Here is a 144179-nt window from a genome sequence, read left to right on the forward strand (position 1 = left end):
CTAAAGAACATGTAATTTAGTCAAAAGAGTTCACTTTAATTTTGAGAAAAAGAAAGAAAAAGTGGAGGAGTGATCTAATGAAAACTTTGGAAACAAAAAGATTTGAGTTTAGAAGTTAGGTATGAAATAAACAAATGATATATAAACAGAGTAATGCTGTGTTTGGTTGGGAGATTTGGGGAGGGATTTGGAAAGGGGAATGGAAAATGTAGGTGAAATGTGAATAAAATATGTATATATTTCACATAGTTTCACACCCCTTTTCCCTTTCCCTTTCTAAATCCCTCCCAAAATTCCCCAATCAAACGCACTATAAAGAGTGGGTGATAAATGTTGTTGGATTCCTTGTAATGACATCAACATGCATGACATAAGAAACAGACTATTGAAAAAATTCATTTTTAACACATGTTATCTTTTTTTCTTTTTCTTTTTTAATTAAAATGATAAAGGCCAGCTAATCTCTCAAAAAAGTAGAGGGCTTGTTGTGTTTTTTGTTTTGTTTTTTTGGGGGCCGAAAGCTATCATAAATTTCACCTAAGATTGAATCTGATATAGCTGGGCCGATCTTGAAGAATATTTTGTTGCCCAATATGAGATTCGGGCTGGGCTCAAACCATAGTCTGATCTGGTCAACCCAAAAACCCAAATAGCACATTAGTTGCAGATGCGGTTGTTCCAATATATTTAAGAAAAAAAGATTGAGGTTTCTAAAAAGACTTATTTTACTCATAATAATATGATAAATTTTGTGTCAATTTTTATTAATTTTAATTTTTAATAAAATTAATAATGTAAAATCCAACTCCTTTATTATATCATTGTGAGTGAATTTAGATGTTAAATTATAGGTCTCTGGCATTTTCTATTGTTTGATTAATGAAAAAGTAAATAAAATATTTTTTCTGAATATTATTTTTCGCTGTAGTCCCTCAAATGATTTATCATTAAAAATTTTGTAAGCTAATTTTTAAGAAGTTTATTTCCAGATCAACCTCTCTAGTATATTGATCTTTTTAAAGATAAAATGGTCGATCTTCATTAACTTTCTACCCAACACATACAATAGAAATTTGTTGATTGAAGCGTCAATCAAACACCAAAAAATAAAAGAAAAATAATTTGTTAGCAAAATACAAAAAAAGTTGTTTTTAAATGTAAACAGAGCTTAAATCACAATTCTTTTTTTTTTTTCCCTCTTTATTTTGGTAAGCCAAGAATAGTTATATTAAAAAGATAAAGACTTCAAGAGTATAATATTCTGGGGTAAACTATCCCTTCCCTCTATCTTCATCAAACATTTGTGCTACAATACAAGAAGGAGAAAATGGATAGACAAAAATTCCTTCTACAGAGTTGTTTCCTTGAAGCATTTGCTTCTCGAAAGATGTGATTAATTGTTCTCACCTTAAGACATAAAATTAGAAATAAAGTTGTTAAGTTGATGATGTTTATTTGTGTCTCTCAAAATGAGGAGCTTTAGGGTTGGTTTGGGATGTCCTAAAAAAGTGTACTTTTTGACTTATTGGTGGGTTTGGGTTGGGTTTGGGTTGGGTTTGATGTGATGTGTTAGAGAGGTGATGTGATTTAAATAAGATGGTGTGACTTAAATAAGATAGTGACTTTTTGACTTTTTGACTTATTTAGTACATGCCAAACTAGCCCTTAGAGGTAAAGTGCCAATTTCAACTTTTAGAATAACAATCCGCTCCAATGCAAGATTAAGCCCATCTCTCATAGCCCAGAATTCCGCTTCAATAGTAAAACAAAATCCAATGTTCCTAGTGAAGCTTGCAACCCAATGCCCCCAAATGGTCTCTAATAATCCCACCGGCAGACACCGTTCCTGGATTACCCTTAGCGGCCCCATTTGTCTTTTAACTTGAAAAATCCTCTTTTAGGAGGAACCTAACCCACAGCAGTACCTATACCAACTCTATTAGTTAGTTGGCATTTTGAAAAATGTTGGCATTCAATGGAATTAGCCACTGTTGAGTAAGGTTTCATTCAGGATTAGATTATTTTAGTAACTCATCACTTCTTACGAAAAAATTCATTTTAACACATTTTATGTTTTTCTTTTTTCAAAAATGCTAGAGATTCCAAAAATTATACTAAAATTTCTATCAAATATCTCACATGGGTGTGAGACCCACATAGTACGGGCCTTACACCCATGTGAGACATTTTGTTGAAATTTTAGTAAAACTTTTGGAGTTTGTAGCATTACTCTTCTTTTTTTTTTTTTTAAATTAAAATAATAAGGCCTGCTAATCTTTCAAAAGAGTAGAGGGTTTGTTGTGTTTTTTTTTTTTTTTTTTTTTTGAGGGGGCCAAAAGCTATCATAAATTTCACCTGAGATGGGGTGTTTTGAGAAGATAATTAAAAGTTTATTTTGACTTTTTTTTATTTTTTTATAAAAGAGGGAAGTGGGTTAAAAGTTGAGAAGTGACTTCTAACCCACTCCTCAAAATAGTGATAAAACTGGGCGATCTTGAAGAATATTTTGTAGCCCAATATGAGATTCAGGTTGTACTCAACCCATATTCTTATCTGGTCAACCCAAATACCCAAATAGCAGATTAGTTGCACATGAGGTTGCTCCAAAATTTTTAAGGAAAAAAGATTGAGATTTCTGAAAAGACTCATTTTACTCATAATAATATAATAAATTTTGTGTTAATTTTTATTTTTATTTTTAATAAAATTAATAATGTAAAATCCAACTCCTTTATTATATCATTGTAAGTGAATTTAGATGTTTAAATTATAAGTCTCTAGCATTTTCTATTGTTGGATTAACTAAAAAGTAAATAAAATATTTTTTAAGAATATTATTTTTTGTCATAGTCCTTGAAATGATTTATCATTAAAAATTTTGTAAGCCAATTCTTAAGAACTTTATTCCAAATCAACCTTTTCAGTATATTGATCTTTTTTAAGATAAAATGGTCGATCTTCATCAACTTTCTACCCAACACCTACAATAGAAATTTATTGTTTGAAGCATCTATCAAACACCAAAAAATAAAAGAAAAATGTTAGCAAAATAAAATAAAATAAAAAATATTGTTTTCAAATGTAAACCGAGCTTAAATCACAATTCTTTTTTTTTTTTTTTAGGTAAGCCAAGAATACTTATAATAACTAGATAAAAACTTCAAGAGTACAATATTCTAGGGTAAACTATCCCTCTAGCATCATCAAACATGTGTGTTACAATACAAGAAGGAGAAAATGGATAGACAAAAATTCCTTCTATAGAGTTGTTTCATTGATTAGCAAGAATATCCGCACAAGCATTTGTTTCTCGAAAGATGTGATTAATTGTTCTCACCTTAAGACATAAAATCAAAGATAAAGTTGTTAAGCTAATGATGTTCATTTGTGTCTCCCAAATGAGGAACTTTAGAAGTAAAGTGTCAATTTCGGCTCCTAGAATAACAATGTTCCGCTCCAATGCAAGATTAAGCCCATCTCTCATAGCCCAGAATTTCGCTTCAATAGTAGAAGAAAATCCAATGTTCCTAGTGATGCTTGCAACCCAATGCCCTCAAACGGTCTCTACTAAGCCCACCGGCAAACACTGTTTCTGGATTATCCTTAGCAGCACCATTTGTCTTTTAACTTGAAAAATCCTCTTTTAGGAGGAACCCAACCCACAGCAGTATATATACCAACTCTATTGGTTAGCGGGAAGTTTGAAAAATGTTGGCATTCAATGGAATTAGCCTGTTGAGTAAGGTTTGATGAAAACTAGCTGGGTATTATCATAACAACGAGAATTTCCATTCTTCCAAACAGCCCAATAAACAATAGGAAACAAAACAGGCCCATAAGCAGCTGAAGGATGAACAGCTTTGGATTGGTAATGGGCCGGGGAACAAACTATATCATGTAACATTAGGTGTGGGGGCCTCAAGCATGATGGATAATGGCCCATTGATTAAGATGGTTGGATCTTGGGTGTCAAACGTCAACTTGAAGCAATTAAAAAATAGATTATATTTATTAATTAAGTATTATATTTATTTTTTATTATTATAATTATAATTCATTAAATTTTACTCTAATGTCATACATGAATTTAAATATAAAAACAACGTACGTCGACTTTGGACAATTTTTAAACAACAATGCTAGATGACCACAATTTTTGTGGCCACAATGGCTCAAAACTGCCAAAACGACGTCGTTTTGGCATGTTTTACACCCAAAACGACGCCGTTTTGACAGTTTTAAACCATTGTGGCCATAAAAATTGTGGCCCTCAAACATTTTCCATTTTTAAATATGTTAAATAGATAAAATTGTTGGCTGTTGCCAACGCCAACCTTTGGAAGTGTCTCTTTTAAAGGTGTTTGTTTACTACTCGGAGTTGACACTAATTCTGTTAGGAAAAATATATGATTCTTCATAAATAAATTAATCAATGAAAATAAAATTTAATGTAGAAAAATTAAATCAACAAAAAAGCAAGAATTTTACGTGCTTCCCTTAATGTGAGATACGTTTACGAGATCGAAATTTGATTTCACTATCAACCAAAGAGTTTCCAAACAATTACAAACGAGATACGAATGGTCTCACAAAATCACCCTTAGGTGAATTTCAAATAATCACAAATAAATAAGAGGAAAGACCTCGTCAAATAGATGAACAAAAGTATTCGAAACCAGAGTTGAAGAAGACCAAAAATCTGAATCAAAATAACGTCTACTAACACGGCAAAGTACAGCTTAAAAAAAAAACCTTTCAAATTAAGGTCTACCGAATTGAGTTTTGAAAAGCACTCATACACAAGTTTATATTTGAACCACTGAAACTATGTACCAATTTTAAGCCGTGTAAACAGGATTGTTTTTCATCCTTGTAGAGATAAGTCCATTGATATGCCATACCAGGGCATTGAACTCCTGCTATGGAGAAGTCTTGAAGAAACTGCTATATAGTGATTAATTCATTATTTCTGCTATCTTCAGCTAAGGTATATATATAGGGTTTAAGGTCTTCAATTTCTTGGCTTTTCTCACAAAAAGATTGAATGATAGAATGCCTGAAGAAATACATTCTAGCACTCAATTGTTCAAATTCCTCACTGGTAAGTTGTCTGATTTCTAGGTCAGGAAAGGGAGTATGGGCTTTTTCTGGAGTTAGTTTTTTAAGCTGATTAGTTAGGGTTCGAATGGTTGCTCTCAATTGTGTTTTTCTCATCTTGGAGCTGGTTTAGCTCTTCACCTACCTTTTTGTCTTTATCTATAATTTTCTTGAAATTTCTAATAAGGCCTTCTGCACATTTGAAGAGGATTTTGAGAATCTGGCTGAGGGTTAGTACTACTGCTCTCTGTTATCTGGCTAACTGGAACTCCACTAGTAGCAAGAGTAGTTGACTGTATCTTACCCAATGTGTCTAAATAATCTTTAGCTATTTGGCTAATAAAATAACTAGTTTCTATTTGTCTGCGGGCATATGTACTAACTGACTCGAAATCATAAAATCTTTTAAACTGAGGTACAGGAAAATTTTTAACTAAAGGTTCGACTTCTACCCCGTCATGGTAAATGCCAGGCTTGATTCATTTAGCTACTACATAGAAAGAAAAGCTTTTAGACAAAGGTTTATTCTAAATTTTTGAAAAATATATACTGAAAGAGTTTAAGACTGACAACAGTTTGGCTGGATTGTTCCAAAGGTTATCTAAAAGACACTGTTGAACTGAATCTAGCTCGATTCCTGTTAATGGTTTGAATTTGTTTTTGCTTTCATAAATGGGAAGAGCAAATCCCCCAAAGTTCATTATTTTTCTGTTCTCCATTATCTGCACAAAAATTAAACTGATTATTTTCTTTTCCTAAATAAATTTTCCTACTTAGCTAATCTGTTAATTTATTATCACTCCCTTTAATATATTTAAATTCTACTTTATATCTTTGTCTTACTATACAATCTACAAATTTTGCCCATATTCTACTATTAAGTTTACGCTCATTAAGTTTCTAATGAAATCTAATTATAGTTTTGCAGTCTGTTCTAATTGTAAAGGGCTTGTGTAAAAATAATCTAAATTTGTTTATTGCATATACTATTCCTAATATTTCAAAATCTAAGATGGCCATAGTTGTATCTTTTTCTTTAAATTTTTCAGAACTATATCTACAAATACGCTCTTTATTTTTACTATCATACTTGCTAGGTTTAGCTAATAGTACTGTTCCTCATCCTAATTGGCTTGCATCTGTTTCTACGACTATATATTCTAATTCTAAGAGAAGTTGTAGATCAGGTAAATTTTTACAAATGTCGTTAATTTTTCTTACTAAAACTATATCTTGTTAGTTAAATATTTTTTGTCCTGCGGGTGTGGTCTTGCTATATAGAAATCCTATTATTTTACTAAGATTGGGAATGTACATTCGTGCATAATTTAGAAATCCTAAATATGGTTGAAGTTGTTTTGTATCTTCTAATTTATGTGAGTAATCTAAAATTTTCTTAACTATGTAGGGTTGTAGCCTGATTTTTCCATCTCCTAACTTCATTCCCAAAAATTCTATATGAGGTGTATTTAGGGGTTGTTTGGGGTGTCCTAAATAAGTGCACTTTTTGTCTTTTGGACTAAAAAGTTGAGGAAAAAAAATGGATGTTTGGGTTAACTTTTTAACTTTTTTATGGAAAAATGTGTATTAAAAAATTGTATAAAGAAGTATGTAGGAGAATATTAGAAAGGTGGGTTGGCAGCCGTACAAGTTGTGCAATTGAATTGATGGTAAGAAATTATAGGCCAATGTTTGAGCATTGCACTGAACGGTTTTGTTTGGCCCGTGGGGCCATCACGGGTCCCATTTTGATAATATGAGCCGTTCAATGTATACAAATTGTTGAGTACTATATACTTGTAAAAAATCACGTTGACCGGATATCGATAGCTATCTGATCAGATTTATTTTTTTTCAATCGTTAATTATAATACCATCCTTTTTTTTATACAAAACTAATTTGATCATGTAGTTATCGATATCCGATCAACATGATTTTTTACAGGCACATAATACTCAACGAGTTCTACACATTGAACGGTTCAGATTATCAAAACGAGACACGTGATGGGCCCCCAAGGGCCGAACAACAATGTGTTCAATTGCGCCCAATCTGATCAGATTTGTTCGGCCACACACAACACACAACAGTGATTGCTTACATCACTGAGTTGTACTTGGCTTGGAAAATTAATTTTTTAATATTTTTTTTGTGTGAATAGTAATAACTTTTTAACTTTTTAAATAACTTTTTGACTTTTTTGAGAGTTGCCAAACTTGATCTTAATACTATTTTTTTCTTACTAATTATTATTCCATTAATTAAGAAGTAATGGGCCGGAGAACATACTAGAACATGTAACATTAGGTGTGCGGGCCTCAACCATGATGGATTATGGCCCATTGATTAAGATGGTTGGATTTTGGGTGTCAAACGTCAACTTGCAACCAATTAAAAAACAGATTATATTTATTAATTAAGTATTATATTTATTTTTTATTATTATAATTATAATTCATTAAATTTTACACTAATGTCATACATGAATTTAAATATAAAAAAAAAAAGTAAGTTGACTTTGAACAGATTTTAAGGCCAAGTTTGGCATGATTGAAAAAAGATAAAAAGTCAAAAAGTCAATCTCCTATTTAAGTCACATCATCTTATTTAAGTCGCATCACTTCTCTAACACATCACTTCAAACCCAACCCAAACCCAACCCATATTTCATAAAAAGTCAAAAAATGCACTTATTTAGCCTTTCCAAACTAAGCCTAAATATCTAAAATAGATAAAATTGTTGGCGGTTGCCAACCTTTGGAAGTGTCTCTTTTAAAGGTGTTCTTCACTGCTCGGAGTTGACACTAATTCATCATTTTCCTTAATATGATTACAGTTAAACATACAACAATTAATACCTTACAAATAATTGTTTTTACACACATTATTAGTTAATGATAATTATCATACGAGGAGCCAATTTACTTCCATGGTGAAATTATTAGTAATTTTATTACTTGAATAAACTTATTAATTTAATATTAAAAATTTATTAAGTCTTTCTTTTAATATCCTATTTAATTAGTAGAATTAGTAATAATGAGGGGATTAACTATCCCTGAGATTAGTATATGAATAGTTATGAAAAATTATTCGTCTTTTAACTTAATCCTTCCAATTTCATCTCCAATAATATGAAATTAGGGAGACTGAAAAGGAAGGAGGGAGGGAGGGAGGGAGGGAGAGAGATGAGTGTGAGATTGTTTCACATGAATTTTAGTCATGTAATTAGGGGGTGGAATTGAGGAATTTCAATTAAGGGATGTACCGGGATTGAGTTATTTAGATGAATTAGTAGGATAAATGATTTTCGCTTATCCATGTTTGCTTTGAAATGGATATAAAAATGTATAATTCTAATTATATATTTGTTTTGCATTATTAGTTCTAGAATTTAAAAAATTAACAATTTTGTTGGATATAATATTCTGTTTGATTGGATAAACTAGATAAGAGGGGATTAGAATCTATCGAACTTGAATCCTCGAATTGTGAATCCCCCAGACTATTTGGTTGGATTGGATGTGTATCCGTGTTTATTTTTTCATGGGATTAGATGTCTAAAAAGACTATTTTTAGTGAATCCAATATTTGGTTTGATAGACTAGATAATGATAAATGTTCAAAATGTTATTTTACCCTTGTAATTTATAATTTATATTTTTTATTTAATATATAATTTTAAATTTGTAATCTATAATCTATAATTTAACAACACTAAAAAATTTTAATTTATAAGGCCATAATTTTTAATTTAATATTTTTAATTAAATTAAATTTATAATTTTTATTTTTATTTAATATATAATTTTAAATTAAGAGCACAAAAAAAATAACTTTATTTAATATATAAATTTAATTTTTTAACAACACTAAAAAAAATTAATTTATAAGGCCGTAATTTTTAATTTAATCTAATTTATAATTTAAAATTTGTAATTTATTTTTTTATTTAATATATAATTTTAAGTTAACAACACTAAAAAAATAATTTATAAATGTTCAAAAGATTATTTTACCCATTTTAAGTGATAGCATGAGAGTAAAATGAACATTTCGCACATTAGTCCCATGGGATACTAATCCCATGGAAATAATCCCACCCTCCCCTAGGATTGTTTAGTCCCTCATATGAGGGATATGGAGTCCAGCCAAACTCCATGTCTGGCGGACTAAAAATCTAGTCAAATGATGAGCGTCTCTCTCTTTCGGATAAGCAATCTGAACAATGAATAATCCCCCAATCAAACATTAGAATCCACTGGACTTGAATCTTGGGGCTGTGAATCCCCGGACTATTTGGTTGGATTGGATATGTATCCTGTGTTTGTTTTTTCATGGGATTAGATGTCTGAAAAGAACTATTTTTAGTGAATCCAATGTTTGGTTGGACGGCCAGGATAGGATAAATGAACAAAAGACTATTTTACCATTTTTCAATTGTTTACTAAATAATAGCAATATTAAACATATCTTTAATATTTTAATTATTTTTAACTAGATTAAATAAAAATTTATTGTATTTTATTTTTTACACAGTTAAATAAATTTATTTTTAAAAATAAAATAAATAAAATATCAATAAAAATGTGTTATTTTTTAAATTAAAATTTTAAATAAATTTATTTTAAAAATAATAAAATTAAATAAAACATCTATTAAAATTTAAATAATGAAATTAAATAAAATATAAACAAAATTTTAAAATAAAACATCAATAAAATATCTATAAAAAATTATTTTAAAAAATTAAATAAATAAAACATCAATAAAAATTTGAATAAAATTATTTTATTTTTAAATTGAGACATTTAAATTTTATTGAATTTTACTAAATATAATACATAATTAAATAGTAGAGGATCAAAATAGTCATTTCACCGCCTAATCCCAATAATAAGTAGTCCGATGAAAATTATCCCACACACTCTCCCCTGATAGTATAATCCCACATATAGGGATAAGGAGTCTAGTCGGACTCCATGTCCGGCGGACTAAAAATAAATAAATACCAAATAAAGAAGTTCTTTCGAATTATAATCCTAACAGTGATCACTACGCCAAAATAGGGCATTAACGACGGTTTTTTTAACGGTAATTTTCATTACCGCTGTTAAAGATACTATTGACGGCGGTAACGAAACTGCCGTTAATACCGTCGTTAATGTTTTTTTAACGGCGGTTTCGTTACCGTCGTTAAAAAAATCACCGCTAAAGTATCTTTAACGGCAGTAATGAAACCGCCATTAAAAAAACTGCCACTAAAGCCTTCTTTTAACGGCGGTAACGAAACCGCCGCTAAAGCCCTCTCATTACCGCCGTTAATGACGGCGGTCTTTGTCGGCAGAGCTTTGGCGAAACTCCGACGTGTGGTGACCACGCGTGGCTAGAGGTTCAACATGATCATCTACAATAAAGCAAAAGTAATGCTTAAATATTTATTTAAGGAATATATTTCATATAGAATGGTTGTGGTGGAGTGGTTGGCGTGCATGGATTAGACGTCAGGGGTTTGAGACTTGGGGGGTGCAAGAAGAGAATTACTTTTTTAAAAATTTGAACTTATTTAAGGCGGTAAAGAACCGCCGTTTTTGGTCCTATATTACTGCCGTTTTTGATCAACTTTTAACAACGGTAATTTACCTTTTTACGACGGTTGTACCTTTTCCGACACAAGTATAAACGACGGTCTTAAATTACCATCGTTAAAGACTTTAACAGCGATTTTACATCATTTAACGACGGTAAAAAACGACCGCTAAAACCCAATTTTAACGTAGTGGATAGTCCCCCTTAATTCAACAAATCAAATGCATCTTGAAAGTATCGGATTGAGTTAAGCAGGCCATCGGGCCTATGGCAATGGTCAGAAGAATTTTATGAGTGTCTCATCTTAAAATGTGTTACTTTAACGTGTAGTTTAAACTTTCATTTGGCTATGTGGGTTGGGTTGGGTTGGGTTGGGTTGGGTTGACTTAGGACTAAATTAGTCAATAAAAGATAAATTAAGTTAAAAAATTAATAAGATAAAATGTTATATCTAAATTATAATTATTACACTTTTTCTCTCATAAAAGTAAAAAAAATTAAATTAAACAAACTTTTTAGTCCCAAGCTAAAAAAGTTTCAATTCCAAAAAACCAATTTTTTTTCCAAACGACAACTTATTATGGTTAGGTTTGTTAAGTTTTCAATAATTCAAACCATTTATTTTTAACTTGTGTGTAGATATTATTTTGAAATTAAAGATCTATATTTTTTTTAAAATTTTTTTTAAAGGAATTATATAAATAACATTATCGAATCAAATATATATTCTATAAAGGGCATGGCTTCTTTCCAATCCGTAACGCTTGTGAGGGCTCACCATGGGTCCCGTTTGGATGATCCAAATCGTCAATGTGTATAACTTGTCGAGTACTTTACCCCCATAAAAAAAACACGTTGATTGGATATCGATAGTTACTTGATTGGATTAGATTTTTATCAACGGTAAATATAATTTTCAAAATAGATTATTAACAAAAATATAATGGAGCACTAATGACATGGTAAGGAGAACAAAAAAAAAAAAAAAAACTAAGATCAAAACATCACATCACAGTAGGTTGTAAGGGCGGACCTAAGGTTAGGCATAGGTGACAACAACCCAGCACAAAAATTTTAAAATATGTAGAAATTTTTTTTTCAGCCTAACCCAGCCTCCTAACCTCTCCTAGCCCCGTCCCGCCTCAAATAAGGGTCAATAATTTTTTTATTTTTTTTTTAAAATAGGCAACCTAATAGCATCTCAATACTTACCCCAAAAAATAGATAGGCAATCCAATAGGTTTGTATTTGTTTAAAGGACAAATCTTCCAAAACAATCCTCACATCTTCCAATAGATAGGCAGCGGCCCTCTCCGTCGTCTCCAGCAACCTGCAGGAGCTCCACTTTCCTAACATTTTTGGTAAGTGCAATTAACCAATTATTTTATTTCGTTGGTTGAGAATGAATTTGATTAACAATGGTTTTGAAATTTTGTCTTTATGCAACAAATATTATATTGCTCTTAGGTTTTTTTATGATGCTACCTTGTTCAATGTTCTATATTACTCTTAGTTTTTGAACTTTGAAAGAATTTTTTTGGACATATATAAAAATAATGAAAGCTTAAATAAAAATTATTGAGGATATATATAAAAATCCTAATATTTAAAATTATTGCGAATATACTTTGGTTTAATATTAATTAGGGCTAAATTTTTTTAAGTTATAAATAATGGAACCTCCACACTCAAAAAAGGCAAAACCCTTTTCTCATTCTATCAATCAAAACAAAAGTCTAATAGTATAACATCCAATGAGTTGAAACCTCATTTTCTGATGTGCAACCGCTTTCCATGCCTCAAGCAAATAAACCAAGCGAATTTGATTCAACTGTTATTGAACGGGATCCTGATTTACGCTTGCAGATTTGTGAATATCCAGTTAATCAACAGGATGAGGTTAGACGAGCTTATGTGAACTTGGAGCCTTATCAACCTAAACTTAAGTATCCTAGGTGTTCATTTGGAAAGCAGAATCGCCGATTTCAACATATTTGGTTTAAAACAATTTTCCTGGCTAGAGTATTCTCCTTCAAAGGATAAAACATATCGTTTTTTCATGTGTTTTTGAAAATTATTTTAGATTCTGTAATCGATAAATTCAAATTTTTAAAGACTCGTCGAGCGCAACTTAGTTAGATTGTTTATAATTAATAAATTTAGATATTAATATAAATTATATTATTAAACTCTCTCTTCCTTTTTTTTTTTTTTTTGGTGATTATCCTTAAAATGTATGATATAATTTCATCTTAATATTAACCCACTCTATTGATAAATCTTGGATTCACTCTTGATAAATCGATAAATCGATAAATCTTAGATTCAGGCCTCATTTGGCAAGTTAACATTTTAGTCAAAAAATTAAAATGTTACAAAAAAAGTCAAAAAGCTTATAATCTATATTAAGAAGTCAAAATTTTTTTTTTCTTTACTTTTTACACATTTTTTTGTAAAAAGTCAAAAAGTCACTCAAAATATACTAATTTTTTTGTTTCATATTTTAGTCAAAAAATTAAAATATTACTAAAATAGTATATTCTCAAACAAGGCTTCTTGATAAGTTAGTCAAGTTATGTGTCATTTGGCATTGGTTAAAATAGTCAACTTTTAAATTTTTTAGCTTCGTTTAATTTTTATTTTGAAACTTTTTTAAATTTTATGAGAGCAAAAATATAATAATTATAATTAAAAAATTATATTTTATTTTATTAACTTATATAACTTATTTTATTTTTTTAACTCCACCAAATTTACCAAACGAGGGCTTAGACTCACCGTCAACTTTTTAAAATAGACTTTAAAACTCAGAATTAAACGTTTAAAACATTTAAAAAAAAAATTAATAATCAAATGGAGGCGAAGTAGCCAGCCATCCACGATGTGTGTGAAAGGTCAATCACGCGGTGACCTAGAAATAGTCACGTGTCGACCAAGCTAAGCTTCAAATTGCGTGTTTTGATGAACGAACTGTCCCCCATCCCCGAAAACGCACACCTGTAAGTCATCTCAACCCGGTTTTACAAGTGGCCGCCGGTTTCCAGTCTCCCCATATATAAAAACTACTTCAACCCTTTCGATCTCAATTTTTTAGAATCACTCTGCGACAGACACGAAAATCTTTTAACTACCGCCCCTACCCCTGATAATTTTCTCAGCAAGACCCCCCTAATTTTCTCTCTTCAAATCTTCGATTCCTCAGATATTTTCTCGAGAAAATCTAACCGGAGGTGTTCTTGTGCTTGTGCGAGTAATTGTATGTTTTGGCATAATAATCTGAAGATGGTACCTGAAGCAGCAGAGGTCGTTGTTGTTCAACAGAGCGTCGTCCCAGTCTTGGACGTTCAATTCAGATGTAGTAATCTCCAGGAGGTTGCCGTCTCATCGCCGCTTTCTTCTCCGACTTGTGCCGTCGATACGATCTCCTCCGACCTATCTCAATTGGTGAGTTCGATTGTTCTTTCTTTACTATTATTGAATCCGATTAGGGTTTGTGATGCTTTTTCTGTGTTTTTTTTTTTTTTTAGTTGTGAATTTTTGAAGGATTCATGTGATTTGCGTTGCCTTTTCTCAAGCATCGAAATACGTGTTCAGATCTTGAATTAAGGAATGCTAAAGATCGCCAGAGCCTTAATTACCGTGAATTTCCTGAACTAGAAATCAATTTGCAAGGACTCTAGATGAAGAATAAAAAAATTGAGCTTTGACTTAAACTATTTTATTTTAACCCACTATTAAAATAGATGACCCTGATTTCGTTATTTAGGTGATAGAATCAGTAAAATCATTATGATCATTAGGATTGAAAAAGAAAAAAAAAATACAAAATAAGGACATGATCAGTAAAATTATTTGTGTTGGTTTCAAATTATAGTTTCTAGTGTTTGGCCCAATATTCTTTAACATTTTGAATCAATATTATGCATATTTACAATAATAAAGTATGAAATATAACCAGGTAGATCTTTTGGTTATCTCCATTCTCCAGGCTAAAACAAACCTTTAATGTTTCCATGTAGGGGTGAGCATGGTTTGGATTGGTTCGGTTTAGGGGTAAACCAGGACCAAACCATTACTTACAGTCCCTTGAATTTTGGAACCAAACCAAACCATGAAAATCTTGGAACTGAACCAGACCGAACCACTAAAACACTGTTCGGTTCGGTTTGGAATCACGGTTTTTAGAAACCTTGTTATCATTCACAATATGATCCCAAAATATTATTCACAACACGATCACAAAATATTGTTCATAACCTAAGAATTGTTTAGATGAATATTTAACATTAGTTCTACTACTATACAAGAACACATTTGCAATAGTAGAGGGATGTAATTTATGTGTGTATATATATAATACTAATAAGATATTTGAGTGTTTATGGTAGTTGACAAATTATATATATATGTATATCATATATATCTAAATGGTTCAGTTTTGTTCTAAAACAAATTTGTAACTATAAAACCATGGACCGATTCATGAAGTTCGGGTTGCCTATTTTAAGAATCAAGCCCGAACCATGTAGTGAGAAAACCAAACCAAACCAAACCGAACGGTTTGGTCTGGATCGGATCAGTTTGTGTTTTTTCTGATTTTTATGCTCAACCGTACTTCCACGAGCTTGAAAATTTTATGAGGTCTTTCGGTTATCACCATTCTCCAGGCTAAAACAAACCTTTATTGCTTCCATGAGCTTGAAATTTTCAGTCTGTGGAGTGTTTATATCCTATCTCCATTCTTCAGCACTGTGATACAATTATTTCTAGAGTATGATTAGCATCACAATAAGTATCGTTGTACAAAATTTTTCTCATGCCACGCGATTAAGGAACTGGTCTATGCTAGCCAAGTTACGTGAGAAATTACATGTGCCAATTCTTATTCTTATTTTGAGTTGTCTTACCTGACAATTCCAATATATGCAACATTGTAATCCTGAGCTTTACATGGAGAAATAAGCTCCTTATTTTTTTCAGGACATAATATCTCCTGAGAGCACGCTTGAGTCTGCTATTCTGAAATTTGTCCCTAGCATTCGTTCTGGTAGCTTTGCAGACATTGGACCACGAAGGTATATGGAAGACCAGCATATAAGGATAGATGATTTATCTGCGCACTTGGGTTCACTTTTCAGGTTTCCTAAGCCAAATGCCTTCTATGCGGTGAGTAAATTGTCAGGCTTAAAATTTCTAGAGTCATATATCCAATCATTTTGGTATTCACTGATTGAGGTTAAATACTGTTTACTGATTGAGATTGAACTCTGTGCAGGTATTTGATGGTCATGGAGGGCCTGAAGCTGCAGCTTATGTTAGAAAAAATGTACTCAGATTCTTATTTGAAGATGTCAAATTTCCTCAGACATCTGAAGTTGATGATGCCTTCCTAGTAGAGGTTGAGAGCTCTCTCCGGAAAGCATTTCTTTTGGCAGACCTGGCTTTGGCTGATGACTGTAGTGTGAGCAGTTCTTCGGGGACAACAGCACTAACAGCTCTAATATTAGGAAGGTGAATTCAGGTTCCATAACTTGTTTTTTTTTTTTTTTCTTTTTTTGCCTTTTCTGTAATTGCATGTTTTCCCATATTTATCAATGTATTGTTGGTCTCTTATATGCTAAAAATTGACCAACAATTGCCTTATCTTTATTGTTTGGGACTGGTTCCAAAACAGACACAGCTCTAGTATACGCCATCCATCTGTGACTTTATTCCAGTCTATTGTATTTTGTCTAGGGTTGTTTGTTCTGTAAGTTGTATGTTATTTGGCTCTTAGTGCACCTCCCTTGCAGTACCGTGTTTGATTTGGTGAATGTCTGAAATTATTTGTTGGTAACTTGATTACTATATTATTAAGGGATATGCTTAGATGGCTACATGGTCTGCAATGCATGATGTATGTAGTACAAGTTTGTAGGCCAGCTATGTATCAACTGAAACAGAAATAGTTTCTTTTCTTTACTGTATGTTTATAATATTTCATTATCTTTAAGCATTATTTGGATCTTTAGACAATGGTTGATAATGTTCTCCTATTTCAGGCGTCTAATGGTGGCCAATGCAGGAGATTGTCGAGCTGTTCTCTGCAGGAAAGGTGAGGCAATTGATATGTCTGAAGACCACAGACCAAATTACGCATCGGAACGGAAACGTGTTGAAGAATTGGGTGGCTATATTGATGATGGTTATCTCAATGGCGTTTTACAAGTAACCCGAGCTTTAGGGGATTGGGACATGAAATTTCCTCGAGGCTCGCACTCACCTCTCATTGCAGAGCCAGAATTTCGGCAGGTGGTTCTCACAGAGAATGATGAGTTCCTCATCATTGGGTGTGATGGAATTTGGGATGTGATGTCAAGCCAGTACGCGGTTAGCCTTGTGCGCCGTGGGTTGCAGCGACATGATGATCCGGAGCAGTGTGCTAAAGACCTCGTCATGGAGGCCTTGCGTCTCAACACGTTTGACAATCTTACTGTTATTATTGTTTGTTTCTCTTCCCTTGAACACATGGAACTGTTGTCGCCACCACGACCACGGAGAGTGAGGTGTTACAGCCTATCTGCAGAGTCCCTGAGCAGCTTGAGGAGCTTACTGGATGGCAATGGAAATCATTGAATGTGCATGCAATTTTTCGGATAATAAAAAGGCTTCCTTATCTTGGGAGGGTATGTAAGCTGTTTGTGGCTGCTTCAGCTGGATAGGGGAATAATAATCTAGAAAAAGCAGCTCGCAGTTTTGTAGGGAATCTATCTTCTTCTCAGCTTTCTGCTTGGCTGGGCTTCCAGGTTCATGTACATAACACAATGGTGCAGGTGACCTATGTTAGCGGATTAGAATTGATTTTTAGAGATTTTTAATCGTGTAAGTTGCCATTGTTTGTTCAGCTAATAGTCATGTGGCCCTGCCCTCCTCTGTCCACGTGTATGTCTCATCTATTGGCTTGTGTACATATGACATTTTTAAATTAAATAAAATATATCTTCCCCTCTTCCTGCCAATTTGGCTCTCTATGAGAGGTGAATTATTATTTTTATTATTTTAATTTTTTGTAGTTTTAAGATGGGCTGTGATTTGTTGCAATCCACATAATTGCACATAAAAATTTTGTTTTGTACATCACTCGGTTTTTAATCCATTTTTAGCTTGTGAATAAGTGAACTAAAAATGGATATGGTGAAGTTGCCATTGTTTGAATATGGTCTGATTAGCTGAATAAAGCATGCATATGGTGCTCGTGCAATCAAATAAATATAGGAACATATTAGTCTCTATGAGCGTAGAAATGAGTGTAATTATAGTAAGTACTATTGTGCACAATCAAAGTTATTTTTGCCACAAGAACTTCATTGCATGTCATGATAACAGTGGCGAATGTTTGCTTACCAGACACTCTGATAAATACTTGAGGAGCCATCATGCTGTGTGAATTAAATTTTCATAATCCTATAAATCTTTCCTCAATTTTTGCTCCTGCCATCCATGTTGACGACGGATGGTTCTCATGGTTTGCCTTTTAATGGGGGCAATTTCATTTTCAAGATTGGACATCATAGACCAGCAACACACCAATACATGACTAACCATTTATTAGTCTTACCAAGTACCTTTACTCCTCAGTCGGTTTTGATTGAACTGGACAAGGGTGCTACAATTGGTAACTATATTTTAACCAAGTATTTGCATTGAAACAAAGAAGATTAGAAAATAGAGATCTGCCCTTATTTTGGGGGGCTTACTGTCCTAGGGGCTAGGTGCATAAACTAGGATTATGGCCTTGTGAATAAAATATCAGTCTAATAATATTGCTGTGAAATTTGCTCCGATTTCATAGATATATACAGGAATGATTCTGTCCATTCAACCATTGTATCTAAACTGTTTTCTGATGACGATAAATCATCAAATACAAAAAAAAAAAAAAAAAAACCAAAAACAAAAAAAAAACAAAAAACAAAAAATTGAGAAACATTTACTTTGATGAACAAAAGCTTAAGCTGTTGACAACTCAACAATCAACCTATCCATGTTATAATTGACCTACTTGGCTGTCTCATTACCTCAAAGTAAGGCAGGTCAAGCTTTTCAATACACTGAGAGAGCCAGAAACCACTTAAGGGACAGTAAACAGGGGAAAGTTATTCATGGTTTCACAAAATACAGGACCATTATAAACACAAACAAAAACATCTTGTATAAAGAGACAGAAATGTCTCTATAAATTAAATGGATAAAAAAATGGACATATCTTAATTCCTCTTTATGAAATACAGATGCATTACAATCTTTAGTAGCCAGACTTACTTCCTCCTTCGAAAGAATGGTCCGTGCTAATAATTTTGGTAAAGTCATCACCTAAGTCCCATAATTTGGACATCACCTTTTTGAGTTAGTGGGGTAGCTTTTTGCAAACTTTGCAAATCTTTCTAAACCTCGCAAAAGTAAGCTCTCAGTAAAAGGATTTAGTACCTGGAAAAGTTTATATAAGACTTTAGCGCTCAAGCATATAACAAGTATCTTAAATGGAAAATGAAAAATAAAACAGCTGAAAAATGAGGAAAATAAACATAATGGTCTCTGCCATTCCGTCATATCTGTTGCCCTTTTCATTTCTGTTTAGGCTAAGTTGTTCAACATGCCACTTGCAATGAGTTGGAGTGCTTACTGATGCCAATGGAACCAAGAGTTGAGGGACTTCATATGAAACAGTTAGCTGAAATGGAGAAACAAAATTATTTTATTAGTTAAATTTGAGCCACCCAAATAGAAAAGAAGAGAAAAGGAATATTGTATCCACTTTCCCTTTCCCCCTCATTGCTACAATCATAGATGAGAACAATGGCCATATTCTGAAAAACTTTAAACTTGATCGAGTTCAAGTACTAAAGAAGTAAACCATGTAAATGGTCTGTTGTGATCCAAATATGGACTTAACAGTGGGCATGAAAATTATAGGCATCACAGGGAGAGTCACTAAAGTAATGAATAAACAATGATAAAATGTCAAATGGGATATTGTTTAAAGCAGCCTTACTTCTACTACGCATGATGAAGGACCTTTTGGAAAAAACCGTACAGCTCCTCTGCCACACGAGAAAGATGTTTATCACGATTCTTATATCAAGCATTAGGGCGCACACAGACATACACATGCACAAGTAAAGAATTTGTGTTTTTATTTTTATTTTTATGTATATTTTTTAAAGTCAGAACATACACATTTGTACATACGTAGGATTAATTATAGAAAAGTAAAACATGTAACATTCAATACTTTTATACATTTTAGGATAAATTACATTTTCCACCCTCATAGTTTGAGTTCATATTTGGATAATTTAGTCCTTGAAGTTATTAATGTGCATTTCTATCCGTCACACAATTTAGTCAGAGAAGGATGTGTTTCAAGCATATAAACTATAATAAATATTGATTATTTTACCTTATTTGGATTTTAACCATATTTGGGTTGACCCAATTTTATTATAGGTAGACAATAAATCAAATCTGACCCATTACTGTGTCTCTTACTTTCTCACTCTATCCCATCTCTCCCTCTCTAGAATAAGAGAGGTCAATGCAGTATACTTCACTTTCACTCTCTCCCCCATATGTGTTTTTCAATTTCTCTCTTACCCACTATCCCTGTACACAAAAACTCCACTTACAAACCAGCAACAATACCAATGTTGCCACAGCCGCGTCTCCATGACCCATCACTGCTGCACTGGACAAAACAAAGCTCTCCTCTGTTTTGCCTTATTTCATTCAGATTTTACAAACAAGGGTGCATAAATATTCCTAATGAAGTTACAAAACCTACTGCTCCTCTGGTTGAAATACCTGATCTTAGTTCAAATGATTGCCCAACATCTAGTTTTTGAGGGAAAAGGTAGAATTGCAGCATAAAGCCACCGGACATCACGCCACAGACAAACCATTTATTTTGTGAGAACTTCAGGGACAATTCAGAAATAACAAAGCCCAATATTCCCTTCATTTTTTTCCCCTCTGGAAAAGCACAAACACTTACTAGAGAGGAAAGCACCAATGCCAACATTATGATGCATAACATGGAGAAAAAGAGGGGCAAATCTAAAATTTTAAATGGAGCATGATTAGGGTTTTGTGTAATTACCTTTAGGGTTATTTTGTGTACTGTTTTAGCTTATATTTCAGGTTAGAAGGTTATTGAACAAATTTAGTAGTTTTTAATAGGTTTTAGCATTTAGGGATATTTTAGTAATTTTAAGAATAACTGGACATGGATTGTAGGTGTTGCCCATTGTGTTATGGGCCAAATCATATAGTAGTAATTATTATAAGTCTAGAATATTCTAATTACTCAAATCTTCTTAGCTTCTTAACATTAGAGCCATAGAACTAGACTGCCAGTAGAACTAGGAGAACCAGCTACCTATAAATATTCATGTAATTCTTCTTTTCTATGGAGTCTAATTTTGGAGAATTGTGTGAAGGTCTTTTGGCTTTATGCCTGTACGGGGAGCAAATATTCCGGCGTGCCCGTATTCCTTTCTTCCGAGCTCCGTCGATGTCCGATCACCTGCGAGCAAGTAATGGTGAGCTACCCGGCGATGTGTGGCCGGAAAAACCCTCCGACGGTCAAGTTAGCACACACCTTAGAGGGAATAGAGAGAAGGGAGAGAGTGTTTTAGTGTAAGGATTTCTTACAGATATGTTCGTGTCGCGTATGGGGGGCGCAGACATGCTTATATACCTTCTGAGCCCCATATCCACTCCCTGTCATCTCCTGACACGTGGCTCTGCTATCCCATCTGTCAGCATAAACCATGCCATTCATCACCTGCTCTCAACTGCCTGTCAGCACAGCTGGAGCTCGGCAGCCGAGCTGCCCTACCTCGGTCGTACCATGCTTCATACCTTAAGCGCCTAACCGGATAAACAAATGAAGGACCGGGCTAGGCGGCATCTCGGCAAAGCTTAGCCCGGGCTCCTCCTTTGGTCGGCCTTCTCGCCGGTCAATCAACTACCTCGGCTGACCGCGCCTTTCCGAGCGCCGGTCTCTCGGTCTGTCTGGTTTCGACAATCCTCGGACCGAGCATCCTGGTCTGACCGGTCACTTCCTGGCCGAGCAGCTTCTGCACGGTCCGGGGCAGCACACAGTCCAAACTCTGCCCGGCCCAAGTTCTGGTAGCCCATCTCCGAGTGAACAGTCGATCATCTCGGCCCAATGCTCTGCTGGGCCCTCAACTTGCTCGGTCTATACCTCGGCCCAACACCGGATCATAAATCACCCTCTCAATTGCCCCTTAATTCCGTCCGCGGAAGCGTGACTGGGATTACTCACCTCGATCGAGATAACGTTTCTCCGGTCGTCAAGATGCCAAGCCTCGACCGAGCTAGTTGACGTAATTGTCCGCAGATTTGACAGGTTATATTCCTCGGCTGACCTATTCTCGTTGAAAGTAGCTCGGTTGGCTCTTCGTCTTTTCAACCCGTCGCTTCAGTCCTGTCAAAGCCATAAATGGGGACACGTGGCGGTCTGCCATTGGTCATCGGGCAGCCAACCCGCCGTTTTTGCCAGAATTTGAATTTGGGCGGTTTTCTTTGCTTATACATACATGCCCTGCTCGAACTCCAAATCCTCCTACTGCCATTTCGACATTCGATCCCAGAGCTCTTGCATCCTCATCCAGACTCGCTGCCATTCTTCGTGCTTGAAGGATTAGGTCCTACTCTTCACTGGTAAGTCATTCCATCCTCATTTTGTTGTTATGTTCCTTCATATTACACACACTAGGGTACAAAAACATAGATATTAGGGCATAGGTCGTAGAATCCGTATTAAAACCTTCCTCTGTTCTTGATGTTCTTCATATTTCTAAAGAACACTGATGAACTGGGGTGAACCGGGCTCTGGGCCTTCTTTTGATCCAAAAAACCAACCAAACCGGGCAAACAACATGTTTGTTTCAACCCCAGCGAAAACCGAGTTAACAAAAGGACTTGGCCGTTCAACCGGGCTAACATCTAGTCCGCTTGGGCGACCGGGCTCCTTAGATAGAATAGACAACCGAGGTGGTTTGGCGCCCTTAATGACCGAGCTAAAATTCAGCACCTTTCGCGCGACCGCGCTAACACTTAACACTTGCCATCCTTTTCCTGCAGAGTCCAAGGGGACCACTGTCATTCCTGAGGCTCTCAGGACCGGGCAACATCCAATACCCAGAGCCAAACCCCTCAGCCGGGATACACTAAGCCGGCCAAAAATGGGGAAATTCCGCTTCCTAGTGGATACTCCGGCCGCGCTCGCCGCTTTCAGAGAGGAGTACGGCGTCCCGGCCGACGTCCATCTCGAGCTGGCCGAGGAAGAGACCACGCCTTGGGGTAGGGAGGAATGCCCCTTCACCGTGCTATCTATTGTCGAAGGGGGCCTTCGTTTCCCGCTCAACCCTCTTATAACCGAGTTCCTCCGCCGCACCGGGCTGGCACCCACACAGGTGTCCACCAACACTTATAGAATAATCAACGGCGTTCACGAATTGAACAAACGGCTAGGCACCAACTTAGGCCTAGCCGAGATATTGAGGCAATACACAATGGGCCACACCGGTGACGGCCTAGCTTACTACTTGAAAATAAGACCGGGCAAGGAGAAAATCGTAACCGGCACCCCAGATAAAGATATGCACGACGATGATTTTTTCTGGGTGTCCGGCAATTACGAAACAGCCGAGGTACCGGGCTGGCGCATAAGCAAGGACTTCGGTTCTTTATGTAAGCCACTCAAACTTGCTCGGTGGACTTAATTCTTTAGTTTAACTAACCGGTTTCCCTGTTTCTTTTGCAGCTATCCAAGCCTTGCAGGCCAACTACCAGTTCCCCAACGTCGAAGCAATTCGGGCCGTGCTTAGGTACCGCCACCGGGATTGCAACGATTTACTCAGCTATACCCCGACGTACAGGTACTCTGCCCCGCGCCGGAGTAGAGTAACCGACTTCCTCAGAGCTCCTTCGCCACCTCCAGATCCAACCCTACCCGACGTCCCGCTAATCCGGCTGACCGAGGAACAAGAGATGGCAAAGCGCAGCAGAATCAAAAACCTTCTGACCGCTATCTCAGCCGAGATACCGAGCGTTGTAACCCGGTCGCCAGCCGCCGGCCAATCCAGCAGCGCTGTGGTCGCCCTTGCGTCCCCGGCTCCAGCTGCCGGGCAATCTGCCAGAGAAGCGCGCCGGGCTGGAAAAAGACCAAGGGCAGATCCCTCCGCCGAGCTCGTCGCCGAGCTGACAACCGAACATCCAGCTGAAACTCCTGCTCCCGTGCCCGCTTGACGTCCTTAGCTGAAGCACCGGGGACAGGACATCCCGGCGACGGCTTCAATCAAGGCTGACAAAGAACATTTGCTCGCCTTCGATATCTCCAAAGCATTTCTCCTACCGGGCGACGTGGTCGGCAGCGACCACGTCCCTGACACCCGGCTGGTGAAATCCTCAGTCAAGTCCATGGCCAGGGTAAGTCGGCGTTCTTTTTAATATTTCACAAGTGTTTGCTCGGTCCTTCTTGCTCGGTCCCCTTTCTGATGTACTTTGCTTCTTTGTGCAGGCCATTCAGAAACAACATTTGGTCTTGGAGCGCATCCACCGGCTTAGGCAGAAAGCCAATGACACTGCCAGCCAGGTTGAAAGCCTTCAAGCCGAGCTCGGCCGGGCTAAAGCTTCTCTCGAGATGGCCAACAATGATAATAACAGGCTGCTCGGTCAACTGAATGCAGCCAAGAAAAAACATAGCGAGCTCCAGGCCGAGGTTGACACTCTGAAGAAGGAGAAGAGGAAGGCTTGCCGGGCTGCCAATAACGCGGGTTTCAACGAGGCCGAGAAGAATTACCAGAAGCAAGTCTTTGCAACACAAGACATATACTTCAAGGCTGGCTGGAAATCCGCTTGCGAACAGCTCGGCCAAAGTTCTGACATCGACGTATTTGCCAACCCTCCTCCAGCTTCTCTACCGGTCTACCTTGTGCCATATGCAAACGATGTTTTCAGCGCTTTACAGGCTGAGGCCGAGGAGGGACTTGAGGACGGAGACGGGGAGACAGATTCTGAGGAAGAAGAGGCCGAGGTGCCTGAGCAGCCCGGCAACGATGAGCCCGGCGCCCAAGAAGCAAGCCAAGCTATTGACCTTGATGCTGATGCTGCCGAGGATGCGTTCACCAATCTTTCCCCCTTAGTTTAGGTTGCTTTTACCTTGTTTTTGTATTTTTGCTATCAACTCTTTTGATGTAACCGGGCTCTGTCCCCTCCGTTTGTAATGAATTTCTTATCAATGAAAATTCAAATTTTTGCAAGTGTATGCACGGTTGTAATCAGTTCTGTCTTCAGCAAAACATCTCAGTATAACTCATCGAACCGGAATACATAACACGGTCTAAGCACTTCAACAGAACAAGACAAATTCATGAACCGAAGTAGCCACCTCGGCTGTAACTAAGTTGAACAAATCAACACTTCCAACCGGAGTAGATCATCTCGGTTGGGGATCCAAAGTTGGACAAGACACCAACTCTTCCAACCGGAGTACACCATCTCGGTTGGGAATCCTAAATTGGACAAAACACCAACTCTTCCAACCGGAATACACCATCTCGGTTGGGAATCCAAAGTTGGACAAAACACCAACTCTTCCAACCGGAGTACACCATCTCGGTTGGGAGTCCTAAGTTGGACAAGACACTAACTCTTCCAACCGGAACACACCATCTCGGTTGGGAATTCCAAGTTGGACAAAACACCAACTCTTCCAACCGGAGTACATCATCTCGGTTGGGAATCCCAAGTTGGACAAGACACCAACTCTTCCAACCGGAGTACATCATCTCGGTCCGTAACATTAAAACAATAATCCAAGTGCTAAAGCAAAATGACTTCTATAATTTGACAAAAAGAATTACATTCTGCTTTGCAAGCCAAAAAATTGCTTTACAAAAAGAGGAAAGTAGAAAGCTTAAAAATAATACAATTTCAAGTTGGCCGCATTCCATGGCCGGGGTATGGCTCTTCCCTCTAGATCCTCCAAGTGGTAAGCCCCCTTGCCAGCCAGACTAGTGATCTTATAGGGTCCTTCCCAATTTGCCCCTAGTTTGCCTTCTCCTGGCACCAGGGTGTTGCCCATAATCTTCCTCAAAACCCAATCTCCAACTTTGAACGGTCTGGGGTGCACTGTCTTGTTATACTTCTTGGAGAGCTCTTGTTGGTAAGCGGCCACATGGATGAGGGCTTTCTCCCGGCGCTCTTCCGCTAGGTCCAACTCCAATTCAATAGCCTCGGCATTTAGCTCGGGCTCAAAACTCTCAGTTCTGAGGGTGGGCATTTCAACTTCCAAGGGTATGACCGCCTCCATGCCATAAGCCAAAGCAAATGGAGTTTCCCCGGTCGAACGTCGCGGGGTTGTTCGGTATGCCCAAAGGACGCTCGGTAATTCTTCAGCCCACTTGCCCTTAGCCTTTTCCAACCGTTTCTTCAACCCATCCAGTATAGTCTTGTTTGATGCTTCGGCTTGACCATTGGACTGCGGGTAGGCCGGGGTGGAGTTGTAGAATTCTATCTTCAGATCTTCACAAAATCCTCTGAATAGGCGACCGTCAAACTGGGTGCCGTTGTCAGAGATCAAAATCTTGGGGACGCCAAACCGCGTGACAACGTTCTGCCAGACAAATCGCTTCACGTCTTTCTCTTTGATGGTTGCCAAGGGCTCAGCTTCAACCCACTTTGTGAAGTAATCTGTGGCCGCGATGAAGAATTTCCGGTTGCCCGGTGCTGTTGGCAACGGTCCCACTATATCGAGCCCCCACATGGCGAAAGGCCAAGGACTGGTGAGGGGAAGAAGTTCCCTGGCAGGCTGGTGGATCTGATGGGCGAATTTCTGGCACTTCTCGCACTTGCGGACATATTTTTGCGCGTCGGCCTGCATGCACGGCCACCAGTATCCCTGCGAAATAGCTCGGTAGGCCAAGGACCGTCCCCCGATGTGGCTGCCACAAATGCCTTCATGAATTGCAAACAAGAAGGCCTCCACACTGTGCGGGTGCACGCACTTGAGATAAGGACCGGTGAAGGACTTCTTATACAACGCGCCTGATGGAGAGAGCCAAAACCGCTCTGACTTCACCCGGATTTTATGTGCTTCTTTCTTGTCCGCTGGAAGAGTCCGGTCTCTGAGGAACAAGATCAAGGGGTCCATCCATGAAGGACCTAGCTCGGCGCAGAGTACATCCGTCTGCCCGGCGTTTTCAATGCTCGGCCGCGGAAGAAAGTCAATCAGCAGGGGGTTTGGAGACGTACTATCGACCATGGAAGCGAGGCCGGCGAGTTCATCAGCCCGGCTGTTTTCTTCCCGGCCAATCCGTTGGACTCTGATTGCCTCAAACTGCTTGATATGGTCCCTGACCAGAGCTTGGTACTTCGCCATCCTGTCGTCCTTCGCTGCATAAATCCCTGAAACTTGGTTAACCACAAGCTGGGAATCACTATATACCAGAAGCTCGGCAGCCTTCATTTGAATTGCGCTCTTGAGCCCAGCAAGAAGCGCCTCGTACTCAGCCTCGTTGTTAGACGCCGGGAAGCCGAGTGTGATAGAATGCTCAATGGTTAGGCCGTCCAGGGATATAAGAACGATACCTAGGCCGGCACCATGACGGTTGGACGCTCCATCAACAAAAAGCTTCCACATGTCCCCCACAAAAAGCTTCCAGCAGTCAGATGGGTCCTGAGAGTTGCGAAGGGCAATGGGATCACAACTGCTCGGCTGTGCGGTGTCAAGTTTGGTGTTGACCGGTTCAAAGTCAGTGCCCCTTGGTGATTCGACACCGGACTCAGCAAGTTGGTCCGTAATGCCCAAGTCCGTAGGCGAATCACCAGGTTGCGGTGTGAAGCCGGCCGCAGGTTCTGAGCTGTCTGGAACCATTCCTTCCCCCCTTGATGATTCGGCACCGGACTCAGCAAGTCGGTTCAGGATGCCCAAGTCCGTAGGCGAATCACCAGGTGCTGAGCTGTGTGGAACCATTCCTTCCCCCCTTGGTGATGCGGTACCGGACAGAGTGGATGGGTTGGGGATAGACAACTCCGCCATCGCATCGCCGGGTGGTATTACCATGCAAACTGAGGGAACTTCGTCGGTGCGCGCTAACTCCACGGCGCGACCTTCTTCGGCTGGTTGTTCCTCGGTTGGCATTGTGTGCGTCTCATCATCTGCCTCGGCAATGTCGACCGGGCATACCGGATGAGTACCAGGTGAGAACTCGGCAACAAAATCGGCCAAGGTTTGGGCTTTGATTGCGGTGCGCGGCTGGAACTTCACATCGAACTGTCCCAACTCGACCGCCCATTTTAAAATTCGGCCTGAAAAGTCTGCGCGCTCAAACAAGGCCTTGAGGGGAACTCGGTCAGTACGACGATGGTATGGGCGTGAAAATAATGTGCCAATTTCCTCGAAGCCATCATCAGTGCCAACGCAAGCTTTTCCAGCGGCAAGTACCTCGTCTCAGCCAGCAGCAAGGTCTTACTTATGTAAAAAATTGGGAGGTGCTTGATTCCTTCAGCCCGGACTAACACCGCACTTACTGCGTGCTGGGAGACGGCAAGGTAAAGGTAGAGTTCCTCACCGGGCTCTGGTGTAACCAACAGCGGCGGAGAAGACAAATAATCTTTGAGCTCGGCCAAAGCTCGGTCACACTCGTCATCCCATGAGAACTTTGACTTCAATGCTTGAAAGAAAGGGCGGCAGCGATCTGATGACCGGCTTATAAATCAATTAAGCGCGGCGGCCATCCCGGCCAGATGCTGCACGTCCTTAGCTGAGCTGGGCTGCTTCAACTCTTGCACGGCTCTAATCTGAGTAGGGTCTGCTTCGATGCCTCGGTTCGTGACTAAGAATCCCAAAAATTTTCCGGACCCCACGCCAAAGGCACACTTAGAGGCGTTCAAGCGTAGCTTGTGCTTCTTCAGAATGGCGAACATCTCGGTTAAGTCGGGCAAATGGTTTGCCTCATGTCGGCTCTTTACCACCATATCATCGATGTAAGCCTCCATCGTCCGACCGAGCAAAGGAGCAAACATTTTGGTCACCATCCTCTGAAAGGTTGCCCCGGCGTTTTTCAAACCAAAAGGCATAACTCGATAGCAGAAGAGTCCCCTTGGAGTCGTGAAAGAGGTAATCTCTTGGTCAGGCCCATGCATGGCAATCTGGTGATAGCCGCGGTACGCATCCAAGAAACTGAGCCGATTGTGTCCAGCCGTCAAATCCACTAGCTGGTCAATGCGCGGCAAAGGGAAGCTGTCTTTTGGACAAGCTCGGTTGACTGTCTTGTAGTCGACACAAACTCGCCACTTTCCATTCTTCTTAGGCACCACTACCGTGTTGGAAATCCACCGAGGGTAGTGCACTTCCTGTATTGCTCGTGCCTCAAGCAAGTTCTTTACCTCCTCTGCTACTACCTCGGCGTGATGCAGCGCCGATCTCCTTGTTCGCTGGATGACTGGCTTTGCTCCAGGGAAGACATTGAGGTGATGGCAGATAAAGCTTGGGTCAAGACCAGGCATGTCGTAGGGCGACCATGCAAAGACTTCGATGTTCGCCATCAAAAACTCAATCATCTCGGTTCTCTCCATGGCCGAGAGACTTGAACCGAGCAAGAAGAATCTGTCCGGCTGCTCGGCATCAATCCGCACCTCAACCAATTCTTCAACAGCCTTGTCTTCTGCTTTGGTGCCAACATCGTCCAAGACACTCCGGTCCTCCGGTCCCTCGATCATTTGAACGAACCCTTTGGCAGCCCGGCTCCCGTTGACCGCCACGAAGCACTGCTTGGACATGACTTGATCACCCCAAATCTCCTCGATTGCCCCCATAGCCGAGGGGAATCTCATCACCTGGTGGTAGGTCGATGCTACGGCTTGCATGGCGTGAAGCCATCCTCTTCCAAGGATAAGGTTGTACGTTGAAGGCACTTGTAGCACCCAAAACTCCACTTGCTTGACCACGGATCCCGCTTTGACCGGCAGGATAATCTTTCCCAATGGCCACTCCGGCTGCGAGTTAAATCCAACCAGTGGCGAAGTGGCCGGAGCCAAGTCTGTCTCACGGAGTTTGAGCTGTTTGAACGCATCATAATACATGATCTCGACCGAGCTTCCCTGATCGATCAAGATCCGTCTAACATCAAATTCTTTGACGCGTAATGTTACTACAAGAGCATCGTTGTGCGGCGTCTGGATACGCTCTAAATCCCTTGAGGTGAAACTAATCACATCTTTCTCCTCTGTCTTCCCCCTTTTGATGGCAGGCTGTACTGACAAAACTTCCCTCATATGCTCTGCCTTCTTGATCATGCCCCGGAGTTCGCAAACGCGCTCCGGTTCCACGATGCCGTGGATGACATTAATAACTCCTTGTGGTGGTGCATCTCGGTCATCCTGTCCCCTGGGATCGACCGGAGCCTGATTTGGTTTCACGCCGCCATCAATGTAAAGGTCCAGATGCCCGGCCGCAACCAATTCTTCCAAATGTTGTCGCAAAGGCAAACAATCCTCAGTCCGGTGGCCCCTCTCCCGGTGAAACGTACAACGATACCGCGGATTGTACCCCTTTTGTCCATCGCCCAACTTAGCTGGAAACCGGACATACTCCTCGTCTCGGATTTCGCTAAGTATGCGATAGATTGGAATCTTGAAGACCGTGGTTATGCCAGTCCTTACTTTCATTCTCCTGTTTGCGTCCTCAACGTCATCTCGGGGGTAGTCATCCCGGTCATTCCGACGTCCTCTACCCCGGTTTTTACGATTTGAACCTCGGTCTGATTCCTCTGCTCGGTCATTTGAGCGGTTGGACTCTTGCCCAACTGCGTGCACCTTGCCTGCAGTCTTCTTGTCTGTTCCGACCGGAGTGGCCTTCACGGTGGAAGCCGACGCATCATCCTCTACTCGGATGTGCTCATTGATGCGCTGCATGAGCTGGCCCATGGAGGTCCGTTGGTGCATGGTAAGCGAGTCCCGCAGTCTATGTCCGACCGGGAGACCGCGCTTATATTGTGTGATAGCAAGGTTGACCGGGCAGTCTAAGATCTCGTTGAAGGTTTCCCAATACCTTGAATTGTACGCCTTCAGTGTGTCGCACGGTTCCATCTTGACACTCAGCAAGTGATCGACTTCCTTTGGTGTTTTTGTGTTGGTTTTGGAGCGCGTAACAAACGCCTCGGCCAACTGATGCCACCTCTGTATGCTCCCTTCCGGTAACCTCTCGAACCACTTTAGGCCCAGCTCGCCTAAACTTGACGGGAAGATTAGGCACATAAGTCCGTCATTGCGCCGATGTCCGGCCATAACCTGTCGGAAGTGGCTCACATGCATGTACGGATCGGTTTTTCCGTCGTAAAGTGTGAACTTAGGCTGGTGGAAGCCTGCCGGAAGTGGTGTTGTTTCTATTTCCAGGGAAAAAGGAGTGGCACTCAGCCTTGCCAAGTCCGTATCTTCAAATATTGGCATTGCTTGGCGGGGTGGAGGCATTCCGACCTCCTCGCTGCCGTGAACCCCGTAGGAGAGCCGCTGGAGAGCTGGTATTCTCTGAGCTTCGCGCCGGCGAGCCCGCTCCCTTAACACTGCCCGTAGGTCCTCTGACTGAGCAGAAAAAGAGTACCTCGACGTCGTCGCCGGACGTGAGGGTTTGTAAGTGCTGTCTTGCGCGCTAGACTTTTCTGCACGCATGTCGGAATCACCAACCTGGTAACTCCTGGTGATGGAAATGGACTGAGTACGTCGCTGACTCTGATCGCCTGACCGGCGGGATGGGGTGCGCTCACTGTGGTCTCCCACTCCAGCTACACCTTTCCCTTTGACATGCCGCTTAAGATCCTCCATCTCCGCCGCCATCCGCCTGATGACAGCGTCTTGGTCCCTTAACTTGCTTTCCAGTCGCCTGGCGTGTGAGTCTCTCCGCCGGTGACCGTCTGGACTCCGTGAATGCCCATGACTCCTTCCGCGCTTATCCCGCGCGTCTCCTGACTGTCCTCCAGTGGGCGTCCCCAAGTCAGCCATTGGATGGACGGCAGGTGGTCCCTCTCTCCTTCGGGTATACTCCGGGGTGGCTCCGTCGATGGCGGACAACGGGAACTCGTCGTTGTTCGCCATGGACGACGATTAGATGAACCTGGAAGACAAGGTTTTGTCTGTCAAGTTTCCCACAGACGGCGCCAATTGTACGGGGAGCAAATATTTCGGCGTGCCCGTATTCCTTTCTTCCGAGCTCCGTCGATGTCCGATCACCTGCGAGCAAGTAATGGTGAGCTACCCGGCGATGTGTGGCCGGAAAAACCCTCCGACGGTCAAGTTAGCACACACCTTAGAGGGAATAGAGAGAAGGGAGAGAGTGTTTTAGTGTAAGGATTTCTTACAGATATGTTCGTGTCGCGTATGGGGGGCGCAGACATGCTTATATACCTTCTGAGCCCCATATCCACTCCCTGTCATCTCCTGACACGTGGCTCTGCTATCCCATCTGTCAGCATAAACCATGCCATTCATCACCTGCTCTCAACTGCCTGTCAGCACAGCTGGAGCTCGGCAGCCGAGCTGCCCTACCTCGGTCGTACCATGCTTCATACCTTAAGCGCCTAACCGGATAAACAAATGAAGGACCGGGCTAGGCGGCATCTCGGCAAAGCTTAGCCCGGGCTCCTCCTTTGGTCGGCCTTCTCGCCGGTCAATCAACTACCTCGGCTGACCGCGCCTTTCCGAGCGCCGGTCTCTCGGTCTGTCTGGTTTCGACAATCCTCGGACCGAGCATCCTGGTCTGACCGGTCACTTCCTGGCCGAGCAGCTTCTGCACGGTCCGGGGCAGCACACAGTCCAAACTCTGCCCGGCCCAAGTTCTGGTAGCCCATCTCCGGGTGAACAGTCGATCATCTCGGCCCAATGCTCTGCTGGGCCCTCAACTTGCTCGGTCTATACCTCGGCCCAACACCGGATCATAAATCACCCTCTCAATGCCAAACTTTGTGCATCTTACCTTTTGCTACTTGATTTTAGAACGATTGAACATGTTCAGTTTATTGTGATAGAATATTATGCATGGCTGATAAAGAATTCATTTACCTGTTGGGGAGACCTTCAAGAGATCTCCACTGGATTTTCTGATTTGGGATGGGCTGCAAATAATTTCAACAAAGAAAAACTTCAATGGGAACCTCACAACAATGGATCAATGAACTTTTTAAGTTAAGAAAAGAAGTATGATAAGAAGACGTGAAGGAAAAAAGGTAGGTTTGTAGTCATCATCCTCCTTACCTGCATATTTCGAGCAAGCCAAGAGAATTCAATGTTAGAATTTCCCATCTTTACCTTCACCTACTCCACTACACACTCCACTTCACCTACCTCCACTTCACCACACACTCCACTTCACCTAACCCACTATCACCTCCACTACACCTACTACCACATTTTCTTCTATATATAGATTGTATAGGAATTGTAATTAATCAATCTTGTAATACATCAATCAATAATATACTTCAATATTTTTACATGGTATCAGAGCCATAAGATTTAGGCATATATCCTTTCTTTCCGGCGGGCAGCCAGCCGGCAACCATGCCTTCGCTGCCCGCTGGAGTTTTTCAACCTCCCAGGCCTCACCAATGCTGAATCAAGAACATCTGGCCGATTCGTCGCAGCCAACACAATCACACCCGAATTCCCCGAAAACCCATCCATCTCTGTCAACAGCTGATTAATAGTCTGTTCTTTGCTCAGTTTGCTTGTTTCAAGCTTGGAAACCTTCACTTTGGGAATTTGTGCTGCTTCCCACCTTACGCGCCTAAGATATTCCAACCCATCTTGTGGAGGTCCAGAATTAAAATTGGGTTTTCCTGTAACCAAAATAAGGCAGGTCTTTGAATGCTACTGTTCATCACTGTCATCTTCCTCACTGCATTCTCCCTCTAAAATTGAGTAGTCTTCACCACAAGAAGGATCCAAGGGGATCATGTTCTCAGTTTCATTATTCATGACTTGAAAACAATCTTCACCAAGAACTGCAGGGGTTTTTTTCTTCCTTCCGAATTGGTTCCATCACCTTTCTTTTCCAAGCTATTTTGAGCTTTATCCATGTCAGTCAGAAACCCGCTTCATAGTTGTTCAATTCTTTCCCTTCTTCGCCCACCGAGTGAGAACCAGACTCGGCAACAGCACCATTTCCTTCAACACCCTCCATCTTCACAAAGATGTTATTCAGAAGCGAAAATGGGAGTGTTTCGCTCAGTATCCATTTTATACTCCCTCGCAGCAGAATCAATTTGATCTGGAGAAAGAGAGAAAGAGGTCGAATGATGTTGTTGAACTGTTTGTCGAATTTCAGAGAGTTGTGAGATTTTTCGATTGAAACCTAGGCCAGTGTCGGGGCTCTCTCTCTTCTCTCTCTAGATTGCTAGGCTTCTCTCTCTCTCAGACAAACAACACACACTCCCATACCCACCCACGTGGCTGCCTCTATTTCTTTTAATTTTTTAATTCCTTCCCCTCTCCACTAACCTATCTATTGGGTCACCCACTCAATTTCTTTCTTTTTTCTTTTATTTCCTTTACACCACGACACCCATGTGCCTTGTCCCCTCTCTCCTCCGTTTTGATTCCCAATTCATTATTTTTATTTATTTTTCTTTATTTCTTTGCAAAAAAAAAAAAAAAAAAAAAAAAAAAAAAAACAGAAGAAGAAGAAGACGAACTGCACACCAAACTCATTTCCTTTTATTCATGTCAGGGCTCACCCCGTTCACCATTTTACACACAAAAAAAAAAAAAAAAAAAAAAAAAAAAAAATCACACCACCACACCCACAGTGGGATTTTTTCTCTACTCTGCTGCAGGTCTCTTCTTCTTGCCTCCGTCTTGGACGGCCCTTGACGGTATTGCCTCCGGATTTCCCACGATCACTACCCCCTGCTCCTCTACTGCAGCATATGGCGGCCCTCCAAATCGGAACATCACCGTGGCCTTCCGCTTCAGCTCCTTATTTTCTGCTTTCAGCACACTTATCTCTGCTCGCGCATCCTTATACATGCGTTGGAGCAGAGCCAGTTGGGCGTTTAAATGCTGCACCTCATTTGTCCTACTCTGCAGCCGGTTCGACAAATTTGTGACCGCCGTCATGCTTTCCACACATGCCTTCAAAGTATACTGATTGGCCTCCACATCCGACAGCACTGCCATTCTTTGCTCCACAGACCGCATCGGAAAGTTCAACGGAGTATACCCAGCGGTGTTTGGTTGAGGTTCACTGGCCACCGCACCAGTTCTCTCTCCTGTTGACTCGTTGAGGTCGGGAAAGAGGGTGAGCAGCCCGCGGGAAGACGATGAAGCCATTTTCTGGGCAACAGAGTGTTTCAGAATATTACAGACTATCTCTCTCAGCAAAACGAAGAAGAGTTTTTGTTTTTTCAGAGGTTTTTCGCAGCTTTTCTCTGCCTCAGCCTCAGCCTCTGTCTTATAGCCGAGGCAGCCACGCGCATCGCGCGCCTCTTGCCACCAGCCGACAAACGGGCACGCAAGCCAAGGCGCCCACGTGCCTCGCCATCATGTCCGGCACACCTTTTGATGAATTAGGGCACGCCTTTTGATGGCACGCTTTTTGAAAAATTGAGCGCACCTTTTGAGGATGCGATTTTTTAAGGGTCCGACAAGACTCTGTAAACTGTCCCGACATTTGATTCCGGTTAGCTCCTTTATGGATCCGACAAGACTCTGTAAACTATCCCGACATAGATTCCGGTTAGTTTCTACAAGGGTCCGACAAGACTCTGTAAACTGTCCCGACATTGATTCCGGTTAGCTCCTTTATGGGTCCGACAAGACTCTGTAAACTGTCCCGACATAGATTCCGGTTAGTTTCTACAAGGGTCCGACAAGACTCTGTAAACTGTCCCGACATTGATTCCGGTTAGTTTCTACAAGGGTCTAGCAAGACTCCGTAAACTGTCACAACATTGTCTTCTACAACGGTCCGACATGACCCCATAAACTGTCTTCTACAACGGTCCGACATGACCCCATAAACTGTCTTCTACAAACGGTCCGACATGACCCCATAAACTGTCTTCTACAACGGTCCGACATGACCCCATAAACTGTCTTCTACATCGGTCTGACACCACCATACAGTGTCCTCTACAACGTTATGACACCCCATACAGTGTCTTCACCAACGGTCTGACACGACCATACAGTGTCTCCTATCCTTTTTTATTTTTATGTATTTTCTTGTTTTGTTACTCTCTCCAAACTCAAGTTGGTTAGTTTCTCTCCTCCTTGAGTTTGCGGGGGGCTGTTAGAATTTCCCATCTTTACCTTCACCTACTCCACTACACACTCCACTTCACCTACCTCCACTTCACCACACACTCCACTTCACCTAACCCACTATCACCTCCACTACACCTACTACCACATTTTCTTCTATATATAGATTGTATAGGAATTGTAATTAATCAATCTTGTAATACATCAATCAATAATATACTTCAATATTTTTACATTCAATATCACGGCCAAATGCTTTATACTTCAATGACCATCGCGATAGGTCAGGCTTATCTTCTAAAATCTGTGAAACAGAATCAGTTCTCAAGCTATCATAGATGTATAACTATAAATCTATAGCTGAAACCAGCTAAGTTGATTTTAAATGGCTAAGAGCGAAGACTTGTATTCCGATATCATAATTAAGTTTTGGAAGGCTTTCATCATCGACCCTAAACCGTTAAAAAGCACAGAGGGTGAATAAATCTACAATACTTGATAAGGATTAAAATAGACGCTCAAACCTCTCAATGCATCTCTTGTATTCTGTAACACTTTCTCAGAAACCCCACCTGAAATTAAAATATATACCATAAAATCTTTGGGCTACCCCGGAACCCCGCAAAGGGCCTATGTGAATCTCCATTGGGCCTTATACTCCGGCTTTGGGCTTTGGCCTAAAGGCCTCAGCCCTCTACCTCTGTAAAAAGCCCCTTATAGTAGTACTCTTTGAGTGTACAGTAAATACAAGAAAGCTCACAATAATTCAGGACCTAAGGTACAATATTTGCTATGAATATCATCTGGAAACTGATTAGTATGGAGTGGTAATTTCACATTCAATTGAAGGAGGAAAAAACAAGACAGTATTAGAAGAATCAAACAAATCAAACTAGCAGGAGATAGGAGAGATGTACCTTCCTGTCATATATCAATTTGAGAAAAAGAAAATAGGTTTGTGATAGAGATCCATATTACCATTAGTAGTTTATTTTAACTTTGCATTCAAGGGTGATTAAAGAAGCTATTCCCTTCACAAGGACAAGAATAAATAATATATGTAATGAAAGAGTAGTTTAATGAGTAGCTACCTCTACAGATGAAATGAAGGGCATCCAGCAGGGAATGGCTTGACGGTCAGAATAACAATCATAGGCCACTGATGTAGGCACTTCAATATCCATCTTCACCCTGCATTTCTCCATATACTTCAATTTAATAACATACCCAAAATCTTGGGGGAAACCAGATGCAACAAAAAGCTAATAGCACATAGAAGATTAAAAAAAACAAAACAAAACTAATTAAGAGAGACCAATCTTTTGTGGAACCGATTAATAATCAACCCAAGTAAGCAAAGCAAATGTTGGAACTCCCAAACTGATTTGGGTCAGCTAGACATTATTAGTAATGTCAATTGAGTCCAACTAATTAAGTAAAGTAAAGTAATCATCTCATCTCAGGGATTGAAATTATAATAAGACAGCTGATTAAGAAAAAAGAAAAAAGGCAGGGGCAAAGAGAAATCAAAGAAAGAAAGAAAGAAATAAAGAGAGAAAGGTTCTTTCTTTCCCTAATCAAAAAAAAAAGAAAGAAAGAGAGAAAGGAAGATGGTGTACTTGCAATCCTGCCATTTCATGAGAAATGGGGGTTTGAAGAGTGGTGTAAAGATTGAAGTTGAAGTGGTGTTGTGGTTGTGGTGGGTTTTGTGGGGGGCATATGGGGGGTATGTGAGGAGGAAGGTCTGAGTCTGAGAGATGGCTGATGAGCTTCTCAAACTGAGAATGGCTTGATGATTAGGAAAGAGGAAGAGCCCTCCTCCTCCTCCTCTGTCTCTGCTGCGTGTTCTTCTCACCAGATACTCTGTTGGACTTGAAATTAAGATTGATGTTGTTGCCGTTCCTGACATTTTTTGAAGGATGACATTGACGACCATCGACTCACATTCTCAACACTCAATCTCCATCGCCATCCAATCTCAATTTTCATTCCCATGTGCCATTTTCTTTTTTATTCTCCTCCACGGAAACTTGTACAAAGGGTTGGCTTGAGAGGTGGGTTCCTTTTTGTTTGTTTGTTTGTTTGTTTTTTTTGTTATTTGTTTGAGATTAAAGAGTCTTATTTGGAAAGAAATTTTTAATTTTTTTTAATTTTTTGTGTGAGAAAAAGAATGTAATAATTATACATTAAATATAATATTTTGTCTTCTTGAATTAAAAATTTTATTTTATTTTTTGTGATTAAAATAGTTCTAAACCCTCCTCCCAAACGAAGCTAAATAATACCACTGTATTTTGAGTTCATTTAGGAAGTGAGCTAATTTTTTGACTTTTTTAATTATTTTAGCCTGTGTTAAAAAGTATTGTTTGGGAAGAATTTTTAAATTTTTAAACTTTTTATAAAAAAAAAAAAAAATTATTAGTTAAATATGTTGTTTTATTTTATTGAGTTAAAAAATTTATTTTATTTTATTTTATTTTTCACTATTTTAGCGGAAAAAAAAGCCCCCCCTCCCCCCTCTCCCCCTCTCTCTCTCTCTCTCTCTCTCTCTCTCTCTCTCTCATTCTCATGTGAACACGTTTTGATTATGTAATGCATATACATTGCCCTAATCACTATGGCCTTTTTTGTCCGCTTAGTTTTTAGTCACTCTTTTAATTTGTAATAAAAGTACGTTTTTATATGTAAAGATATTTGAAAAATTAATTTTCAGCCACTCGTAAATTTATAATTTTATTCCTTATGAGTCAAAATATACTACATAAGTAAAATTATAAATATTTTAAATTAAATAGGGATAGTTTAATCATTTTATTATGATTTGACATCATAAACAAATATTAATAAAAAAATTAAAAATAACTTTTTACTAACTTCCCAAATTACTTGTATAAAAAAATCAAAAACTAGTTAGAAACTAAAAAATTATTTTTTACCATCTTTCTAAAACACCCCTATATTAGTAAGAAAAATATTTGAGGATTGTGCTGGGTATCACTTGTAAATATTTGTGGGTTGTGTTGTGTTGTGTTGGTATGGCTTACGGTTACGTTGAAAAGTAGGAAGAAAAAAAAAAGTGAATTTAATTGAGTATAGAGCAACCAAAATCATTTTTAGTTGCTAAAAATAAATTTTTGGCTGCCACCAAAGATAAAAAGGAAATTTTTGTTTTTCATTTGGCGACCAAAAAATTTTAGTAGCCAAAACTAACTATACAGCGACCAAAACATTTTTTAGTCACCAATTATGGCAATTTTAGCGACTAAAATTTTTTTTAGTCGCCAATAATCAATATACCCTGACAAAAAAAAATTCGTAACTAAATATTGTACTTTTGCCGACTAATATAGTTTTTAGTCACCAATTCCACAACTTTTGGCGACCAAAATTTTTTTAGTCGCCAAATTTGGTTGCCAAAAGTGCAATTTGTTGTAGTGCGAGGGTCAAGAAGGCAGCGTTCCATCGCAGGTATGGAGCAGCGCCTAGGCGAGGTCGAAGGGCAGTAAAGCAAAAAAACAAAAATGCAGTCGAAATTGTTTGACCGCTCAAGCAGAAAAAAAGGATCATCTAGTATTTTTGCAAAGTGTCTGAACTCCTGGGAAACAAGTTTTACTGCTTGAGTGGTAAATCTTATGCTCAAGCAGTTAGCCTTTATGTTTTGTACCGCCTTTACTCACACCGCTCAAGCAATGAAGTATGCGTTCGAGTGGTCTTCACGATCTAATTTACTATAAATTGCGTTGTTTGCCTGTGTTAAGGTTTGTGCCATCCAGATTTTCAGAGAGGAAGAAAAACAAAGTGTTTTATATTGGATGTTGCTTTATGAGTGTTTCCTTAATAATTTAAAAGTGATCAATGGATCCATGAACTTTAAATCAATATCATCGAGAGGCTTGTTTGTTTTCTTTTATTCACAAAAGAGATAGTTGTTCTTTGGTGGATTTCGAGGAACTTGGGTCTGAAGTTTTGGTAGATTTTGAAGTGGCTCATCATCATGGATTCGACATTAGCATTGTGGATTCAATATTGGGAAAGACAATTCCGATGTGAAGACAGTGGTGAAAGAGGCACATTGGGGTCAATTCAATTCAGGCATGGATTCGCTACGTAATTGAGCATATACGTGTGTAATTTCTTTTTGTCTTCTTAGCGGATTGTTTTGTGGCTTTGTGTCACGACTCAAACCCGTCTCTATAGGTTTAGCGTCGTAACTGGCCAGTAATCCTAAGATTACCTACGGCCTCTGAAATAGAATCACAAAATAAGGGACTAACGGAAGCAAATACAAAATATATAACGTCCATAGAGCTGTGTAGACATACATGGGACTGAAAGTTTAAAACTTAATTTTCATAATTAAGATGTCTTGCCCACGTCACCATTCGTACATATAGACCAACAATAGACTTGTTCAAACTTAACAAAAGAAATACAAAAAGATCTTTAACATGAGTCATAAAAGCTTGACCACTGCAAAAAGTGAACCTCTAACTGACAAAAAGGAACTCCATGCCATCAACTTTGAGCCTGGTCACGTGCCTGGTCACGTGCCTAGTCACGTGCCTGGTCACGTGCCTAGTCACCTACATACATACATACATAATGATAAGGTGAGTTGGAGCCCAGTGAATAACAACAGAGTAAAGGATTTATGAATGATATCCAAATAATCTTAGAAATCAAATTTTATATCAGAAATAGATCCAGATTCATATACTCATCAGAAATCATAAGCAATTATATATGGTACATCCATTAGCCATTATATCATCTTGGTCCTAGGACCCATATGCTTAGTCGGTACCGACAACCCCAAAGGTCCATATCTTGTGCATAAGTAGCCATGGTATTGTTTCCCCCAGGCAAGGGCTATGTATAAACCACAGTATTGTTTTTCCCGAGTAAGGGCCATATGATCATAAGCCACGGCATTATTTTTCCCGAGTGAAGGTCATATAAACATATGCCAGGGTATTATTTACCCTCGGGCGAGGGCTATATAACCTAAGGATGCCACAAATACATTTCATAAAATTGGACATTCATTCATGATTCATAAAATAGCATTTCATAGAACCAATCATATCTTATCATTCTAAAAATACTTATAATCAAATATACTTTACAGAGTTGTTACTCATAGATAGCTCCGATCGCAAAATGGACAGAGCAGACAGATTGGATAGCCTATGGCGCGTAACCTACACAAATACATAACAAATGCATATTGAATCACACGCTTGAAAAACACTTAACTCATTTATTTTCTATCTTGGTGTGTTTCTAATCTTTATCCTTATTGTTATGTTTTAATTAGGGCTTAAGAATGCCTAAGATGCAAAGAAGATGCCAAAATGTGCTTCAAAACACTTAGTCAAATTTTCAAAAACAGGGCAATTCGCTCAAGCGCAACTTTGGTCGCTCAAACGGCCTGTAAAGTTTGCAAAAGTACTAATTACAGGGTTTTTCCGCTCAATGGACACTCGAGCGCAAGATTAAGAAAAAAGGGTCTCCGCTCGAGCGCAACTTCTGCCGCTCGAGCGGAGGGTCAAAAACAAAGGTGGTCGCTCGAGCGTAGGTTTTGCCGCTCGAACCAACCCCTAAACTCGGCAAAAGTACTAGGAGCTCGCATTTTCCGCTCAAGCTCAGACTTCACCGCTCGAGCGGAGGGTGCAAATTATGGAATTTCCATGTTGATGATTCAAGTTTAAAACTCAATTCCAAAGCTTCAAAACACATCTTTTTGGGCCAAAATTTGAAGAAACATATGTAAACTTGTAACACATCAAGAATTAAGAATCATTTCGCAAACTCAAGGCCCAAGAGTAAGTCAATTGTCCAAAATTCAACTTAAAACTTAAAGAACATGACTTGCATGTAATGATATAAGCTTTAACTTTCGAAAAATTGATCAATTGAGGTCAAATGGTAAGAAATGTAATGAATTATTAAAACCAAGCTAGAATTACCACATGTATGAGAAAATTCTTTTGAAAATAACCTCAAAACTCTATGAAATGCACATGCATGCAAAGAATGATCTTCTTTTCTACTTTCCAACTCAATTCTCATGTTAAAATGCTTAAACCTCTTAAATTCATAAGTGATCCAACTTAATATCATAAATCTAAGGTTGAATTCTTATCTAGAAGTTTAAATTCTCTTGAATTCTAGCAAGTCTAAGCTTGATTCCTTGAATTCATCTTCAATGTTTAGCAATCTCTCTCCTTTCTCTTCTTCTCACATTTTTGAAGGCTTTAAGATGATCATATGTGTTTTTTTAGGCTTATAGACTCAACTTGAGCCTTATATAGGCTAATTAGTGGAGTTTAATTAAGCTTGGTTTAAACTAATTAAATTGTAATTATTAATTCTAATTATTTCATTCCAAATCAATTTTCAATTAATCCTACTATAAATTTCTAAAAGTTCTAAATAACACATAAACCGAATCAATTTCGTATTCTGTGACCGATAAAGCCATCAATTCGCATGATGGAACAGAAACATAGACAGATAGATATAAATGCAAATAACATATAATGCATGTAATTAACATAGAATTTCATCTTAATTATTTATTAGGCCTTCTTAATCAAAGATCATTAGCTAATCACAGGTCGGGTTATTAGACTTTGGCCCGTGAGTTTTTTTATCACAATTGGAGACACTTCAATTGTGATTTTTCTACGTTAAATCATTGTGTCGTTTCATCTTTGATTGTTTGATTGGAATTGTTATTCGTTGTTTAAAATTGAAATATAATCACAAATCAAAAAATAAATAAAAACGCCAAATTAGTACATATTAATGTGTATTTGGAAAGAGATAAATTGGGTACATACCTAACCTTTGGCATAGTGCACAAAGTGGTTGCCCGTGACTTGAACTCATAATCCCAAGGTTATTAGGTCAAAGTTTTACCATTGAACCAATATCTCAGGAATTTTAAATTTTTCAAAAAGTCTTCAAATATACCAATTATGAGAGAGGTACATGTACATAGAGTATATTATAAGGAAGAACCCAACAAATCATCAACATTAACTAACAAAATGATTTACACTTGAATTACCAATTGATAAGAAACATAGTATGCAGAGTATGCAACCATTACAAAGTATGCAGCCATTACAATTGTCTAAGCAGATGCAGATGCAGCTGCAGCCATTGCAGCCATAGTCATTGCATCAGTCTCAGCAGCTGCAGCTGCAGCCATTGCAGCCAAAGTCATTGCATCAGTCTCAGCAGTTGAAGCCACAACAGCAGTCGTTGAAGCCACAGCTTAGTGTATCACATATCGCTGCAAAGAGATATAAATATCAGTGTTGTAATAGTGGTGGTTAGGTAGTTGTTAGTTTAGATTCAGTTAGGAGTTTGTTAATTCAGTTAGAGTTTGTTGTAACAAACTCCTAACCAGCTCTCTTGTATTAAATATAAATAAGTGTATGTCTCAAGGTAAAAGTGTGGTGAATGAAATATCATTTTCTCATTTCTTGTTATGGTATCAGAGCCAAATAGCTCTCATGAGCAAGATTCATTCATGGCAGTTTCATCATCTTCTCTACCACCAAATCTTAATCTACTGATTTCAAATTTTCAGTCTCTAGTAACAGTGAAACTTGATTCTTCCAATTTTCTTATATGGAAACATCAGCTTCAGAATGTGCTTAGAGCCACAGATTTGTTTGATTTTGTAACTGGAGTGATTCCATGTCCAGCTTTGCAGATCTGTGATGCATCTGGAAAAGTAATTGAAAATCCAGAGTTTGCAAGATGGAAAATGATTGATGCACATCTGTTAAGTTGCATTACTGCAACTCTTTCCTCATCTGTGTTCTCCACAATTCTTCATTGTCAACACTGTGCTCAAGTCTGGAGTGCTTTAGAGAAGAGATTTACCTCACTCTCTCGATCTCACATACATTAATTGAAGAATAAACTTCAATCAGTCTCCAAGAAAGGCCTCTCAATGGAGGAATATTTGACTCAGATTCGCAATATTGCAGATCAACTTAGTCTTGTATCAGCTATAGTTGAAGATGAAGATCTGGTTTTGTTAACACTCAACGGATTACTAGATGAATATACGGCTTTGAAAACTACTATTTGTGCCAGAGCAGAGGCAATTACTATGGAAGACTTGAGTTCACTGCTTTGTTCTGAAGCAATACATGTAGAAAATAAAACTAAACATGTTCTTATTAGTGATTTACCAATGGCATGTGCTGTCACTACTGGCTCTGCATCTGGATCTATTTCTTATCCTTAGTCTAATAGAGGATATTCATCTGGCAATAGAGGAAGATACAGAGGAAATGAAAGGTATCGCCGAGGTAGATCAGGGAGATATGATCATAGACATGATAGTCATTCAAGCAATGCTTCTTATTCTGGTTGTCAAATCTGTGGAGGTCATAATCATAGTGCTTTTGATTGTTGGTTTCATATGGATTCCACCTATCAGCTTGCTCAGGCTTCTTCTCCATCTAATTCTCAGTCTTTTCCATCTCATGCTTACTTTGTCACTGCAAATCAGTCTTCTTCTAATCAGTCTTTTGCTCCATCTGATTCATCCACTCCGTGGTACATAGACTTTGTTGCAACCAATCATATCACAAATGATTTGGCTAATCTTTAACTCTATCAACCTTACCAAAACGCTTCCAAATCCCAGCCGCAAAAACAACCTATATACTGTTTAGGAAAAATGCTATTTATCATCAGATTAATTCACAATGTGACAATTCTTCCTGATCTCACCCAGTTTGCCAGTGAGGACTGATAATGTCTCTGCAACAGCAGCTACAGATCAGCCTATAGCTGCAGAAGAAGAGAAGTTGAGCTGTAGTTGAAGCCACAGAGCTGAGCTCCTTTCTGCAGCAGATTGATACAGCAGAAGCTATACAAATCTGTTACAAATCAGTTAGAGATAGTGGTGCATGTGTTACATATAGTGATGTGTTAGTTAGTTAGAAAGTTGTTATAACTGTACCTTAGGTTAGTTAACTAGTAACTATTAGGTTAGTTAATTAGTAACTAGAGTTACATTTGTTGTATATAAAACTAACTGTATAGAAGCTATTTTGTGTAATGAAAATATTAGTTTCAGATTCTCTTTAAGGACGTCAATGTAGTCCATGCGAACCATAGCAGAAGCAAACTTGGCCTCCCACTTGGATCCATATTTAGCATTGTACATCATTGTCTTAGCCGTTGAAGGGCTGCTGAGCAATGTCTAGTCTGAAGTTAGTACCCCACGGTGCTTCTTCAATACTGTGTAGTACTTGTTGTCCGAACGGTTTGGCATTAGAACATCAAGAGCCACTGTTGGATTGATGGCAGCACCGGCGTTGCTTGGTGGGCACTTTGTTTTCAAGAATGCTGCGTAGTTTGGATCCATGGAAGGATCTTGTGGGTGAGTGGCATTGAAGGAGTAAAGGCGGGTGGAGAAGGAAGAGCAATGAGAGACACCAATGGAGTGAGCACCAGAGAGTGTCACCATCTCGTCATGTGACAATCCTTTTCTGGCAAAGTTATCCTCCAGTCGTGTGGCGTTGAAGAAGGGAGCCGGTAAATTTTGTGGAATATCATCACTCAAAGACACACGTCCATCACGACGTCCTGTTGGCACGGCATAGTGGGGGTGTTTGTTTAAGCTTCTCAGAGCCAACTTATGGCTTTTAGCTTTGAAAAAGTTATTTTGGACTGTTTGGTTAAACTTATTTCAAACAGCTTCTGATTCTAACAGCTTATTTTAACTCAAAAAAGCTGATTCTGAGAAGCTGCTCACCCCTTGCTTCTGATTATCAGCTTCTGCTGTGGACATGTTAATTTATGGTTATACTCTTAAATTTTTTTATTTTTTATTTTTTTAAAAATAGAAAAAGACTCAAATGGACTATAGATTATTATTATTATTTTTTATGAGAAATGTAGACAAACAAAAAATAAAAATTAATTGAAAAAGCTATTTCACAGCTTATTTAACAAGCACTACTCAGCAACTTAAATCTATAATCCAACAGTTACACCAAACAGATTAACAACTTCTGATTAAAGTCATAATCTATAATCTGTTAAGCTATAATCTATAAGCTGTTTTAACAGCTACACCAAACGGGGCCAGTTTATCCCTCCAACCATGAAGGCACTGTCGCGAGCAGCGAAGGCAACAATGTCCGCGCATGAGACAGTTTTAGGGCGCATGTCTTCAACTTGGGCCTTAGCCTCATTAATCACCTCGAACCCTCGTAAGCTTGGGTTGTTGGCTGGATGTTCTTTCTCAGCTGGTTTTCCTAGTGTTGAATCCAGTAGCACAGAACCATCACAACCCTAAAAAGTAAAAACATTTAGTAACATTAACTAACGGTGGGTGCGAAAGTAACGGTGTTTTCAATTCGAACTATCTTTTGAGTTGTGTTTTCTATATAATAATATAGATAAAAAATAAATTATTTTATGAGAATGAAACTACAATAATATATATTAATTTAGGAAAGGGTATAGGATAGGCGCATACCCTGACAAAGCAGTCATGGAAATGCATCCTAATGAGGCCTGCAGCAATGCCTGGATTCTTGGAGATGGCTTTGTTCACAGGTTTTCGCACAACTGCCTCAGCAGATGGACATGTTTGGTAGAATCCCAGTTTGAGTGGTGATACTACTACTGGTGAAGCCACAGCAGAGGTAGAAAATCAAAAAGGAAGAGATCAGTAGTGCAGCAAGGACTTGGAACCTAGAGCAATTGGGATCCATATTTTTAGAACAGGAGACAAATCGAAGAAGAGCTGACAAGTATATAGTACAAAGCTGAAGGAGAGACAGCTACTAGTAGAATTGCTAGATATGGAGATTAATAGTTGAGGTGGATAGAGAAGGTGATATAAGAAGCATATATATAGATAGATATGTGGAGGAGAAAGATGATGGATATCATCACCTAATTCTTAAATACTTTTATAATGTGAAGGGTTGGGATTGGTTTTACTTTTGAAAGCAAAACGTGTGTAGCTGTATTGGAACTGCTCCATGTTGAAGATTTCTTCAGGTTGTCTATCTTTGAATACTTCTAGCTATCACTACCTCTTCATTGAATGAGTGAATTATATCTGTACATTAAATTAATTGTTTTTATATAAACTTTCATATTCCATTTGTCCTTTCCACACCTTCATATGCCTTTTTTATTTTTCAATTCATTATATGACTTTTTTGAATATAAAAGAATAAAAATAAAGTCAGTTGTCAAGAAAAAAGCAAGAAAGATTTTTCCGAGAAACTTACAATTATGAACATGAATTACACTCTTTTTATAAAATATTCAAGTGTCGTTTCTCAAGCCGTCATCAACAATGGATCCAGCTTGGCACCTTGATAAAGTCATGTTGAAAGTGTAATTATTTCATCTGTAAAATTTTACAAGTCAAACCTACTGACGCATCTTTGTTAAATAATTGATTTAATGAGTGTTCTAATTTTTCATTTGTCTAAAATAGCATACAAATAATATCACAGAGGACTGTATGGAATTTGCTTGTGATAGACTAAGACATCAACGTGTGTATGGTTAACAAATTTGGATAAAAATTTGAAAAAAGAAAGGAAAAAAATAGATAAAATATAAATGAAATATTTAGGAGTGATCTACTTTAGATCATCTTTTTATCTTATTTTGGTCACATTAATTTTTAATTAAATCACATCATCACCTTTCAAATATGTTACACATTTTTTTTTATAAAAAGTTAAAAATCATACTTATTTAGATCATTCCAGACAATTCCATAATTAGATTTTACACAACTTTTCTCTTTTTGTTTAATCTCTCTAGTTTGCGTAAACTCGTTTTGTATAATTTTGACTGATATCTTGTAAGAAGGTTGTCTCTACTCTTCTTGTCATTAAACATAAACAAGTGGAACAATTACACAAACATGTAGAAAAATCACCTCCAGCGCGTATTTAACATACACATATAGTTTAAAGCAAATTCATATATTGAGTGATCTCATCATCTCATCTCTGTCGAAACAGAATACAATATAAAATAAGCTAGGAAGGGATACACTTCAATTCAATATAGATGGTATCATGGGGGCACACAATTAACAACATGACTTTTTTTTTTATTTATTTATTTTTATTTTTTATCTAGAAAAAAAGGATGCTATGAGGTGTCATCACAATATTCGTGAACTCAAATTTAGGGATAACCGATTGTCAATCTAATTTAACCTAACTCATAGAAAAGAATCCACTATCAAAATACTAGTGGAGTTCAATCACACATCACAAACAAATTCAAAATTCGATCAAAATACAGAACGAACCACTATAAATAGCATTACTTTGAAAGTTTCTCCCCTCACTAAAGGACATATTTTATAGACGGACATAATTAGAAAGTTTCTCCCCTCCCAAAATAAAAAAATATTCTTAGTTTTTTATTGGAAGTTGACTTTTTTAGAAAAGTTATAATGAAACAATAAATAAATAAAACATATGAATATGTGAAATGACTATACTCTCAAAATATTATGTGGCCTTATTTATATAATTTTTTTTTTTCAAGTCTCAACTACTTAATAAAAATTAGTCTGTATTCTTACTTAAAAAAAAAAAAATTATTGAGTGATTAGTTTAGAGTACCAAGTATTCCAAAACTATTTAGTAATTACCCAAAAGAATAAGAATTTAGATAGGAATAAATTAACTAATATATAAACAATTCATTCAATGAAGGGTGGTAGAAGTGTTCAAAGACAGACAACCTCAAGAAAACTTCAACATGGAGGAGTTGCCTTGTGCAATGAAATACAGCCAGTACTACACACGATTTGATTTCAAAAGTAAAACCAACTCCACCCTTCACATTACAAAAAAGCATTTAAGAATTATTAAGTGATCAATCAACTTTCTCCTCCACCCATCTATCTATATATATGCTTCCTATATCACCTTCTCTATCCACCTCAACTATTAATCTCCATATCTAGCAATTACTACTAGTAGCTATCTCCTTCGGCTTTGTACTATATACTGGTCAGCTCTTCTTTGATCGGTCTCTCTCGTTCTAAATATGGATCCAAATTGCTCCAGGTTCCAAGTCCTTGCTGCACTACTGATCTCTTCCTGTTTGATTTTCTCATTTTCTATCTCTGCTATGGCTTTACCAGTAGTAGTACCACTCAAACTGGGATTCTACCAAACAACTTGTCCATCTGCAGAGGCAATTGTGAGAAAAGCTGTGAGCAAAGCCATTTCCAAGAATCCAGGCATTGCTGCAGGCCTCATTAGGATGCATTTCCATGACTGCTTTGTCAGGGTATGCTATAGCCTATCCTATTTCCTTTCCTAAATTAATGTATATTATTGTAGTTTCATTCTCATAAAATAATTTATTGTTTATCTATATTATTATATAAACCACACAACTCAAAAGATATAATTAGAATTGAAATGCATCGTGTTCAAACCCACCATTTGTTAATTAATGTTACTAAATGTTTTCACTTTTCAGGGTTGTGATGGTTCTGTGCTACTCGATTCGACACCAGGAAAACCAGCTGAGAAAGAAAATCCAGCCAACAACCCAAGCTTGCGAGGATTCGAGGTGATTGACGAGGCCAAGGCCCAGATTGAAGCTATATGCCCTAAAACTGTCTCATGTGCGGACATTCTTGCCTTCGCTGCTCGTGACAGTGCCTTCAAAGTTGGAGGGATAAACTATGCCGTGCCAGCAGGGCGTCGCGATGGACGTGTTTCTTTGAGTGATGACATTCCACAAAATTTACCAGCTCCCTTCTTCAACGCCACACAGTTGGAGGAAAACTTCGCCAGAAAAGGATTGTCACGTGACGAGATGGTGACACTCTCTGGTGCTCACTCCATTGGTGTCTCTCATTGCTCTTCCTTCTCCACCCGCCTTTACTCCTTCAATGCTACTCACCCACAAGATCCTTCCATGGATCCAAACTACGCAGCATTCTTGAAAACAAAGTGCCCACCAAGCAACGCCGGTGCTGCCATCAATCCAACTGTGGCTCTTGATGTTCTAACGCCAAACCGTTTGGACAACAAGTACTACACAGTATTAAAGAAGCACCGTGGGGTACTTACTTCAGACCAGACATTACTGAGTAGCCCTTCAACGGCTAAGACAGTGATGTACAATGCTAAATATGGTTCCGAGTGGGAGGCCAAGTTTGCTTCTGCTATGATGCGCATGGGTTACATTGACGTCCTCACTGGTAAAAATGGTGAGATTAGGAAGAATTGCCACATGGTGAATTATTAATTGATTAAGCTTCTAAGTGTTTGGAAATATTGTATTCTTCAATTTTTTTTATATTTTTTATTTTTTGATATGCCAATTGGTTATTCAAGTGTAAATTAATCATTTTCTTGATTGATGTTGATGATGATTTGTTGTGTTCTTTCTTTTAATAAAAACTATGTATTCTCTCGCTAGCAAGGATCCCCTCCTATCATAAATCACTCTTAACCATTAGATCATTTGAGAATTTCAAGACATGAAAATCTCAAGACATATTCAATGATTATGAATGATTTGAGACATAAAGACAAAAAATTTTGGGGACAAGAGATCCTTGGGCCTCCTCTCACAATTAGTATTTGACAACCTTTCAAGTCTCGCAACATTTACAATTAGAATAATTATTACGTATTTCAAAAGCACCATGTTCGTAAAGAAAAAAAAAACAAAAAAATATACAATAATTATAGAGAGTTTTAATTTTGAAACTTTCTAACGATGTGGTAAGAAAAAAAAAAAAGGCACACATATCACATCACATCACATCACATCACATGTGGACTCCACTCTTTACCACATCACTAGAACTCTCTTTAGAGTTCTAAAATTAAAACTCTCAATCTTTATTCAAAAACATATTACAATCTAGATCTTCTAAGGCTGTAAATTAAAGTTTGAACCCACTCATCTAGTAAATTTTATTGACTCCTTTTTAAAGTTTAAATAAAATACAATAAATTTTATATTTTTAGTATAATTATATTAAATATTTTTAAGATTTTAATTTATAAAACATTTTTTTTGTATCAATAATTTGTTAGTTAAATAGATAGAAAAGTGATATTATTATCTCTTTATGCTATATTTTTTGATATTTGAAAATAAACATATAATCCCTTATATGTAGGTATGTGTTTCATATTTTCTATTGAAATGTTGTACTTTAATTCATAGGGAGAATTACATCTGAGTGTTTTTTTTTTAAAAAAAAAAATTAATAAAATTAATAAATATTAATAATTAAATTTATAAACTTATTCACTAATATATAAATATTTTTTCAAAGCCCCCACTTATGTAATTTTCCCTAATCCATAAACTAAGGGAATAATTCATGTTAAAAAGTGGGAGAATTTTTTTTAAGATCCCTGATATTAAGATTTTATAAGATAAATGACATATAATATTTTTGTTACCCAAAAGACAATCTAAGAGGGGGGATGAATTAGATTTTTACAATTAAAATTAATAATACCCTAATAAAATTATGATTAGCACAATAGATAAATATAATTAATGAAATAAAAATAATTAAAACAAGTGTCTTAACAACTATGCCAGTTAATGATTTTAACACAGTAAAAATGTGAAATGTAGCTATGGCAATTTAAAATAAAATAAAGAGATAAATGAGAGAGAGGCAAACAAATTTATAGTAGTTCGGTTTCAACTCGGCCTACGTCCACTCCTTAAGTTTCACTTGAGATTTTCCACTATCTTCTAGTTTCACAAGGGTGCTAGCAACCTCTTTACAAATGGAACAATCCTATACGGATTTTACACAGACTTTACAAGTTCAAACCCTTGCAAATCTTAGGTGATTCGCAATCACTCTCAAGATTTCAAGAATACAGTGTTTGCAACACTTTTACAAGATGAAATGGTATTTTTGCTTTCAAAGAAAGTTTACAATAAATATCTCTCAAAGATAAATATATAAAATGAAGCTTTAATTTTTCTATAAATCTCACACAGGAAAGTTGAGCTTAAAGCTATAAGGCTTAGTGTATAATTTCTGAGAAAAAATGTAAGTAATTATAGATCAAAGAATATTTTCAAGTTTTTTATAACTTATTTACATTAGAGGCTTTGATATATATAATGAAAATTATAGCCATTTATAACCGTTGTAGTCATTTGAATTTATAACCATTTATAGCCGTTGTACTTCCATCATTACCAATTTGAATATCTTCCACTCCATCATTACAAATTTGAATATCTTTCACTTTAACATTTTGAACCTTTTGGCCTTTTGAACCTTTATAGCCGTTTATAGCCGTTATACTTCTATCATTACTAATTTGAATATCTTCCGCTTGAACCTTTTGAACATTTTGGCCTGCTACTGTGCTAGGCTGTTTGAACCTTTGTTTTGAGCTATTTAAACTCCTAATTTAATCAAATATTAAATACATTCTAAAAACATTTAGGATAAAGGTTTAGGTGAGAAATAATGGGACAAAATAAATTTTAATTCTATTTTTCTGTTTCAAATAAATCATCAAAATAAATTTTATTTTTATTTTTCTTTTTCAAATAAATCATCAAAATAAATTTTGATTAAAATATAATTAAATAAATCATCAAAATAAATTTTGGATTCTATTTTTCTCTTTCAAATAAATTAAAACATAATTAAATAAATCATCAGAATAAATAAGTCTAACAATCTCCCCCTTTGTTATGATGGCACACAATGATGTTTTGATTTGATTTGGGAGTAAGAAAGGCTCCCCCTCAAGTCATGCTCCCTGAATTCATTTCTAAATACATAGGTTAGCACATGTGTAATAAATAAGCTTTAATTAACAACATGATATAAGATTTAAAATATTAAGATATCAAACTATAAATACATAACATCATATAATTTCTTCCCCTGTGACATTATCAAAAGGAAATTATGGCTCAGGATCTGGAGGAGGAGGAGGAGGAGGAGGAGAAAAATGATAGTGATAAATGGCATAAAAAATAGATAATCAAAAAATATATATGTTTGATTTGCGCACCTTTCTCATGCCCGTCGAAAATTGCGTCTCTCTTTTTCCTGCGATAAACGCGTTTGACACGCTGCCTCGCTTTTGCGTCAGCCGACCGACAAAAGCAAGACGGGTCAATCAGCTGCCTCGCCTTTCTCTCCCTTTTGTCTTCTTCTCCTTCGTCTTCTTCTTAAGCTCTGTCTTCGTCTTCTTCTTAATCACACACTCGTCTATTTTCTGCTTCACCATTCGCTTCTATCTCTTCTTCACCACTCTCGTCTCTTCTATTTCTCTACAACTCATTTCTTTTACACCTCACACCTCGAAACCATGGCTTCCTCATCCCGTCCCCTTACTCTATTTTCGAACCTGAACGATCCCATAAGCTCTGCTGGACCGAGTGCCTCTACTCCTACTTTTCTTGTCATTCCTCTTCCTAACCTTCCTATGATGTCGATTGAGCAAATCATGGCAGCTTAATCTGGCATAGAAGCCAATCATTTCACACTAACGTCCTATATGGAGACGGTGACGGCAGTCACAAAATTAGCTCACCGGTTACAGAACAGGATGAGTGAGCTCCATCAGGTCAATGCCCAACTCTCTCTGCTTTAGCGCATGTACAAAGATGCACGAGCAGAAATAGGCACATTGAAGGCCGAAAATAAAGAGCTTAAACGGAAGACCACCTCCATGGCCCGATTTGGAGCAATGTCATTCTTGGCCTTTGATAGTTAGCGGGGAGTCGTCGTTCTTGACGAAAGCACGAGGGCAGGGGCGTCAAGGGTCACCCAAGGTGATAAAAAGAAGAAAAAAATGATAGAAGAGGCGAGTAAGTGAGGTCGGCATATGGCCAAAAAAAAAAAAATGAAGGGTTGTTTTGTTTTTTTTTTTTTGTATTTTTGTATTTTTTTTTGAAATATGTTTAGTTTGATCAGCGTATGACCGTAAAAAAAATGTAGGGTGTTTTTTTTTTTATGCAAATAGTTGTATTTGTTTTTATTTTAATGTTTAAGTACTGAAAAATGAAATTAAAAAGCAGAAAAAAAAGAAAATTAACCCCAAACAAAAAATAATAATGAAAAAAAATAAAGATAAAAGAAATGAAGCCTAATAGCAAAATAAAAAAATAAAAATAAAGTAAAATAAAATAAAATAATACCAGCAGAAATTAAACTTAATAGGACGTTGGTGTTGCTGGAATGGTAATGCAAATAAAATATCATGAGGGTTTAAAAAAATCAATGTATGCAAAGTTAATTTTACCTCAAGATGCAGAACCAAAAAAAAAAAATTACACAGTTTAAAACTAATCAAGTTTAAATTCTTCCCCTTGTTTCATTTGGCAAAATCAATAGGAGATATGAATAATGAAAGCTCATAGCTGAAATGTTCTCCTCAATAATATCAAATAGGATGCCAAATGTTACCAACAAGGATGCCAAAATGATACCAACATGCAATCTACCAAGGATACCAATGTGCAATCTAGAAGATTTAACAATCATAACTCAAGTATTATGCAAAATACCAAATATTGCTCATAATAAGTAAAACGCAATATAATCTCATGGAGCTAATGTAAATCCAAAAAATGAAGCATGTTCAAGGTATAGCAATCCATATGCCAAGAAAAATCATGAATTTCAATATATAGCACACATTTTAAGCATAGGCATGATTTTTAGGCCGGAGCATCATCAAAGAGTATACATTGCAAATCATATGAAGCATAATCAATCTTTTTCATATCAAAGTAATAACAGTATTAGCTCAAAGGAAATAAGATAGAATTTTTACCTCAAAAGCTTAAGAGAGTATATGAGGCATACGTTAGGTTCAAGAGATGAAAGCTTTTCAATCTTTAATTTTCTTTCATGAGGAGTTCATCTCAAAAGGGTTTAACACGTATGTTAACAAAATGATTTCTCCCCCTAAGTTGGTGTTACCATTTTCTAATGTGATTTGTGTAAATATAGCATTCATAGAACAAACACTATTACTCAATAAAAATACAATACAAATCACTTCTTATTACAAACTCAAAAGGTGAAAAATAATTCAATGATCAAACAAGAGTTTGGAATGCTATTTTTCAAAATTTTCAAGTTGTAGCACATAGCATAATATGCATAAGAAAAATAATGTTATGCTCTTTGTTTTATTAAAAAATTATGCAACAATCTCATTTAATCACATAACATTATCAAGAGGCATTTTCATCAATTCAGTCCACATACTCAAGTGTGATAAAACATTTTACTTAATGTGGAACACAACATGAATTTTATAAACAATTAATTCAACAATTTATCAATCAAAAGCATTTTATGAGATTTATGCCAATATAATCCACATTCAAAAGATATTCAATAGGATAGATGCAATGTCTCTACAAACGTATGATACTTCTTTTCATTTAGATATTGATGATAGATCATAATCAACGAATTTCATAACTCATTCAAATATTCCAATGCAAAGCATATAAGCATGAAATTTTCATATTGAGCATATTCTTAAGATCATAAATGTACAATTCAAAATATAGATAGTACACATCTCAAAAACATGCTATGACATCAAAATTGATTCTACAAAGATATGACTCAAAAAGGAATTAACATATTAGTAATAAGAAAGCCTTTTTCATTTTGAATTCTACGACAGAGTTTTGTAAAAGAGAAAATGTTTCATCTTTGTGTGCTAAAAACATAACCCATGTAAATCTTGAATAATCATTAACTATAACAAGACAATAATGTTTACCACCTAAAGTAGATGTCCTTGAGGGACCAAATAAATCCATATGCAATAGTTGTAAAGGTCTAGTTGTGGAATATGAGATTTTGATTTAAACAACGTTTTAGTTTGTTTTCCTTGTCGACAAGCACTACAAAGATGATCTTTTTCAAATTTAATTTTTGGAAGTTCAATGACCAAATCCTTTCTCAAGAGTTTAGCAATTAAATTCATATGAGCATGACCAAGTCTTCTATGTCATAACCAACTATTTTCATTATTAACATATAAATATTTAACATCACTAGCATAGAGATCATTAAGATGAAAAACATAATCATTATCATGGCGATTACCAACGAATAAAGCTTTATGATCATTTGTGCTTTCAATTGTGCAATGTGATTTATCAAAAATAACTCGATCACCTTTATCACATAATTGACTAATACTAAGTAGGTTATGCTTAAGTCCATCAACAAGTAAAACATTTTCAATAGAAGGGTTAGGAGAAATACCGATGCTACCAATACCGATGATTTTTCCTTTCTTGTTGTCTCCAAAAATAACAAGGCCTCCATCTTTGGATGACAGTGTAGTAAAGAAGGATTTATCTCCGGTCATGTGTACGGAACATCCACTATCAAGGTACCTGTAACGCCCTAAAAAAAAAAAACATTAAACCCATCAAATAAGACATTCGCTGACATATGAAATAACCACATTCTTTTATTCATCAGAGTTTCATTACATAAGTATTACATGTTAACAACAAAAGCAAAATGCCCTACGGGCTTACAGCTTTCCAAGTTAACACTTGGTTACAACAAAAAGAGTACTAACTCATTTACACATTAAGCCCTTGGCTTGAATTTACATGTAATACATCAAAAACAAAACGACAAAAGTATGTCCGCCTCTAGCCTCCCAAGCTATGTCCTTGGAGGTGGCATGCTACCTGTACCTGAAAATGATATTCCCATATAGGGTGAGCCACAGCCCAGTAGAAATACACTAAACCAACCATGAACAATGACTAAAAGATTAGCAATTGATAGATGACCAACACTGATACATTCACATAAATCACATATTTATGTCATACGACTTATGAGTCCAAGTTACTTTTCATTTTCCCTTTTTCAACAGATAAGCATGTTAGCTCTATCATTATTTCAACAGATATGTATAAAAACTATATCCCACATTCACAGATAAGCATATAAGCTATATCCACATTCTCAACAGATATGTATAACGACAATATCCCACATTCACAGATAAGCATATAAGCTGTATCCATACTTCACAAAGATAAGCATATGAGCTCTATCTTCACTTATCTAGACAAGCATATGAGCTGTATCTACGGAGTTCATCCCCTATCTTCTCCCAACACTATCCGGTTTAGAGGTACATCCCCCATCTTCCCCTAAACCGCGGAGTACATCTCTCATCTCCTCCTCTACACATAACGTATACAAACACATTGGTTCTATATACAATCACTCAATACATACAGTTAATGTATTCTATCAACCGTCAGATTCCATGACACATTCCATTGATTAGTTTCCGTTTGCCTAATCATCATGCATTGGCTACAACAATCACGACTATCCTCCACCGATAGCCCAAAGTAGTTATTTCTAAACAGAAAATAAATGCACAATGGATATTCAATCAACATTTCATTTCCTTATTTCTCACAATTAATTATCCCAATTAATCAAACAATGTAATTAGGTCATTATTCATAATTAACATTTCAACCCTTAGGTCCCATTTTCATCAATGATTCAACATTTATTCCATTTCTCTATGCCAAACATGCTTCTAGGTTTTTTATGAATAAAACCCCAACTTTTGTAAAATAACACAAAGCCCCAAACTTTCACCAAATTACCAAACCAACTTCAACATCTCAAAATACTAAAATTTAAAGACAAAATTCATAGAGAGGAGTAGGATATCCCTACCTCGAAGTTTTAGCCAAAAAGGAGATGAAGACTCGAAGATCAACGTGCTCCAAATCCAAACTTTTTCAGATTAAGCCAAAACTCTCAACGCCCTCTATCTTTTTAACAAAGGCCCTAGGCTAGATTTACACTCTAGGGAGATCAAATCTTAGAGAGAGTGTAAGTTTAGAGAGAGAGAATCTCGGATCTAGGGTTTGAAAGAAAAAGAAAGTGAAAAACTGATGTTCAAAAACGCTACTGTCCGCTGATATAAAACACGCTCGCTCGAGCGAAGACTTTGTCGCTCGAGCGACCAGACACAGAAAACTCTCGCTCGAGCCAAGAAGTTCTCGCTCGAGCCGAAAACTCAGAAGTGCATTCGAGCGAAAGAATGCTCACTCGAGCTAACAACTCAAACCCTCAGGTCTGCAACTAGAAGCACGCTCGAGCGACAGACTTCTCGCTCGAGCGAAGAACAACCAGACCGCTCGAGCGAAGAAAACTCGCTCAAGCCAAGAAATGCAACTCTCAGGTCCAGAACCAGACGCAATCGCTCGCTCGAGCGAAGCCACTCTGGCTCGATCCACCAAACACGAACTCAACTCTCGCTCGAGCGAAGGTCCAAAAATCTGGGCAGCAGCACTAGGCTCCCAAACACAACCAACCTGTAACAAACCTGCCCAACACATCCTATAACTCAATATACAAAGTAAAGAGGATGCAAACAAGATAATAAACAACTACCAACATCCACGGACACATGTCCGGATCACTGTACAACAAGGGTAAACCCGGGATCGCTATAACCTCCCCCCCTTAAAGAATTTCGTCCCCGAAATTAAGCACAAGTTTTCAAAAACAAGTTTTTCTCCATTTTAAACAATGTTACATTTTAACATTCAACAATTCGACCCATTACTGGTCATCCCATCCCTTTAACAAGAGGCATTTCACAATATGTAAACAACATATGTACTTTCAACATGCATCAACATTACGCATTATCTTTCCAATTTCAACGATATATTCAACTTATATAATGTTACATTCAACTTCCATATGAGGCAAGTTCCAAAACATACTTCCAATAAACCAAAACATTTTCAATGTTTCACAACTTAAGACATATATAAAAGCTCTTAAGTTCAACAATAGTTCAAAATTTAAATACAAGATTACATATCAACAAACAAGTCCGGATATTTTTCGCGGACTTCCAACTCACGTTCACTTCCCTTCTTTAGCTTTGGACTTAAGGCAAACCTACAAGATGACAATCAAGTGTTGGTTTTGGTACCCATAGTTTCTTGAGTCCTTCTTGGTTAGTTTTGTTAGATCCCTTAATAATCCAAATTTTTTTAATTCCCATGTTCATATTCTTTTTGAATGGACAAGAAGATATATAATGGTTTTTATTTCTACAATAATGAAAAGTAATATGAGGGTGTGTCATGAGAGGTGCCTTTTCAAAAATTGTATTGAGATTCTTTTATTTCTTAATAGGGTCATATTCAATACCTGCTTTATTAAAAACACATCTATGATTTCCAAGAAGCATGTTGAGATTATCTCTACTTTTTACAAAATTTTCAAGTGTTTTTGTTAAATCATCAACATTATTTTTTAAAGTAGTTTTCTCATTAGAGATAGTATCAAAATCATTTTTCAAAATAATTTTTTCTTTCTTTAATTCTTCTACATTAATAGATGAAGATGCAACAGATTTCTTCAATACATTATTTTTGGCACAAACTTTTCTAAATTCATGTGATAGTTCATGGAACGCACTTTCAAGTTCTTCATAAAGAGTAGTTACCTCATCTTGAGTAGAGTCTTCATCTTCAAGAGCCATGAGACACAAGTTGGCTACTTCATTTTCAATTTCATCACTTGAACTTTCATTTTCACTTGAGTTTTCATGTTCTTCTTCATAGGATGATACTTTGAATGCGATTCCACTTTTCTTTTTGTTTTCAACATTCTCATGTCCTTTCATGGTGATCTCATGAGTTATAAAAGAACTCATAAGCTCATCCAATCCAAGTGTGGAGAGATTTTTGCTTTTATAATGGTCGTTACCTTTGCTTTCCAATTCTTTAGTAAACACCTAAGAATTTTTCTTACCAACTCACTATTAGTATAAGTTTTGCCAAAGATTTCAAAGAGTTTACAATTTCAGTAAATCCAGTAAACATACTTGAAATAAATTCATCAGAGTTCATTTTAAATAATTCATAACTATGAACAAGCATATCAATACAAGATTTCTTTACTTGGTTTGTACCTTCATAAGTTACTTCAAGTTTGTCCCAAATTTCTGTTGCCAAATCACAACTTGAAATTCTATTATACTCTTTAGAGTCTAATCCACAAACAATGGTGAGTTTGGCTTTAGCATTGGCTTGCAATAATTTGTGATCCCTCTTATCACATTCATCTTCAGTTTTAGGTACACTAATATTGTCTACTAATTTGGTAGGAATTTTTGGACCTTTGGTGACAATAATCCACATAACATAATCAGTGGCTTATAGGTATATGGTCATCTTATCTTTCCAATGACTATAGTGGTTTCCGTCAAATAATGGTGGCCTATTGGTGGCTTGTCCTTCAGTAGTGCTAGTGCTAGCTAAGGTTGCCATAGATCGAAACTCTTAGATGGTTAAATCTAAAGCAAGAGTCTAGACTTTGATACCAATTGTTACCCAAAAGACAACCTAAGAGGGGGGTGAATTAGGTTTTTACAATTAAAATTAATAATACCCTAATAAAAATTATGACTAGCACAATAGATAAATATAATTAATGAAATAAAAATAATTAAAATAAGTGTCTTAACAACTATGTCAGTTAATGATTTTAACATAGTAAAAATGTGAAATACAACTATGGCAATTTAAAATAAAATAAAGAGATAAGGGAGAGAGAGGCAAACAAATTTGTAGTAGTTCGACTTCAACTCGGCCTACGTCCACTTCTCAAGCTTCACTTGAGATTTTCCACTATCTTCTAGCTTGATAGGGGTGCTAGCAACCTCTTTACAAATGGAACAATCCTCCACGGATTTTACACAGACTTCACAAGTCCAAACCCTTGCAAATCTTAGGTGATTCACAATCACTCTCAAGATTTCAAGAACACAGTGTTTGCAACACTTTTACAAGATGAAATGGTATTTTTGCTTTCAAAGAAAGCTTACAATAAATATCTCTCAAAGATAGATATATAAAATGAAGCTTTAATTTTTCTGTAAATCTCACACATGAAAGATGGGTTTAAAGCTATAAGGCTTAGTGTATAATTTGTGAGAAAAGATGTAAGTGATTATAGATCAAAGAATATTTTCAAGTTTTTTGTAACTTGTTTACATTAGAGGCTTTGGTATATATAATGAAAATTATAACCGTTGTATTCATTTGAATTTATAACCGTTTATAGCCGTTATAGTCATTTGATTTTATAGCCGTTTATACTCGTTGTACTTCCATCATTACCAATTTGAATATGTTCCACTCCATCATTACAAATTTGAATATCTTCCACTTTAACCTTTTGAACCTTTTGGCCTTTTGAACCTTTATAGCCGTTGTACTTCCATCATTACTAATTTGAATATCTTTCACTTGAATCTTTTGAACCTTTTGGTCTGCTGCTGTGCTAGGCTGTTTGAACCTTTGTTTTGGGCTGTTTGAACTCATCATTTAATTAAATATTAAATACATTCTAACAACATTTAGGATAAAGATTTAGGTGAGAAATAATGGAACAAAATAAATTTTAATTCTATTTTTCTCTTTCAAATAAATCATCAAAATAAATTTTGATTAAAATATAATTAAATAAATCATCAAAATAAATTTTGGATTCTATTTTTCTCTTTCAAATAAATTAAAACATAATTAAATAAATCATCAAAATAAATAAGTCTAACAATTTTTATAATAGTTGGGATTCCTTAACATTTCTATAGAAAAAATTTAATACAGAGAAATTTTGCCATGACATCGAAATTTTTTAATTTTCACAAATTTTTTTTTGATTTCATAGAGAAATTTCTCTGATATAATCACAAAAAAATTTATCAAAAAATCTTAACTAATAAAAAAATATATTAAATCTCTCACACTATCCAACATTGATGAAAATGCTTCACTATTTTTTTCGAAAAAAGTAAGTAAAGTGAATAGGAGTTTATTAGAAAGAAATAGGATATTTATGTAAAAATAAACCTGGACATAAATAAATATAAAAAATAGAGGATTGCTATTAGCACATACCTTTTTACTTTAGCCCCTAATTTCTTTGAACCCCCACCCAACAAAATGAAACCCCTTCATTTTTTTCTTTAAACCCCCACCTTAATACCAACTATACCCCTCGTCTTTTTGACTCCCAACTTTTTTTCTGTAATTTTTCTACCACCATCGACAGTCTCATCCCTCCGGTGACCTTCCCGACCGGCGACCCCCTTCCTCTTCCTTTTTTTTCCACATTCGCTCTCTCTCTCTCTCTCTCTATCTCTCTTCCCTCTTCTTTTTCTTCTTCCTGAGATCTGGCTTCTCATTCTTCAAGGTGGCTATTACCATGTCTCCGATGCAAGCAGAAGGCAATTGATTCAGCCTCCCCTTGATACACTTCATTGATATGATGTACAAATTCTTTGCCCCCATGTTGTCCGCACAGTTCATCGCCGTCCTTGGCTGTTGAACTCATGTGCTTGACGGAGGACCCAGATAGGTTATCGTAGGAGTCACGGGATTTGCAAAAAATAGAAGAGAATCTAGAAAAAGAAGTACTTGGGCTTTTTGATCTGGTGGTGGTGGTGGAAGGTGGTGTTGATGTGTTTGAGTTCGTCGTCTTTGGCGACAGAGCAGGGTCGTGAGGAGTCGCAGTCGGTGGTGGTGCTAGCAGTGGAGTCACGAGAGTCGGTGGTAGTGGTATCGGAGGAGGGTGCAGACCATGGAGAAGTGGAGGGAGAAGAGTTGGCCTTTGTAGAAGAGTTCGTCGCCGAGACAAAGGTGGTGGTGGTGGTGGTGGTGGTGGAGGTGGTGGTGGTGAAAAGATTGGTGGGGTAGGGTTTGGAAAATTAGGATGAGGGTTAGGGTTTGGAAAATTAGGGTTAGGGTTAGAATGTTAAGGATGAGGATAAAAATGTAACTTTATGTTTGGACAAAATTGGAATCAAAAAAAGAAAAAAAGAAAAAAAGAAATGGGGGTTCCAAAGAAAAAAGGTAGGTGCTAATAGTTGCACTAAAAAAAAAAGGGGAATTTGATTAAAACCCCTTCATAATAAAACTTCAATGCATTAAGAGCAAGCATAAAAAGTTTTCTTTGATAAGTCCAACACATACCACTATTATCAAAATATTAAATTTTAAAATAATATAACTTTTAATATAAATGTCGATTTTTAATAATTTTTAGAATCTTCTCATCAAGATCTATCAAGTAATATCCATGTTGATTATGAAATTCTTGAAAGAAAAAAAATTATTACCATCAAAATTGATGCAAACAGTAACAGTAACAGTAACAATAACATGTTACTTTGTCTTACAGTAAAAAAAAAAGGCAACTTTTAGCTTTTTACCCATTTTGGGTCACATTATCTCTCACATTTTTTATCCACAAAAAGACAAAATAGACTAAAAAATCCAAAAAGCCAGCTTTTTATCAACTTCACAAAACACCACTTTGTCAATATTGTCCAAGAATAAAAAAATATTTTACTTTATCCTTACTCAATTATGTGTTTTCTCTCAGGGGATTTATGAAGCAAAATAAATAAATCTATCATTTTCACCAAACAAGGGTTCAATAAAGGGGTTTTAGCCAAATTTCCCAAAAATGAAAATAAGAAGGCCTCTCTCTTGTCTGAGATCCAATTGGAGCGTGTTATTAGGTCCATAGAGACCCATCACAGGTTCTATTTCGATAATCCGAATAGTTCAATATGAAGAACTTGTCAAGTACTTTATTCTTACAAAACACATTAATCAGATATCGATAGCTACTTGATCGGATCATATTTCTTTTAACAATAAATATAATTTTCAAAATAAATTGTTGGCAAAAAATTGATTCGATCAAATAGGTATCAATATCCGATCAACGTAATTTTTTTATAGAAATAAATTATTCGACGAACTCTACACATTAAATAATTTGGATTATCGAAAAAGGACATGTGGTAGGCTCCACGGGAGTTCGAATCCCCTCCTTGATGCCTCTCCTTCATTTCTTACTGATCAGCCATTGCAGATCCAACAACTATATAATATATATATATATATATATATTAAAACAAATTCAATTCGTTTTCCCGCCCAAAACAGAATATAGCTTATACAGCTTTTTTACACTCACGCACTCTCACTCAGCCCCCTTCTCCTCTACTCCTCCACTGAACCTACCCTCACCGGCGACCCACTCCCGTCGACGGAGAGAAGCTCCTAAAACACCGGCGAGAAGCTCCCAACCTCTATTTTCCTTCTTTCTCTCTTTTGCTTTTATTCCAAACCTTAGGCTGGTGGACAAAGGTCATATTTATATAAATTAATTGATGTTTCTTATTCATTAACCTTGGCTCTGGAAATATGAGAAGACTGATAAGTGATTAGGGTTTGAAGCTTTCTTTTGTTTAGCTATCTTGTTCCAAAGGTTTTATGGTTCAAAACTTCTTCCAAACCTCAAGTTATTTTTTGTTGTCATTTTGCCTTCGCTGATACTCCTCTAAAATGTTATGGTATTTGTTGTTTGTTGCAGAGCTCTATTGTCCATTAATGCTTTGAACCTATTTACTATATATATACAAATTGTCTCAAAGGGTAACTATTCTATTGGAAATTAATTTTAAAAGTTGCATGCTGGGACCATTCATTATGTATTTTGCAAAAGAAAATTCACTATATTTTTTCTTTTTTTAACATATCAAGGAAATTGATCTTTTTGCCAATTAATTTATGGGGATGGTTGAATTAAAATCGATCTTAGGTGTGGATATGAATCCTGATGGACACAAATTAGTATATCATGAACCTGATTTGTTGGTAAATTAACCCTAGGGAAGAAAAAGAAAAACAAAGGGGTATGTGTGGTTGACTCTGCTAAGTTTAAACTGAAACTTGGACTACAATATGAGATTGCTCCATTTATTAGTTTAAGTTTTCAGTTCTGTGGCACCACACCTTTGGAAAAATCTAATTCTTTGCTTTTGGTTTTTTGAAAAACAAACTTATATGAGGATAACAGATGTAGCAATAGAACACAAATTTACCACCATTTTGTATGCAAATATTGCACCAGATCTCTATTTGTAGAACAAGTAGTGAGCTAAAAGCATTTGAATTGCACCCAAAAATCTGATAACCCTGAAACTTTTCCAATTCTCCAGCTAAAATTTCACACACATTCAGTTCAAGTAATAAATTCAGCTGAAATTAATTTTCACATCATAAATGTATGGGTAATCCCCATATTAGCACAAACACGAAATATGATTTCAAATGTATTCAAATATTCCTACTCAGATAAAAGTATAAAACTATAAATACAAATTACAAATTACAAATTAACAACTATGAACACTAATCTATGAGTTCCAACACCAAGTCTATAAGTTACATCAACAACATTAACAACATTAATAAAACACACTTTCTGGCCCAATTTTAGCATGATGAACAATTTTCAGCATGATGAATTGTAACATGAATAGCAATAGTTTGACCAAACATTCCAGCTCAATTTCAGCAACTTTTTCAGCAACATTAAGGAAGAAACCTTCGTTTATGAGCTCCTATGACTGAATTTTCCAATGCCTTCTGCCTCTTTGTGCCTGTCAATAGCCTAAAATGGAGGGAAAAAAAAATTAAAAAACACAGTAGCAAACTAAATTTTCCCATGATTTATGCCACCTAAAACCCTCATCCTTCATTAAAAATCCAACTTTTTTATATTAAAAAAAAAAAGAAAAAAAAAAGACTCCAATTGAATTAGAATTACTTGTGTTAGGTTTTTATCCTTGACAATCTCGTTTGATAAAACTCCTTTCAATTGTAATTGTATTCGATCTTTTATTTCAATGAGGCTATGAGTTTTAGATGTAAATCCAACCCAAATTGTGTCTATGCAGAGGAGTTTGTGATCTTAATCCCATCATGTTTGCCACTTTGCTGACTATGTGGATCGAGTTGTTGTTTGTCCGCTTGAGCGGACATTCCTACGCTCGAGTGAAGATCGTGACCTTTCAGAAGTTTCACTTGCCTACAAAAGTACTAGAAGTTGTTTTTTCCCGCTCGAGCGGCCATTCCTACGCTCGAGTATAGATCCGCTCAAGTGGCCATTCTTGCGCACAAGCGGAAATCGCGGATCTATTTTCTATAAATATGTGTTTCAGTCCGATTTTAAGGTACAGCTTCCAGATCTTATTCTTGGGTAGTAGGGGTTTTATCTAGAGCTTCTTTGCTTGTTTTCCTTTGATATCTGTATTAATTATGAATTGAGTGGATCATATCAAAGGATTTGTTTGTTTTATTTATTCAATGCAAAAGAGAGAGTTGTTTTTTGGTAGATTACGTGGAATTTGGGCTTGAAGCTTTGGTAGATTCTAGAGTGGCTCATTGTCATGGATTCAACATCGGCGTCGTGGATTCAACGTTAGGCAAGACAATTCTGAGGTGAAGACCGTGGTGGAAGAGGCATATAGGGGTCGGTTTACACTACAACAAAAAGAGTCTTTAGAGACGAAAACTAATGACGAAAATCAATTTTGTCACGAAAGACGTACCTTTTAATGAAGAAAACAATTTTTCGTCTCCAAATGTATCATATTTAGAGAGAAAAATAAAATTTCGTCACCAATCTTGATACATAATAAAAAAATTAGGTGACAAAATTATTTTTCGTCATTATTTTTATTTTTTTGTCACCAAAGATTTTCCTACATTTTTTTTTGGATTTTGAGACTTTTGGTGAGGAAAAAATTGGTCACCAATTATAAAATTATTAGTGACGAATATATTTTCATCACTAATAATTTTTAATATTTTGATATCATTTAGTGAGAAAATTATTTTCATCGTTAATAATTTTGTTTTTGGTGAGAAAATAATTTTGTCACCAATTTCAGAGGAAAAATTAAGTGGTAATGAAAAATAAAATAGGTTACTAATTTTTCCCCACCTTTTATCTAATTGTTTTCCTCCCCCCTCTCTCTCTTTCTCTCAAAACACACACACACACACACACAATAACTTCTTCCTTCTCTCTGCCCTTGCTACTTCCCGTTGTCATTGTCCCTTCTCATTGTTCAGTATTGCTTCCGACATCATCTCTCTAAGCAAGCACATTGTTCTTTCTCTACTCTTGTAAAGACCGAAAAAATAAAATTCAAAATTTAAATGATGGGTATTTATTTTTCAAAAATGACGGATGGAACAACGTTCATTTTAGTTTATAGTAGGATTTTGGTATTGAAGCTTTGGGTTTTAAGACCCATGACATTATAATTTGGATTTATGTATGTAAATCTTACTCAACTGTTTGGTCCTTTTTAATTATATAATCCTTTTTAATTATATAAATGATGGAGACCATCTTGAGCTTATCTAAAATATTGTGTAATCTAGTCTCAATCGAAAATTTATTTTAGATTATTAAACTTCATTTATTTTGGATCCAATTAATTAAACTATGTTTCATTTGAATTACTTGTTATTGCTATTATGAGAGGGTTGCGAATATTTATAGTGTTTCCCAATCAAACGAAATGTATATTTGTGATAAGAAAAATTATATCATTTTATATTATAAAATATTAAGATGATGTTAAAATAAAATTTTAATTAATATATATATATATATATAATAATTATTTTCAGTGATGGTTGTTTCTAGACCCTTCTGGGTGGAACTCTCTTTATCTACGCACCAGTAATTTCTAGGGTTAGGGTTTTTCACGATCCAACTAAGGTTTCAATTCAGAGAGGGAGAGACGAAGAAGCAGAAGAAGAAGACAATAGAAGATTAGCACAGCAATGGGGAGGTACAGAAGCCGAAGCCAAAGCTACGGCCCAAGGCGTAGCAAGCGATACCAGGTCTCGCAAAGACCGACGCTCCCCTGCCCCTTCTGGTCTCCTCGTTCGCAACATCTCCCTCAACGCCAGGTCTCTAATCTCTCTCTCTATTTTTTTTTTATCATCCTTCAATCCCTTGATCTATATATATATATATATACATATTGATATAATTACTACTTTAGTGTGTTGATTTGTGGTTTACGAGTTTGCATTTAAATTTTGGGATGGTTTGATGAGTAAAATCGTTTAGCAATATTGGGCATTTTGATGAATGAGAAGAAATGTTGGCTGGATGTGAACAACCAAATAGGAATTGAATAGATTCACCAACAGTTACAGGGGCTACCTCAAGTATTTGATTCTTTGTTGCTTAGCATTTCATTGTTACGGTTTCTCATGAATTTCTAGTGGGTTTAGCAAAAACTTTTTTGTCCCAATTTATATGAGTTCAATCTAATGTCAATATGATCCATGGCACTGGAGTTCATTTTTTCAATGTTCACAATCGTTATGAACTTAACGGGATTTGCGGTTGTGGGTGTAGGGAATTGGTAGGTTGACATAGGAACCTTATGTAGGAATTGGCAATGGGGCAGGGTCAAAAAGCCTTATGCCTATTGATCCATGTGTCACCTCTTGAGGCTCACACGTGGTTAGAGAACTTGGAGAAGGTGATGTAGTGGTGACATGGTCGAGCCACATGGCAAGTGGAGCCATAGACCCATATGCCCAAATTGTTATTTACTTTTTTTTTGGGTAGGTGAGTTTTTCTTCTAAATATGTAACAAGTATCATTTTAAACCTCGATCTTGTCATTATATGATTGTTTTAAATGTTATTATTCTCTTACACCCTCTTAAAAAAAAAAAAGAAGAAAGAGGAAGTCTAATGATTCTACTTGATTCTTTACTGGCCAGAAGATCTTAGAATCTCATTTGAACAATTTGGTTTGATAGAGGATGTTTATCTACCTAAGGATTACTACACTGGGTATGATTATTTTAGCTTTTATATTTCCGTGTGTGTTTTTGTTATTTTGTTTGTTATCAAATATCTAGAAAGTTCTACTTATTCCAAAATATATATATATATATATAATAATTGAAACAAGAGACAAGAGAAAAGAGTGAGACCCCTACTGCCAATTCCATTACATGCTTATGATATATTTTGTTGTCTCTTCAAGAAAATATTTTGCTTTACACATATGGATCCTGACACATGTTTTGTTTTTGTTTTTGTTTTGTCTCTTGAAATCTGACAGTAGGTAATTGGTGTGGATGATGTGGTCTTAAGAGTGGCTTGTATTTGCTGTAACTGGGATGCATTATCTCTAATGTTCTGGTGAGTGTGCAGGGCCTTGGAGGTGTATGCTGGTCTCCTTTTTAGGGAAGTGGGTTAAGTGAAGTGACTACATCAATAGGTGCTAGTCTCCTTTTTATTATTTATTTTTTTGCTAACTTTTGTTAATGCATGTTTTTCAAAGCTGGTACACAGTGTAGAGATGTGTGGGTTGAGGGATGGTGAGCTCTTATATTAGGGCTGTGAATTGTGTTTGATACAAACTTTTGAGGGTTGAGTGGTTGTGAGATCTCTATATTTCCAATTGTGTTTTTGTGCAGGTACTAGCTGGTCCTCAATTAAGGGATGTTATTGTTGAGAGTTGAGAGTTGAGTGGTGTGAGCATATATTTTTGTTAGGTTTTTTGTGGTGATAACTGCTCTCTTTCTGTGTTGGAGTGTTCATATGTGGGTTGAGTGATGGTAGTAATAAATCAGTGAGATTTTGATGCAGTTACTGTTGATGTTTGTTTCTATTGAGTGTATTGATTGCTTGTCTTTCCAGGATCAATTAAGTGAGGCTTTGGAGCAAGCTGTCCATCTGTTATAGAACAATTTTGAGTAGTTATGCTGCTCAGTTATACATTGGTTGAGCTACCTACTGCTACAACCTGTGTATATGCTGCTGCTGTGTTTAGGCTGGGCAGGTCTGGTTTGCTGCTCTGTTAAGTGAAGTGGGTACATGTTGTAGTTGTGTATATGCTGTGTAATCTGTGTATATGTTGTTCTGATGCCTCTGCTGTGTTAGTGTCCTGGGCTAGAGGTCACTGTGGTCTGTGCTTGGAGTTTTTTTTTTTAATTTAGAGGTGTTTAGTTGATGTTGTTATTTTGGTTTAGATCTTGTAGTCTTGAGTTTATTGGTGGTTTATGTCTCTTGTTCAGCCTCATCATTTCGTTATGTGGTGCTTGACCAGGTTGGGCTTTCATAGGGCTTACCAATGCCACCAAAACGATTGGCGCAGTCATCTCTTCAACCTTCGCATGAGGCAATTTTTGTTTGGAATGAGGATTTACATGACAATGTGGAGACCCAACACTCACAGCCACTTGATGTCGATATAGAGGCACAGAGGGAGGCAGCCCCCCAATCTAGTGTCGGTAAGATGCTGAATTTTACTATTAAAATGAAATTCTCTATATTAATATAATGTGTACTTGTCACATTTACATATAGTGAGATTTGTTATTATACTTATATAATAATTACTGAGTAATATATCATTTATCCATAATCATGTCATATCATCATTCTAATTTTTTTTCCCTACTCAGCACAGCGAGTTAATATATATATATATATATGTAATTTAGGTAAAAATAAAGTGGGTGGTGGATTCTCAACATTCATTGTGTTCATGCCAACAGTTACAAAATTATAATGAATGATTTATGTTTTTCTACTTCAAAATCTTCATTGACAGTAGGTGGTGGATTCTCATCATTCGTTGTCTGCTTTTTCTTCTTTATTTTTTTTCATTTTTTGTTTTCATGTAGTGCTGAAAGCTTTTTCATCTCAGTAGATTTTACTAAGATATTAAAGTTACTTATATTAGGGAGCTTTTTGGTTGAGGGTTGAGTGAACGTACCTCTAAATTCTCTAGCGTGTTCTCCTTTTATCTTGTTGTGGGTTGATGGGTTTTACCTTATGTGTTGCTTTGATTTTTGTTGAGAGTTGAGTGACAATATACGTGGCTCCCCATTGAAACAAGCACATGACTCCTAGTTTGAAAATTAGTTTCAATTATGTATTTTTCCAACACTTAAGTTTGAAAATAGGTCATTGAGGGACAAAATAATGAAATATGAATAAGGGTTGGGAAACATCATGAACACCTCGAGAGTAACCAATGTAAATTATGAAAATTTATAGAACAAGCATGAGACTCCCAATTTAAAAACTACTTTCAAATTTGTAAATTTCCAACACTTAGGCATGAAAATAAGTCATCGGGGGGCAAAATTGTTAAATAAGCACAAAAAGGTCTAGAAATTATCATGAACGCGTTGGGAGGGATCAACATAAGTTGTGAAAACTTACAGAACAATCATAGGACTCTCGGTTAGAAAACATTTAGGCTTGAAAATAGGCCATTAGGGAGTAAAAGCTTGAAATAGTCGTTAAAAGGCCCGGGAAACATCATGAACACCTTGGGAGGACCTAATGTAAGTTGTAAAAATTTACGGAACAAACAATAAATTTTGGTTTGAAATTTACTTCGAAGTTTTCATATTTTCTCTTTTAGGTTGCATATTCACATATTTAGTGAATGGTTTCTTTAACCTTTTGTTGTTGTTGTTGTTGTTGTTGTTGTTTTTTTTTTTTTTTTTTAAATGGCAGATTGGAGATGAACGAATTTGGTAACCTGCATAGCAAGAACTTTTTGTTGAAATTACTAGACACGTATCCATCATAGTGCCATTGTACTTTTTGTTGATATTACCAAACATGTATTTTGACTATGTTGTCACGGGTTGTGATTATATTGTGATGGATCTTATCTTTTTGTTGATACTATCAAACATATATTTTGACTATGTTGTCGCTTTATGCAAATGAACAGGTTTTTGTAATGATCTGTAATGGATATTATATTGAACAGAATATTAAAATGCATAAGTTATTTTGATTGTGTTGTCGCAGTTTTGATTTTACTATAATTGATGTTATATATTAATTTCTTGATACTATGAGACATGTATTTTGCTTGTGTTATTTAATGAAAATGAACAGTTTAATTTTATATTGATTAATATTAGATATTTTATTGAATAAATAATTAAAATGCACAGGATTGCTTATTGAAAAAAATATATATAAATTGCAAATATATATGCCACAATTTTTAAAATTTATTTATTATTGGCGACAAAAAAAAAATTGTCGCTAAAATTTTCTAATCTCAACAAATAATTTCGTCACACATGTTCAGTATTTCGTCACTAAATTAAAATATTTATTGACAAAAATTTTGTCACTAAAGGGTCTTTTTTTACATCTTTTGGTGACAAATATTTTTGTCACTAAAAATTTTATCACTATTTTTAATGACGAAATATTTCGTCACCCAAAACAAATAGAATAAAATTTTATTTAATTTTAGTGACGAAATAGACATTATAGGTGACAAAATATTTAACATTTAGTGACGAAATGTTTCGTCACCAAGTACCAATAATTGGTGACAAAATAAAATTTCGTCACCAGGTACTTTTTGTGACGACCAATAGGTGACGAACGTGGTGACGAAATAATTTCGTCACAGATCAGTTTGGTGACGAAAATTGTACTATTGGAAACGAAGTAATTTTGTCATTAAAGAACCATTTTGTTGTAGTGTTAGTTCGGGTGTGAATTTGCTAGGTAATTGAAAGTACATTTGTGTAATTTCTTTTGTCTTCTTAGTAGATTATTTTGTGGTTTTTGCCTATGATTTTTTTATCACAATTAGAGGTGCTTCAATTGTGATTTTTCTACATTAAAATTAGTGTGTCGATTTGACTTAATTATTTAATTAAGATTATTATTTACTAGTTAAAATTAATATATACTCATAAATCAATATATAGAGAATTTCTAAAATTTTCAACTTGAATCAGACAAAAACACAATGAAGAATCTTATACCATTCGGCAACAAAAACACAATCAGGAAAGAGAGAGAGAGAGAGAGAGCGCGAGCTTGCATGTGTAAGGAGAAAGAAGGAAATACGTCGTCCGATTGGGTTTCAGGACCTTCTCGCTGTCATCGGGAGTGGATCGCCGGTGAAGGTGTATCTATTCTATATAAGCTTGCTTGAATCAGAGCTTCTCGCCATCGTCCAGAGTGGGTCCCCGGTGAGGGTGGGTCAGCAGTGAGGGTGGGTTCGGTGGAGGGTTCGATAGAGAAGTAGAGGAGAAGGGGGCTGAGTGAGTGTAAAAAAGCTCTATAAGCTGTATTCTGGTTTGGGCGGGAAAACGAATTGAATTTGTTTAATTTTTTTTTTTATTTTGTATATAGCGGTTGGATCTGCAACAGGAAATAAAGGAGAGGCATCAAGGAGGGGATCCGGACTCGCTCCACGGGGTAGACAGCACCGTCCAGTCCAAGCCTAACCTAGGAGAGTGGAAGCAGTAAATCTCAGCTCAGGGACAGGGAGGCCTCTCTAAGGCTCTGCAATCCGAGATAGATACTATTCTCTGTAATCTCTCTCTACAAGAAGAAGTGTAGTCGGGAAGATGCAGTTTTGCATGAAAACCCAAATGGAGGAAAGACCATAACATAATGCTAGAGGCGGAATCCTCCGACAGAATCGACAATATGAAGGCAAAGATTCAGGACAAAGAGGGCATACAGCAACGCCTCATCTTCGCCGGAAAACAGACCTAGCCGACTACAACATCCAGAAGGAGTCTACCCTCCACCTGAGAAGAAGACCTACACCAAGGCCAAGAAGAAGAAGAAGTGCCCTGACGCCGAGTGCGGTGCCGGAACTTTCACTTTGACCGTCACTATTGTGGTAAAAGTGTGGCCTTACTTATGTCTATATCTATCCCCAGCAAGTTTGAATCTTTCTTGCTCTCTGGATATCTATCTGTTTAGGTGGTTTATGATTGTTAGTTGTTGTTGTTGTTGGATATCAATTATGAGGATTAACAACTCTTTTAGATACGTGCTCTGTTGATGTTATTATCTTTAGTGTCTATTATGTGATTTGGTGGAATTGTTGTTAATGTATTGGTTGGTTTGTTGAGCTTTTCGTGTTTTTTTTTTTTTTTTTCTGAATTTCTCTTGTAAATCTTTTTATTGTGAATATATATATATATATATATATCAATTTTCACATGTCATTTTGCTGTCATTATTGGCATTGATAAGCTTGGCACAATTAATGTCGGTTGACTGCTGGGATTTTGTTGAGAGATTGGAATAGAATTAAATTTTAATAAAGAATAGAGAAACTGATTTTACAATCAATTGTGGCGTTGCGAATATTTGTCAGAATATGTTAGCTGGATATGTTCAAAAATTTATGCATGGATTCATTATGTTCCTGTGATTTGGCAACAATGATTCATCCCACTAAAAACATCACCACTAATAGCACTAATGCATTAAAAAAGTAAAAAAAAATAAAATAAAATACAACTCCAAGACCAAAACATCACATCATTAATGGCGGGACCCACTGCCACCTAATTAGTGGGAGCACTAATTAGTGCTCCCAAGCATTTTTCGTGATTTGGAGCCAAGTAATAGTTGCTTCTAGAGTTTAAACATATTGAGCTTTTTGAATTTCTAAAAAATTATGAATGAACCACTCTGCTTCCCTTTTGATGCTGTGGTCAGATAAGAACACCCTTTCCAACCCAATTAAAAGTATAATTTCTGTAAAACTATACCCAATGAAAAATCACATCAAGATCAAGTCTCCGAACCTCCACTTTATATGCTATTCACTTCAGTTTTAAGTTGCAACTTTCCCTTTAATTCTAAAACTTACCTTTACAAACTGAGAAGGCATCTGATTGTACCTCCCATATCACTTTTATCTGAACAAGGTACTTACTAATAAATAATATTTGTTTCATCAGTTTACAAATTAATTTTGTCAATTTAGTTTATGTAGCACTTTTACAAATGTTGGAATTCCAGTTTTAGGTTCCCAAATTCTGCTATTTTTTCTCTGATATTTAAATAATTTCATTGCATAGTAATAACCCAACCCTTCCAAGTTTTTCATCTACATGCATATACATATTTTGTCAACTTAATTTTAGGCATTTTTTGGGCACTGAAATGCCTACTCTAGCCTAGTCTAAGGGAAGGGGATGCTGGCGATTGAACCCAGTGACATGAGGTGGAGAGCCTTAATCACTGGGCCGCCACTTTGTTGCTGAAATCTTTGCTGGATGATGTTCTTGGAATCATGGAAAATGTATAATATGAGAGTCTGAAGAGAGAAATTTATATGTTTTGTCTAGCATGATTGCCTTATTGCCTTTTTTTGTTGGAAAGCAATAGAACTAAGAAACTTATTCTGGACGGCAAACAGTTAATGCAACATTGAGTTTCAGTTGATCTTGTTGCATTAGCAGGCATATGTTTTAATCTATGAATAGACGAGTTTCCTGTGATACTTTGATGGAACTCGCCTGGTTTACCTCTACTAATTTGCTTTAAGAAATCCTTGCAGAATTGACATTTCACAACCTGTCGTATGGCCATAAATGTGTATATATATTGTTTCTATTTACTCTTTATATGGACATTGTTGGATTGCTTTTAAGGGGCTTCCTTTTAATTTTTACATGCACATTTGACCTGATGAAACCTTGGTTTTTGAGTTAATTGTCTGAAAGTAGTAGAGATTGTTTTACATATCCAGCTTAATGAGGTTAAGATATCAAAGAAAGCAAATACCTAAAATTTGGTATAGAAATTGTTGGAACACCATGGCTTAACAGGCTTATTGTTCATGTTAACATATAATATCTACTACACCCCACTACCTGTAAAGGCCACAATGTATACCTGTAATGTAGCTGTAAAGCCGGAGACTTTCACTTCAGCTTTAGCCTATCTCAATGTAATCACCATGCATCCGATTCCATTTGTCTCCCTCTCCTCTCTATAAAGAGAGGGAGCTCACTCTCTTGTAAGATACAGAAACACAATACAACAACACCAATTCTTCAGTTCAGTCTCTCTATTCTCTCCCTCCTTACAAATCTATCAGTTCAGAAGGTTTCTATCAATTGCTTGGGACTAATTCCTACAACAACAACAATAACAACAGAAATGGTGATTGTTTTCAAGCAATTTCTACTTTTTATGCTTTCATTGTCTTAATCTTTTGATTACTCTTTTTTGTCAGTGGCAGATTGCCCTGCATTAAACACAGAAGTATTAGCATAGGGCCACAGTTAAATTTTCCTGTAAATTGAAGGAGATCGGGAAAAAGGGATCTGTAGCATAGGGGTTAGGGTGGTTGGAACTTGAAAGCCCATACCAGCTGGTGATTACATATGTAAAAGGGAAGAAAAAAAAAAGGAGAAAAAAAGTTGGACTTTGAGATTAGTGTGTAAAACCAGTGGAAGCAATCTCACTCCTCTTCTCCCATAATGACCAATAGGGTATGTATACTATTGTTTGGAAATGGGTGTGCGTCTACTATTGTTGTTCCCTCCTTTACATATACAAGCAGATCATTTGATAACAACATAATATATATAATGCCTTGGAGGCTTAATAATAATTATATATATAAAAAAAAAAAACACACTAAAATGACTTCACAAATGATTGGGGGAACATTCTAGGAAAAATGGAGTTCTTGGCTCTTATAAGCAGCGCATATAGTCCATAGCAGGGGATGTGAACCACGGCCAAGCAAAAGTACCTGTTGTAGGATATGAACACCCAACCCATCATTAGTTACACAGCAAAACGTAATAATCAATGTAAAACAGTAAGGTTATAAAATGTGAACAACAGTTACCACAAAGGTGCCCATGGTACTCCAAGCTCAAGGAAAGGATATGGCCACCTGGGAGAGAAACTCCGTAGGTAAATTAATAGTTCTTAAAGCAAAATCACAGATAAAAGAAATAAATTATTGTCCAGCATTAATGGCATAGAAGGGAAACTGGAAGTTTACAGTGATGAATAACCACAGGCATGAACAACCCACTCGAAAATAACATAGCAGCAGCTCCAGAGCACAAAATATGCTAGTCGAAACGAAGGAAATGGCTGCCAAACAAAGACAAATTTGCATCAAACCAAGTGTAAGCTAGAAAAAAGGAACAAAACACCAGAGATCTAGGCTAACTGAAGATCATCATCCTTTTTTCTTCTTTTTTTTCAAGTTGTTAATGGCATGATATACTTACAAGGCTATTAACAGCGGTATCAAGAAGAAGAAAAATGGCATTTAGTGTATGCATGCACCCCATCAACTGCAAGAATAGATGAAGCACAAAATCAGAATAGGTATATTAACATAGGATATATTCAAGAAAGCCAAAATCATTCAAAAAACTACTTAGGTACTCTAGAAAAATCTTAGCTAAAATACAGCACAGACGATTGTATTGAATCAATTATAAGTATATTTTCAAGTTACCGAATAGAGATAATAATAAAATATACCTCGATTGTCACAAAGCGTGTGACATTCTAGTGTAAAATCTTAAATTGAGAGAAAAATATAAAATAAAATAAAAAAATCAAATAGCAGCAATGACGTGATGTTTGCTTCCTAAGAAAATAAATGAAAACAAAGAGCAAGAATCTTACCAGGTTCAGTTCAAGATGTGCATCTGTCAGAAACGGGACAATAATACACCAAAAAACAAGGTCCGTTAGAATGACAGCACCTGCACAAGTCTGTTCATGAAAAGAGGGTCAGATTCACCAACAGAACAATGAGGCCTTTTTTTACCTCAATGCAAAATACACATACGAATAATTAATATCATTTGTGTCCAACCTCTCACCAAAATTGAAAAATTGTCATGCACACAGCAATTTTTTTTTATTCTATTTCTGGTTTATTTAAATTAATCTGCTAATGCATTGATGTCTTTGCCTCTGCTCAGACCGAACATATCATCTGCCATTCCACCCTCTAAAAATATGCCCCCCTTATGCTGTGTTTGGTTGGAGGATTTGAGGAGAGATTTGGAAAGGGAAAGGAAAAATTAGGTGAAATGTGAATAAAATATACCTACATTTCACCTAGTTTCACACACCTTTTCCCTTTCCCTTTCCAAATCCCTCAACCAAACACAGCATTAGTTACATGAATGCAGGGCGGAGGCAGAAGCACATCAATGTTAAGACCAAAATAATGCTAATGTGAATTCCAATACAAATTATGTAATTAGAGAATTTCACACAACACATGAAATGAGATCGTAGTGTAGTGGATGACTGACCTGATACGCAATCTGCATAAGGTATCCCCAGAAACCTGCTCTTTGTTCGATGGCTTCTTGGTCATAGTGCCTTTGCAACTTGATGGTGCCACTCATTTCTTTTGCCCTAAAAGTCATAGCGTTTGTACATGTACTCTGACTCTCTTCCACATCCCTTCTTAGAAATTCTTCCCTCTGCACACTAGCGAAAGGAGGTTTCTTCCAGTAGTAGACCATGCATCCATTTGCAGATACAATTGTCCCTATCTACACAACACATTATATAAATGATGCATGTTAGGTAAAGATCAGATTGAGTTTTGGATCAAATTAAAAACCCTTCCAACAACAAAAAACTACCCATCAATTATGCCTTGTGTGTGGATGTGATATATACGCATCTATGTACAGAATTCAATTTCCATGTATATATATAGCAAAACAAATGCCATTCGTTCTTAAACAAACTTCTTGACTTACGGCGAAATAGACAATAACCAAAGCAAAAGTCCACCTGCAAAACAATATAATATCACAAGAAATTAGGATCATATAATTGTGGCTAGGGATGTAGGAAAAATAAAAAAAAAAACCGATTAGACCGATTAAATCAGAGTAAACCGGCTATATTTGGTCTGGTTTTTAACAAGAATTGATCTGTGCAGTTTTTAAATTTGAATTTTTTCGATTTTCGGTTCGGTATCAGTTTAAGCACCTTGTACACTGATCTAAACCGAAACCGACCGCTTCAACATATATTGTATTTATAATATATATAATCTAATAATCTAATGATATTAATAAGTATAATAATCTTAATTAACCTTATCACCTTTATAACCTAAGTTTGTAAACTTTTTTTATATGTAATCTTAACTCTAACTCATTATTTTTGAAACCTTAGTATTTTTAAACTTTTTTTTATTTTTTTTATTTTTGTTAATTTAGGAATTAAAAAGTATGTATTAAATAGATGGATTGGATAGGTTTGAAATAGTAGACAAATAACGAATTTAATATTTTTATACAAATTAATGATTATATTTAAAAGTGACTCAAGTTTGAAAAATTCTAAACCAATTAAACCGCACCAAACCGCGCCGTTTCAATTGGTTCGGTTCGGTTCGGTTCGGTGCGGTTTGATGTGAGAAGCGGTTTATATCGGTATTCAAAATAATAAAATCGACATTATCGGTTCGGTGTAATTTTTTACCTAAATACCGACCGTACCAAACCGATTACATCCATACTTGTGCCTTTTCACATATTGATTGTACTTCTAATATTTTTGGTATCAAAGTTTGCCACGAAAGGGACTGCTAGTCTTTCGTATTTAAATTAAACAAGAAACTCTCAAACATCAGACCCTATTTTACTGTTTATAATTAGCGTAATTTTTTAATTCCAACTACTTTTTTCTTTTTTGTGACATAAGTAGCGTAATTTTTCTCTGTTGCTTGTGAAAGTAGGCAGGTTTGTGCCAAAGTACGTAAATTTTTTATTTGATTTTTTTCCCCCTCTTTTGTGTGCGTGTGTGTGCGCGCTTTTGATCGCTTTTGTGGGATACAGAAAAAATCCAAACAGTAACAGGAATAAAGAAGGAAGAACATACTCGGTGTAGTAAGCAAAGACGGAGGGGTCATAGATTATGACATCCCAAACTAAGAGCGCAGCCATGATGAGAAACGAGGCAAAACGTAGGGCCAAGAGCCATATTGGGTGCAGCCCTCTCCAACAACTGGTCCAGAGTTGAGTAGAGCTTACATGCCCTCTTGGAGTACTACTTACCCCTGCTGCTACTGCTGCCGCTGCATAGCCACCATGAATGTCGTCTGGCGGTGGAGTTACCACCAGACTCTCATACATGGTTCTGTCTTCTTTGCATTTTCCGGCACCTTCTCTCATCCAAATCACATAGATAGAACCAAGAAATGCTCCACCAACGATGCCAAAGCACACGAAATCATACCAGTACACTACCAATCCCATGATTTAGCAATTCGTACGTAGTCTTATCTTAGTCTGCAAATTCAAGTGATGAAGTCAAGCAATCTCGATTCATCAAAGAGGTCAGGAGACTCTGGTGAATCATTAAGCTCTCGTAGAACTTTCAAGTAGCTGGAGTATTTTACTAGAATTATTAGCTTGTGGTTTGATATGGGGACTGGTAGTTTTGACTGTTTGGTTTGGTACTACATTCTCGTCCAAGAGAAAATTGGGTTGTTGGACCATATCTTTGTCAAAAAGTGCACTAAACATGTAACTAGCCTTTACCCCTTATTTTATTTTGTTTGTTCGTTTGGGTATCTATGATTGTGTGGGGATATATTTTCTGAGTACCAACACGTGGCTAAGGTGACGCCAACATGTCAGTCAAGGTGCCACGTGTCCTGGTTGTTATGCCGAGGTCATCTCGGATGGGCCGAGATTACCTCCGAAGATATCGGAATCCGAGATAAGTGGATGAGGGGCAAGAGTCCTAGAATGAGAGAAGACTTCAGTTTGTATTAAGATAAGATTCTTAGAGAGTTTATCCTAATCTTACTGGGAGTCCAAGATTTGCAGTAATCCTGAGTCCATAGAAGTTAGGCTTCTATTGGGACTAGGTTTATGCTGGCTATAAAAGAGAGGCACCCGCATGGGTCTAAGGTATGCTTTTGATACTCAAGCTTGTGAGTTTAGCACTTGATTTATCTTTGAGAGATATACTGACTTGATCGTCGGAGTGCCCCCGGGTGGACGAACCACCGCCGGAATCTTCTCTTTCTGTTGCAGGTCAGCCAGGTGTCATCTATTCTGCCGGTGCTCTCCAGCTGGTTACTAAGCGGGCAGTGTGGTCAGAAAATCACCCACACAATTTGGCACCGCCTGTGGGAAAGAAAGAAGAATAGATGGCCAATGAAAGAAAGAAGAATAAATGGCCAATGACGGACAGAAGGATCAGATTGGAGACAACGCTCCTGGTGGGAATGGGAGACCTATCAACCTCGACGTTAAAGGGGACGACCGCAACACAGAAACTCATGACCAGAGTAACGGAATGAAAGACGCCGGCCATAAAGGTAACGCACCAAAGACAACAGATCGAAGCGGATACTACAACGAAGATGACCTCCAGGTATAGACGGATAGATACCTGCGGAGGAACGAAGACCCTTCCAGAAGGGATGCAAAGACAGGGGGCATGAGCGCTCCCAAGGAGATAACATTCAAGTATAGAAGAACTCATCCTAAGTGAGCAGATCCCGGATTCCAGATCCTAGAAGACATGATCTCGGCCTAGATGAGTAGGTCCGAGAAGAGAAGAGCTCAACCTGAGTGAGCAGATCCAAGATTCTAGCAGACAAGATCTCGGCACTTAAGTCCGAGAAGAGAAGAGCTCAGTGAACAAATCTCAGATCCTAGAAGATAAAAAAAGAAAACACACAAGGTTGGACTGCAGTTAGCCAGGTTGAAGACCTTTTATAAGATTCGCAAAGGAGTATGTGGAAGCCATGCAGGGGGCAAAGAGAAGAAGAATATGTTTACCACTTGTTGAAATTTGCAGCAATTTACAAGTTGGTTAAATCGATATGATATTTACCACTTGTTGAAATTTGTAGCAATTTACAAGTTGGTTAAACCGATATGATGTTTACTACTTGTTGAAATTTATAGCAATTTACAAGTTGGTTAAACCGATATGATGTTTACCACTTGTTGAAATTTGTAGCAATTTACAAGTTGGTTAAACAGAGATGATATTTAATACTTGTTGAAATTCTGTGTGAATTTACAAGTTGAAGTTAAACCGAGATGATATTTAACACTTGTTGAAATTCTGTGTGAATTTACAAGTTGAAGTTAAACCGATGTGATATTGAACACTTATTGAAATTCTATGTGAATTTACAAGTTGAAGTTAAACCGAGGTCGTATCGGAAGAAGATTGGTTTAAACACTTGTTGAAATTCTATGTAAATTTACAAGTTATAGTTAAACCGAGGTCGTATCGAAAGGAAAATAGTTTAACACTTGTTGAAATTTTGAGAAAAATTTACAAGCTGAAGTTAAGCCGAGGTTATGATAAAGGATGATGGTTAAAACACTTGTTGAAATTTTTGAGAAAAATTTACAAGTTAAAGTCAAGCTCAAGCAATATCTGCGTACTTGCCGACACTACCAGGTTGTCGAAACTTGAAATATGGAAAACTGAAGTCTTGATAAAAGACATTGAGAAAGTGACAAGTCCTAAGCAACACTTGTAAAAATATTTGTTACAATATTTTCAAGTGTTAGGACAAGGCCGAGATGAGCAAGATTAGAAGTTGTGACAGAGGTGTTTTACCCGAAGAGATTGCACAGTCAATGTGTACTTTGAAGACATGCAAATTATTCTAAGTGTAGAATCATACAAGAGCAGAAAAAAGAAGACATTCATTCAAAGAAGAAATTAGAGAAATGCATTTAAAGAAGAAAGAAGGCAGTTCGGCCTAAATAGTGAAAAATAAATTATTTAGACTACAAAAATGGCACGTCGGCTGGATTAAAAGCATACAAAGAAGGACAAAGTACAAGGTACAAGATACAAGGAGTAAAAGAAGGAAACAAAACTACTCGGCATCAATGGCAGGATATAGAAGACAGTTGAGAAGACTTCTCAGCAGCTTTCTCGGCCTCGAGCTCAGCATCGATCTCCTGAAAAGTTTGATCAAAGCTCTTTTCGGCGATTGGCACCTCGGAGTTTGAAGGCAAGGATTGAAAGCAAGAATCTGGAAAAAGACACAGAAAACAGAAACAAAAATGTAATTAGTAATCAAGAATGGTGATGAAGCTATCAGGAATTAAGACAAAAAGATTGCACATGTGTGTCAAGCCAAGAACAGTGGTAGAAATCAACAGATGTGTAAACAGTGTGTATTCAAGAAGATGATTTAGAAACAACGGGTAAAATGTAATTAGTAATCAAAAATGGTGATGAAGCTATTAGGAAATTAAGACAAAAAGATTGAACAGGTGTGTCAAGCCAAGAACAGTGGTAGAAATCAACAGATGTGTAAACAGTGTGTATTCAAGAAGATGATTTAGAAACAACGGGTAAAACAGCAATGGTGATTAACAATGTGTAGACACCCCATTTTTGACCGTCCTCAAGACTTGGACGTCACTGTTTGAACACTCGGTGATTATCCTTGTTTGTGTTCGTTTGGAGTTCCCGGAGGCCTCGGCTCGTGCGCCTTGTCTCAGGATCTCCGAACTTGACCGTTTAGTGTCTGGTTTTGCACCAAACACTTGCATCTTGCCTTTGAGAGGCAGGGTGGGGCTTGTAGACCATCCCCACCCATCACCGGCAGTGGCTAGATGCCACCGACTGGTTTTTGCTGCCACCGGCAATATAGTTTGCCGGTCGGCACTATTTGTTGCCGGTCAGCACTTTTTTGTGCCGGTCGACACTTTGTTTGGCCAAGATGGCATTTTTTGCCGGCCGATTGCTGTTCATCTGCTTTTGCAGATATTTTTGGACAGCTGTATAACTTTTGCTCCCCTCCATACACGTGTATGGAGGGATCTCCCTCTTGCAAAGCTTGTCTTGTAAGCTTTACAAGAGGCTTATAGGGAGAGGCTCTCTCTAAGGCAAGGGAAAAAGGGCTTTAGACATTTTTGAGAGAGAAAAGACAGAGGAGAGCTCTGGTTTTCTAGGGTTAGGGTTAGATACACTCACCTATCTCTCTTTCTCTTCCATTTTGTTCACTAGGTGTTTTGTGCCTTACTATTGCACACAAACACCTAGTGTTTCACCTTCCTCTAGGAGCTGAGGTTCTAAAGAGTGTGTTTTGAAGTTTTGGTCTTGGATTCAAGCTCAAGGAGGCCATTGGAGCATCTTTGTTGAAGAAGGCTACAAGGGTGAGAAACTAGTCCCTTTTTCCCCCTTTTTTGCATTGATTTTTCATCTATCTTAGAGCTGTTTTTGTGATTATTGTATAACATAAAAAAGTTCTATTTTTAAGCCCTCTTTATTGTTTATTAAGAGTGTTTTGTTGTTTGAGGGTTGTTGACCACCCTTAGGCCTCAAAAGGCCTCATTTTGAGCCATTTTGTGCTAGCTCCGGGATTTTGGTGTTGAGGTCTCTTCACCACTGAAATCTTGAGGGATTTCAGTGGTGAAGATGATGCTTTGAAGTCCCAAGAAGGAGAGGGCCACCCCCTCTCCTTATTGTCCTTGAAAAGGGCACATTTTGGCCTCTTAAAGAAGCCTATGCTTGAGTGTGTGTTGAGCATGTTTGGTTTGTTTTTCATGCTTATATATCCATGATATAACATGATTTCAAGTTGGTTTTGGAACCTTATGCATGTTTAGCATAGTTGCCATGTAATGCCTTATTTGTGCCTTAACATGTTCTAGGTTGTTAGCCTTTGTTGGAGCATGTTTTAGGCTTGTATTTGTGAAGATTATATGCTTATTTTGCCATGTTTTAGATCTGTCCATAGTCGTTTGGGTCGATTTTAGCATGCATTATATAGCTCCTTTGTATTTGGGCTTGTTGGCCTTGAGTATGTGCATGTGTAGCATGCCATCTTTGCATTGTTTTGGTGATTTGGGATCATTCTATATGTCATTTCAGTCCCATTTCCATGCTTGTTTGATTGCCTTGCATGCCTCTTTAATGCTTTGAAAGCATGTGTTGCAATGCTCCATGTTTTGGCCATGGTGTATGCCTTTGTATTTGGGCCACTTAGATGCCATCTAAGGAGTCCTTTGGCCTTGTTTTAGCATGCTAAAAATCTGTTTTTAGTTGTTTAATGCATGCCATGTTTGGTCATGATAAGTGTAGTTCAATGCATTATTGATTTGCCTTGAACACTTGGACTACTCTTTGCATGTTTTGGCTTAATTTATAACTTGATTTGGCATCATTTTATAACATAATTTTAGGGCTCATGTTGCATGCTAATTAGTCCATGATCCCTCCTTTCAAGTGTGCTTGAATGTTGTTTGATTCATGCTTAAGTGTTGGTCCTTATGTGCATGTGTGTGTGCATGCCATTTAGCCCTCACCTTTTAGCACAATGGCTACTGTTTTAGGCCTATTTTAGAGTCGCCTAATCCATGTTTAAGTCCATCTTTGCACTCATTTGTATTGCCATATGCATGCTTGTGTGCTTGCATAAGTGTTTTGCCATGCCATGTTGCATCCTTAGCTTGTATGCCTAGGTTGCATTGCATCTTGCATGCATGCCTTGTTCCTTGAATTGGTGATAGGAATTGGGCCTAATTTGTTTGATTGGTGTGCATTGCATTTGAAACCAAAGTTGCATACTTGGTTCTTTGGGCCATCATGCATGGAAATGCGTGATTGGTGGTCCGAGAACCGAGGCACATGTCCCTTTGAGTCATCACAATGATAAGAGACATGGTTGATGCATACATACCTTGAAATATGCTGCCATGCCTTGTTTTGCCCTTTGTTGCTGTGAGTTGCAGGTTCTGCAGGAATACTCTGCCGACCGGCAGTTTAATGTGCCGACCGGCACAATTTTCTCTGCCGACAGACCCTATTTTGTGCCGATGGACATACTACACTGCCGGTGGAAGTTTCATTCAGCCGGTAATGATCCCCTCTGTCCAAGGATGCAGTCCTGAGGCTTTGACAGCCTCCAGAGGAGGAAAGGAAGGAAAACAGAGGCAGCTTGTGCATGGTGGCGCGTTTCCCGAGACGCTTTCCTGCTTTAATTAATTTAATTTAATTTGTTAATTAAATTAGTTAATTTGTAATATTAATTAGCTTGCGTAGTTAATTAATTTGTAATATTTATTTGGTCCCTCCGAGCGAGGGCAAATCTGTAATAAGTGTGTGTGGGTGGTGTGTATGTCTTCCAACCTCACTTCTTTCTTCCCTTTTATTTACCTGCTTATGATGGTAGATTAGGCACATTTATTTCAGCATACCTTATGCTATGCATGTGTGCATCCATGCATTTATATTACATGCATTAGGCTCGGTACATCACGCTAACTGCATCAGTACTTCAATTCAAAAATTGAATATGTGTTAATCGTGCATTTTCACATGACATGTCTAGGATTAGCCGGGCCTATCTTAGCGACATTTTGTATGCGATGCATTAGGCACTTAACATGGACTTGGATCATGCATGTTTGCTAACAAGTTCTTTGTTTTGGCATGGAGTACTATGTAAGTATTTCCGCTTTAGCATATCACATGAGTGTGAATATTGCCATAACAGCATGCTTACCATAAGGCTAGCTGCTTATGTGATATAACTGCTTGAATGCCTGTGGGTGAAGGTTGGATTGTTTGAGTTGGAAGAACTCATTGAAATCCATGTTTTAGCCTACTTGCGAGTAGCAAATCCAAAACATTTTTCAAAACAAACGGATATGCAATGTTTATTTCCAAATTAGGCAATCTAGTCTATACTTGTTTGCTGCGCGCATAACATAGTAATTCTAGGCTAATAAATGGAATAAGAACACATAAAGTTTTCAAAAACGGATATCACGGTTAGTAGAGGCCGGTCTTCGGACCGGGCGAAAGGGGGTGCTCATAGCTGACCTTCCCCGATCGTACCCAAGCTCCCGAGCCGAGACAACTCCGGTGATGACGGACATGTGGCCTTCGGCACCGAGTCAGGGTTTCCTAAATTCTCCCATAAAAAAAAATATTTAGGTGGCGACTCTGTATCTGGCAAAGCAGTCCATGTTTGGCACTACTTTTTCAAAAATCTGTTTCTCAAAACGATTTGCCAGATTTGGACTCTTTGGTTCAGATTAAGAACCGTGACTACAAATCGAGTCCGAACTGTAGCATGAGGTCCCACACGGGCGCCGTCTACACAATGAAGCAGAGCTTCTTGGAAAGCAACAAGAAATAAAACCAGGAGGAACAATAGCTTACCAGAAAGAGGGAAGGCGGAATGAGAATTGCCAAAATCTGACGACGGATGCGAAAATGACAGAATGACGTAAGCTTCACCGAAGGAAATGAGCGAAAACAGTTGTAGAGCTTGAAAGCTTGGAACAATGACGGATTTAAGCAAAAGAGCTAGAAAGAGAAAAAGCCAGAGGATTGAATGAAAAAAGAGAAAAATCAGAGTCAAGAAGACGACAAAGTTCAAGAATAAAGCCAAGTGCATAGGCACTAAGTAAGTATGCGAAGAACAAGAAAGTAATGACCCAGACACGATGATAGCAACAGAAAGCGGATATGGCAAGAATAGTGCCAGGCGTTCAAACAATTCAAAACTTGAAAACAGACGAAAATAGAAGACAACAGAGGGCAAGTAAACGGATTCAGAAGAGTTATGAAAGATTGAGCTTAATAAAAGAATTTATGAACCTACCAAGAGAAATGAACGCCGATATGAAGATTGCCGGAGTCAAATAGATGACTGGAAGTCGGGAACCCACCGAAGAATGTGAGTGGAGCAGTTGCAAAGCCCTTGGAGTTTACGAATTAATGGAACAAGAACCTCGGCTAGGAGGTGTGATCTCGAGCAGCTTGGAAAGCATGAAGCTTGATACTTGACAGAAGTGAACAGTAAAGTCCAGGGAACTTTGAGGTCAGCGAGTTTGATCTCGAACAGAGGGGCACAGATGAATGAACAGTGTAGGTTCCATCACCTCAGAATGCCGAGGTAATAGAACCTAGGGGGCAGTTGTGGGGATATATTTTCTGAGTACCAACACGTGGCTAAGGTGACGCCGACATGTCAGCCGAGGTGCCACGTGTCCTGGTTGTTATGCCGAGGTCATCTCGGATAGGCCGAGGTTACCTCCGAAGATATCAGAATCCAAGATAAGCGGATGAGGGGCAAGAGTCTTAGAATGAGAGAAGACTTCAGTTTGTATTAAGATAAGACTCTTAGAGAGTTTATCCTAATCTTATTGGGAGTCCAAGATTAGCAGTAATCCTGAGTCCATAGAAATTAGACTTCTATTGGGACTAGGTTTATGTTGGCTATAAAATAGAGGCACCCCCATGGGTCTAAGGTATACTTTTGATACTCAAGCTTATGAGTTTAGCACTTGATTTATCTTTGAGAGATATACTGACTTGATCGTCGGAGTGCCCCCGGGTGGATGAACCACCGCCGGAATCTTCTCTTTCTGTTGCAAGTCAGCCAGGTGCCATCTATTCAGCCGATGCTCTCCAGTTGGTTACTAAGCGGGCAGTGTGGTCAGAAAATCACCCACACAGATTGATATAACAATTAATTTGAGAGGCAGTTTTAATCCTTGTTAGATTTGGATTGTGCATATACAATGGAACTATTAATGGACTATTATTGCATATTCTATAGAAGACTCAAATTTCGCCAAGACTACTTACATGTTGATACCTTATTAGCCTAGGTCCTTCATTGGGGGTAGTTGTTTGAATAAGCTTGTTGTGTAGTTCGGTGTCTGATTCATTTGAACCTCTGAGTGCCCTTGAAATTGTTGTCATTTTTAGTTCTAAATAATTAAACTGAAGTGGGCTGGACCGAGTTGGGGTGTGAGCTAGATTACTAGGAGTCAGAAATTGGGTCAGACCCTGTTGTACCAACAAAGGCTGACAACTTAAGAAACCCACCCAATTGTCTAACCAGATCAAGACAGCATTAAGAGCCCGGCCAAGAGGAGCAAGCTTGATAATTTTGACATGGCGCGCCAAGTGTAGGTAAGCCCAATTATATGTGGATCAAAATTACCGGGTTTAGGCCATACCAAGTGGCCTTGTATCTCAGAGAATGAATCTTTCGGACCCAACTCAAAATTGGGAAGCTTGAAGAAGCCCAAGTTAACTGACTTCAAGTTAGGGGTGAGCATGGTCCGGATTGGACCGGATTGGGATAAAACCAGGACCAATCCATTATCTACGGTTCCTGAAAAATTGGAACCAATCTAATCCGTTTAAATCATCGAACCAATCCGAACCAATCCATTTAAATACGGATTGGATCGGTTTAGGACTACGGATTCACATAATTAAATAACAAAAATATATATATAACACTTTAATTTCATAAAAATATAAATATAACGCTATATTAGTTCCATAATAGCAACATGTTTTTCTATAATAGTGACATGCTGTTCTAGAATTTAAACAATTAGAAGAAAACTGGTTTCACCATAAGTATTTAGACCATTACAAATTAAAACTAAAAACTAACAAACAAAAGTAATAAAAGAAGATATTATACAGTTTTAGGTTTGAGTTTAGATTTTATATAAAATAAGAGAAGGTATTATAGGGTAGGATGTATAATAAAAATATAGACTATTTGTATACGGTCTGGATTGGTTCCAATCCAGAACCGTGGGGTTCAATCCGGAACCAATCCGTGGACTACGGATTTTTAATTCTTCAATCCGGAACCGAACCGCGGATTCAAAAAATCAATCCAAACCTATCAGATTAGGCTGGACTGGATCGGATTACGGATTTCACGGATTTCTTGCTCCGCCCTACTTCAAGTGCAATTAAGAGAGAAAAGAGGGTGTCTCACATGGGGCAATAGGGAGAAGCATCACTAAAGAAGGGATCTATCTTCTTGACTTAATTCTAGTTCACCAGATTACTTGAAGCAAGCTCTCAATCAAACGTTCCATCCTATTAGACGGAAATCACCCCGTATGACAGCACAATTTTTTTTCTTAATGATGAATATTCATTGTACTAGCGAAGTTATTTTACAGCAAGCATTAATAGAGCTGGCTCTTAAGATTTGTTTTACTGGCATATCATATGTTTGTCTGATTGCTCACATTGTATTTAGAAGTGTCAGTGTGTTGTGAAGGGGGGATGCCTTCTGGAAAAATGTATCAATGAAAGGTCTACTTCTGCCCACATGTTACTTTAATTACTAAACAAAACTTTTGATCAATAAATTATTCTACTTATTACCAATGAAGCATATTATTTACTAGTATCACCAGGTAATTAAAAAACATTACGGTTGTACAGGCAGTGGAATTATTGTGAGATGTCTTGTACTTTTATTGCACACCTAGAATTGTTGTTCAAATTTTGAAATTAAATAAATAGATTTATGAAGAAATCAAATTATATATATACTAAGAACACATGCTAATAATTACAACTAAATTTCAACAGAAATACAGAAAACAATAAAAGGGTAAAGAGACGAAACCGAAACCTGCACGGAAGCAGTTTCCTTAAAACAGATTTCGCCGCCTCACTGGTCGAGTGCTTGAGGAATCCCGGCGTCTGTCTCCCAGGATACGACGGTCAAAACCAGCTACGGCAGAAGCACTTTCTCTTTAGCTTAACGAACAAAACAGTGGCAGCACTCTCTCACTGTAGGAACTTTCAGGCAAACTGACTTGTGAAATGGAAGTAAAAATTTCTGTGTTTGAGACTTGACAGGAGGGTCTCAATTTATACATGTATAGGGAAGAGAGGAAGAGCCTCCAGCCTTTATGGCTGTTTATAATGTACCATTAACCTCGAATAAAGGCAGGAGTTACAAACCCCATTAATGCAGGAGTTACAAACTTCATTACCTTTTTTCCATGAAGCTAACTTCATGAGGTAATTTCTCATTCAAATCTCAATGATTTTTGGCTATTTTATCTGTGGTGTAAAGATCTCAATGCAAAGTATCTAGACCCACTTGGACCCAACACAATAGATGGTTGGGACCCACTTTAATATTTAATTAAAGTCACCACACTTTAATATTAAATTAAAGTCCCCAAAAATCATTTTTTCCAACAATCCCCCACATGAATAAAAATTGACCGAATGAAGCAACAAACGAACACCGTTCAACAATAAAGACTCTGAGAGAGAGTACAACGGACTAACCTCGGCATCAGAGAAGGTAGCTTTTGACTTTGAACCTCTCCCAGTGAAAACCTATCGAGTTTACTGGCTGATCAGTGAATATGACATCTTGAACTGCTCCGCCGTTTATGTAAACTGAGACAATAGATCTCACACGGGAATTACTCCTACCGCCATTCTGTTCTCACTGGTGTGCCCTGTGTGGCCCTAGACACTAGCCTGGTTCAGCGAGTGGTTTCAAAGAATCTTGGCCTCCCAATTCTTCTAGAAGCGGCCCCACTTCACACTCACATAAGTGACTCTACTTGAGTATCCTGTTATACTCAGCTCAATAGCTTAACACACTAGAGTCATTAAAAGCTCAGCTTAACCTCTACACTTGCAGGTATCACTGATAGAAGGAATGGCTGGAGGTTTAACCTCCTCAGTGACATACCACCGTTACACGCAATTAGGTTGTCCCATTGAACCTAGATCTTGGGATCTCCAGTCAACTAGGTTGGGTTTCCATTCCGGTAACTTCCAAAGCCCTCAACTCCATTCCTTTTGACGACGTTTCTACTAACTCTCGAGTTAACCCTTTGGTTAGCGGATCCGCAATGTTGTCCTTAGACTTTACATAGTCTATAGAGACAACTCCATTCGAGAGTAGTTGTCGTATGGAATTATGTCTACGACGGATATGTCTAGACTTTCCATTATACATATTACTCTGTGCCCTACCAATTGCAGATTGACTATCACAATGAATACAAATAGCTGGCACAGGTTTAGACCAACGTGGAATATCTTCAATGAAATGGCGAAGCCATACAGCGTTTCCCGTTGTTTTATCAAAAGCAATAAACTCTGATTCCATCGTAGATCTAGATATACACATTTGCTTGGAAGATTTCCAAGACACGGCTGCCCCACCAAGACAGAACACAAATCTACTAGTGGACTTTGAGTCTTTTATATCTGATATCCAATTGGCGTCACTATAGCCTTCAAGCACTGCTGGATATCGAGTGTAATGCAGCCCATAATCCTGAGTGTAGCGTAAATACCTTAACACCCGCACAATACCCTTCCAATGAGAAGCATCGGGATTACTTGTGTATCTACTAAGCCTGCTAACCGAGTAGGCTATATCCGGCCTAGTACAACTCATCAGATACATTAAACTTCCAATTACCCGAGAATATTCTAACTGCGAGACACTTTCATTATTATTCTTGGTAAAATGTAGACTTAAGTCTACAAGTGTCGATGACACACTCGTATCTGATCCACTAAACTTCTCAAGTATCTTATCAACATAATGAGACTGAGAGAGTACAATTCCGTCAGAGATTCTAGTAATCTTAATTCCCAGAATAACATCTGCAATGCCCATATCCTTCATGTCAAACTTAGAGTTTAACAACTTCTTGGTAGTTTTGATCATTTCATCATTACTACCTATAATGAGCATATCATCAACATATAGACACAAAATAACATAACCTCCGTCAGTGTCTTTGACATAAACACACTTGTCACATTCGTTGATTCTAAACCCATTTGACAACATTACGTTGTCAAACTTCTCATGCCATTGTTTAGGCGCTTACTTCAAACCATACAATGATTTGACAAGTTTGCAAACTTTCTTGCTTTGCCCTGGAGCTGAAAATCCTTTAGGTTGCTCCATGTAGATTTCTTCATTCAAATCTCCATTTAACAAAGCTGTCTTTAGATCCATCTGGTGAATTTCTAGATTGCGCAAAGTAGCAATCGCAATCACCATCCGAATGGATGTTATCCTAGTAACAGGTGAGTACGTATCAAAGTAATCCAGGCTTTCTCGTTGCCTGTACCCTTTGATAATGAGCCTCGCCTTATACTTGTCAATAGACCCATCGGCCTTTATCTTTCTTTTAAAAATCCATTTGCAGCCTAAAGGCTTACAACCTAGAGATAAATCTACCAACTCCCAGGTGTGGTTCTGTAAGATGGAGTCAATCTCACTTTTGATCGCTTCTTTCCATAATGGACTCTCAGGAGAAGTCACAGCTTCGTGGAAAGTTTGAGGTTCATTCTCAACCATATAAGTTAAGAAGTCTGGACCAAAAGATTTGGATATCCTAGCCCTTTTACTCTTTCTGGGCTCATCTAGCAAGCTCATCAAATTTCTCCAAAGACCTTGGAACCCTTTCATGGGTTCGGCAAGGAAAAATGTCTTCAAAGAAACATGCATTCCTTGACTCCATAATGGTATTCCTGTGTATGTCTGGAATTTCAGACTTATGTACAAGAAACCGATATGCACTACTATTATGTGCATAACCAATGAATATACAATCCACGGATTTCGGGCCTATCCTAACCCGTTTGGGTGTAGGAATTGCCACTTTTGCAAGACACCCCCACATTCGTAAGAATTTATACGAAGGCTTAACGCCTTTCCATAACTCTTTTGCTGAGCTCTTGGAACAAAACACACTCTAGAGTGAGTCTGCCAAGCTGTTGAACACATAGTTCCGGCAAAGATAGTCTGTCTGCTTCCATGTGTCAAGCGCCATGACTTTCTGCCTATCAGGCTCATTCTCTGCCATGGCTGGAGGATCCTCGCTCAGAACCTTTGCAAGGTTTAGTGTGGTCAAGTAGAACAGCATCTTTTGCTACCATCTCTTGAAGTTCACCCCAGCAAATTTCTCTGAGCGCTCATGATGACTGAGCAGTCCTCCCGGAACAACCGGAGTAATGCCATGGTTGACCACAGATGTCACAACAGTAGGGGTTGGCAACCCAGTTGCCCCGGGGTTCAGATCCCCACCAACATTAGCAGTAGCAGCAGCATCAGTGATAGTTGCCATTTCGAACAAATAAAACCTCCTTTTTAGCCAAGGCTAAACACTTTGGTTTCTATTCCAGAAAACCAAACCAAAATCCAAACTTACAAGCAATTTAAACTTGCAAACAATTTAAAATTGCTACACCCAAATACATGCATATAAAATGCATCTAATAAGCAAATATGCTTCAAACATTTTGATAAAATAGCCAATCCATAAGGATTCTATGTAGTCCAAACAATTCCTTTCTACGCTTAGGTATGCCTACAAAGAGAGTTAGTAGAAAACGACAACATAATATAAAGCAATTGTACATACAATCAAATATTATTTAACCTTCTAGCAAATCATAGAATAACTAAGGAATTAAGATACTATACAATTTACAAAACCTTATAACTTCTACATTAAATTAAAAAATTAATTGCCATAAATTATATAAGAATTTAATTCACAATAACCATGTAAATAAATATAGGCAAGTTACACAAATTTTATAACTCCAAAGAACTACATTTAATTCAAACTTTAATTCATCCAATTAAATCACACACTATTCATGGAAATAACTTATGCGTATAACTCTATAAAACTAGAAGCAATTTCACATGCAAATTAGATAGTAAAGCTAGATGCATGCAAAATCAAAATATACATATGCAATATTAGACAAATAGGATGAAACCAAATAAGTAGCATGCAGTTTATGTAAATAATTTGAATTGTTTATATGTAATAAACTAATAACCAAGCACTTCAAGTATAAAACCATTCAACCATTAACATGCAAAAATTCTAAAGATTAAATCATGTAATCTAGTCTAGAAAATAATAAGCATGTAACAAATTAAAACCTAGAATAGAATAGAATTAGTATGTCAAAATTGCAATATCAATAAAATTCATGCAAATCATAGAAGGGGAATGATGAACCATACTCATAAAATAAGATCAGAGTAATACAATTAAGTATACAAATTATGATAGAGCATTCTAATTAAACTAAACAATTAGAGAATCACATTGCATAATTTACAATCATTGAAATAGGGAGCAATTCCGCAACAGTTCCTAGTAACATTATACAAATGTCTATATAAATCTATTCGATCAATTTCATAGGAAAAACATATATGAAAAATCTGTTTTAAGCTTGTTATTCAAATTTTGAAATTAAATAAATAGATTTATGAAGAAATCAAATTATATATATACTAAGAACACATGCTAATAATTACAACTAAATTTCAACAGAAATACAGAAAACAATAAAAGGGTAAAGAGACGAAACCGAAGCCTGCACGTAAGCAGTTTCCTTAAAACAGATTTCGCCGCCTCACTGGTCGAGTGCTTGAGGAATCCCGGCGTTTGTCTCCCAGGATACGACGGTCAAAACCAGCTACGGCAGAAGCACTCTCTGTCTAGCTTAGCGAACAAAACAGTGGCAACACTCTCTCACTGTAGGAACTTTCAGGCAAACTGACTTGTGAAATGGAAGTAAAAATTTCTGTGTTTGAGACTTGACAGGAGGGTCTCAATTTATACATGTATAGGGGAGAGAGGAAGAGCCTCCAGCCTTTATGGCTGTTTATAATGCACCATTAACCTCGAATAAAGGCAGGAGTTACCAACCCCATTAATGCAGGAGTTACAAACTTCATTACCTTTTTTCCATGAAGCTAACTTCATGAGGTAATTTCTCATTCAAATCTCAATGGTTTTTGGCCATTCTATCTGTGGTGTAAAGATCTCAATGCAAAGTATCTAGACCCACTTGGATCCAACACAATAGATGGTTGGGACCCACTTCAATCTTTAATTAAAGTCGCCACACTTTAATATAAAGTTCCAAAAATCATTTTTTCCAACAAGAATTACTATAAAGAGCTTTTTAGGGAGGGCAGACAGATATATCGAGAAAGATGAAATCAGAGGCTTTTTGGGGTGGGTTAGATAAAAAATGTGTTGTATGAATATATGCTCTACTTATTAATCGTGCCCCTGCATGCCATCTTTAAAGAGGTGCAATGCACTGGTTATATTATTTATTAGTTAGTGACTCAGCTTGTCTTACTTGGTTGAAGGGAAAACTATATTCTGTGAAAACCATAAATAAATGTTTCCATAAGACAAAGATTAATGAACTTCTGGTGTAGAACAAAGAAAAAACGAAGAGATAAAAATGCAGATTACAAGGAGAAGGCACATGGGGAGTGCCGGTAACATGGTTTGACTTGGAAAAATGAAAATGAAAATTTTCAATTAAATTTTAACTAGAAGCAGAAAGTAAATTCTAGAAAATTTCGATTGATGTCATGCCGAGAAACTCTGGTTCACCACCGTGAAACCACCATCAACCACCAAGTTATGACCGCTGATATAAGCCGATTCGTCTGAAGCTAGAAACAGAGCAGCCTCAGCAATATGCCTAGCCTTCAACACAATCCCCTTCAAGTTAGCCAAGACACAACTATTAGCTTCAACCTCACTCGGTTCCAGATTGTAGGCCTTGCATGAAAGAGGCGTGGCAACGCCAAACGGAGAAACACAATTGACTCTAATTCCATGATGCCCAAGCTCTCTGCAAGCTGATCGAACCAGCCCTACTAGGGCGTGTTTGGATGCGGTATAGGCATGTGGCCCTGTTCCTCCAAGACAAGCTGCAACACTAGTAGTGCATATAATCGATCCGCGTATTTCTTTAGCCACCATTGCACGAGCTGCGTGTTTAATTGTCGAAGCAACGCCACGAACATTTGTAGCCATAGTGTTGTCAAGGCCTTCAATGTCGAGGTCTAGTATCCCAGTCAATGGGCCTATGATTCCAGCATTGCTGAACATGATATCCAATCTTCCATGTTTCTCTAGTGTGAATTTCACTGTTTCTTCAACTTGTTTCTCATCTCTTACATCGCAGTGATGGTAAGTAGCTTTGTCTGAGCCTATAGATGCAACCACTTGATGTCCCAATTCATCTTGAACGTCGGCGACAACAACCAAAGCTCCATTCTCAGTGAATAATCTGACAGCTTCCTCGCCGATGCCACTGGCTGCACCAGTTATAAGTGCCACCTTATCCTCCAACCTATAAATTATGCATAACATGCACCAAAAGTTTAGGAATCCATGGACTAAAGTGTTCAGAGAGGGAAAAAAAAAAAAAAAAGAAAAAGAGACTAGTAACTGGTGTGCTTGTGTTTGGAAGAAAATTTATGAAATCAAAATAAGAGAACATGTAAGAAGAGTGAATGTTGATGCATTTGTAGATCTCAAAGGATAATAGAAGAAAGATGACTTCACCTTGGTTTAGACATTGATGAGCCCCTTTGTCTCTTGATTGGGGGTTTGCTTAAAACTTGCAAGTTATAAGGTTCTTCTTGGATCTGCTGTTTATATTAGCTTTTATGGTTTCCCTTTATTGTATATATATATATATATATATGTGTGTGTATCATTAGGTTCACTAGGTTTCGACCCTTGATATATTCCCACTGTGAAAATTGTTTTATTATTCACACGATACTCCCAACTAATAAGATAACATAATATTTTATAAATAAAATAATACTGATCTATCTTTAATAAATTATTGAGAGACGTGGTCCGTGGATAACCTTTCATCTAATGTGATTTATGATTTTCATTTATTAATAACATCATATAAATAATTTTACATGGTATTATGATGACAATTAATAATTTTTCTTTATCGAATCTATCCTCTTTTGAAGTCAACTGTTGTTAACATTTGACAAAAGAATAAATAAGTCCCTCTATAATTGGAAAAAGGGCATAAACTAATTCTGACACTTGTTTAACGTGTCTGAATTCAATGTATATGTGTACTGAATAATTAATAAGTCGTAGTAGTATCAGTCGGGTTTTGTTGCAAATGGTATTATTTGAATCAGGTGGATCACGCACGACTGTTCACATTATATGTTAAAAGGTGGTCTTTGGAATATGAATTTAAAAAAAATAAAAATAAAATAAAATAAAATACGTAAAATATAAATAAAATATGATTATATTTTATTTATTTTTTTCCTTCATTTTTAAATTTTTATTAAAATTCATACTTTAAATACAACTTAAGGAGGAGCCGCTTGCGTTTTTTGAGAGTATTAAAATGGATGATGAGAGTTCCCATTAAGAAAGTGGTTGCCAACGCTCCAAGAAATTCTCACCCCCTCTCTCCCTCTCGCTCACTCCCCAACTCGAACTCCAACTAACTACACCAGTTGTTTTTTTTTTTTTTTTTTTTTTAATCGGCAACTACACAAGTTTAGTTGGTCATCAAGATTCTTTTAAGAAATTAGTTTTAAGAGAAAATTATAATTTTAACTCTTAGTAAGGGAATATTGAATTAGAAAGACAAGCATATGGTATTTTGTAAGGGTAGGCTAACTCTCGTAAATGCTAACAACTAATTTTCTACCAATTAGATCACCATAACCTTCCAAAAGTTTAATCCTTAGGGGAGGTTGTGGATTCAATTAATTCTCTTTAAAAAGAGTTGAATTAATGAGACAAATACTTGATACTTTACAAAAAATAAAGAGGTAACTCTTATAAATGTTATATCTGAAAACTAACAATTGACCTCCATCGATTAGAAAAAAAAAAAAAAAAAAAAAAAAAAAAAAAAAAAAAAAAAAAAAAAAAAAAAAACTTAGCACATGCTTCAAAACCAACCTCTTTCTTTGCCCTTGGTTATGGTTCAAACAACTTACCCACTTTTTTTTTTTTTTTTTTTTCCTTTCAAATATTTAAAATAAAATTTATTTATGTAAACTACTTCTAAGAGTATCGGAAAGGTAAACAGCTAAACAATGGTATTGAGTGAACCCGCAATAGCTAACAGCAATTCTAGCCATACTTTTTACTTTTCAGGAGTTAAAGTGTGAAAAAAATATATTTTTTATTTTATTTAATTACTTTAATTATTGTGTTCTTTAACTATATTTTTTATTTTAGTTAATCATTCAAACTAACTTAATTAATTTTTAAAACAAAAATGCTAATTGCTAATATTTTACTAATATAAATTTGCAATAAAAATAAATCTACCCATAGAAACATACAAAACTTGTAGAATGAGAAGAAAAAAAATACAAAATATAAAATAAATTATTTCATAATTTATCAAATAGAATTGAAAGAACATATAAAATTATTACATACACATATCTATATAATAAGGGAGGACTGTTTTTGAAAATGTCCCAAATGTATCAGAGATACATTTGGTTTTAACGGCCAAGATGAATCGTAAGTTCATCTCAAAGGCACAGATCAATAGATCTCCCGCCCAAACAACTCTTTGCTCTCTCTCCCACGTCTAGCTAAAACACATCTGCTGTCAGATCCGATCCTCCTCCTCCCCATCCCAAAAGCCTCTAATGCCTTACCTCTCCCTCTATACCTGACCAATGGCATTTTCTTCACACTTTTCTTCTCTATCGAAGAGGCAGCGATTAGTTTTCCAGGTACGGCTTAATTGTTTTGTTTTTGGTTCTTTTGTTGATGAATTTTCCAGGTACGCCGTTCGCGGATCGAATAACCACCGTCTTGGCGAAGGAAATCGAACCAAAATCCATTAGATTCAGAGAAGAAACTCGAGTCAGATCAGAGCGTTTCACGGCCATTGCGGTCGCCACCATACTGAATCCTCTCTTGAGATGGAGATGGATCGACTCCTCCAGATTTGATCAGAAGCGTTTGATCAGGAAACATGCACTTGGACACAGAACCGCACTTTCGTAATTCAGAACATCAACTATTTCAAAACCACTGCCATATATTCATATTCTTACTGGCTTGACATGTGATGTATGAAGATGTCTAAAAACTGAAAAGCCCCAGGTTAGTAATTTGTTTACTTTTTTTAATAAATTTTTTTTTTGAAATGGTGTTGTTATTGATTAATTAGTTTAGTATTTGATCGCCTTAATTTCGTATATTTTATATCATTTCCATTCCGTCTTGACTTCGTCTTTGATAGCTATAACTTCAGGAAAAAATAATTTGGGGGAAATTGAAAATGGAATTTAGGTAAATTCTCATTGAAAGCAAGTTTATAAATAAAGTTTTTATCATTTTTCAGTGCACAAGGATAATTATTGTTCAATTGCCAAAAGTTAAAATAATTAGCATTTTTGGCAATAAAATTTTCTATTTTCCTCATAATTATTTGAATTTTTTCTTATTGTTAACAATTTGCCCAAACACAAAAATCAAAAGTACAACAGCAGATATGATCAATATATAAATTCTTTTTGATTTATCACAGACTGACTTTTTTTAATAAATAATTGAAAATTGAACCGAGATGTACCTAATTATCAATAAGTTCACATTCATATTTTTTATCATAGCCCATTCGATTGTATTCAAATAACTAAAATGATAGCTATAACTTCAAGAAAAAATATGTAGTTGAATACAAAGAAATATTTGATTGTAATGAAACTTAGAATCTGTTAGGTTCAAAGCATCCCCTAAATCCAAAAATAGATTTTCAGCTCCCAAAACTCTCAAACCTGTTTTTGAGAACAAAATATATTACTGTAATATATAACTTGATCATAAGTTTTAAAAGTAATTTATAAATGAACGAAAGGAAAAGATAAATGCATAAGTTTTATGGACCATGATAGTTAGAATCTAATAAGCAACTCTTGCAAGAGAGGTAAGGTTCATTAAATTTGAACTAGCTGTTTGAATCCCTTTTAGTATCCAGTATTTCTTTGTATTTAACTACATATTTAACCCAGAATAATTTATAATTGAAATAGTTAGTTCTTGCCATGTAAAGCACAATAACTGCTCTACAAATGGCAAGGGCTCTGTTTGAAGGAGAGATAATGTGTATGTACTTTAATTAATTAAATATAGATTCATCAATGTTGAGTCTGTGAATATGTTAATTTGGTGAACTTGGAAATTTGTGTGTGGAGGGATGACTATAATCCTGGAAAATGTGATTAGGCTTATACTGAAGTTTTATTTCAGGTATCATTTTCTGAAGTTTTATTTCAGGTATCATTTTCTGCCTGCCGATATGCCTTATTATGACAATTGGAAACTCTGCACTAATTTTGGGTCTCTGGTCTGTTCACTTTTTGTGGACAAATTATTGCATTGTAAGGTGTGTTATTGGACTCCTCAATATCCATATATCATTTCTTCACCCAATTATCTTCTCTAGCGTGTAGTGATTGCTTTCTCACTTCTTTGATGACAGATCTAAGCAGTTTGCGCCAGTTTTGAAGTTTGTTCTGTGTTTATTCATTTCTGTTTTTTTGATTTTGTGGCCATCCATTGGCATTGTTGGAAGTATTATTGGTGGCGCTGCATATGGCTTTCTCGCACCGATGTTTGCCACTTTTAAAGCTGTCAATGAAGAGAAGACTAATAAATTTTACCACTGTATTTATGTATGTTTGAAATGTCCCAACTATTAATCGTTTTAAAATTCGATGTTCTTTGAATCTTTGTTGCCTTTGATGCTGATAAATTCCCTAACTATTAATGCTGTAGGATGGAACTTCTGACACTGTCAAACAGAGCTTTACTTTTGTGAGGGATTTTATGGATATATGTTACCATTCTTACTTCTCAGTTACGGATGACCTACGGAGTCAGGGGCATCAAGATGGAAAATATTTTGAGATTAGGTTTGTTGTTTGTGCTTTTAATGTTTGGAACTATTGTTTGTTTTAGACTCTTATCAATTATCAATTTGTTTCAGACTATAAATCTGAAGTAGAATTTTTATTCTCATATGGAAATCCTCAAAATGAACAAAATTGGCCAGCCTGTTAGAACATTTATAGTATCTTGCAGTCAAATGCTTGATTCAACACATGCCATTTTGATCCCCAGTCTTGTGGTTGAAAGTCGAAACATCATGGTTGCCACATGTCATTTTATTTCCTAATTTTAGATATTTACTTTTGATAAACAAATAACCTTAGCAGCCAATTCCAAATCATAAAAGTAGATACTCTCATGCAGTTGGAAAGAAACAGATCTCTTGATTACTTTCGTAGAGTTGATTAGTTTTTTTTTTTGGTAAACCTCGGCGGCACGAGAGGAAATATTGATAATCCAAAACCGAGATGGGGACATAATGAACCTTACCTCTCTTGCGAGAGTTGATTATTGGATTCTAACTATCATGGTCCATAAAACTTATGCATTTATCTTTTCCTTTCTTTCATTACTTTTCCGCTTCATCCTCAAAGAAGATCGCTGCCTCCTTTCTTGCTCCTCCTCCGCCTTCGCCGTTCTTCATTGCACCGTCCCCCTCCAGTGCCCAAACTGATGGATCTGCCGCATGTGAATCGTCAAATCGGTGTGATTTCGGTTTGATTGGTGTGATTTGGGTTTGATATTTTTTCCCCTTCTCTCTCTGTTCTTCTCCTTCATTTCATGAATACATACATTTTTTGGGTTTAAAATTGGGTTCATTGGGGCTTACAATCTGTGTAATTTGGGGCTTGCCATTTGTTTGTTCTATTTTCTCCTTCTACAAAAAGTTAATTTAATTGCTGACTAATATGATTTATATCAGTCTTATTCAATTAGGCAAGATGCCGGAAAATGCTTTAAAAGATGGGGAAAAGGAACGTTCCTCTAATTCTTCTATGCAGAAGGTAGGTTGTTCATATGTTTATCATACAAAGTGCTTATTAAATTATTTATTGAAATTGTCATATGTTCATATGTTTATCATACAGAACGTTCCTCTCCTATGGTCATATATTTATTGAAATTGTCATATGTTCATATGTTTATCATACAGAACGTTCCTCTCCTATGGTCTTGAAATTGTCTAATTCGCAGTTTTCTCCCATTGATTGGATTAAGATTACATTTTATTTATTGTAATTTGTATCTAGAACCATCATTTTTGTGCACGACCATATGGTTTCTGGATTCTGTTATTGTTGTTGAAACTGTGCTGATGACAAGTAATGCATGATCTTTGTCAAAAATTCTATTGAGACATAAAATTGTTGCTTTGCCTTTTGGCTAACAGAAATAATGTGCTAGCTTATCATTTTGCATTATGGCTCTCTTCAGTCATGCCAATGTAGATCTTTTGGCATTCATGCTGAAGCAAATATCCCAAAAGTTTAGGCTGAAAACTTTACATTTGTGAGATACATTTCAGGTTAATTACAATCTATACATTTTATAAAATTAATGGATAATTATATATTAAAGTTAATTCTACATTTTATAATTATACATTTTATAATTTGGGGCTTACAATCTGCTTAAGATCAAATTGTGTTTAATAAAATTAATGGATAATTATATATTAAAGTTAATTCTAATCATCAATTAAATTAAACAAATATCTAGAATGTGCACGTGTGTAGTGTGATGAGTGAATGGGTGTATGTTTGTTGGAGACTTTACTTACTCAAGGGAGAGAATGAAATAAAGAAAGAAATGAAATAAAAAAGGGAGATGCAAGGGTGCTCTGGAAGCAGCCGAAAGAGAGAATGAGAGAGAGAGAGAGCTTCATTACTTATATGTATATGGTGGTCAATCTGCTGGTGCAAATCGTGGAAAAAGAAGAGATGAAGAATAATGAAGAAGAATAATTAAGCTGATATTACCCCAATATCCATTGAACACCACGCCACACCTCACCTCACTCACTAATGATTTTGAAAGAGTTATTTGTTATGATTGGCAGGACTTATTAACTGTCCTTTTGGTTCAAAGGGGTTTTATTATTTGTTTGGATTTGTTTTTTGGGAGCGTGAATTGATACATGGACCAATTGTTAACCAAACATTTCTAACATTTTTTTATTTCTTTTTGTTGCTCACTCACTAATGATTTTGAAAGAGTTATTTGTTATGATTGGCAGCACTAATTAATTGTCCTATTGGTTCAAAGGGGTTTTATTATTTGTTTGGATTTGTTTTATGAGGGTGTAAATTGATACATGGACCCATTGTTAACCAAACATTTCTAACATTTTTTTATTTTATTTTTGTTGCTCACTCACTAATGATTTTGAAAGAGTTCTTTGGTATGATTGGCGGCACTAATTAATTGTCCTATTGGTTCAAAGGGGTTTTATTATTTGTTTGGATTTGTTTTCTAGGGGTGTAAATTGATACATGGAACAATTGTTAACCAAACATTTCTAACATTTTTTTATTTCTTTTTGTTGCTCACTCACTAATGATTTTGAAAGAGTTATTTGTTATGATTGGCAGCACTAATTAATTGTTTTATTGGTTCAAAGGGGTTTTATTATTTGTTTGGATTTGTTTTCTGGGGGTGTAAATTGATACATGGACCAATTGTTAACCAAACATTTCTAACATTTTTTTATTTTCAATAAATTTGCTGATACATATCAAACAAAGAATCTGCTGATCATTTATTTGATTTGATATGTATCAACATCTGATCAAATTTTATCTACTGATACATATCAAAGTTTACATTCAAAGTTCATTCAAAGTATAAATAAATTTCATTCAAAGTTCTATCAATTTATCTGTTGAAATTTTTTCTGTTGATATGTATCAATAAATTTCATTCAAAGTTCTATCAACTGGTTTGTATCCCTATCTGATTGATTGGGGTAAATGATTTCTGTTCATTTTATATTGTTGGGTTTGAATTCTCTCTAAAATTATCCAATTTACATTTGTCTTTCACACATACGTATGAGCGAGTCTTGCATTCACAATAGCTGGAATTGTTTGTAACACTAATTAACATCCTTTCTAACACTGTCAGTCTGTCATCATTAACATGTATACCCAGTGTGTTAGTGTTCCCCTTCAATTACTATGCATTTGTGTACACCATTAACATTTATTGTATACAGTTTTTATTTATTTTTTTTTATTATTATTATTATTATTATTATTATTATTATTATTATTATTATTATGATTTTTTTTTATGGTTAATTGACGGAATGCTTTCAATATATTTCAGGGAGGAATTTAAGGATGAGGAGATGGTTGATGTGAAGTCATTACACATCCGAAACTTTCTCTGAAGTTGAGTTTGTTGGTTACAATTTTGCTTTGCATTTAACAATTGTTAGGATACTCATATCCAGCAATTGTTTGAAGAAAAGAGATTATAACTGTTCAGGTATTTGTTAAAATAAAAGGAAATACTGGATTAATGTTTTGGTCATTTGTATGTGTCCGGTCTATCTTATCTTTAACTCCTTGAATATTGATTGGTTGGCGATCTCCAATCACAGTGAGATTTGAAATTGCAGTTGAAGTGCTGCCTCTTTTGTTTTCAATGGCCAACTTTTGTTTTAAGCTTCTGCTATATTACAGAAGGATTTTGAAGCTGTCTTCTTTGATTGAAATTTTTATTTTACAATTTTTAAGCTAGGGATATATTACAATTTTTAAGCTTCTGCTATATTACAATTTTTTTTTTAAAACTTGCTCTTATATTTTGATTTGCAATATTGGTTAACATTATAAATCTGATATGTTTGTTTCTTAATTTGCATTAAGATTGGAGGAGTTATTTTATTTGAATTTTGTAGAGCATGTAATACAAACAAAATTGTTACAAGTTCTTTAAAAAGAAAAATATTTTAATATGTTTTTATAATTGTATTTTAATCTTAATATTATTTACACCGTGCCTTTAGACACGAGCATACGGTAGGTCTTTAGGCAGAGCACTGGCTGGTGTGCATTATTTGATATTTAATTTTTTTTATATTTGATTTGTTTGGAATTGTAGAGTACAGTCTATTAAATATATTTTTATAACTGCATTTTAATCTTAATATTATTTATACCGTGCCTTTAGGCACGGGCATACGCTAGTACATATATAAAATATCAAATCCAAGACATAAATATACAAAAATTCAAGATATATATACATATATATATTTGTTTGGAGAGCCTCTAAAGCTCTTTAATTGTAACTATCAAAAAAGTAAGATGATAAAATAGCTAGCCCAATAATCAACCTATTAAAGTTTAAAATTTAAGTTACATTGGCTAAAATATCTAAAACTATCTCCTTATTGTATATAGAAATATAAATTAGAGTATTACTTTCCTGTTCCTTTGTCTTTGGCAAAAGTTGAACTCCCAATCTCTTATACGTAAAATAAATAAATAAATAAAGTGGAGAAAGGTCTCGCATTCTTATTGGTCAAGTCCCCTAGTAGTAAACCCTAGTCAAGGCATTACCTATTCATTCATCAAACTATTTACCAATCAAATGTTGGTAGAGCACCAGCTGCCTTGCACACCTGGTCCATCACCCAATAACTTCTCCTTCATTGTAGTTTTCTACAACTGAATTTTGGGATGACCATGTTGACATTTAAAAAATTATTCAGAATTTAAAATGAATGAATCAAATTTATTTTTAATGCATATGCTAAGTTATTTAACTCCTCTCCGAATTTTGACATAATTTAAGGCATGTCACATGACATGTATGAATATTGTGGTAATTTAAAATTTGTTTATTAAAATCGTAAAATCAAAATTTTAATTACTTTTAAATTATTATTACATTGGAAACAAGCTCGGCATGCGGGGCCAATATCCATCCCTGGCCTTGGCTTGGCCCGTAACTTAGAAGTTTGGCTTCAACCTATTATGTGATATCATTTATATAATATTTTGAATTAATAAAAAATCAAAACACACATTAAGGGTCTATTTGGTAACGTTTATGTTTTCAGTTTATATTTATAAAAATTTTATAAACTGATTTTTGTTTATTTTTAAAAAAACATAAACTACAAACACGTTTGGTAATTGACAAAATATTTTAAAAAATTTAAAAATATAAAAAAGAGTGAGAAATGGCAAGTGGTGGCAAATGGCGGCGAAAGACGGTGGTGGAAAGTGGTGACCGTGGGTGGTGGGTGGTGGGTAGTGGGTAGTGGTGGGTGGTGGCGGGTGGGTAGTGGTGGTGGGTGGGTGGGTGACGGTGGCGGGTGGTGGGTGGTGGTGACAGGTGGGTGGCAGATGGCGGGTGGTGGTGGGTGGTGGCGGGCGGGTGGTGGTGGTGGATAGGTGGGTGACGGTTGCGGGTAGTGGATGATGGTGGTGGCGGTGGTGGTGGTAGGTGGTGGTGGCAGGTGGGTAGCGGATGGCTGGTAGTGGTGGGTGGCGGCGGCGGGTAGGTGGCAGGTGGTGATGGTGGGTGAGTGGGTGACGGTGGCGGGTGGTGGGTGGTAACGAGTGAGTAGTGGTGGTGGTGGTGGGTGGTAGTGGCAGGTGGGTGGCGGATGGCGGGTGGTGGTGGGTGGTGGCGGGTGGGTGGTGGTAGCGGATAGGTGGCGGGTGGTAATGGTGGGTAGGTGGGTGACGGTGGATGGTGGTAGCGAATGGGTGGCGGGTGACGGTGGTGGGTGGTGGAAGGCGGGTGACGGGTGGTGGTGGCAGGCGGGTGGCGGTGGGTGGTAGCGAGTGGGTGGTGGTGGTGGTGGTGATGGGGGTTGATGGTGACAGGTGGGTAGCGGGTGGGTAGCGAGTGATGGTGGTGGTGGTGGTGGGTGGTGGGTAGTGGTGACGGGTAGGTGGCAGGTGGCTGGTGGCTAGTGGTGGCGGGTGGTGGCAGGTGGGTGGTGAGTGGTGGTGGCGGACAGGTGGCGAGTGGTGGTGGTGGGGGGCGGCGGATGGTAGTGGCGGATGGATGGCAGGTGGGTGGTGGTGGTGGTGGTGGCGGCGAGTGGGTGGCAAGTGGATTGTGGGTGGTGTTTGGCAGGTGAATGGTGGTGGTGGTAGGTGGGTGGTAAGTGATGGTGGCAAGTGATGGTGGGTGGTGGTGACGGAAGATGGTAGTGGAAAATGGTGGCGGGTGGTGGTTAGTGTTGGGTGGTAAAAAAAAAAAAAAAAACTCAAAACTCAAAACGGAAACACATTTTTTGAGTTTACATTTTTTGGCCAAATTTATAAACTGAGACCACTGATTTATAAATCAAAAATTTACCAAACAAGTTTTTATTTGAGTTTTTAAAATTTTTGTAAATATAAATAGAAAACTGAAAACATAAGTGTTACCAAACGGCACCTAAGTAAGCCACATGATACTTTAAAATTATTGAATAATTAATTGTCCATGATAGATCAAGAATCACACGTTGTGCTTTGAGAAACTCTAGGATCCGATTGGTTATGAACATCGAATACACCTAGAAACTAGTCCTATATATATGAGAGAGAGATTTGCGCCGGATAAGTACGGCCGAGCTACAATAACGCGAGTTATGTCGGACCTTGCGGGAGCCGTTTGCTCGGTCGGAGCGGTTCCCTGTCCTGTCACGCGGGGCCGAGCTACATTTGTCGACCAGAGCGTGGAATGATGCGTAAAACCAGACCGAGCTGTGATTCGGCTAGGTCAGATCTGCAATGATGTGTCTTGACCGAGCAAAGCATGGCCCAGTATGACTTTAGACAGGGGCGGAGGCCGGCATGCCTCACGGCCAGTCAGTCCGGAAGGATCGACTTCTTACAGCTCGGCTGTATTGATTATGGTTGTGTTTCCTCCCAAGGGATAGGTCAGTCGTGACAGCCCGGTAGAGTGTGCCACCTGGACCAATGGTGTAATGGAGGGGAAATCTACTCCCGGCACACGTCAATACCGTTTGGCAGTTCCACACATACTGTTTGGAGGTTTTGGCCTTTACATGTATAAGGTAGTGAGAGGCGAGCACTACCATTTGTCCAGGGAAGAACAGCAGAGGTAGTGCGCGCACAATCTCTGAGGCTGCATGGCTAGCCTAAAAAAAGGAGGAATGAAGGACGTTGGAGGTATGCAATCTGAAAAATCCTCTCTCTCTCTCTAAAAAGTACTTTCTTCTTCTTCAAGTGGTCTGACTTGATCGTCGGAGGGTCTATCCGGCAGCACACTGCCGGGCAGCTTACCATTTCTTTGTCTTCAAGTCAGGCGTTGTTACGTGAAGCTTGAGTTCAAAGAGTACGAAAAGCGAAGGATATTTCACCCCCGTACAATTGGCGTCGTCTGTGGGAAAACTTTGATATTCAAACCTTGCTCTTCAAGCTTTTTCGACCGTTTCCATGGCTAACAACGATGAAACTCCACTATCCGTCCCCGATGGTGTCACACCAGAGTCTGTTCGACGGAGAGAACGCCCCTCTACAATCCCATCCATGGCGGGCCTAGAGACCTCTTCAAGAGGTGCGCGAGACAAGTGTGCAAGGAATACTGATTGCTCGAGGAGTCCAGAGGGCCGTCGGCAGCGGGGGGAGTCGCATGCACAGCGCCTGGAGCACAAACTCAAAGACCAAGACGCCCTTATTCGCAAGATGGCGGCTGAGATGGAGGTACTAAAATGCCAGATCAGAGGGAATGGTGTTGCTGGAGAGGGCAACCTCAGTGAGCGCACCACGTCTCCTCGCTCTAGCAGTCACCGCTAAGAAAGGACGCACTCTCTCTCTATCACCAGAAGCTATGAGGTCGGGGACACCGACCCACAGATAGGCAAATTTCATACTCGCGACAGCACCTACCATCCCTCACGCACATCGTCGACGTCACGGTACTCTTTTTCACCCGTTCCGGAGACCTGAGGGATGTGTTGGAGGAGAGGGCACGCCGTAGAGAGACTCAGAGATTGCCGGCATTGTAGAGGCTGAGCTCCCAAATTCGTTGTAGTAAGGAAGTGGCAATGCTAGTGTAACAACCCTCACCACTGTTCACCGATAAACTACTGATTACTACTAAACTGAGACTGATTATGATAAGTAATTGAACTAATTGAAATACTGAACTGACTGACTGAAATCTGAAACTGATTGATTGAATATATCTGTTTGAATTGCATTTCTATCTATTTGACTGTTTGATTATCTGTTTATGTTTTTATGTTTGAACTGCAAATTGAAGGCGTTATTGGCGGCCGAACCAGAAATTGATTAGTGTTTCATGATCAGTAGAATTTATGTGATTTAATGATGTATTTATCTGAAATGGGATTTAGTATGATTAAATTAGATTAAACTAAGCTAAACTAAACAAGTTGCCTTATTTACGGAAATGCCACTGTGAGTGGGCCCTTTATTATAACATATTTGAGCCTTATTAATCATTCAACAAAACATTTCTTCAGCTCATTTCCTTGAGCCATAACCAACCAAGAGAGAGAGGAAGTGAGAGATTGAGTTCAACTTGTTGATTTGCTTGGAAATTGGAAGAAATTGTAGGAGATTTGCCTACTTGAGCCTCTAGACTTGTATTTAAGGAACCTAGGTATGAATTTTATCCTCTTAATTGTGTCTTTAAGTTGATTCTTGCATGGTTCATGTCAAGTTGAAGAGCTAAGTCATGATTTAGTTCTAGCATGTTGAATTGAAGCTCATTTCATGCATGCATGTTTGTATTGTTGCATTTTAAGTTGTTTTCATAGCAAAGTGTTACATGCATGTTCATATTATGTTTAAGTCCATGATTTCATCTTGTTTTGAAAAGAATTGGCTCATTGGAGCTAGCATTGAAGCTTTGAAGTGGTTTTAACTCATGCATGTCATGCTTGGATTATGTTCTTGAAATTTGGTTTGAAAATGAGTTTAATTGATCTTCCTTTGGGCTTTGATTTTACAAAATGAGCTTTGAATCCTGTTTAACTATGAGTTTTGAAGTGTTTTCCAGAAAATGAGTCCAAGAGGATCGAATTTGGTGTTTGAAACTTGATTTTGAGCTTGAGGTTCGAATCTGGGAATTCCAGATTTTGAACTCACGCTCGAGCGGGGTGACTGGCGCTCGAGCGTGGAAATCATGCTCCCAGCATTTTGTTCTGTTTTTGAGTCAGCTCGAGTGGGGTAATTTACGCTCGAGCGAGACCTTGTGTATTACGCTCAAGCGGGTATCGAGCGCCCAATCGAGCGTGAATTTCACCTATCCAACACTTTTGACTGTTTTGCATTACGCTCGAGCGGGTAAGTCTGCGCTCGAGCGGAAACATTTGTCTGCATGTCCGCTCGAGCGGAGTAATCGACGCTCGAGTGGGACCCCTGTTTTCTGAAAATTCTGAAAAAGCTTTTAAAGTGCATCTTTGCATCCTCATTTCATCCTAGGCATTCTTAGGCCTAGTTTAAGGCATCTTAATGAGGATATAGATGTAGAACCACGCCGAGGCAAATTAGGGATTAAGTTATTATCTTTCCCAACTGTGTAACTTAGTGTGTGTTCTACCTATATACTGTGTAGGATTGGCGACTGGGGATGCGCTCTAGCTTTACTGTAGCCCAGAACTCTGTGAGTAACAACTGCGTAAAGATATGTTCAAAATGATTATCTTCTAAACAATTGAACTGTACTGTTTCTGAATCGATACTATTAATAGAATGAATGTATGTCCTCTATTCTGAACTGTATTGTGGCATCCTTAGCAACTACTGTTACTGACTGTTACTGTTACAGAGATCTTTGTCGGTTCCCTTGTTGGAACCACTACTGTTTACTGATTGATGGCCATCATTTACTGTTCGGTCTTTTAAGACCTACCGTTTACTGTACTGTTATGCTAATGGATGTACCACATATGACTGAATGACTGATATACTGAATCAATGGACTGCTTTCATTACTGTAAGGGCATTCATTCTTAACCTCTTTACGTATTGTGTTATTCACTGGGCTTTAGCTCACTGTTCATATATATATGTAGGTGTACAGGCACCAGACCGTGGCTAGAAGCGTCGGGGTAACTCCAGTTTTGTCAAGCCAACCACTATGCCTCACTACGAGATTCCGAGCCTATCAAGCTGTGGCTTAGGGCTGTTTTAAATTCCCCCATCTGTTTCTACATCTGTTTTGTAATAACTGCATAGAACTGTATAGACTGTACTGTACTGTTTAATAAGGACTAAGTCCCTGTTCTGAATGATTGTATACAATGTACATACTGTTTTGTCACCGACTACATATATGTATGAAAAGTCTTTTTGGCATACAGACTGTCACGGCTCATTGGACATTGTTTATTTACTGTTTTGGCTTCCGCCATGCCCTTGTACTCTATTTTACTGTATTACTGTTAAGCAGGCCTTCGGTAATCTCGGATTACTGGCCGGTTACGATGCTAAACCCATAGGGACGGGTTTGGGCTGTGACAGAGTGGTATCAGTGCGATACTTACCACAAGTTATACCACACACACGTGTCCAAATGAGCTATAGGATGTCCTAGAAAAGCGATTAGGGCATTACATGAGCATGATAAGTATGTGGCTATGACATGACTGAATATATGCTAACGTGTTAATCTGTTTAAACAAATGACTGCCTATGTTGATAACTATTATAACTGCCTATAGTGAAATGGATAATGCAAGAACTGCAAATGAATCTGAATCCTCATCTTTTGAGGCAAGAATGACAAGACTAGAAAGAATGATGGAACTAATAACTGAAAGACTAGATCAACAACAGAATTAACAGCCCCCATCTCCTCCTCCGGTACAGCCGGAACAGAATGTGAATGTTAATGATGGGGACATAATTGCTCTCACCCAAAAGTTCAGTAAAATGAAACCGCCGTCCTTTCAGGGAGGCCTTGAACTGTTAAAAGCTAAAGCATGGGTTCTTGAGACTGAAAAGTTATTTGAGGTGTTTCCATGCTCTGAAGCACATAAAGTATTGTTAGCTACCTTCACCTTACAAGAAGAGGCTAGAAGGTGGTGGATACTTATCCGTGGTGACAACACTGTTATGACTTGGGCTCAATTCAAAGGAGCCTTCTTCGAAAAGTATTTCCCTCAGTGTGTTAGGGACAGAAAGGTAACTGAATTTGAACAGCTGAGACAGGGCACAATGTCCGTTGCTGAATATGAGACAAAATTTACTGAACTTGCCCGTTATGCATCGCACATGGTTGACACTGACTACAAGAAGGCCAGAAAGTTTGAAGGCGGCCTTAATGTTGCAATACTCGACAGAATAAATGTTCTGAAATTACCGAATTATGTAAATGTTCTTGACCGAGCTTTGATGGCTAAATCGAACATCGAGGCACTGAAAACTGAGACACCAGCGTCTGAATGGGGTAGTAAAAGGCAGGGTTTCAAATTCAAGAAAGGAAAGCATAACCCATTGAACAAGAAACAGAATACGGGGTCAATAACTAGCCCCAGCCAAGGGAGTAGTTTCATATCACCCTGTTCTGAGTGTGGCAGGAAGCACAAAGGGGTCTGTTACAAAATATTTGGAGCCTGTTACAGGTGTGGCAAGGTGGGCCACATGGTTAAAGACTGCCCCTCTGCTCCACAAGCCAATAGTAAAGCTGCACCAAGCGTGGCAGCATCAACTGTTGTACCAAAATTGAACCCCAAAGCTACCGGGAAAGAGCCCATGAGGCAGGGCCGAGTGCTCGCCCTAGTACCGAGAGATGTGCAGAATACCGAGACCGTTGTGTCAGGTATTCTCTCTATTTGTACTCAAAATGCTTATGTACTGATTGATTCGGGGTCTACGCATTCATATGTGTCGCATGCTTTTTCGCGAAAACTGAATAGACCATTAGAACCCATGAATTATCTATTAGTTGTATCATCACCCATTGGGGGATCCATGACTTGTGCATATATGTACCCTACTTGTGAAATTATTGTTGGAGATGCACATTTGTTTATTGACTTACTGCCACTGAACATTGATCATTTTGATGTAATATTGGGAATGGACTGGTTAACGAAATACCATGCTACTATAGACTGTGTAATGAAACAAGTAATTTTTCGTCCACCTGGTTTACCCGAATTTGTGTTTAATGGGGTTGGAGTAGTACCTCCTCCGTATTTGATTTCATCTGTGAAAGTTGTTAAATTGATTAGAAAGGGGTGTAAAGGATATCTGTGTTCTGTATTGACTATATCTACTGATGATAATGCTAACGTGAACAGTATTCCTATAGTCAGAGAATTCCCAGATGTTTTTCCAGATAATTTTCCAGGGGATTTGATTGACAGGGAGATTGAATTTACCGTTGATGTGATTCCGAGAACACAGCCAGTATCTAAAGCTCCTTACCGAATGGCTCCAACTGAATTGAAAGAATTGAAAGTTCAATTGCAAAAGTTGCTAGATAAGAAGTTCATCAGGCCCAGTACTTCACCGTGGGGCACACCTGTCTTGTTTGTGAAAAAGAAAGACGGCTCACTAAGACTGTGTATTGACTACTGTGAACTGAACAATGCAACTGTGAAAAATAAATACCCATTGCCATGTATTGATGACTTATTTGATCAGTTACAGGGTGCTCAAGAGTTCTCTAAGATTGACCTCAGATCAGGATACCATCAGTTGAAAGTTAAACCAGAAGACATTGATAAAACTGCTTTTCGAACAAGGTATGGACATTACGAATTTTTAGTTATGCCTTTCGGAGTTACCAATGCACCTGCTGCATTTATGGACCTCATGAACAGAATCTTTAAACCATACCTTGATGACTTTATTGTTGTATTCATTGATGACATATTGATTTACTCCAAAAGTATAGAAGAACATGAACATCATCTGAGATTTTCCCTACAGACCCTAAGAGAAGAGAAACTTTATGTTAAACTGTCTAAATGCGAATTTTGGCTTGATCATGTTATGTTTTTGGGGCATGTTGTTAGCAAAGATGGAATTTCTGTTGATCTGCAGAAAATTGAAGCTGTAGTAAACTGTCCTAGACCAACAAATGTGACAAAAGTCCGAAGCTTTTTAGGTTTGGCCAGATATTACAAAAGATTTGTCAAAGATTTCTCCAAAATTGCCTTACCGTTGACTCAGTTAACTCAGAAGGGGATATCATTTGACTGGACTGACCAAAGGGAATCAGCATTCCAAGAGTTGAAAACTCGACTTGTAACTACACCGATTCTTACCCTACCTTCAGGTATGGATGGTTTTACTGTATTTAGTGATGCTTCTCATAAGGGTTTGGGATGTGTTTTAATGCAGAATGGGAGAGTTATTACTTATGCTTCCCGACAACTGAGACCGCACGAAAAGAATTACCCAACCTATGATCTGGAACTTGCTGCAGTAGTATTTGCACTGAAAATCTGGCGTCACTACCTATATGGGGCGACATGTGAAGTATATACCGATCACAAAAGTTTGAAATATTTCTTCACATAGAAAGAACTGAACATGAGATAGTGGAGATAGCTAGAACTGATTAAAGACTATGACCTATAGATTTTGTATCATCTGGGAAAAGCCAACACCGTTGCTGATGCACTGAGTCAGAAATCGATTGGAAATTTAGCCTGTTTGCTTACCGGGCAGAAAGAATTGCTTTGTGACCTTGAAAAATCTGAAATTGAAATCGTTTTGCGAGAACAAAGTGGAACCTTAGCTGCTATTTCTGCTCAACCAGCACTGATTGAAGAGATTAAAGAGAAACAGCAACTGGATGACTTCTTGAAGAAGATCATCGAAGAAAGGGAATCTAAACCAAGACCGGGTTTCAAATTTGAAAATAATGTACTGAAATTTCAAGAAAGACTGTGTGTACCGAATGATACTGAACTGAAAAGAAGAATTTTGCAAGAAGGCCACAATTCAAAGCTGTCTATCCATCCAGGGAACACGAAAATGTACCAAGATTTGAAATTGAATTTCTGGTGGCCGGGAATGAAGAAAGAAATTGCTGATTTTGTATCGAAATGTCTTCATTGCTAACAAGTTAAAGCCGAACATCAACGACTCGCAGGCTTATTGCAGCCCTTACCCATACCAGAGTGGAAATGGGAACATATCATCATGGATTTTATTGTGGGATTGCCTCACTCCAGTAAAGGTATGGACTCAATTTGGGTTATTGTTGATAGACTGACTAAATCTGCTCACTTCTTACCTCTCAAAACAATTTATAATGCGGACAAATTGGTTGTAATTTATATTGATGAAATTGTTAGACTGCATGGAGTGCCTGTGTCCATTGTTTCTGACAGAGATTCGAAGTTTACATCGAGATTTTGGCAAAGCCTACAGATTGCATTGGGTACTGAATTGAGACTGAGTAGTGCTTATCATCCTCAAACAGATGGCCAGTCAGAAAGGACCATCCAGACTCTGGAGGATTTACTGAGAATGTGTGTTCTTGATTTTCAGGGAAACTGGGAAAGCCATTTGCCATTGGCTGAATTCGCCTACAATAACAGTTATCATTCAAGTATTGGTATGGCGCCTTTTGAGGCATTGTATGGCAGGAAATGTAGATCTCCGATTTGTTGGGTAGAAGTTGGAGATGGGCCTTTGCTTGAGCCCGAGATTGTATATGAAACAACTGAGAAAGTGAAACTGATATAACAGAGACTGAAAACTGCACAGAGCAGACAGAAAAGTTATGCAGATGTCAGAAGACGGGACAGAGAATATGAAGTGGGTGATCACGTTTTTGTGAAAGTGACACCGATGAAAGGCCAGACTCGTTTTGGAGTCAAAGGCAAACTAGCGCCGAGATATGTCGGACCGTATGAGATTATTGAGAAAATCAATCCGGTGGTATATCAAGTTGCGCTTCCTCCTGAAATGGAGCATATGCACAACGTCTTCCACATTTCTATGTTGAGGGATTACCTCCGGGATCCTTTCCATGTGATAGAGCCTACTCATGTAGTGCTGAGTGATGACTACACTTATGAGGAACGGCCTATTCAGATTGTAAACAGACGGATCAAGAAGTTGAGAAACAAAGAGATCCCGTTAGTGAAAGTCGACTAGCAAAACCATGGTGGCGTGTATGCCACTTGGGAAAGGGAAGAGGACATGGCCAAAAGATACCCTGAACTGTTTCCACTGAATTCTGTTTTCTTCCAGACTGAAGGTAACTCGAGTTTGGAGGACTAAACTCTTTTTAAGGAGGTGAAACTGTAACAACCCTCACCACTGTTCACCGATAAACTACCGATTACTACTAAACTGAGACTGATTATGATAAGTAATTGAACTGATTGAAATACTGAACTGACTGACTGAAATCTGAAACTGATTGATTGAATATATCTGTTTGAATTGCATTTCTATCTGTTTGACTGTTTGATTATCTGTTTATGTTTTTATGTTTAAACTGCAAATTGAAGGTCTTATCGGCGGCCGAACCAGAAATTGATTAGTGTTTCATGATCAGTAGAATTTATGTGATTTAATGATGTATTTATCTGAAATGGGATTTAGTTTGATTAAATTAGATTAAAATAAGCTAAACTAAACAAGTTACTTTATTTACAGAAATGCCACTGTGAGTGGGCCCTTTATTATAACATATTTGAGCCTTATTAATCGTTCAACAAAACATTTCTTCAGCTCATTTCCTTGAGCCATAACCGACCAAGAGAGAGAGGAAGTGAGAGATTGAGTTCAACTTGTTGATTTGCTTGGAAATTGGAAAAAATTGTAGGAGATTTGCCTACTTGAGCCTCTAGACTTGTATTTAAGGAACCTAGGTATGAATTTTATCCTCTTAATTGTGTCTTTGAGTTGATTCTTGCATGGTTCATGTCAAGTTGAAGAGCTAAGTCATTATTTAGTTCTAGCATGTTGAATTGAAGCTCATTTCATGCATGCATGTTTGTATTGTTGCATTTTAAGTTGTTTTCATGGCAAAGTGTTACATGCATGTTCATATTATGTTTAAGTCCATGATTTCATCTTGTTTTGAAAAGAATTGGCTCATTGGAACTAGCGTTGAAGCTTTGAAGTGGTTTTAACTCATGCATGTCATGCTTGGATTATGTTCTTGAAATTTGGTTTGAAAATGAGTTTAATTGATCTTCCTTTGGGCTTTGATTTTACAAAATGAGCTTTGAATCCTGCTTAACTATGAGTTTTGAAGTGTTTTCCAGAAAATGAGCCCAAGAGGATCGAATTTGGTGTTTGAAACTTGATTTTGAGCTTGAGGTTCGAATTTGGGAATTCCAGATTTTGAACTCACGCTCGAGCGGGGTGACTAGCGCTCGAGTGTGGAAATCATGCTCCCAGCATTTTGTTCTGTTTTTGAGTCAGCTCGAGCGGGGTAATTTACGATCGAGCGAGACCTTGTGTATTACGCTCGAGCGGGTGTCGAGCGCCCAATCGAGCGTGAATTTCACCTATCCAGCACTTTTGACTGTTTTGCATTACGCTCGAGCGGGTAAGTCTGCACTCGAACGGAAACATTTGTCTGCATGTCCGCTCAAGCGGAGTAATCGACGCTCGAGCAGGACCCCTGTTTTCTGAAAATTCTGAAAATGCTTTTAAAGTGCATCTTTGCATCCTCATTTCATCCTAGGCATTCTTAGGCCTAGTTTAAGGCATCTTAATGAGGATATAGATGTAGAACCACGCCGAGGCAAATTAGGGATTAAGTTATTATCTTTCTCAACTGTGTAGCTTAGTGTGTGTTCTACCTGTATACTGTGTAGGGTTAGTGACTGGGGACGCGCTCTAGCTTTACTGTAGCCCAGAACTCTGTAAATAACAATTGTATAAAGATATGTTCAAAATGATTATCTTTTGAACAATTGAATTGTACTGTTTCTGAATCGATACTGTTAATAGAATGAATGTATGTCTTCTATTCTGAACTGTATTGTGGCATCCTTAGCAACTACTATTACTGATTGTTACTGTTACAAAGATCTCTGTCGATTCCCTTGTTGGAACCACTACTGTTTACTGATTGATGGCCATCATTTACTGTTCGGTCTTTTAATACCTACCATTTACTGTACTGTTATGCTAATGGATGTGCCACATATGACTGAATGACTGATATACTGAATCAATGAACTGCTTTCATTACTGTAAGGACATTCATTCTTAACCTCTTTACGCATTGTGTTATTCACTAGGCTTAGCTCACTGCTCATATATATATGTAGGTGTACAGGCACCAGACCTTGGCTAGAAGCGTCGGGGTAACTCCAGTTTTGTCAAGCCAACCACTGTGCCTCACTGCGAGGTTCCGAGCCTGTCAAGCTATGGCTTAGGGGTGTTTTAAATTCCCCCATCTGTTTCTACATCTGTTTTGTAATAAATGCGTAGAACTGTATAGACTGTACTGTGCTGTTTAATAGGGACTAAGTCCCTGTTCTGAATGATTATATACAATGTACATACTGTTTTGTCACCGACTGCATATATGTATGAAAAGTCTTTTTGGCATACAGACTATCACGGCTCATTGGACATTGTTTATTTACTATTTTGGGTTCCGCCATGCCCCTGTACTCTATTTTACTGTATTACTATTAAGCAGGCCTTCGGTAATCTCAGATTACTGGCCGGTTACGGTGCTAAACCCATAGGGGCGGGTTTGGGCTGTGACAGCCAGCGCCCAGAGTGGTAGCGCCAGCGCTTGTGGACAAAGAGCTGGCGAGACTTACAGCTATGCCGCTGTCTCCAGAGATCGAGAGTACATCACTCCCTGCCGGATTCCACCAGCCTAAGTTCACCTTGTACGACGGCAAGATGGATCCGTACATGCAAGTAAGTCATTACCGGCAAGTAATGGCTGGACACTGGCGCAATGACGCCTTGATGTACCGTATATTCCCAGCAAGCTTAGGAGAACTGGGCCTGAAATGGTTCGAAAGGCTTCCGAAGGAGAGCATCGAGGGATGGTAGCAATTAGCGGATGCCTTCGTCACCAGATTCAAAACCAACATTCGAACACCAAAGGAGGTCGACCATCTCTTGGGCGTCAAGATGGAGTCTGGAGGTTCATTGAAGGCATATAATGCGAAGTATTGGGAAACTTACAATGAGATCCTTGACTGCCCCACCAATCTGGCGATTACTCAATACAAGCGAGGTCTCCCAATCGGACATAGGCTGTGAGATTCGCTTACAATGCACCAGCCCACAACCATGAAGTCTTTGATGTAACGGATCAATGAACACATCCGTGTGGAGGATGATGCCGCCTCTACGACCGAAAAGGCTAATCCGATGATGGCAAACAGAAGAATGGAGGGGATGGTTCACTCGGTCGGGCAGGAGGACAACCGCCCAAACGACCGGTCAAAAAATGAACGTCGTGGCTCAAACTGCAATGATAGAAACATAGGTCGCAGAAACGACTGAGCTAACGGCCCCCGTGATAAAGAGAAAGATGTCAAGAGAAAGTTGAAGGCGCGAACTGGTATCACCACAGTCTTTAAAATCCCAATTTACCATATCCTGAGTGAAATCTGAGGTGAACCTTTCGTTCGTTGGCCGACTAAGTTGGGGAGTACACAGAGAGGCTTCAACTCAAGATATCGTTGCACCTTCCATGAGGAACAGGGGCACCGAACAGAGGATTGCTTGCCACTCAAACAACATTTGGAGGAGCTGGTGGCTACGGGACATCTGGACCAATACATAGATGGGGGCATGAAAGCCGCTCCACTAGGACAGAACGAACCAAAAGGCCTAGCCGCCGTGGACGCAGCGCCACAAGGCGTAATCAATGTCATCCATGGCATCATTGAACCGGCAAGGGTCTACAAGCTGAGAGGGATGATTAAGAAAGCCGAGCACATGAGGGAGGTGCTCTCCGTTCAGCCCGCTGTAAAGAAGGGAAAAGCCGAAGAGAAGGATGTCCTTACCTTTTCAAGTAAGGACTTGGAAAAAATTCAAATGCCCCATAACGATGCCTTGGTAGTGACTCTTCGCGTCAAAAACTTCGACATCAAGAGGATTTTGATTGACCAGGGGAGTTCGGTCGAGATCATGTATTATGACGCATTCAAACAAATGAAGTTGGAGGACAAGGACTTGGCCCTTGCAACGTCTCCATTGGTTGGCTTTAACTCTCAACCAGAATGGCCGATCGGAAAGATCATACTGCCGGTCAGAGCGGGATCAGTCACGAAGCAAGTGGAGTTTTGGGTGCTTAAAGTTCCATCAACCTATAACTTAATTTTGGGCAGGGGCTGGTTACACGCCATACAAGTAGTAGCGTCGACCTACCACCAGGTTCTGCGCTTCCCGGCGCCAACCGGGCAGGTAGAAGAGGTTTGGAGAGACCAGGTAATGGCAAAACAGTGTTTCGTTGCGGTGAACGGCGGCCGAGTTGCCAAAGGCTTCGTTCAAATGATAGAGGGTCTGGGAGGAAAGGAAGTCCGGGAAGACGTAGGAAGAAAGGCCGAGGAGAAATCGGTTGAAGATTTGGTGGAGGTACGTATCGACGAGAACGATCCAACTAAGTTCTTTCTTTTGGGATCATCCTTGTCCAGCGCTGAGCGACTAGAATATGTCGACTTCTTGGTTTCCAACATAGAAGCTTTTGTGTGGACGCCTTACGATATGCCTGGCGTCGACCCTAACTTCATTTGCCATCAGTTGAATGTCTACCCGAATGCACGACTGGTCATCCAGAGGACGCGACGCTCGGCCTTGCACCATGCCGAGATAGTGGCGGAGGAGGTAAAGAACCTGCTAAAGGCAAATGTGATAGAAGAAGTACAGTACCTAAGGTGGATCTCTAACATGGTAGTAATGCCGAAGAAAAACGGTAAATGGCGGGTGTGCGTCGATTACAAGACGGTCAACCGTGCGTGCCCAAAAGATAGCTTTCTCCTCCCGAGAATCAACCAGCTGGTAGATTTAACAGCTGGTCATCAGAGGTTTAGCTTCCTGGATGCATATCGGGGCTACCACCAGATAGCCATGTATGAACCAAACCGAGAGATCACTTCTTTCATCACTTCAAGAGGGCTGTACTGTTACAAAGTCATTCGGGCTGAAAAACGCCAAGGCAACTTTTCAGAGGATGGTCACCAAGATGTTCGCTCCCCTTCTGGGCTGCACCATGGAAGCTTACATCGATGATATGGTGGTAAAGAGCAAGGAAAAGTCTTAACACCTCGCCAACCTAGCAGAGATGTTCGTTGCACTTAAACAGCACAAACTGCGTTTGAACGCTTCCAAGTGCGCCTTCGGAGTTGGCACCAGGAAGTTTCTGGGATTTTTAGTCACAAACCGAGGAATTGAAGCCGACCGCTTCCCAAATCAAGGCGATACAAGAGCTGGAGAGCCCAAACTCCACAAAGGACGTGCAACATCTTGCCGGGATGGCAGCCATGCTAAACAGATTTATAAGCCGGTCTTCAGATCGTTGCAGGCCCTTCTTCAAAACTTTGAAGGCCAAGTTCTTCTGGGATGACGAATGTGACCGTGCATTGGCGGATCTTAAAGTATACCTTTCCTCAGCCCCTATCTTAGTTACGCCAAGGCCGGGCGAAGAACTGCATCTCTACTTGGCAGTCTCTCAACATGGGGTGAGCACCGTCATAGTCCGTGCTGAAGGTACCTAGCACCTTCCCATCTACTACGTAAGCAAGACCTTGCTCCTAGCTGAATTAAGATATCTGCCGCTAGAAAAATTGGCCCTGGCCCTGATGACGGCTTCCAGAAAACTGGCGCACTATTTTCACGCCCACACAATAGTTGTGCTAACCAAGTTTCCACTAAAGGTGCTCTTTGAAAAGGTCGACTCTATCGGGAGAATTTTGAAATGGGCCATGGAATTGGGACAATACGACATCAAGTTCCAACCGCGTACCGCAATCAAAGCTCAAGCTCTTGCAGACTTTGTGGCGGAGTTTGCCCCTGGGATTCATCCTGTTTGCCCGGTTGATTTGGTTGGCGCGGATTTGGCACAACACAGCCCATGGTTCAGGCAATAGGCGCAAGTGGTGGATCGCAAATGGAAGAAGGGCAAATGGAAGCCAAAGTGGAGAAGCCGGATAACCCATTGAAGGACATGACCAACTGAGATATGGAAAGAGACCAGAATGAACCGACCAGTACCTTGGAGCTAAGAAGCTCCCAAAACTCATCAGACTGTTGGAAGTCCTTTATTGGCGAGATGTGGAAGCTCTTCGTCGATGGGGCCTCTAACAGACATGGCGCCGGGCTGGACACCGTGCTGACTTCCCCGGATGGGCTGGTTATTGAACAAGCAATTACGCTCGACTTCCCTGCGTCCAACAATGAGGCGGAATATGAGGCCCTCATTGCCGGATTGAGAATTGCATTAAGAATGAAAACGTCATCCCTTATGGTATTCAGTGAGTCCAAGCTCGTGGTCAATCAGGTCTCTGGGGAATATGAAGCCAGGGATGAAAGAATGGCCAAATATCAGGTGCTGGTGCGCGCAGAAATCAAAAAGTTTGCCGCAATAAGAGTGGAACAAATCAACTGCGAAGACAACAACACGACTGATGAACTGGCCGACCTTGCATCCACACAAATAGCATTCCCCAATCCTTTAATGATGGAATTCATACCTCGGCCAAGCATTGAGGAACCAGAAGTGTCTGAAGTACTCTGCGCCAACCTGGGACCATCCTGGATGGACTCCATCATCGCCTTCCTAAAAGATAGAATTTTGCCAGAAGAGAAGAAAGCGGCCAACAAAATCCGGGCCAAATCAGAGCGGTTTTGGCTCTCTCCATTCGAAGCCTTATACAAGAAGCCTTTTACTGGACCATATCTAAAGTGCGTCCACCCCAACAAGGTGGAAGCTTTCCTCTATGAGATTCATGAAGGCATCTACGGGAGTCATACTGGGGGCAGGTCTTTGGCTTACCGAGCGATTTTCCAAGGTTATTGGTGGCCGTGCATGCAGGCGGATGTGCAGAAATATGTTCGCAAGTGTGAAAAATGTCAAAAATTTGCTCACAAAATCCACCAACCGGCCAGAGAATTGCTCCCCCTTACAAGTCCTTGGCCGTTCGCGCTTTGGGGGTTGGATATTGTGGGACCACTCCCAGCAGCTCCGGGCAACCGCAAGTTCTTCATCGCTGCTACCGACTACTTCACCAAGTGGGTTGAGGCCGAGCCATTGGCGACCATAAAAGAAAAAAATGTGAAGAAGTTCGTCTGGCAAAATGTCATTACTTGCTTTGGTATACCGAAGGCCCTCATATCGGATAATGGCACTCAGTTTGATAGAAAACTCTTTCGCGGATTTTGCGAGGAGTTAAAGATCGAGTTCTACAACTCAACACCAGCCTACCCTCAGTCAAATGGTCAAACAGAAGCCTCAAACAAGACCATCATGGACGGGCTGAAGAAGCGGCTAGAGAGAGCCAAAGGAAAATAGGCTGAAGAACTCCCCAATGTGCTCTGGGCATACCGTACCATGCCAAGGCCCTCAACCGGGGAAACACCATTCGCCTTGGCCTATGGCATGGAGGCCGTCATCCCACTGGAAGTCGGCATGCCAACCATCCGGTCTGAAAGTTTTTAGCTAGACTTAAACAATGAAGCAGTGGCCTTGAAACTTGACCTAGCTGAAGAAAGGAGGGAACGGGCTCTAATCCACATAGCATCTTATCAGCAAGAGCTCTCCAGGAAATACAACAAGACCGTGCATCCAAGGCTGTTCAGGATTGGAGACTGGGTCTTGAGAAAGGTAATGGGCAACACCATGATCCTGGACGAAGGCAAGCTCGGTGCAAACTATGAGGGGCCGTATAAGGTGACTGGCCTTGCAGGCAAAGGGGCATACCATCTGGAAGACTTAGATGGTAAAGCTATTCCCAGGCCATGGAATGCAGCTAATCTTAAGATTTTTTACTTTTGAAATGTAATCGTTTTTGTTACATAGCCTTTTGAACCTTTAGCCTTTTGGCATTTGATGTAAATCGCTGACATGTAATGAAAGATAGCCCTACTTTTTTCTTATATTATGTGTTTCTGTACAATGACATCATAAGGATATTGGGCCACTATGGATGCCAGGGGCAAGAAGACCAACTTACACTGGTCCGAACTGACTTTTTCTCGGCAGTTTAGAGACAGGCCGTACAAACAATTGGTGTTCTGTCCAAATTGCATGAAGGCCGAGCTGATTTTTGCTCGTTTAAAATGAAATGTTGGCGCTCTGACCAACTTGTAAAGGCCGAGCTGACTTTGCTCGCCCGTGTAAAATGTTAGCGATCTGCCCAACTTGTAAGGGCCAAGCTGACTTTGCTCGCCTGTGTAAAATGTTGGCGTTCTGACCAACTTGAAAGGGCCGAGCTGATTTTGCTCGCCCAAGTAAAATGTTGGCGTTTTGACCAAATTGCAAAGGGCCGAGCTGACTTTGCTCGCCCGCGTGTAAGGTTGGCGTTTTGACAAACTTCCAATTGGCCGACCTAATTTTGCTCGCCCGACAAATAAGTTGGCATTTTACCCAATTTGTGTAAGGGCCGGGCTGATTTTGCTCCTCACAAACTTTGTAGCCAAGCTAAAAGTTGACAAACATTTCAACTCGAAGAAAATTTACACATTATAACTAAGACAATCACAACCGCTGTAGACGCGTCCCGCGGAGGGGGGACCTTCGCTGCTACAGTTCGGACTCGCGATTTTTGTTTGTCGCGGTTCTTAATCTGAACCAAAGAGTCCAAATCTGGCAAATCGTTTTGAGAAACAGATTTTTGAAAAAGTAGTGCCAAACATGGACTGCTTTGCCAGATACAGAGTCGCCACCTAAATATTTTATTTTGGGAGAATTTAGGAAACCCTGACTCGGTGCCAAAGGCCACGTGTCCGTCATCACCAAAGTTGCCTCGGCTCGGGAACTTGGGTACGATTGGGGAAGGTCAGTTATGAGCACCCCCTCTCGCCCGATCCGAAGATCGGCCTCTACTAACCATGATATCCAATTTTGAAAACTTTATGTGTTCTTAGTCCGGTTATTAGCCTAGAATTACTATGTTATGCGCACAGCAAACAAGTATAGACCAAATCGCCTAAATTGGAACAAAACATTTCATGTTTGTTTTGAAAATGGTTTGCTACTCGCAAGTAGGCTAAAATGCAGGTTTTGCCACCCTCAAGTGGGCTTTAAAATTCACAGTTTTGATGAATTATCCCAATTTAAGCAATTCGACCTTCATCCACAGGCATTCAAACAGTTTATCACGTAAGCATCTAGCCACATGGTAAGCATGCTATCATGATAGCATTCACATGCATGCGGTATGCTAAAGCATAAAAGCTCACTTAGTACTCCAAGCCAAAACAGAAACCAGTTAGTAATCACATGCATGATCCTAGTTCATATTTGAAATGGCTAATGCAACACATGCAAAGATGCAATCTAAACAGGCTCGGCTATCCTAAACATGGCATGTGAAGTACTGCAACTAACAAATACTCAACTTGGAATTGAAATACGAGTGCAGTTAGCATGATGTATCGAGCCTGGTGCATGCAAGACAAATGTATGAATGCACGCATGCATAGTATAAGGTATGCTAATTTAAATATGCCCTAGTCTACCATCATAAGCAGGTAAATAAAAGGGAAGAAAGACGTGGGGTTGGAAGACATGCACACACGCACCCACACTTATTACAAATTTGCCCTCGCTCGGAGGGACCGAAGAATAATACAGTCCGAATAACAAATCAACTATCCTAGCTAATTAATTATTACAGACCCTTAATTAATTAACAAAATAAATGCAGACAGAAGGTGGTCGCAGCCGTTGCCTTGGGATGCGCGAATGATGCATGCTTGACCTATATCGCCCGGAAACTCGCTGCCATAGCACTGTTGCCTCTGTTTTTTCATTACCCTGCTCCTCTGAGGACTGCCAAAGTCTAGGGACATGCTCTCTGGATGTTGGGGAATACCACCGGCTGGAAGGGATGGCCACCGGCCATGGGAAATGGTCACCGGCCTCTGATGAAGTTATCGGCCATTGATGGATTGCCGGTCGGCACTGAATGTTGCCGGTCGGCAGAAACTTCCTGCAGAAGACAGTTTTGACAGCAACAAAGGACAGACAGTGTATGGCATGGAATTTTTAGGCAAATGTATGCATGGACACACTCCCTATCACGTAATGGACTCAAGGGAGCATGGCCCTCGACCCCCGGGCCACCAATCACGCATTTCGATGCATGATGGCCAAAGAGTATGCATTTCAATGTCAAATGCAATGCACACAAAACATACAAGAGACCCAACCTCAATCATGGTTGGTCAAGAGGCGAGACGATGCACAACAATGCACATGCGACCTAAGCATGCAAGCAAACATACAAACATGCAATATAATTACATGGCACACACGATGCTAACAACATAACATGCACAACGCATTGAAACATGGCATACACAATGCAAGATGGGCTTACACCAATACAAGTGGACCTCAGCCACACTCACATAGGAGGCCATAAGATGAAAATGAAGTGCCTCAAAATGCGTGCACACGAGCACGCAAACCGAGGCAATGGCATATGCAATGCAATGGCATGGAAAATGATATGCAAACATGCTAATGGGATTTCAGCACTGAAATGTGGGGGAAAACAGCCCCGAAATGAGGCGAAAGTACACCCGATGCATGGAATAGTCCCGAAACATGAATTTTGGCACCCGAAATGGCCTATAGCTATACCAAACATGCACAATATGGACATGCAATGAATAGATAGTAGCAAGGCAGCCCCAAAATAAGAATTTTTCCAGTTCAAAGCATGGCCAAACAGCAAACATAAATAGGGCAAAACTAGTATGCAAAAATGGCCCTAAATATGAGATTATGAAGCAACTCACAGCTGCTGACTCCAAACAGGTTAGGGCCCTTCAACAACATTTAAGAGGGGCCCAAATTATGCACATTTACAGAACTGTAAAAACCCCAAAAACAAACATAGGTATGGCTAAGCTCTTATGCAAGAAATAGGCCAAAAGGTGGCCAAAGAAGCAAGTATACAAAACATTCATCAAACAGCCAAAGACCCTTAATGAAACATGACAAGGGGGTCAAAATATGGCTGTTTTTAGTTCTGTAAAAAGACCAAAAACAGAAACATGATGGGCTAATAAATCATGCAAAAATGGGGACCAAAGAGGGATATAATGACAAGTGGCACATGGAGGTCCCAAACAGTGATGAGCCCTTCTTCAATGTTGAAGAGAGGCTCAAAATAAGCTCACTTACAGTTTACATCATGCTCCGAAACGGATCACACACAGGACAAAAATACTATGCAAGATTATGGCATACAAGGGGGATAAAGAAGGAGGTGCAAGATGGGGACCTCAAATGACAAAATTCCCTTAATGAAACATGAATTAAAGCTCAAATAAAGGGTAGTTTCAGTTTTGGTCGGAGCTCAAAACAGCAAGCAAAAATGGCTAAGAAAACTTGCAAAAATGAGCTAGAAAGAGGGAGAAATCAACTCACCCTTGAAGACCAATCCTTTGCTACCTCTTGGACCAAGAAAAGCTGCCTCCTAGCCTCTGAGAAGGCCCTCCAAGCTGCTGGAATGGAGTGGTGGTGTGGTGCTATAGGGTGTAGTGCAAATAGGCCAAGAACAAGGGTCTTTGAACACTCTAACACCCCCAAAATGTAGAGAGAGAGAAGGAGATATAGAGAGAGAGTGTATATATATCAGATATATATGCCCTAGGTCTGGTTTTTGTTCAACCAAAACAATGGAGGAGGATGGCTTCCTTTTATAGAGCAAGGAAAATGACATAAAGCTTCTCAAAGAAGCTATACAAAAGGGTCAAAGGGACCAAGCTTCTAAGAGAAGCTAATGCAAAGGTGCAAGCTTCTTGAGGAAGCCAAGACAAGGGGTTAAAGCTTCCTCAAGAAGCTTTGAGCAAAGGGTGCAAAAAAAAGGGTCAAAAGGTGTGCAAAGGGTGCAAAACATCCACACACTTGCATGGGGAGCAGGGTCTGTGCATTCCAGCTGCCACAGCTGGCATCCATTCAATCTGCAGAATGCTCCGGAAGGTCGTCGGCTAGCAAAAAAGGTTGGTCGGCTACTTTAATCTGTCGGTCGGCAATCTATTTGGCCGGTCGGCCATCTGTTCTGGCCGGTCGGCCATCTATTTGGCCGGTCGGCCATATATTTGGTCGGTCGGTAGGAAAAATCTGCTCTGCAGGTCCAACTTCAAACGGGCATAACTTCTTCATATGAACTCCTTTTTAGGTCAATCTTGTGTCCAAATTGAAGCCCCAGAAGTAAGCTTTCCAATGGCATCAGCCTTGCATCAAAATTCCAACTGCGAAAAAAGTTATGCTTATTTTGGTGAAGGCTGCTCTGTTTCGGTCCAACCGGGATGATGCCCAACTTCAACCAATCATATCTCCACCCTCCGGACTCGGATTTAAGAGATTCTTGAATGAAAAATGAAGTCCCGGAAGTCTTCTTTCCAACGGTGGTGGCCTCATAGATTAAATCCAAGTGTATAGAATGATAAGCTTGATTTAGCGAGGACTGCCCGTCCCTCTCCTAGCGATTCTTGCCTATCTTCTTCTCCAACTTGGCTTTTCCCCTCTTCTCCTCTTTTCTTCAACTTCAAACCCCTAAGTAAGGTGTTTTGAAAGATCTTTCAAAGATTTCATCTCTTTTTCATTCATTTCCACCTTGTCCTTGCTCGGTTTATCGAAAAGCACATTTTTTGACAAAATGTGAGCCTCGGAACATCGTAGAAATTTAATTTCAAAAATGTTTCGAAAGAGAGGGTTTTAAGGTCTAAAACCATTCAAAATAGCTTTGGTCCAAAATGGGGTGTGAAGTTGGGATTTGACCCTCTCATTGTCGAAGAAATTGAACCTTTGCCCTGCACACCTTTCATCACCAAGTAAACCATCAGTAACGCCCAAGTCTTATGGGCTGTCAAAAATGGGGTGTCTACAACCGCACAGAAATGGACACATGACGGGCAAAAAGTTGAAATTTTCATTGATAAAGCAAGTTGGATTACAAAAATAGGGCCAAGCGTGGTTACATTCAAAAAAAAAAAATACAAAAGAAGATCAATCTAAATCTACAAGGGCATCTTGTTCGGCCACTCCCACATCGGCTTCATCTGTCCCAGCTTCAACCACCGCGACAACCTCCCACTCGGCCTCTCGATCCTCAGCAACTTCGAGGACCTCAGAAGGATTTTGCTCTGTTGGTTGCACGGTGGATGCTTCTTCTTCGGCTGCTTGCTTCGCCTAAACTTGCCGCTCATAAGTCCTTTCACCCTCCATGTACCCGCGGTCTTCAGCGTCCTCGACCTTCTTGTCCACCTCGGCCTTGTGGGCATTGCAGAGTTTGTGCAGCTCGGAGATGTATCGAGCCTTGGTCATCTGGAGGGCCTTCTGCTTCTCCTCATCAGCCCAGGCCAACCGTTCTGATAGTTGGTCGCGCTCAACCAACAGAGCTTCCTACGCGGCCTTCACTTTTTCCAGCTCGGCCATCTTGGCCTTGTTGTCGGTAATGGCCTCCCGCAGACTCTTCCTCATGGCTATCATTCGCTCGTGGGTGAGATAGTTCTTCTGCGCGGCCTGTAAATACATAACGGTTGTCAGAATGGAAAAACCGAGAAACAACTTAATAAACTAAAGAGATTGCTAACTTATCAACACTATTGACTTTGCGGTCGAGCGGAGCACCTTCAGGTCGGACAGCCCTTCGTGCTTCTTCATGTCGGCGGGTAGGAGCAACCCCTTGGTCATGTTGAAACCGAGAGAGTAATCCTTGTTCGCGTAGACTGAGTCCGCAGTGGAGACAACCCGGCTTTTATATGATAACTCAGGCGACCAGACCGGGGGGGCACTGGATCGTGTGGATGGCCCACTGATCAATTGCTTGGTCTGGTCCCCCAAGTCGGTTGATGCATGCTGGGTCGAATCCTCGTCGGCCAGATGTTGTTCGGTTTGATCTTTTCTCGGTCACTTCTTCGACCGACCTGCTGCTTGTTTACTGGCCAGAGCCAACACAGCCCCCTCCCCTTACACGGCCATCATGGAAGAAGTGCCCCAAGCTGCCTCCAGTGGCTGGGAGTCGCTCGCCTCGCCGGTGATCATCAATTTGATAGCTCGAATATTCGCCATTTCTTGCTCGGCCGTCAAAGGTACCAGTTTGATCGGTGGAAGGCTTGGATCTGGTTCTAGCGAGGGCACATGCAGAAAGTCGGTTACCCTACTCTTGCGCGGCGCTGTGTAGTAGTAGCTCGGTTTAAAGCCTAGCAGCTTTGGTGATTCTCGCTCCTCGGCCGGATGACGCAACAAAACCCTTATGTCTTCCTGGTTAGCGCGGGAGTAATCCTCTGCCAAGAGCTTATAATCTGCAAAAAAAGACAAGTGTTAGATCGACAACAAGAAAACCAATGCAGAAAGAAGATAATACGGTTCGCCGAGATACTCACCGGCATTCCCAAAATCTTTCCTAATGTATCAGCCTGGTATGGATGCCTCGCTGTCCTAATAGCGACCGGACACCCACAAGAAGTCGTCGTCGTTGGTTTCTTTGTCTGGATTACCTTCGATGAGTTTTGCTCGGCCTTTCCTAACCTTCAGATACTAGCAAAGCCCACCTTTATTTTTGCTAAGACTATATTGGTGAAATATCTCGGCGAGGCCGAGATTCAGACCGAGTATTCTATTTAGCTTGGCCACACCGTTTATTATCTTATATGTATTGTTGGAGACTTGGGTTGGGCACAACCTTGTCTGCCTAAAAAACTCGCAGATCAGTGAGTAGACCGGGAAGCGCAAGCCTCCTTCTACTATGGACACCACCGTGAAGGGGCATTTGTCCAGCTCGCCCCAGGAAGTGTCTCCTTTCTTGGCAAGCTCCAAGTGGACATCATCTGGGATGTTGTACTCTCTACGAAACTTGACCAACGCCCCGGGAGAACTCACCATGAACCGGTATTTCCCCATCTATCCCGGTTTTATTTTTTGGTGTGACTTAGGTCGTATCTCGGTGAAAAGTTTTTGAGTGTTTGCTCGAAATTTGAGCTTCACCGTTGGTAACGCCGAACGGGCCTGGTCGGTCCTAGTTTGTTCTGCATTATTAAGAAATAAGGCCAAGGGTTAGCGCGACATAAATTGCACGGCTTCTATGTAGACGTTTCTAGCTCGGTAAAAGTTTTCTAGGGTGCTTGACCGGCCTGACTCTACCTCGGTTCAATTGTCTGGCTGATTTGGCCTTCCTAGTTCGGTTCTGGTTTTCAGCGCAGTCAAGTCCCCAAGAAGAGACCTTAAATAAGTTTTTGCTTGGCTAAATTCTATTTATGGATCTAAATTGTGGATTTAGCTCGGTTTTACCCAGGATTCAGGCTGTTTATCCTAAATATGAAATTTGTGCATTGAAACTTGGGGAAACAAGGGGCATGGGAGCCCCATCTGCTTCTCTGGTTCCAGTTTTTCCTAGGATGTACCAGTACTACCCCAAAGAGGGGGTACCGGTAGGATTCTAATAGTCCCAAGCAAGAACACAAAGAATAAAAACGAAGAACTTGAAGAACACAAATGGAAAACACGAAGTATGGGCAGAAAAACTTACTGATAACGGATGCCAAGCAGAGAGCAAACGATCACGAGCTTATTTGCAGCTTCTGAAAGAACGGAGATGGTTGCAAATGGGGCGAACAACAGCCAAGGTGGTGGTGATAGGAGCTCGACGATTCGAAAGCTAAGGTTTGGCTCTAAGAGGAAGATGAACTGTAAGGGCATAGGGGACCCCTCGTATGTATATAAAAAGAGTAGGAAATCCAAAAGGGCGGCAGCCGTTTGAATTTTGCGCGTGAAGGAGACAGCTGCAAGGCTACACGGGTCCAATGATGTGAAGCCACGTGGCATCGAAGAGATGGCTCTGTCAGTACGGTTATACGACCGATGACAAGACTACTAGCGCAATTCAGAAGACCGACCAAATAGGATAGCTCGGTAGTGGCGGTATCCCTAATCACGCTCAGCTCGGATGGGATTAAGGGGCAATTGAGAGGGAGATTTGCGCCGGACAAGTACGACCGAGCTACAATAACATGAGTTATGTTGGACCTTGCAGGAGCCGTTTGCTCAGTCGGAGCGGTTTCCCGTCCCGTCACACTGGGCCGAGCTACATTTGTCGACCGGAGCGTGGAATGATACGTAAAGCCAGACCGAGCTGTGATTCGACTAGGTCGGATCTGCAATGATGCGTCTTGACCGAGCAAAGCATGGCTCAGTATGAATTTAGACCGGGGCAGAGGCCGGCACGCCTCACGACCAGTCAGTCCGGAAGGATCGACTTCTTACAGCTCGGCCGTATTGATTATGGCTGTGTTTCTTCCCAAGGGATAGGTCGGTCGTGACAGCCCGGTAAAGTAGGGGTGAGCATGGTCCGGATTGGACCGGATTGGGATAAAACCAGGACCAATCCGTTATCTACGGTTCTTGAAAAATTAGAACCAATCCAATCCGTTTAAATTATAGAACCAATCCGAACCAATCCATTTAAACATGGATTGGATCGGTTTCGGACCACAGATTTACATAATTAAATAACAAAAAAATGTATATGACACTTTAATTTCATTAAAATATAAATATAGTACCATATTAGTTTCACAATAGCAACATGTCTTTTTCATAATAGTGACATATTGTTCTAGAATTTAAATAACCATAAGAAAACTGGCTCCACCATAAGTATTTAGACCATTAGAAATTAACACTAAACACTAGCAAATAAAAGTAATCAAAGAAGATACTATGCGAGTTTAGGTTTGGATTTAAGCTTTATATGAAATAAGAGAAAATACTATGCAAGATGGTGTATAATAAAAATATAGACTATTTGTATACGGTTCGGATCGGTTCCAATCCAGAACTGTGGGGTTCAATTCGGAACCAATCCGCAAACTACGAATTTTTAATTTTTCAATCCGGAACTGAACCATGGATTCAAAAAACTAATCCAAACCTACTAGATTGGACTGGACTGGATCGGATTACGGATTTCACGGATTCGTTGCTCAGCCCTACGGTAGAGTGTGCCACCTAGACCAATGGTGTGACGGAGGGGAAATCTACTCCTAGCACGCGTCAATACCGTTTGGCAGTTCCACACATACTGTTTGGACGTTTTGGCCTTTGCACTGCCACCTATCCAGGAAAGGACAGCAGAGATAGTGTGCGCACAATCTCTGAGGCTGCATGGCCAGCCTAGAAAAATGAGGAATGGAGGAAGTTGGAGGTATGCAATCTGAACATTCCTCTCTCTCTCTAAAAAGTGCTTTCTTCTTCTTCAAGTGGTCTGACTTGATCGTCAGAGGGTCTATCCGGCAGCACACCACTGGGCAGCTCACCATTTCTTTGTCTTCAGGTCAGGCGTTATTACGTGAAGCTTAATTTCAAGGAGTACGAAAAGTGAAGGATATTTCACCCCCGTACAATATATATATATATATATATATTCTCTCTCAATCTAGTTTCTAGTGTCACAAAAATTCTTCAAAGATGCATCTAGCTACATGTTCTTGTCTTTCTAATGTAAATTTTACATATTATAAGGTAGCAGCATAGTCATCGAATACGTAAGATTGGTTGCACATGAATCATGGTTTAACTACTATTTGTTCCACACACATCCCACTTTACATAATAAAAAGTAAAGCTATAAATCAAAAAAAATTTACAAATTTATTTTATTCCTTATTGCGACATTTATGATATTATTAAAGTAGATTCTCTTTTAAATTTCACAATTTTATTATTACATAACCAATGCATCATAGATGTGCTTAACAACAAATTGTTTTTTCTTATTTCTATTTATTTTTCAACGGTGAGAAGCATTGCTGTCACGACCCAAACCCGCCCCTGAGGCTTTAGTATCGTAACCGGCCAGTAATCCGTGATTACCAAAGACCTGCTTAACAGTAATAACAATAGTACAGAGTAAGGGGCTGGCGGAAGCCAAACAGTAATAAAAGATGTCCAATGAGCTGTGAAATTTTGGATGGAAAGAGACTTTTATAGACTAGTCCATATTCATAGCCATAAACATCTATACATATTGGATACACATAACATACAGGTTAGGGATCCAATCCCTTTACCATAACTGTACAGTCAAGAGTCTTAAACATTCATCACAAAACAGGGACAAAAGGGTGAATCTGAGACACCCCAAAACAGCCTTGGCTTGAACGGACTTGGAACCTCAAAGTGAGGCACGATAGTTGGCTTGACAAAACATAAGCTTAACTTGACGCTCCTAGCTTCGGTCCGGTGCCTGGCCACCTACATACATATATAAACAGTGAGCTAAAGCCCAGTGAATAACAAATGCGTAAAGGGGTCAAGAATGAATGTCCTTTCAGTAATTAAAACAGTCATTTGCATCAGTAGATCAGTTATTCAATCAGTGGCTCATATTTCATGTCATATCAATCAATTAGAAATCATAGCAATCCTACGTGGTACATCCAATAGCAAGACAGTACAGTAGGTCTTAATAGACCGAACAGTCAGTTGATGGCCATCAAAACAGTAAACAGTAGTAGTTCCCAACATTGGAACTGACAGAGATCTCTGTATCAGTAGCAGTAACAGTAACAGTACAGTAGCAGTAACAGTAACAGTAAGTTGCTATGGATACCACGAGTACAGTTTACAAATAGGACAAACATTCATTCAGTAAACAATGTCATTTTAGAAAGCAGTACAGTCAATCGTTCAACAATAATTATAATTGAACGTATCTTTACAACATTGTTACTCACAGGTTACTGAGCTATAGGCAGGCTAATCAGCGTCTTCGGGTGCCAACCCTACACAGTTGCAGAACGAACACACACTAAGTACACACTCGGGATTAACAACTTAGCCCCTATTTGGCTTGGTGTGGTTTTATAACATTATCCTCATTAAGATACCTTAAACATGACCTAGGAATGCCTAGGATGGAATGAGGATGCAGAAATGTACTTTAAAACAATTTTTAAAATTTGCTGAAAACGGGGGTCTCGCTCGAGCGTGGCTTTTCCTGCTCGAGCGGACATGCAGACAATGAATCTACGCTCGAGCGTAAATTCCCTCGCTCGAGCGGATTACAAACTCATGAAAAGTACTGGTTACACGTTTTTTATGCTCGACGGGCGCTCGACCTACGCTCGAGCGTGAGACTCAGACCCTCGCTCGAGTGCAGATAACCTCGCTCGAGCGTACTGCAAAACACAAGAACTTCTGGGCATATGCATTTCACGCTCGAGCGCGACTCCCGAAGCTCGAGCGGAAGTACATGTACTCAGAGTGTACGCTCGAGCGTGAAGTCCTCCACTCGAGCATGGATCAAAAATCTGGAATTTCCAGATTGATCCTCAAACACAAAACTCAACCCTTAAAGCTTCAAATTCGATTTTTCTGGGCCAATTTTCTGGAAAACACTTAGAAACTCATAATGCAACATGTTTTGAAGATCATTTTATAAAATCAAAGCCCAAAAGTATGTCAATTGAACACAATTCCAATGAAACTTTCATGAACAATGCAAGAACATAACATGCATGAGTTCTCATGAACTCTAATGCCCCAGAACATGATCAAATGCAAGATTGAACTCTAAAACATGGTGAATTCTTGGACCACAACTAAAATATGAACATGCATGTAAGAATTTCATGAAAAACAACTTCAAACTCCATAATATGGATATGCATGCATGAATGGACTCTCAAATTAACACATTAAGCTAATTTTTGACTCTAATCACCAATTTTTCCATGAACCATGCATGTAACAACTTAAATTCATAATTAAGAGCATGAACTTCATACCTTAAGTCTTGAATTCCAAGTGTGGAAGCCTAATTCTCCAAGTCTCTTTCAAATTCTTCTAAATTCAAGCCAATCTCTAGATGAATCAATTTTCTTTCCTCCTACTCTCCTCTCACTCGCGGTTTGGTCAAGAAGATGAAATGAAGAAGAATGGTGTGTCAACAATTGTATAAATCCACTCAATGGCACACTTGTAAATAACTAAGCTCAATTAATTTAACATTAATAATTCTAACTTAATCACTCCAAATCAAATTTTAATTAAACCTACCATAAAATTCTATAAATCTTAATTAGCATATAACACTAATCAATTTCTGAATCAGTCGCCGATAAGGCTTTCAATTTGCAATTCGAAATTAAAATATGGACAGATCATTCAGTAACAAACAGATAGAATTGCATTCTAAACAACACACTCACACAACAATATAGGACTTCATCTCAATCAATTACTTAACATGCTTAATCACAATTTAACGCTAATTAGAAGTGAGAGTTGTCACAATTGCCAATTGAGATGGAACTGTTATTAGCAGTGTTGGAAAATTGGAGAGATGGAGCCCACAAGTGCACAGTAATATTGGCCTAATTCATTCGTGAAAAATTTAGAAATCCCTTAGATATTGATTTGTGATTATGTATCAATTTTAAGCAGTAAATATCAATCGCAATCAAACAATCAAGACAAATCGACACAACAATTTTAACGTGGAAAAACCACAATTGGAGCGCCTCCAATTGCGATAAAAAATCACAGGTCAAAGGCACAAAACAATCCACTAAGAAGACATAAGGAATTATACAAGTGTACTCTCAATTACCTAGCGAATCCACACCCGAATTGAACCGGCCCTTATATGCCTCTTCCACCACGGTCTTCACATCGGAACTGTCTTGTCCAACGTTGAATCCACAACGCCGATGTCGAATCACGACGATAAGCCACTTTAGAATCCACCAAAGTTTCAAGCCCGAATTCCCTAGAATCTACCGAAGAAGAACACTCTCTTTTATATAGAATAAACAAACAATCCATTGATGTATACTTCTTAAACCATGAGTTAAATACTTAATCAAATATCAAAGAAAACTAGCAAAATAGCCCCAGAAGAAAACCCTAGAACCCTCAAAGAAGATCTGGGAGTCGTAATCCTAAAATCTAACTGAAACACATATTTATAGCAATCTATTCCGCGATCTCTACTCGAGCTCAGGAATGGCCGCTCGAGCGGACCTCGCTCAAGCGTAGGCAAGTTCGTTCGAGCATAAAATCCCAACTTCCAATACTGTTGCAGATAGATCAAACTTCTGGAACCAAACATTCTCTGCTTAAGCGCACAAACTTCGGCTTGAGCCAACAAGCAACTTCGAATGTATTTTTGCATTTTGCTTCGAGGGCGCTGCCCCTCAACCCTGCCGTGGCGCTGCCCTGGACCTGCCAAGGGGCGCTGTCCCCAGACCCCCGCGAGCTGACCGGGCAGCTCGATCCCCTTCATAGTTAGTGAAGTGGCAAACACGAAAGAATTAACACCACAAACTTCTCTGCAAGGCACAATTCGAGTTGGATTCGCATCTAAAAACTCATAACCTCACTGAAATAAAAGTGCGAATACAAGTACAATTAAAATGAGTTTTGTCAAACGGGATTGCCAAGAATAAAAACCTAACAATTAGGAAGAAATTTAGAGTCCATATACTTAACATCAAGACCCAACGACATCATTTGGAATGCATACTCACTTAAAAGCTTAAACCTCAATTCATCAGGAAGAAACTCTAGAACCCACATACTTAACATCAAGGCCCAACAACATTATTTAGAATTTATACCCATTTAAAAGTTTAAGCTTATAAGTAGAGAGCACATCTAATATAATATTATAAGACTCATCTATTTTACTCTATTTAATATGGGACTCTACCTTCACACATGCTCCAACAATCTCACCCTCATGTGTGAACTAAACATTGGGCCTCTCCTTGGCTCACCCTCAAGTTGATTTATATCTCTCCAACATCGAGTCCAAGCCAAGCCACCTACACACACTCAATCGTGAGCCACCATACTCTATTGAGAACGCCATCTTGACGCTGTCCAACCTGTACATGCATTAGAAATTTTCTTTTTGCTCCATCAAGAGTCACTGTGAATTTTTCTTGTTCCATTAAGAGTTTTTGTGTAAGCACAAGCCCACCAACATCAATGTTCCAAGAGAGTCTGCCCATAGATTGTCTGTCATCAATTCTGATACTAGTTGTTAGGGAACTAGAGAGCCCATAAACGCACAGTAATATTGGCCCAATCCATTAGGGAGAAATTCTAGAGTCCACAAAAACGGCGGTCTTTTTCAAAAAATAATTCTTTCTTCTTGTACTCCCCAAGTCTTGAATCCTCAACCTCTCGTCCACCCACACTAACCACTCTACCATAGCCACTCTTCATGAAATATATTCCCTAAATAAATATTTAAACATTACTTTTACTTTATTGTAGATGGTTTCGCCGGAGCTCGCCGGAGTTTCGCCGGAGCACGCCGGAGTTTCGCTGACAAAGACCGCCGTCATTAATGGCAGTAATGATTGGGCATTAGCGGCGGTTTTGTTACCGCCGTTAAAAGTGGGCATTAACGGCGGTTTTTTTAACAGCGGTAACAAAATCGCCGTTAATGATACCTTTAACGACGGTTTTCGTTACAGCCGTTAATAGTACCTTTAACGACGGTTTTCGTTACCGCCGTTAAAAAAACTGCCGTTAATACCCTATTTTGGCGTAGTGTGGAGTTCTATATTTCTTTTGCCAAATACTGTGTTGGTGTAGTATTGACAAGATTTTGAAGAATTTTTCTGTGGACAGAGTCATAAGTTTAAACAGTCTAGTTTAAAAGTGAAGTGGAAGCATATTTATAGCTTTTGTTTAGAGGTTGACCCTCGCTAGTAGTACTATATATCATGTTTGGAAGGAAAGGGAAAGTAGAATATTGAAGAAGATGGATCTACCTGTTGATGTAGTTTTGGGGGGCTAGTGGTGGGTGATATTAGAGCTCAGCTTTGCTCATTAAAGAATAAGAAATTTTGTCCCAAGTGCTACAAGAGTATTGCAAAAATGCTTTAGAGCTCTAATATAGGAGCTCTAATAGCTCTAATGGGAAGGTGGGTCCCACCCTGATGTGATGTTTGTGTCTTGTTTTGTTTTGTTTTGTTTTTACTTTGACACATCATTAGAGCTCAAATTAGAGCTCTATATTTAGAGCTCTCTATCATTTCCCAGAGTATTGTGATGATTGGGGCATTTCTTCTTGGATTTTCAGTCAGTAATTAGTGATCATGTGCATACTATTTTGGAAAGATTAGCTTTTTAGTGTGTTTTTTTTTTTTTTTTTTTTTTTTTTTTTTTTTTTATCATATCACCTATTTATTTTTTTACATAAAAAAATAAAATAAAAAAGTTAATTTTTTACCATCTTTCCAAAACATTATATTGTGAATAAATTACACTTTTCTCCATTTATATTTGGTCATATTTCTACTTTGATTAAGGGGTTTTTTTTTTTTTTTTCTTTCTTTCTTTCTATTTTTGCCCTTCATTCATGTTTCAAATTTTTTCTTTTTTTTCCAATTTACCCCTTTACTATTATTATTATTATTTTTTTTGGGGGGGGGGGTTTGTACAAACTTAACACACATTTTAACTTGTACTATTTGCAGACTCACTTACTATGTCTAAACTAATAAACACTTCAAATCATTTTGAAAAAAAAAACACTTAACACACAAAATTGCGTCCCATTTGTATCACCTTTTATCATATAATACAATTTTAACCCATAATTTAATTATTCCGTTGAAAATGCTCTTAGCTTGATCCAATAAATAAAATCAAATTGATTCAATAATTATAATTATATAATAATTTAATCACATTTATTATTTTTTAAAAAAATAAATGATTTGTTTTGAAAATTATATTTGTCCTTTTTTTTAAAATAAAAATTTAATAAAATTATGTGATTATTTCAGATTAATTTAATTTTTTTATAAATAATTTATACATTCAAACTTAAAGTCATCAAATCAAATCAATAAAGGGCATTGTGGGCCTACATGCACAAATCCAACCACTTTTTTAAAAAAATAAAATAAATATAGATGATTTACACACAATAGCTAACAAATTCTGTTAAACTCCACCCACACATAATTAAGACCTCGCTGATAAATAATCCACAAAAAAAAAAAAAAAAAACATAATTAAAACCTCAGAAGGGTAAAGCATACATACCAAGCCAAGCAGTGGCAAAAAGAGGAAAGAAAATCATTAACTGTTACCACATAGAGTTGCTGACATGGCAATTAAAAATAAGAGGATTGGTCCAAATAGAATGTATGGATTGATGAGTTGGCATCATGAACAGTTTGTTTGTTTAATTAAAAAGCAAAAACTATCCCTAAAAATCACTTCTAAAAAATATATCCCACAAGTATTAAATCTTAATTGTCAAATATTTTATTATATAAAATTTAATCTTAACATTACGAAGTCATTTAAAAATGATAAATTACGAAATGTAGCCTTGTTGATTAAAAACATAGAGAGTGAATTCGTTATTTATTACTGAAGAGTCACTGGACATCAAGGGATATCAACCAGTAGAATTTAAAAGTTTGTTAGGAGGAGGTTAAGAAGAATTTGTTACTGTTAGAACAGTTCGTTATAAAGTTAGTACTCACTAGTTATTTTCTGTTAAGTTCTTCTTAACTTTTTTTGTTTAAAAAAGAAAATTTGTGAGGCCGAGGGGTTAGTTGTATGGTTGCGAGTAGCAGTAGTAGGAGTATTTTGTACTTTCCGAATCTCTCTCAGTGCATTTCATCTTACTGTATCTTTAATTTCATGTTAATTAATGAAATTTTTCTTTACTGATAAAAAAAAAAATTTAGTGACACAGTGACTTGGTTGAGTTTGTTAGGCTATGTTTCATATTTAATGGTTATAAAATATGAATATAAATTTATAATTATTTTAAATTTAAAAAAAAATATTACGTCAACGCTTAAATAATGTAATGGAGAAATCACAAAAAGATATAGCGCACAGTACAGAAAGAGAATTTGTGAAGCGGTTTGTGTTTTCCTTATGAGTGAAAAAACTTCATTTGTTTTGTTTAGTCTGGAATAAAAGAATTATTCTCTCTGTAAATGGTGAATCCAAAAATGATCAAAACGCTTTTTGCAATTTGTAATTCATATATATATATATATAATCGATAAAACAAAATGCAATCAGAAAATAAAACCTAGCTACTAGCCTTGTGTAGACACCCCATTTTTGACCGACCTTAAGACTCAGACGTCACCGATTGAGCGCTTGGTGATGTTGCATATCGTGCTCGTTCAGAGGTTTCGGAGTCTCGACTGCGAGCCTTGCCTCCGGACTTCCGGACTCTTTTGTGCTTTGCCTCGGTTTGCGAACCAGGCTCGGTTTTCTCTGTTTTCTCTTCGCGAAGGGAGGGATAGGTCTCGTAGACCATCTCTCAGTAGCCGTAGGCTACGTTTCGTGGTCGTAGGCCATTTTTGCCCGTTTGGAGTCCGATTTCCGGTTTTTCGGAATCGTTGGCCGTGTGCCTCGGTTCGGGATCGCTTAACCATCTCCGTTTGCTCCGGTTTTTGGCATACATCTTATTTGCTCCCTTTTGAGGGACACTGTGGCTCGGGAAGCCAACTTCGTGGTCGAACACCACTCCCAGTGCCTAACAGCCATTTTCGGGGCCCCGAACTACGCGTTTCGGCCCCCGAACCCTCATTTTGCATCGGTTTTGGTTCATTTTTGGCAGGGACCTCTGTTTCATTGGTAAGAAGGCCGTAGAAGGGTGGGAGGCCAGTAATTGTTCTGTCAGCCAACTTTATCCCTTCATCGCCCTCCGTCGCCCGATTTTCCTCACTTCAAAGCCAATGTTGAACACCCTTGGGCCATTTTCTTGAACCCTAAACCCCATATTTGTGATGTACACATCTGGGACGCCACCAATATTTGGTGGCCGGCCAGTAACCCTTTCTGACCCTTTTGAACCCCTCCTTGAAGTGGGTTGTTCTCTCTCCTGGTTAACTTTTTTCAGTGTTTAACCACAGGGTTGTGTTGTGCACACATCAGAGGCTCTCTTTCTGTGGTGGCCGGCCATTAATCACACTTGACCCTTTTGACCCTTGGCCGGCCAGCCATGGGAGGTAGCCGGCCGGCCACCTGCAACCTAGATAACTGGCTGGCCAAAATCCTTACATCATCTACAGTGCAAATATGCATCTGTTTTCCCCCCAGATTCTGTATCCGGGGGGCTGCTTTTTGGAGGGAAACTTGGTTGGTTTTCCCTCAATTTTTCCCTCCCTTTTTCCCCCATTTTTGCCTATATAACAGGGGCTCCAGCTCTGTTATTAGGGTTAACAAAATTTCCCTAAGAGCTTTGCATACATACACCTCCATCTCCCTCTCTTCCAAGCTTCAAACCTCTCAAACCCTACACCATTTCTTCACCAACCCATAGCCCCACCCTTCCATTCTTCATTCTAGCAGCTGGAGGTTGTTCTTCATGGCCTAGGAGTGCTGCATCTCAAGCCAAAAGGGTGCCAAAGTTTAGTCTACAAGGGTAAGCTCTATTTCCCTCTTTTTGGTCCATATTTTGCATCCTTTCTAAGCCTTATTTGCTTGCTGTTTTGGGCTCCGACCCTAACTGTAACTAGGCTTATTTTGAGCTCATTTTCACTTTTGTTTAAGGGCCTCTCACTGTTTGAGGCCTCCTTGTTGCACTTGCTTCATTATCTCCCTTGTATGCCATCTTCTTGTGTAGTATTTTTGGCCTATGTATAAACTGTTGTGAGCTCTGTCATGAGCTGAAAAGTAACTTATTTTGAGTCTTTATTCAACATTGTTGAAGGGCTCATTGCTGTTTGAGGCTTCTATATTCCACTTGCCTTTATATCCTTTTTTTAGCTCCATTTTTGCATGATTTGTTAGCCTCTTTTGCTTCTGTTTTTAGGTCCTGGTCCGAACTACAAATGACCTTATTTTGACCCCCTCTTCATGTTTCATTAAGGGTTTTTCACTGTTTGAGGCATCCTTTATATACTTTGTGTTATATCTCTCTTTTGGGCCTTATTTTGAGTAGTATTTTAGGCTTGCATGCATACTGTTTTGAGTCCGGCCATCAACTGCGCATTATTTTTGGCCCGTCTTCAACATTGTTGAAGGGCCCCTTTGTGTTTGAGGCCAGCAACCACTACTTGCTTCTTTGTCCATCTTTTGGCCCTTTTCTTGCATGAGATCTTAGCCATACCTGTGCTAGTTTTTGGGGTTTGTTGTAAATTGTAAAATATCATATTTTGAGCCCGTCTCCAACATTGTTGAAGGGCCCTAATCTGTTTGAGGTCTGCATCTGTGACTCACTTCTTTATCTCACATTTAGGGCCATTTTTGTATGCTAGTTTTGCCCTATTTGTGTTTGCTGTTTGGCCTTGCTTAGAACTGAAAACATGCTTTTTTTGGGGCTTCCTTGAATCTGTCTTCACATGTCATGAGCAAATAATGCATGCTTGATGTAGCTACAAGTCATTTCATGTGCTTAATCTTGCATTTCGGGACCATTTCATGCATCGGGTACTATATTGTCATGATTCGGGGCTGTTTTGTGTCGCATTTCAGTTCTGAAATTTGCATGCTAGCATATCATATTTCATGCCTTGCCATGTCTTGTTAGAGTGGCATTTTGTGCCTTAGGGTCGGTCCTCGGTTTGCGTGCATGCGTGCACGCATCTCGAGTTGTCTCATTTTCATCTCATGGCCTCTTATGTGAGTGTGGCTGAGGTCCACTCATGTTGGTGTAAATCCATTTTGCATTGTGTATGCCATCTCATTTCATAGCATTGCGTGTGCTAGGTTGTATGTTAGCTCATTGTGTATGCCATGTTACCTCGTGC

The 144179-nt window shown here is 38.3% G+C and overlaps 8 protein-coding genes, 1 long non-coding RNA gene and 1 pseudogene across 16 annotated transcripts; 5 read left to right on the top strand and 5 right to left on the bottom strand.

Annotated features, from left to right (window-relative positions):
* The first annotated feature begins 13633 nt into the window (after positions 1 to 13633).
* LOC114286814 (Protein phosphatase 2C family protein) lies at positions 13634 to 17685 on the top strand. Its single transcript, XM_028230027.2, has 4 exons — positions 13634 to 14131; positions 15668 to 15853; positions 15963 to 16198; positions 16729 to 17685. The coding sequence occupies exons 1-4, from the start codon at positions 13946 to 13948 to the stop codon at positions 17300 to 17302; spliced, it is 1182 nt and encodes a 393-aa protein (XP_028085828.2). The 5' UTR covers positions 13634 to 13945; the 3' UTR covers positions 17303 to 17685.
* A 960-nt stretch (positions 17686 to 18645) lies between these two features.
* On the bottom strand, positions 18646 to 34284 carry LOC114286813 (uncharacterized). 2 transcript variants are annotated; one of them, XM_028230026.2, is made up of 5 exons: positions 33002 to 34284; positions 32810 to 32862; positions 19719 to 19767; positions 19350 to 19397; positions 18646 to 19153 (listed from the first exon to the last, which is right to left on the bottom strand). In XM_028230026.2, the coding sequence occupies exons 1-5, from the start codon at positions 33047 to 33049 to the stop codon at positions 19061 to 19063; spliced, it is 291 nt and encodes a 96-aa protein (XP_028085827.2). In that variant the 5' UTR covers positions 33050 to 34284; the 3' UTR covers positions 18646 to 19060. The 2 variants fall into 2 exon arrangements, with proteins under 2 accessions (XP_028085827.2, XP_028085826.2); XM_028230025.2 differs by having other exon boundaries at positions 19252 to 19397.
* A 1792-nt stretch (positions 34285 to 36076) lies between these two features.
* LOC145789401 (uncharacterized) lies at positions 36077 to 38068 on the bottom strand. The gene is made up of 3 exons (XM_082899781.1): positions 37630 to 38068; positions 37102 to 37201; positions 36077 to 36314 (listed from the first exon to the last, which is right to left on the bottom strand). The coding sequence occupies exons 1-3, from the start codon at positions 37944 to 37946 to the stop codon at positions 36219 to 36221; spliced, it is 513 nt and encodes a 170-aa protein (XP_082755907.1). The 5' UTR covers positions 37947 to 38068; the 3' UTR covers positions 36077 to 36218.
* Positions 38069 to 45023: 6955 nt separating this feature from the next.
* Positions 45024 to 45650, bottom strand: LOC145804760 (peroxidase 5 pseudogene; annotated as a pseudogene).
* Positions 45651 to 48810: 3160 nt separating this feature from the next.
* On the top strand, positions 48811 to 50484 carry LOC114286785 (peroxidase 5-like). Its single transcript, XM_028229998.2, has 2 exons — positions 48811 to 49339; positions 49535 to 50484. The coding sequence occupies exons 1-2, from the start codon at positions 49094 to 49096 to the stop codon at positions 50309 to 50311; spliced, it is 1023 nt and encodes a 340-aa protein (XP_028085799.2). The 5' UTR covers positions 48811 to 49093; the 3' UTR covers positions 50312 to 50484.
* Positions 50485 to 67705: 17221 nt separating this feature from the next.
* Positions 67706 to 71798, top strand: LOC114311792 (uncharacterized). 6 transcript variants are annotated; one of them, XR_014347141.1, is made up of 5 exons: positions 67706 to 67918; positions 68752 to 68821; positions 69096 to 69254; positions 70086 to 70269; positions 71510 to 71798. It is a non-coding gene; the product is annotated as an uncharacterized LOC114311792 (long non-coding RNA). The 6 variants fall into 6 exon arrangements; XR_014347140.1 differs by having other exon boundaries at positions 67904 to 67918; positions 68749 to 68821; XR_014347138.1 differs by lacking the exon at positions 68752 to 68821 and having other exon boundaries at positions 67740 to 67918.
* A 4427-nt stretch (positions 71799 to 76225) lies between these two features.
* Positions 76226 to 80322, bottom strand: LOC114286812 (protein rolling protein). The gene is made up of 8 exons (XM_028230024.2): positions 79682 to 80322; positions 78550 to 78583; positions 78091 to 78336; positions 77450 to 77539; positions 77044 to 77109; positions 76809 to 76903; positions 76650 to 76697; positions 76226 to 76550 (listed from the first exon to the last, which is right to left on the bottom strand). Exons 1-8 carry the CDS (start codon positions 80056 to 80058, stop codon positions 76433 to 76435), a joined length of 1074 nt encoding a protein of 357 aa, XP_028085825.2. The 5' UTR covers positions 80059 to 80322; the 3' UTR covers positions 76226 to 76432.
* A 15495-nt stretch (positions 80323 to 95817) lies between these two features.
* Positions 95818 to 97087, bottom strand: LOC114286784 (short-chain dehydrogenase reductase 3b). The gene is made up of 2 exons (XM_028229997.2): positions 96982 to 97087; positions 95818 to 96766 (listed from the first exon to the last, which is right to left on the bottom strand). Exons 1-2 carry the CDS (start codon positions 96993 to 96995, stop codon positions 95995 to 95997), a joined length of 786 nt encoding a protein of 261 aa, XP_028085798.1. The 5' UTR covers positions 96996 to 97087; the 3' UTR covers positions 95818 to 95994.
* A 1816-nt stretch (positions 97088 to 98903) lies between these two features.
* Positions 98904 to 105094, top strand: LOC114284359 (putative membrane protein At3g27390). Of its 2 annotated transcripts, none has more exons than XM_082897971.1 (6): positions 98904 to 99546; positions 100696 to 100831; positions 100928 to 101120; positions 101224 to 101360; positions 102260 to 102341; positions 104665 to 105094. In XM_082897971.1, the coding sequence occupies exons 2-6, from the start codon at positions 100755 to 100757 to the stop codon at positions 104674 to 104676; spliced, it is 501 nt and encodes a 166-aa protein (XP_082754097.1). In that variant the 5' UTR covers positions 98904 to 99546; positions 100696 to 100754; the 3' UTR covers positions 104677 to 105094. The 2 variants fall into 2 exon arrangements, with proteins under 2 accessions (XP_082754097.1, XP_082754096.1); XM_082897970.1 differs by having other exon boundaries at positions 100723 to 100831.
* Positions 105095 to 122433: 17339 nt separating this feature from the next.
* On the top strand, positions 122434 to 123762 carry LOC145803848 (uncharacterized). The gene has a single exon (XM_082897221.1). It carries the CDS (start codon positions 122434 to 122436, stop codon positions 123760 to 123762), a length of 1329 nt encoding a protein of 442 aa, XP_082753347.1.
* Positions 123763 to 144179: the final 20417 nt, after the last annotated feature.

This window comes from Camellia sinensis, chromosome 12 (assembly GCF_055761805.1).
Source record: "Camellia sinensis isolate YWXY chromosome 12, ASM5576180v1, whole genome shotgun sequence".
NCBI lineage: Eukaryota > Viridiplantae > Streptophyta > Magnoliopsida > Ericales > Theaceae > Camellia > Camellia sinensis.

Bases quoted from the DNA above. Each gene is read 5' to 3' on its own strand.
- LOC145789401 (XM_082899781.1), bottom strand. From the start codon at position 37,946: ATGGTCGTCAATGTCATCCTTCAAAAAATGTCAGGAACGGCAACAACA. The intron at 37,202-37,629 runs GTACACCATCTT...GGAGAAATGCAG, and splicing joins ATGAAATGGCAGGATTGCAA to GGTGAAGATGGATATTGAAG. The intron at 36,315-37,101 runs GTAGCTACTCAT...TCTGTTTCACAG, and splicing joins CCTTCATTTCATCTGTAGAG to ATTTTAGAAGATAAGCCTGA.
- LOC145803848 (XM_082897221.1), top strand. From the start codon at position 122,434: ATGGAAAGAGACCAGAATGAACCGACCAGTACCTTGGAGCTAAGAAGC.
- LOC114286813 (XM_028230025.2), bottom strand. From the start codon at position 33,049: ATGGGAAATTCTAACATTGAATTCTCTTGGCTTGCTCGAAATATGCAG. The intron at 32,863-33,001 runs GTAAGGAGGATG...AATTATTTGCAG, and splicing joins GGCTTGCTCGAAATATGCAG to CCCATCCCAAATCAGAAAAT. The intron at 19,768-32,809 runs GTAAATGAATTC...CTCGTGTGGCAG, and splicing joins CTTGAAGGTCTCCCCAACAG to AGGAGCTGTACGGTTTTTTC.
- LOC114286812 (XM_028230024.2), bottom strand. From the start codon at position 80,058: ATGGGATTGGTAGTGTACTGGTATGATTTCGTGTGCTTTGGCATCGTT. The intron at 78,337-78,549 runs GTAAGTCAAGAA...TGTGTTGTGTAG, and splicing joins TGGTTATTGTCTATTTCGCC to ATAGGGACAATTGTATCTGC. The intron at 77,540-78,090 runs GTCAGTCATCCA...TTTCATGAACAG, and splicing joins TTATGCAGATTGCGTATCAG to ACTTGTGCAGGTGCTGTCAT.
- LOC114286814 (XM_028230027.2), top strand. From the start codon at position 13,946: ATGTTTTGGCATAATAATCTGAAGATGGTACCTGAAGCAGCAGAGGTC. The intron at 14,132-15,667 runs GTGAGTTCGATT...TATTTTTTTCAG, and splicing joins CCTCCGACCTATCTCAATTG to GACATAATATCTCCTGAGAG. The intron at 16,199-16,728 runs GTGAATTCAGGT...CTCCTATTTCAG, and splicing joins ACAGCTCTAATATTAGGAAG to GCGTCTAATGGTGGCCAATG.
- LOC114286785 (XM_028229998.2), top strand. From the start codon at position 49,094: ATGGATCCAAATTGCTCCAGGTTCCAAGTCCTTGCTGCACTACTGATC. The intron at 49,340-49,534 runs GTATGCTATAGC...TTCACTTTTCAG, and splicing joins TCCATGACTGCTTTGTCAGG to GGTTGTGATGGTTCTGTGCT.
- LOC114284359 (XM_082897971.1), top strand. From the start codon at position 100,755: ATGACAATTGGAAACTCTGCACTAATTTTGGGTCTCTGGTCTGTTCAC. The intron at 101,121-101,223 runs GTATGTTTGAAA...TTAATGCTGTAG, and splicing joins AATTTTACCACTGTATTTAT to GATGGAACTTCTGACACTGT. The intron at 101,361-102,259 runs GTTTGTTGTTTG...GATTTATATCAG, and splicing joins GGAAAATATTTTGAGATTAG to TCTTATTCAATTAGGCAAGA.